Genomic DNA, 143,552 nt, shown 5'->3' with positions numbered 1-143,552 from the left:
CATCATTTGCATCACTTGGTGGTGATGTACCAATGAAGGATTATAAGAGAATATAACAAATGGGGGGGGAAACCTTAAACGTATAAGTGCTGATAAAACAGAACTGGGTTATTAGTTGACTGGTTCTTTTCCCTCCCTTTTCCACGTCTCTGACACACCTGCAAATACACTCCAAGGTGAGAAACATGTTACCACTTTTATTTATCTTGTTTTATTAATCTCTCAGCCTACCACCAGGTCTTTCTCTTTCCTGTTCAGAAGTGAGTCTGTCATGTTAACTAAATAGCGGCTTTCTTGACAAAGTGCATAGCATTAGCAGCTGCTAAGGCATGCTTCATTGATTGCTGTTGTTTTTTATAAATTAAGTTTACTTCTACTGCTCCCGGCATTTAGTTGTAACTTAGATGTTTCATTTGTGAGGCAAAATAGAGGTTCATGAAAGCAAATCTAACCATACAGTTACTGGCTACTCTCTACAAGTTTATTATTCCAGAGCTCCAATGGAGGGAAACCACTTTGTCAGATGCATTGAAAAAAATAGAAGCAAGAGGTTAATTATGTTGAATTGCTTTTTCAAGTAGAATTTAACTTCAGTGGGGAGAGCGATGTTTCAGTCAATGTTGCGAGTACTGAGCTGAGGCAGAGTCTGGGCAGCAAGGCAATTTGACCAATGAGTGCACTAAAAAAGCCGATGAGCTTGGTCTTAGCTTGGAGGTCATTAAGGGAACTGACAAATCATTAAATCTAGAAATGGGACCTAATGGAAGTCGATGAGAGAACAACTATGGATATTTAATGAGCAGCACTGCATCATGTTCTCATCTCTTCAGAAATAAATAATGAGATACTTGAATTTCTCTTTGAACAACAATAAATGTAGAATGTGAAAATAGCATGGGGAAAAATAATCCTTTGGGCCATCCTCTCAGTAAGTGATTTCTACAAGCCTTAATTAATTATCAGAGTTACTTGTGAAACAACCTTATGTGAAACTATGGCACCATAAAATGTCTGTTTAATAGTTAGCCCCAAACCACATCTAGATTACCTTGAAACTCTGGGAGTTCATTACACAGAATTATTGAAAAATTGTCAGTGTAATTTCATCCTGCTGAAGAACACAGGATGAATTCTGCATGAAAACAGCTATACGCCAGAAATCCGGGTAAGCAATCTTTGTTAGGAACAATGCCTTATACTGTTCCTGTAACATGCTCATTGACCTTCAGGTAGTTTGTACATAGGAATGTTATTGCTGTGCTTCTGACTGGTAACTTCTGATTAAATATTTGAAAGAAAAAGCAAAATCAACAGGTCCGCAACAGGGAGGGGTGTTGGAAAGGAGAGGTGGGAGGTGAACTCTGGAGCTGGAGCTACTTCAGCCAGTTTATCCCATAGGGATCCTCCCCGCACAGGCAGATCCTCAGCCCGGGCAGGAGAGCAGGGGGCAGTAGGGAAGCAGGGTGGGTTACCATGTAGCCTTCTGCATCCAGCTTAGCTGGGGAACTGGGCTCCCTTAATTCCCTCTGTTGCCAACAGGAAAAGAGAGCAGCTTCAGCAACAGGCAACTCAAGTTGCCCATGTTACGCGTATTTTGGAACATCCTGTCTGTCTTGACAGCTACGTTGGACTAGTCTTTTCTTAGGGATTTGAGATAGCTGCAGAAGCATGGAAGAGATTTGAGTTTTGAGGAGTAACATCCACAGCAGCTCTTCAAAACAGGTCTGTGTCTCATAGCAATCTCAGGTGGAAGCTTTGCATGTCGAGTAGTCTGTGGTGGGTTTTTTTTGTTTGTTTGTTTTTTAAAATCTTTTCTTACTTCCAAAAGGTCTTTCAGGCTAGATTGTTCATATTTCTTCCTTGGCTTTATGGCAGTTCATGTGATTTGATTCTTCTATGCATCTTTGCAGAAGGGCAGCTGTAGATACAACCAGGCTTTTAGAAAGGTGCAGAGGTCTAGTTCTCTCCTAGGGAAATCTGAATTTAGATGGTTACCTACAAGAGGTGGACAGAAGAGCCATGGCGTTTTCAAACACTGACAGAAGAGACTGTGATGGGTACTTTTTCTGATCAATATATTGATATTTCTGATCAATATAGATCAATATACTATAATTAAGATCCAAAAAAACCTACTTTTTAGAGAAATCTTTGTGGTTGTAATTCCTTTCCCCTTTTTCTCTGACCTTAGGTAAAGAAAAGGGAAGCTGGGAAGTGACCGGTGCTGAAAGGCCAACAGGATGCCGGGTGGTTTCTGCCTCAATCAGCCACATTTGATCCCACACTCCCATTTCTTTGGGTGAAGCAGATGGCAGAGCTCCTATTGCGTTAACAAGGTCCAGGATTTTAGTAGAATTGCTCATGTTTCACGCTGGAGTGAGGCATCTGGGACTCTCCCCTGTAACACTGCTGGGCACTGAGGCTTTCCTGAGCTCCAGAACTGGAAGAGAAATATTTTCCTAAAGCATCTCTGAAGGACTAGTGTCTGGTTAGTGCTTTATTGCTAGCTGTTCAGCTCCATTCAGTTACTTCTCATTTCTGTTAACCTTTAGCTTGTGTTTTCCGTTCTGTGTCTGACACAGGGATCAGTTTTTCTGCCAAAGTTATAATGCAGTATGGCTGGGAAGTGGGGGAGTAGCAAACTGATCAGGTTGAAAGTAATCATCTATTAGTTTCTCCAAAGCCTTTTACTTTTAAGGGAGTGTTGCACATTTGTGGTGTGATTGATTTATATACTTTCATACTCAACAGAAAAGAATAGTCTTTATAAATGTCCTTGCTAGTATGAATAAAATTCTTTTCCCATCTCAAGTAGCAACTTCTTAAGCTTTATGTTTGTGCATATTTGGGTTCTACTTTTCTCACACGTGTTGCATTCTTTGGAGTCAGATGAAGACTGCTGAAAACACGGGTGGTCTCCATCAGCTTTGCAATGATGGCTGCCTTTGCTAATAGAAGGGAAACAACTGTCTTCAAGGGGAGTGGACAAAAATAATTTGACACTCGGTCCTGGGCTGTCCTTAAGACAGACCTGAGCTTTTCTTAGCATTCCTGAAGCTATCCCACAGCCCTGCATCAGGTGGTGCTCCCAAAAATGGTCCCTCATCTGGGCTTTCCTGTATCAGCAAGTCAGAGCACAGTGCTCTGCAGGTGTGTGCTAGCCCTGATATAAACTGAAATATGTGCCTATTTACTAGGTTATTCATTGTTTATTAATATCAGGCATGTTGCCAACACTTCAATCATTGCTTGATCAAACTAGGAGTTTTTAAAAGAAAATAAAGTTTTTTAATACTATCACTATATATTTTTAGTATTCTTATATAGGAGGCTTACGTTCCATTAGCACAAGAAACTGTTTTTAAGTATTCCTAATTCCCTGTGAGGAAGTAAATTATTGCTAATTCCTGGTCAGATAACAATTATCTTGTCTGTGATGCAGGTCCCCAAAAAATATGTTTGCTTTTTTCTTGCACCAGAGCCACAGAGGGTGCACAAGAGCCTGAGGAGGGTGTTTTGATGGGGCTCCCTGAGGGAAGAAATGCTGTCAGTACGGTTCCAGGAAGCAATAAGCACCTTCATGAAAATAACTCAAGTCCCCATCCTTAATCCCTGCCTATCCTTTTTTATCTGATGGACTCAGCGAGGGCTGGAAGATCACAGTGCAGCTGAAAACGAAAGGGAGTTAACAAGATGTGACCAGTCAATGGATAAAACAATAGGCGAAACCCTCTGCGTTGTCTAGTGCCCAGGTGTCCTTCCCATGCACAGGTAGCCATGTGGATCGTGGTGAGCTTTCTCTGCTGCTTAACGCTCGGAGGGCTGCCACGGGCAGGCGGCTCGTGCCCATCGCAGTGCAGCTGCGCCTTCCACAGCCTCAGCGAAGGGACGAAAGCCAGGTATGCTGATACTCTCCCCAGGGGGGTTGCCGCTCTTTCTCTGGGTGTCGGGGATTTTATTTCTTCTCTCTGTAAGGATGCTCGGAGGAGAAAATATTGCGTCCAGACTTCGTGTCCGTTATTTTTCCAGTCACTTTGCACTCTAGCTTTATTTGCAGAGGATTAGCTTCTGAAAACACAGTAAGCTGATTTCAGATAAAGCGTTTGAGCATCTCCTCTGTCAGAACAGAAGTGACATAATTACCGCTGGTGCAATGGCAAAAAGGGAATAAAATTTAAACAACATTTTCTTTTTTTTACCTTTATGCTGAAAATGCTAGTTTTAAAAGTCTTTATTTTGCTCTGCTCGTTTATTTCTCAAGCGTAACTAGATTTGGTTTATGTTGTGCTACCAAAAACTGCAATTCCATTTATTTAAAAAATCCTTCAGTTTGAGATTTTAGGCAAAGTGACAGACTCTAGATGAGAATGAATAGATAATAATAATGATAAAAATAAAAGAAGGTAGTTCTCAGACTGGTAACTTTCAGTTAAAAAAGACAAGACCAGAAGGGCATCCATTTTTGAGCGTGGCGCCATTGTACAGTCATTTCTCTGGAGGACTGTAATAAAAAAGTCTTTCTGAAGGGTAATCACAAAGTAATGATCTGACTTAATGAAATACAAGCTACATTTTTATAAGATGTTGTTCAGAGGAGAGGAGGTTTTGTGACATGGGTACAGTATTTGCAAAATCCTTTGGAAGAAATTTTTTCTAGACAAGACGACAGTACTGAAATGAAAGGCTGTCCCCTATATTTTGAAGCCCCATGAAATAGATCTACTTTCTTATCTCTTTTATGGTGCTATAGATTTAACACCAGAAACTTTCCCAATAAGAAGCTTGGTAGAGACACAAGTAGCCTGCAATTGTTAAAAGAGAGTGCAATAGTAGGAGAGCCAATTATTGCTCCATAAATGTCACAGTTCCCAGCGGAATTTCCTCTCAGTGACTGGGAAAAGCTGTAGTGTGTTTTGGTAAGATACATAATAAAGCAAATATCTATTAGTCCCTTAAGGAGCATAATGTCACCTTTTTTTCTGCATTATGATTCATATTTCTTACTAGTGGAAGGAGATTATCCCATAGATTAAATGTTTAGTGCTCACTGACATAGTTTAGGGACGCTATGAGAAGCACACTGTTTTACTGCCATGATGTCTCTGTTATCAAACATTTTGTGTCATGCCTACACACACACAAAAAAATGTTTTCTTGAAAGAGGATTTCTGGGTTTTTCTTATTTGATAGATTTTTCTCTTCCTCAAAATCTCAACTTTTAGCTGAGGGCGGGCAGCTTTTAATGCCACCATAGAAGTGCTGGATGAGAATAATATACTTCGATTATAAATTATTAAATTTAACTGTAGGCTCGAATAACATTTGACAGAGGGAAACTTGCATGAGCAGTTCAGCGATGTTATTTGTTTTTCTTGATAGTAGAGGAATAATTGCTTTCAGCCAAAAGCAATCTGGTTTTGGCAGCTTTGTAATATTCTGTTTATCAGCCAGGCAGTGTGATAAGAAAATGTTACTTGACTGATCACATTACATTTCTTGCAGTATCTTGTTTAGCATGTGGAGTGGGACATGCCTGTCTAACCTGTTACCTTTTGCAAGGTGGCTTTGTATTTTGGTAATAACTTGCCTTTCTCTCCTTACTGATAGGTAAATTAAAGTGCAGCCTGAGAGACCTATTTTGTCTCCCTTCATTCCTCATGGCTATCTACAATCCCACATCTTGGCAAAGTCAAAGTCACAGTTTTTTGTACGAAGACTGCGAAAATGCAGCATAGGGTTTTCATGATTTGACCTTTAGAGATTAGAAATGGGATGGAACGATTAAGACACATAAATCTGCCTTGCTTTTAGTATAGCATTTTCCCAAGAGTTAATTTTCTGCACTTTCATTCTGATAACTGTACATGCCTGCGATGCAGCGACTGCTACCATCTGTACACACCTTCCAGGCTATTTCATAGTAGAGCAGAGCTTGCTGTAGTGTATTTCCAGTGAGCTGTTAGATGACTTCCTTATCCTCATTTCACGAATCAAAGATCCTGTGCCGTATTTAATCTATATTACTTCCTGCCATCCCACACATCAGTAAGGCTTCTTTTCGTATGTCTTTTATTGTTCAATTTATGGATCCTTTTGTTTTAACATGCACTAGAATCCTCTGTTGTCCATGAATGTTGTCACTGCTGTCTATCGTAAGTACTCTAAAAAAAAACTGAAAGAAAAAAAAAACAGGAACACTATATAGGCCAGACTCAGACTCACACCACTGCAATCTCTGCAGTCAAAAGGTACATATGAATTACTGCAAGTTGATGTACTTTATGGTGATGATGTGGAGATCAGCAGCGAGGAAGAAATGACAAGAAGAAAGCTTGTGAAAAAAGACAGGCAGATCAAAATCTTTCATTAAAAGAAAGTTTCAAACTGTTTTCAAAATACAAGAAAGTCACATCTGTGTTTGTGTTTCCCCACCAGGACAGTGCTGTGTAATGACCCGGAGATGACCCTCACCCCCGTCAACATCCCTGTAGATACGTCCAAGCTTCGGATAGAAAAGACAGCCATCCGCAGGGTGCCAGGAGAGGCTTTCCATTCACTCCACAACCTGGAATACCTCTGGATGCCCTATAACTCCCTGGCCAGCCTCAGTGGGATCACCTTCAAGGGCCTCCGTCGCTTGCAGGAGCTGAGGCTGGATGGGAACGACTTAATATCATTCCCCTGGGAAACCCTGGCTGACATGCCACAGCTAAGGCTTCTGGATTTACACAACAATGAACTTACCTCAATCCCTCCCGATGCTGCTCGTTATGTCAAGAATATCACATACCTGGACCTGTCTAGCAATAAGCTGATGACTCTTCCTCAGGCTCTCATTGCCACCTGGGCCAGCCTCCAAGCCGTTCCTTACTTCCCCAACGATAACTCCAAGATCATCCTAGGTAAGAGAAGTGCCTGTCATTTTGCAGGGGGCACAGACGTCAAGAGCTCTGCATCTTATTGTAGCATTTTCACCCACTGTGGTTACCACAGAAAGTATGCAGCTAATTTAATATCCCATCTAAAGTGTGCAAATTCATTTACATGTTAGCAAACTCACCTCAGGCTCCCCATAACCAGCTTATTACACCATAAACTTCATCATTTGCTTGAATCTTTGTAACACAAAACTGGTGACTCTTGCTCAAGCCCTTTTTATTTATTGACGCTGCCATTTCTGACAGAAATACAAATATGATTAGAGCTCCACATCATTCATGTGCTCTTTTCTAATAACAATTACTATGGAACTGATCCATTCTAAGCAGCATTAAATAAAAAGATGGATATTTATTATGTCCAAATTAAAGAGGAATAAAGCCATCACTGAGCATAAAATCTGGGTCAGGACTGCCAGTTTGTCTCTTTCCAGAGCCTTGTTTATCTGTTCACAGAGAATTAAACCCTAGTCTCCCCAAAGCCGCCAAGATAGCGCAGCCTTCAAGGGCAGCAATACAGTTACAAGAATCCACTTTTTTGGTGACAATTCCAGGCTCCTCAGAAGTATGGCTTTGGGGCAATTGTCCATTTTTGTGTCAGAGGGCATATTACAGATGACTTGAATCCTCTCAGTTGCAGTATCCCCAGATGAGGTTTCGAGCACATTTACTAGTTCACGGGATTACTACTCAGCCTTTTAGCCATCGTGCAGTAGTTCAAATCCATGGCAGGTTGACAGTGGTTTGGAGTTGTTGCCATCTGCTGTCTTCACTTGCTATGAGCTGACCCAGCTCCACTGGCTGAGTTTGGTCCGCGGCATGTGTGCATCTGCATGTACTGCCTCTACAGCCACGGGTGTGAGTTCAGGCACTTACTGATAATCTCATCAGAGACGTTGCAAGTTTTCTCTCACTCTGGGAAGTACCCGCTGCTCTTTGTTCTCTGGATAAATTTTGAGGGCTAAAGTTTTTAAAACCAAATTGCAGTGGAAAGAGACACAAGACTTTAAAAAGATTCAAATTGCCACCTACAAAGCTTTTAGTATACCTAGCAGATGTTTAAGGTTTCGTTAGCATCAGGAGAGGAGCAGGTGTTTTGTCCTCTCGTTTTGCCAGATGTGCTATCAAGTTCTTTAAGCCAAAGCTGGCTGTTTGGGATTGCCCATTTCATATGTGGCATGACAAGACACTGCCTAGATCATACTCTTTTCTTTATTTATTTTTTAGAGTCAAGTTAATTGTAAAAATGTTATTCCATTCAATATAGATCAAGAAAGTATTTTTGTCGAGAAGAACAGATCATGCCTTGATGCTCATAGCCAAGCTGAACGTTTACGTAGCCAGCTGCGCACAGGTTGCTTTTGCCAGGATCCTAAAAAATTCATGTAGGCAAATGAGTGTAATGCTAAGATCAATATGGTAATGTATAGACACTCCAGCTCTCAGATCCTATCCTGCTGACACCCATAGGGACCTGGTGTATGAAATCCATGTCCCTCACAGGAGCAGAATGGGAGAACACAGCTGCATGTTTCCGTTTTGCTCTGCCCATGAGTTTTGCTCATGAAGGCATAAAATAATCCATGAAAAATAAAGAGTCAGCCCAGTCCCTTCCTTTGTCTGCAGCGCATCGTTGTGACTCCTCTTCAGAGCCCTTGCTTGTAGACTACTTCAAGAAGTACTTCCAGCCAGTACTGCCGGCTGGTAGTCTGTGCCAAGGCTGCAAGATTTTGCATGTGAGGATTGCCTGCGTGAGCCCACAGGACTGTGCTGTGCAGGGCAGCAAAGGGCTCATGGGGGCTTTGGGGGTGCCGCGGCATCAACTGGGGCTGGGGCACCTGCCAGGGAATCTGGAATAAATTGTTATCTAGTGCATGAAGTCAGAAGTAAGCTGCTAGCAAAAATGCCATAAAACAACAAAGCCAACTTAAACTTTTATTTAGTCCTCTTAACTTCAATATATTAATTTATAAGAAGTGCCCTCCTGCCAAGGCCCACCACTTTCAGAGCCCCTTCCAAGTTCAGGAAAGATGGTATGCAGTGGTCTCAGCAAGAGATTTTTCAGCAAAATCTTTAAAACAGATTTATTTGAGGCCTCAGGGACTTTTGATCAACCCCGTGTTTCTGTTGACTCTAGCAAATTCAAGCAGCCCCTTGATGCTCGTGGAGCCTTGTGGTGCACCCTCTGTGCTTGTGTCACAACTTGGCTCTGGCCGGAAAGCCGCTGCTTGTGTGCCTACTGCTGCAGTGCCCCAGGGGCCAGCAAGAGTGGGCGCCACAGGGTGGGCAGCTGCTGTTTCCTCCCGCTGGGAACTGAGTATTAGTGCTCTCTACTTTCAGGCAGTTGCCAGCCCCAAGCCATGTCCTTGGGCTGCCTGTGGAAAGGAGGAGGTGAGGCCCCCTTGGAGGGAGCAGAGCTCGCTCCCGTGGCAGGCAGGAGGCCTGGGACACCATGCTCCTAGCTTAGGCTTCAAATGCGTGCCTGGGCTTTGATGGTGTAAATATCCCCAATGCCAATTCTGCTAGCTAAAGTCGTTAGAGACCATAAACTCTTTGTAGGACAGGGGAATGTGAATATTTTTAAGTAGGATGACACAGATTTAATCAGAATGCAGCAACTTCTGTTCCTGCATTGCTCTAGTTCTGATTTGGCTTTTTCAGTACCATCTTCACAGGTCTATTTTTAGTAATGTCTTGGTTTTTTAGAAATTGAGTTCAATAAGTGCACACAGAGGTAGCAGAAAAAAGATAAAGAAGAGAAACATTCTGGGACTCTGAAACATGAATGTATTCTTCAATATACCCCTTTCTATGTGCATATTCTTAATATAGTTATTGCCTATTTATGTTTTTATATACCATAACATGTATATTCTTCAATTTACTCCTTAAAACAGTTCTTTAATCTTATCAAGTGTAAATTAGCATTTCAGGAAAAACAACTGGTAACTAAAATAATGAAAAAAACTTAGAATAACAGGGCTGGAAGAGAACCCTTACAGTCAAGTAGGATCACCTAAACCTATTGCAGGCCTGACAGTTGACCTGATAATCTGGCTAATATTTTAATAATGTCGAGTGAGAAGAATTTCCTAGCCTATCTAGGGAGGAGACTCCATAGTCTCTTCATACCAAAAAAGTCCACATCCCAATACAAACAAACCCTCCCCCATGGTTACTTGTTTTTTTCCATCATGGAACCAAATGTGTTTATAATGTTGTTTTGCTTCTTTACATGCATAAATCCTGATGTTTTCATTATATGAATAATCTTGCTTTGAACGTAAAGAATATAATTTCAACTCCAGATTTTGAGATACCTTAGCAAGCCATATTTTTTCCCTTCTACTAACTGGCAACTACAGGATCAATCAACCTCAGCCAACAGCAGCAGGGGGCTGTTGGGACACCCCCCCTGCCACCCCCACCCCCCTGCATACCCCTGCATACGCACAGGCAGTCCTTACCAGGGCAGATTAGGAGCCTATCACAGTTTGTCCTGCTGAAAAATAGAAACAAAAGTGGCAGAAACAAAAGGTGCTGTTGGAGTGACTTAGTACTCTGGTTTATTTTGACAGGCTTGCAAGACAATCCTTGGGTATGTGACTGCAGTCTGTATGAAATGGTCCATTTCCTAAATTTTCAGTCTCCTAACATAGCATTCATTGAGCCCAGGCTGAAATGCTTCACCCCCCGGAGCCTTGCAGGAGTCTTCTTCAGCCAAGTTGAGCTAAGGAAGTGTCAAAGCCCCGTTGTACATACGTCTGTAGCCAAAGTAAAGACCATCCTGGGCAGCACCGTGCTACTGCGATGTGGGACAACAGGGGTGCCCATTCCTGAGCTCAGCTGGAGAAGGGCTGATGGTGCTCAACTCAACGGCACAGGTGGGTTTGGTTTAAGCTTTTCTTGTACACGTGGACTGTGAGGGAGACCTGCACCTTTATTTTCTAAGGGCTGTAAAGAAAATGGAAGCTACTATGACAGTAGATCCTTCCTACTGATAAAAGACCCAAAAAAAGAAAGTGGTGGAAAATTAAGATTCATTATAATTCACAATAGTATCATGTGCAATTCACTATAGTGTTGTGATTTTCTATAGACTATAAAATTACTTAGATGTCGACGTAAATATCATCAGATAAGTGTATACTATCATGTGTAAAAAGTTGGGTTTGCTTTGTTTCATAACAATTGTGGTGGTGGTGAGACATGTCGAGGGGTTTTCTGCAAACCTCTTGGAGCTGAAGAAATGAAATATGTCCAGCTGTAGCAAGAGGCTTTTTTGGGTTAGTTATTCAGTCACTGAAAAGGCTTCCCACTGAATTATTTTATGGGTCTTTGAGAATAATGATGAGCTACTATTAATCAGTTAGTAAACATCTCTGGCAGTTGTCTGCTGTGAATTCAACTGGGATTCAAATCTCCAGTGGCAAAGAAAGAAAAAATTGCAAAACTGCAACATAACTGATATATTAAAAGAGAGAAGAGCCACCAAACTGCTGAAGGATATAATACTTCAGTGACAATGCTTCCAAGAAATGGTTCATTTCTGATGGATTGACAAGATCTCTTGGGAAAATGCTCTATGGGGGAAATGCTGACCAGGTCCCTCTTCTGTGCTCACCCCTCTTGTGGAGGAAGCCTTCAAACAACCACTGTTTTTGTGACAGATCATGTTTTCATTTCCATTCACAAGAATGATTGGACCCCGAATCGCAATGTTGGTCCTTTAATGCATGGGGAATTTAGGGAAGAAACCTTTGCTGCACTCAAGGCAGTCATCCTGAGCTTTTTGCCCTAGAGCTTTTTAGATCAGGACCTGAACCTTCATCCCTCCAACCTCCCCTGAATGATACTGTCTCCCAGGCCTGGCCCTGACTTTCATAGAGGGTCTAAACTCAGCAGATATAGATGGCCAAGTATGGGGTCTGATCTTCAAAGGGTTGCTGGGGTCCTCAGTGCACAGAAACAGGGGAGAGCACATTTTTCTTTCACAACAGTGGAACCACTTGTAATAAATATCCTTTTTTGGGACCTGCACAAGTCATTGCTCTGTTGTGCAGGATGTAGCAGACCTGCTCCTCATAATGATAATGTCTACCCATCGTGCTGCAAACATCCCTCCTACACTTGAAGGAGAACCACAACAAAAAATAAAAACAGAGAATGCTTTCCTGAAAGCGTATGTTGAGTTTACTTTGAGATACAACTGAGAATGATGTATTTTTTGCCCCATTAAATCAGCCTTTAGCACCTTTCAATAAAAAGTTGGCTGAAAATATACCTTATTTCTCAGCAATGGCAGCTTCTGTGCCAATGCTATAATATGACTGTTTGAAACGTTAGTGTTCTGAATAGAAAGGAGTGAGAAACAGCCCACGGTCTGTATGTATGGGGAAGTGCCATAGGAAGACTGGTAGTTTTATGTTTTTTAATATACCCATTCAGTAAATAATTAAACTGAAAAAGTCACTTCTGCTGCCATTGTATTTCACCGCCACTGGAACGTGCCCTGGCTGCCAAGGCTGGATCCTGACCCCACGACAGCTTGGGAGAAGTTTGCATCCTGTCTTACCTTTGCCTTTCAGACATCTCCCTGGTTTACCTTTCAGTGAGAAAGGGCAGAGATAGTACGTGCTCATCCTGAGGAGGCTGGTTAAATAATGAAGAAAGTGCTTTACTCTTCTGCATGATCCTAGCTCTTTTTTTCTGCACAAATAGAAAAAGGCAAAAAAAGCTAATTTTAGCCTCCTGGTAAACTAAATGAGAAAATCAACACTCAGCTGTGTACGTAGCATTCAGTGGTAAGTGATCAGACTTCCCTGTGTTTGGCTCAATATAAAAACCTGCACTAATAATTCAGCAGTAAAAGGGATATTATTTTTCAGCTATTTTTCTCCATATACTCTAGACTAGTCCATATATAGTTTTTAGAAGAAAATCTCCACTGTTTGTATTTTCTGTGACTCAGAGAACTGCATCTAATGTTCAACTAGGTTGTGTTACTGCTTACTCCCTCCACTCTTTTAAGTATTGTACCTATAAGAGCTTTTAAGCTTTTTTTTTTTTTGATAGAAGAACCTTTCCTGTTTTGTTTTCAAATTGTACGTGAATTGGGAGGAAACAGCTTCACATATATTCAGTCTGAAGCAGTGTAAATCCCAGCACAACCTAATTTTAGTCCTAATGTCCTTTTCTTGGATTTACTTTGATTTTGTAATTTCTTTGTGGCAAAAAGAAATGATGATTCTACTGTATTGAGCAGACATTTGGCTGATTGAATCTTAATATTTTACAAAACATGTTATTAATTCTATTGATTATTGCCTATTTATTTTAATTTTTCCTTCCTTGCAGTTCACCAAGAGATTTCCAGTGACGGGATGAGCTGGTCTATTCTGGGCCTGCCTGTAGTCTCTTATCTCGACTCTGGAGAGTACATCTGTAAAGCAAAGAATTTTCTGGGGGCAACAGAGGCGTTCATATCTCTCATCATCACAGACTCAGAAAGCACGGATGACCCCAACTCCAACGCCAAAGGCGCATGGAGTGGGAAGGCAAGCGGGATGGAAGCAGCTGCCTACAATGACAAGCTAGTGGCAAGGTACGTTATCACCACCTCCACCGTGCCTACCTTGGGGGCTGGAGTGGGCACCGGAGAGGGCTTCCTCCTCCCAGATGTGGCACAAGATAGCAAACCCAGAAACCTGCTGGTGAGCCCACCTACCGGCCAGCAGGAGCCAGAACGAATTGTGAGGTCTGTTAGGGTGATAGGAGACACCGACCAGAGCATCACCCTGGCCTGGAAGGCGCCTCTGGCAAAGAACACGACAGTGTTCAGTGTCCTCTATGCCATCTTTGGAGAGAGAGACATGCGGCGGATCAACGTGGAGCCAGGGAAGACCAAGGTCACCATTTATGGGCTGCTGCCAAAGACCAAATACATCATGTGTGTCTGCGTGAAAGGGCTGATCCCCAGGAAGGAGCAATGCATTATATTTTCCACAGACGAAGTTGCCAGTGCAGGAGGGACCCAGAAGCTCATCAATGTGGTTGTTATCAGCGTGGCCTGTGTCATTGCTGTTCCTCTGACACTGGTGGTCTGCTGCGGAGCACTGAAAAGGCGCTGCAAAAAATGCTTTGTGCGGAAACCCAAGGAAATTCAGGAGTCCTATGTCACCTTTGAAAGCCTGTCTCCTGGGGCCAAGGCGAAAGGCATGGAAGGAGAATACTTGACCAGACATACCCCCGATGAGTCGAACAGGCTGCTGTCTGCCCGATCCAGCGTGGACTCAGAAGCAATACCAAAGATAGAGGGGCAACCTAACGAATACTTTTGCTGATGGTAACTAGACTGGTTGTCGGCTTGCTAGGTGGAAAGCACATGGCTGTATATACGACTCTCTGCTGCAGCACTGCAGGCCACCCTGTCAATGCTTCTGTCTCTGACATGTTCTGGAGGAGGATGCAAGAGGCTAGATGGTGCCCAAGCTTTACAGAAACATGTTGCTCATCCCACTTGGGGTTTGCTCTTTTGTATCCAGTCAAAAGCTTCTGTGATAATGGCCTCGTTCTCCTGGACCACTTTTATTTTCGTAAAATGAAGCATGCACACTGAGTGTGAGGACATTAAGCAACATTTCTGAGCGTGCTCTGCTTGGTGTTGTTTAGTACCTGCTCTGCAATATGCTAAGCTCTTTTGATAATCTCAGCTCTTTTGATGTTCGTTTGGTTGACAAACGGGAGTGTTTAGTAATTTTAATATAAATATCTATGAAGGTGAAGATGATTGATAGTCTCACCTTTTACATCCCCCATGTTTGCATGAAACATGCAGCTTGATGCTTAATAGATCACTAAACGTATATGTACAGCAACCCTTTCAAGTATGTCCAACACAATAACAGCTCAATGCTCTGAATTCAGAGAATGTGCAATGGAGATAGAAATCAAGAGACAAAACCCAATCCACTCTAAGAATACATAATAGAGAGCGTTTTGTGATTGCCTTTTGGCCCTAAACGCTATTCTTAAGATTTTCTTGAACAACAGTAACGGACAGGTCTTTCAGTATCAGGCCTAGCTGGCATTTTCTAGCTGTATTGTAATTAGTAGAGTATGTTTTATATCAGCTGTGCTAGTTAAAATCATACAATACCCTGCTCTGCGAATTGTGTGTGGCGTTGTAATGCTTTGTAATCATACTGAAAAACCTACCTTAGACAGTTCTGCAAAAATCTCCCAGGCCAGCCCTGTCATTGCTGCCGGCTCTCCTGACAAAACTGGTGGTGAAGACGAGAGGGCTCATCCGGGCACTTGTGGTTTGGTCATGAAAATACCTTGCTCCGTGCAGAGCAGGGGTATGTGATGCGATGACAGACCGCTGGCCATACTTCCACAATACATCAGCCATACTTCCACCATGGCATCAGTGGTGGCAGAGGCTCAGTGCAGACTTTTGGGTTTCAAATATTTTACAAGTTCAAGAACCCTGAAAAAAACTCTAATATTCATCGAAATGTACTTTGATAGCCAGGGTGAGCTGATCAGTTATTTAAGTCCTGCAGCTCCACTGGAATTTGGATCTGAGTGCTTATCACAAAGCACTTCCCAGCTGTATAATTTTCCACTCCAGTCCCTCATGTAGTAATACTGTATATAATGTTTTTCTCTTTGTAATAAATATTCTTCATGAAGAAAATTATATATGTTCTGCCAAATGTTGAATGGGAGGGATCCAGCCAAGTTGAAATGATAACTGATAAAGCTTGCTGAATTGTTTTGAAATGTGTATTTGTAAATTTTTTGGAAGGAAGGTCTCCACTCACATTCTGGATGTGTATGTACAGTGTGGGTTAACAAAATTCACTGGTTGGAATGGAAGCCTGTATGGATTTTGCAAGTCCTCCTTGTACGGAACGGTTACAGCTGTGTCAGATGACTTGGCCTGATGGAAAAAGCAAGTCATTTGATCTCAACATAAATACTAGCAACAGGGGATACATTACAATAGTTTCTGATAGGACTCCCTGTATTCCTTACATTAATGATAAAGAACTTCTCTTGTATTGGGAGAATTTGTCAATCCCTGTATAAAATAATGCGTGCTACTTCTATCACTGGACTGCATAGATTTTTAGGTTTACAAATAACATTTTGCAAAATTATGTATTTTAATACAACAAATTAATTGATGAAATATGTAGTATGTAATAGATCTATTACTTATTTATACAGTTACGTTTCCCAGGATGATTTTTAGAGTCTCTCTCCAAGATAGAACAAAAATATTTTTCCAGTAGCAGTTTTTGGGAAGAGTTGCAAGGATTGCTGTATTACTGAGCCTGATTCCTGCCTACATCTGCAGCAGTATCACTGGGCTGTGCAGAAATCAGCCTGACATGGCCCTGGATGGATAAGCTAGCCCTGAAGGATCAAGGCTGTCCTAAAGCTCTCCTGCGGTGAATGGAGTGGACCTACTGCCCAAGGACTTTCCTGTAAGTCAGTTTTGCAGGAGCGGACTGGGAACAAGAGGTATTTACCTTTCGGCTGCCTGGAGGCACGAGCTGGGTAATGTGCCACATCCAGCCCTGGTGAGGAGCAGCTCTCGCCCGCTCCATCAGTGCATGCTCCAACACACAGTCTGTGAGTCAGGAAAGAAAAAGGCAGTGGCTGGGCCAGCGCTGTCGCTCTTTGCTTGCCGGGAGGGGAGGATGGAGAGGTCATCCTGTGACATTCCCTGTGGATGTGTTGTTTCACAGACTCTGTGGGGTATTTTTTGCACTTTGAATAAATAGCGATCCTAAGTAGAACAAACATGATTTTTCTTTTCTATTTCCTATGGCTATTCTCACTCATAGGTTAGGCGACACAGTTTAGCGTCTCAACTGCTGTTGCCCCAAAACAAGCCTCTCTCTGTACTGCACTGGTGATTCACACAAGATAGGCAATAGATAGAAACTTGTATAAGCTCTGTGTCGTCTGGTGTTGGTCAGAAGAGAAACCCTGTACTTGCTAAACTGTGGGTGAAATTTCAAACCATTAAGTAAACTGATTTTCTGCTGAATGTGACTTTCGAGGCTCTGGGTCAGATTTTTAGCGGTATGAGGCATGTAAAGAGGCAGATAAATACCTCACTGGATTTTTTTGTTGTTTTAACCAAAGGGGTATTAGGCACCTAGTTTCAGCAGGGTTAGCTCAGGCAAGCTTCCCTCTCTGGTCATAAGACACGTGAATGGAGCTGGCTCAGAGTTCAGGCAAGGAGAATATTCATCCCTGGAAACAATTTCTTACTTGGTTAAAGTCAATCCTTGGCCAGACATGTGCTGTAAGAACTGAAACAAACACCTGAATATCTTTTGGAATTACTGCATTAGTAGCATTTTAAATTTTTTTTTGACACTTTGTTCTGTTCGGTTTTCTTTTTCCTTGGAAAATGTTTCCTCTGTTAATAATGTCTTTGTACGGTTTTGAACAATTTGTTGGTTTTGGGGGTCTATTTCAAGTATTTTGGCACTGTCAAGCAATATATTTTGGAATCTCTTGGAGTACAATTATGTTCTCTACTTTTACTATTAAACCATTTCAAAGTTTCTTCTCAGGTGAGTGTTGGACCACTTCAGTAATATTTAGGATAAAGGAACTGTCCATCTGCATTTGTTAGGCAGGAGGTTTGCACCGGCTGCCTCGGCTGAGCTGCTTTGGAGGGCAGTATGAGCCACTCCTCAGTGGGCACTTCATGTGATATATAATAAAGACAAGCTCCTCCAGCCACAGTATCTTTTTATACTTATTCTGGAAATCAGATTAGTGTAAAATTGAAAAATTAAGGATCAGGTTTAAAAAAGAAGGTAATTGTGTTTTAAAAATTAATCCAAATAGCTCTGAACTGTACTGAAAAATTGTTATTATTTCTTTTTCTTAAAAGGATCTGGAGAAAATCAGCTATCAAAATGAGGGAACCGAGCAGAATATAAATGAAATAATGTGCCCAAAGTGATTAAAAAGGAGTACTGCAAGTAGCTGAAGCGCAAGAAGAAATGTAAAAAAACATGTTGAGGCTTTGAAATATGTTTTCCCAAACATCTTAAAAAGTGTCCAGATTACCTGGTGAGTAGATCCAGACAAAGGCTAACATTGGCTCTGACTTATAAAGTCTCTGCAAATATTTTTAATGCCACATATGTATAAAAATTCCACAAATGTAAAATAATGGTCAGACTGACAAACACCTTATTTCCACAATGTGATTTAAACATGTTGGAAGGCTATAATTGCGTTGTGTGGTCACTTTCACATTTATTTCTGTGTGCCTAGAAAAATAGACTAAAAGATCTTTAAATGATTAAAAAAGGTAGGACACAAAAATGTGCATGTGCATATATATAAATTTGTGAAAAAAAATGAAGAACCCAAAAATGTCAAGGACAGTAAAACATTTTTCAAGATATTTTAAAAAATGAATGGACATTGAAGAATGACTTTGAAAGTATTTCAATGGTAAAATAAAATCTAAAGATTAAAAAGCTCCTGAAGAAGCTGACGTCAAAGTCCCTCAATGTCAGAGTGTTCTGGGAATGTCAGAAAAGTTTCAGGATGTTTTTAATCAACAGTCAGTGCTACAGTACTGTGGCTTAGTGGGAGCTTCACGACCTTTAAAGTCCATGAACAGAAGATGCAAATTTTTGTTGCCCAAAGCAAAGCAAAAGAATTGCCCCCCCCCCCCTTTTACTTTCCTATTAATCAAAATTAAAAAGAAAGAATTTAGCAATTGCCAGCAAAGGTTCAAACTGGTAAGAAATAAGTGTTTACAGCCCAGAGAGCAGGACCAGGAGCTTCTCAGAAGCGGCAGCGAGCCTTGGAGTAGTGCCGATGTTTGCCAAGGGCCAGGGGCTGCTGGTGGTGACGTGGGGCTGCTGCGACCGTAGCCACAGCCCACGGGAGTGTGTTGGCCCTTGGCTCCTGGTTTTGAAGTTGGAGATGGACTCTGCTCCTGCCCTGAAGTGCCCTGAGCAAGAGAAGAAGCCTTTCCTTTCCTCCGGAGGGTGAAAGGGGGCGGGTGGTGCCCCTTTGCCAGCTCTCTGCGGGACTTGCTGTGGTGGAGCTGGAGCTGCAGTGCCCCAGGGGACCCTGCCAGGGGCATTGGGTTACTCAGAAAAATTGGGGAAAGACTGGCAAGTTTGTACAGCTGCTGTTGTTGTTGAAGGCTTGTGAAGGAAAAGTCTTATTTATCTCTTTTCACGTCACCCTCCTCTTTTTCAAAGCTGTTTTTTCAAGCCTGTACCATTTGGTGTTACATGCACCGTATCCAAAATACCAACTGCAGCCTTCACCTCGTTTGTCCTCCCCAGCAGGGATTTCTAACGCTGATAGCCCTGACAGAGGGACTGGAGTTGTAAAGCATCAGCCTGGACTTGATTTCCTACAGACATGTGTGTGCCTGTCGTTTCAAGATGGAGTTTGACTCCCTTGCCATTGCTGGGAGCACACAATGGGCGCCCTTTTGGCGTTTGCTTTGGCAATCAGTGCAGTCTCTTAAACTCCACTTCCCATAGATTAGCAGACAATGTCTCTATGGAGATTTATTTTGACAGCTTGGGTTTTAGACAGCTTGTTCTGCGTTTTGGCTTTGGCCAGGATGCCACATGACGTTAAAGAGCAGCTGAACTGAGTGGACATCTGCTGTCACAAAAGTGGCCGTTAAATTTACAGGCAGGCATAAACTGGGCTGAATTAAAAAGGCAACAAAAAAATCCCCCTCCAGTAGGGAGCATAAACATAACACTGTGGCTAACACTGTTTAGGGGATTTTTTTTTCCTTTACTTTTTTCCCCCTTCTTTTCTTTCCCCACCTCTCTGTACCCTAGAGAGTGGGTAGACTGTATACCCAGTAATTAAACTGATATTGATAAGTAATTCAGCACTGGTTTCTCAGGTTAATAATGAACCTTCTGAGTACGCTTGGGGGTTGGGATATTTAGAGAAATGGCCTCTCAAGCAGCAAATGAATATCAGCCTGAAAACAGCCAGAGCATTGGCCCATGGTAGTGACTTTGAAAGGCCATTTTCCAGCCTTGTAGAAGATAGGTGGAACTGGGGGGGAGAGCTCATGTGGGAGAATAATAATAATAATAATAATAATAATAATAATAATAATAATAATAATAATAATAACAACAACAAAAATATTGTTTTATTGGGGAATCTTTCCATGGCAGACTACAGGAGAGGACTAAACGCACTGGTGAGTGTGGTGTTTGTCTCCCCAGAGGCCCATGCCAATGCAGGGTGGACATGGGGTCCCTCTGCTGCAGCGGCTGAGGGATGACTGGGAAGGACACATCCTCCCATCGCAGCTGCTGGTGTCGCTCCTGCAGCGCTCCCAGTTTAGCCAGCCAGCCCCACTGATGGGTGTCCCCTTTGCTGCTTAAGCTACACTGAAAGTGCATAAGGAGTGTCTGCCTCAGCTGACGGGGTCTGTGCTGGTGCCACTCTCACTGCAACAGCAGCATCTTCACCAAGAAATGTCCCCAGTGGCCACCAGAGTCAGGCGGGGGATTTATAGCTGCTGCATCTGCTGTGCTATACAGACCAGCAGCCTTTCTCCTTCACTCCTGGCTTACTGACATGTTAAAATGTAGGGCAGCTGTTGAAATATCAAGTACTACACTGTGGAAAAATAAGGAACATTTCAGTTTAAAAAGGAAAAAAATATCCCATATGCTCCTGGTTAGATGCTGGGCATAGCGAGCAACGGCAGCCCAACAGGCCCACTACTTGCAGCCAGCTGCTTGTGCACAGGAGGCAATCATGAAGCGCTGCAACAGTCCCCAGCGGTTTCCCCACCAGTTCATTTTGCTGTTTCGCTTTGAAAGCAAAGCGCCTGTTGAGTTAAAAGCTGCAGAATCAGTCCTACGTCTTCTGTAGGCTTACTGCGGCTACGCTATTGCACACGCCCCGACAGCCATGTATAGATCTAAGCTGTCACACTACAAATATTTTTCTATCCTGGTCCCGTAGGTTAGAGGTTAAGTAGGTTCAGGCTAATCTTGATTTGTGACCCAGCTTCACACGGACTGGCAGTGAGGCTAAGCCCTTTTCCGGCAGCATGCTGCCTTCGGCGGGCTGTAACGAAGCCGATACACACTAGATGGCCCCAGGAGAATGCAGCGCTGCTTGGAAATTATAACCAAAACCTGCTATTTTGGATTTTAAAAAGATCAATAAATTTGGTAACTCCAAATCCCTTCTCATAGAATTATTTAGATTGGGTTTTTCAAGGTGACTGAAAGGCAAGTGGCACATGTCTTTCTTACAGGGAAGCCACAGAATAGCACTGAAATTTTGTATTTATACAATAGAGATTAACTTCCAAGATACTATTTTTCTCAGAGAAGCCCACAGGCTGGCTATAGCTGTGCTACTGTTTTCATTACCAATGTATAAGAATGGAGATAGTGGGGGGAAAAAAAGTTGTTTCAGAGGAAAAATAGCGCCGTACTTCTGTTTCCATGACAGAACAACTAAGTTTGAGGAATAGGTTTTGCGCTCACCATGTGCAGTAGCACACCCTGCACAGAGCTGTGGGCAGGTTTTGGGGCCTGCTGGATCGTGCAGTACGGCACTAAGCGCTGACAAATTACAGCTGTGAAGTCTGACCCTTTTCTGCCTTGATAAATGCTATTAAAATATAGGAGATTGAGACAGACTCCTTCAAATAAAAAAAAAAAAAAAATGAAATCGGCCTGGTCAAGTACTTGTAAGGGCTTAGGAACAGAAGCGGTTTTGGCTCCATCTTCATATTACCAACCAAATAAACACATCTGTCAGAATCCCCGCAGCTAAAGAATAAATGCCAAGAGTGGTCCCAGGGGTGATTTTTAGCACTTCGACACAGGCTATGAACCATACTACGTGTCTTCTTTAGGGTCGGGTCTCCAGGAGGATTTATTTCTGCGTCAAGGAAGATTACAGCTAATAGGATTTGCTTCTTGGAGGCTGTTGGCATGTGTGGTGCAAACCCTGCACAGTGCTTTCTTAAAGGAGAATATGGACCCTATTTGTCATATTTTCCTTCTTCTTCTGGCCGTGCACAAGATAAACCCATCTATTTCATCTTGTGTCACAGGATGCTCTTGTTCTCAAGACAGCTTTGGAAGGTAAGAATGGTAGTTACCCTAGTTGCAGCACTAGCAAAGCAGCTTGGCGATTCCCAATATATAGTTGCCGATGTTGCGAGCACCAAAACCAAACAGATGGCCGCATGGTGTGCCTCCTCTAATTCTTGAACAGCACTAGCTTGAGCATAGAATGAGATTTCTCTTATTTCCCTGAGATATGTAGTTGCATATGTAGCAATTTTTATGACTTAATTGTCGTCTTTGTGGGAAAATGGGTGTAAAACCCAACGGAAGGATGGATGTATGGCTTATGCATGTCTTGCATACAATACCTTGTAATTATTCAAGTGCTTGTAGACCTGTATAGGGAACTGGTTTGTTTGTTAGCCATGAATGTGCTGTGTGACCTGGAGAATTTTTCTGGTTTCCTCCTTAGGAGTTTGCTCTGCATGTCTACATTGCTGAGGCAGATCCCTGCAAACATCCCTCAGGACATCCGGAAAATTAGAATTGAAAATTCTCACCTAACAGAATTGCCTCGTGGGTCTTTTGAAAACGTTAGTGCCTTGGAGTATCTCTGGCTCAATTTTAACAACATCACAGTGATGCACATCAAGAGCTTGGAATATCTACCGGCTCTGAAGGAGCTGCGCTTGCAAGGGAACAAATTAAGTTCGGTGCCATGGACAGCATTTCAAGACACCCCGGCTCTGAAAATCCTGGATCTGAAGCACAACCGGCTGGATGTCCTTCCAGAACACGCGCTCCGCTATCTGCCCAACCTGACCTATTTAGATCTATCCTCAAATCAGCTTACCATCATATCCAGGGATGTCTTCTACAGCTGGCCCATCTACCAGAGAAGCCAGAGGGCAGAGGGGCAGATAGAAGCTATTTCCAACGCTGTCCTGGCCCTTCATGACAATCCCTGGATTTGCGACTGTCGCCTGCGGGGATTTGTCCAGTTTATCAAGTCCATTGGCCCACCTATTATTCTGATGAATTCCTATTTAACTTGCTCAAGCCCGAAGTTCAGGGCAGGGAAGTTTTTTCATGAAGTGGAGCTCAACAGCTGCACGAAGCCCCTGACCTCAGCCCTTGACACCAACCTGACAGTCCCGGTGGGGCTGAACGTCACCCTGACCTGCTTTGTGCAAGCCAGCCCTTCCCCGGCTGTCTGGTGGACCTACGCACTCAAACTTTTAAGGGCATTTAATGGTAAGCAAAGCTTTTTCTTCTTTTTTTTCCTTAAAAATTTACATTCTGCTTACGTAGGTCTTCAGGCCATTGCAGTCACCGCACCAGCTCTCAGCCCCTTTAGATCATCACAGTTATTGTGGTGGCAATAATCCAAATAATCTTAATCATCCTATGTCTCTAAGCACATCTGACCGGCATCAGAAGAGCTGCTTCACGCAGGGTATCAGTCAAAGATGAAAGGAGCGTGGCCTCATTTTTACACAATTATTTTATATGTGGATTTTTAGTAGTAGCTTTTTCATCATGACATGTGATGTAAGAACTACATCAGTTAGTCATACATATATAATAAATATGTAGTTATCTAGACATGCATATATATTTATACTATATATTATATACTACATATATATGCACACACTCTGTATAATTATATTTGTATGTACATGTGTGTTTGTAGGAGCATGTGCACACACACATGTATGTTCCTATACTATTCCCGTGTTTTTCTCAAGAAATACCCATACAAACCACAAAACCCTGCAGCTCTCTTGCCTGTCTGTGTCCATTCATGTTCTACAACCAAAAGAGAGGCTGTCATTCTCCACAAGCCTTGCTTATTCATATTCTTTATTGAGGGCCTCATCATGAGGCCTCTTCCTGCCCATCCAGCTCAGCTCTTACACGCCCTCCCTCACATTTATTTTTACTAAAGTGCCTTCACTAGGACAAGTTGCTATTTTCATCAGGTAAGCTAATAATGCATACAGGCACCGCACAGGTTATGTGTGCTCCTAATAAGCCAGCTAGCTAAATAAGATAGACATTAGCCCTTAATCCTGGACTGATATTTGCTTTAATTGCAGCGTTGTAGCAGCACTTGTGCATCTTTCCACAAGCACATGCTGAATTAATTACATGCAGGCTTTTCCTGACCACAGCCCTTATTTGGGCAGACGACAGAGTGTTCCATACTGTTCTGACAGCTGCATCGCGCTTCCAGCCCAACACTCCCTGGCTCCACACACCTCTTTTCAGCCCAAGCATCTTGAGACCGACATTTTTCTGTCCTCTCCCTGGCTTGCCCTGGCCTGAGCACACTGATGGCAGAGGGCACACAGGTGGCTTGGCCTCTGCCCGCAGCAGCCTCCCCAGCCACTGGCGCTGGGGCGGGGGGTTGGGTGCAGTCCCTGTCTCCCATGCTCGGGTGTCCCGGTGCCTTTACTGCCTTTCGGCCCGGATAATGCTTTGCTGATGAACTCTGTGGGGTTTGGCGCGCTCCCGAGCCCCCTCTTCCTCTTTCCCTGGGCAGGGCAGGAGTGGTCTTGGGGCTGCCCCATAGTCATGGTGGCTCCCTGCAGGGGCAGGAGGGTCCCCTGCCTGCTGACACAACTCCCCTCTGCCCACAGTGTCCACCGAGCCCATCAGTGAGGAGACCGTCCGCTCAGAGCTGCTGATCCCGGCGGCACGGCCAGCGGATGCCGGCAACTACACCTGCACGGCCGCCAACTTCTTGGGCAACACGTCAGTGGCCATCACCCTCCGCGTGGGGGCCCCGTGGGCATCCACCACCCCCCCGGGCTGGGCCCCCATCGCCCCTGCTGAGCCGGGCGCCCACGTAGAAGTGCGCATCGCCAAGCAGACAGTCTACGGCATCACCCTGGAGTGGTTTGCGGCGACGGCAGCAGCAGCAGAGCCGGGGGAGACCTGGTACACCCTCCTGGTGGGCCGCTACGACGCCGCCCAGAAGGATGCCATCTACATCGGCCCCGGCGTCAACACCTACTCGGTGACTGACCTGCTGCCGGCCACCAAGTACGAGGTCTGCGTGGCCGTGCGCAACCAGGCCCCCCGCAAGGGCCAGTGTGTCGTCTTTGTCACGGGCAGCGACGTCAGCCAGCTGGAGCAGCGCGAGAAGCTCATCCACATCATTGTCATCGTCTGCGCCATGGTGCTGGCCGTGCCCGCCGGCATGTACGCCTGCACTGCCGAGGCTCGCCCCGGCTGCCTGGCCCGCTGCCCCGGCGCCTGCCCCCGCCGCCGCCGCGGGGGCCAGGCACAGGCCGCTGGCAGCAAGGAGAGCACGCTGGACAGCCTGCCCGCCGGCAGCGAGGACGGGCTCTGCCGCTCTGAGGGTGGCCGTGGTTCCCGGCGGCCCCCAGCCCGCGAGGAGCCTGGCAAGACCCGGCCGCCCCACAGGAACAGCGCCGACCTCTACTAGCCTGGTCCCTGCCCGCCCCGCGAATGCAGCCGCAGCGGCATCTTTTAAAGATGACCTCGAGCCACAGCACGTGCTGGTTTTCTTGAAGGACCATGCAAGGAAGGCTCTGTGCTGCAAGGCCTCGGGGCACGGCGGGGAGCATGACCGGGATTCGCAGCAGGCTTGGGGAGCCCTGGGAATGGGGGTGCCTGGGGGGTGCGGCCGCGGGTGTGTGGCTGTGCCCCCGCATCCCGCGGCTGCCTCCGCAGCACTGTCATGGCGCAACGCACACAAACACACTAGAAAACAAGCGTTAATCAAAAAAAAAAAAACCAACCCCAAACCCAATATCAATGCCTGCGGCAAAAGGCCAAAGGGTCCCCTTGCTCGCTCGCACACGCGTGTCTGTCTGTATTTATTTCTTTATCTATGTTACCCAGCCAGGGGGGATGGGGAGGCTTGTTTGCAGCTCTGCCCTGTGCCGGGTGCCGGCTTCTCCTGTGTGCTGCCTCGTGGGAACGGGACAGGGGAGCCAGGGCAGGGCTCTGGTCATACCCGGCAACAGAAGTGGGGGGAAGGATTGGGTCAACGTGATGCAGCTGCTTTGTTTCACCTGGAGAAAAACCTTTTTTATCAATATCAGAGGTGTTGGGGGTGGGGTTGGTTGGTTTGTTTGTTTTGCTTTGTTTTGTTGTTTTTTTTCCTTACTCCTCCTTAAGGTTTACACAGCCCTAAGAAGTTCACAGCCTCAGTTGTACCAGAAACGGGAAGAGTGCGAGCGCTTACTGAACACCAGCGTAATGCAGCCGCAGCATAGGGTTTTTGGGGGGTTTTGAGGTGTTTTGGTTTTTGGTTTGGGTTTTTTTTTTTGTACTAGGGAGAAGGGGAGGGCCTTTTACTTGTGTCCAAACATATCTTAGAGGACCATTTTTAGTTTCACGCAAACACTAACACACACACACACGTGTGCGCACACGCTCTCTAACACACTAATACACCCCCACGCACCCCCCTATTGCTGCACAAGTGTTGTGTTAATCTGTTTTTTCTAAAGTTAAGAACAAGAGCTGGTGAAAAATGAACAGTTTGGCTTTTGCAGGCAAACACACAACCGCTGTTTCCTCTTCGCCCTCCCCAGCACTTGGTCTCCTTTCTCCCATGCTGGCGCTGTGGCTGCGGGGTGACGCGGGGGGTGACGGGCACGCTCGGCCTGAACCCGCGCTGGCGGGACAACTGGCCAGGGCAGAGAGGGAGGTGGAGCCGAAGGTGCGAGCCAGGCACCTTCCCCAAATGCAGACAGGCCTCCTGCCCATCCTGCTTTGAAACCAAAGCTTGCCTCCTTTCTAGAGGCAAAGAACCCCAAATATACACGTAAAAGCAACCGTCCCCTGCTCACGGAGCAGCTCACACCGCGTTTCTCAGGCATCTGAGGATATGTGACTTATTTTTTTCTTTTTTGGCCTCCTGCTTTCCAGCACAACCAAAGCACGTGGCCAATAGACTTGCAGCCCTTGTCATATGTGTTGTTACAGACTGCCTCAAAAAGAAAAAAACTAGAGTAGCCGTAAGCAGAGATAAAGCCTGATGTGAGCTTCACTACGTGGCAGTTTGGCTTTTTAGTTGTATTTTGTTTTTTGCTGTGTGCTTTCCACGCTGTCTCTCCTCAGGCCCCACGTTTCCTCCCCCAGCGCCTCCTTCTGCTGTAACCTACTGCACAGCTTTTGAAGAGACCCGTTCAGTCAATGCTGACTCTCGGTGTTATACCTCAAGGGACCTCCCAGTCTTGTCAGTCTTTTAGGGTCAAAGTAATAAACACGACGGATTTTCAGAATACGCAGATGTCCTCCGCTTCGCTTCTATTCTTTTACAGCGACAAATTGCAAAGAAACATGAATGCCAAGGAGCTCCGGGGCACGGCTGCAGGGACATGGGAGGCCGGGCAGTTGCAGCACGTGTGACGGGGGGCCTGGAGCGGTGGGGAAGGGGCAGAAGCAGCCGGCCAAGCAGGGAGACAACCGTGTCCTGGAGAAACCCCTGGGGAGACGGTGCGTACGGCGCCAGGCATCAGCTGCTGCTGGTTGAGGGCCAGCACGGGGCTGTGTACGAGGGAGAGTGAAAAACAAACCAGTGCCTGTAGCGACTGGCCTTCTCCCACACCAGTCAACGCGGAGGAACAACGGCAAACTGTAGAGACTGTAGAGAGAGCTGCTGAATCACAGCGAGGAAACAGCCAGGGAAAGACAAAACATCCCATCGCCACACGTAGAAAGTTCATAATGAATCCCGTACCCAGCGAGCGTTGGCATCAAACTAAACCTGCTGCCTCACGAAGAGCCTCCCTGCGCCCGGGCCGTGCCGCAGTGGGCTGCAGAGCACAGCGGGTGCTCGGCCAGGGGCCCGTCTGTGACCCTGCCCGTCCCCCACACCCCACGGCACCCCGCTTCTCGCCTCCTCTCCTTCCAGGCTGGCGTTGGCCAAAAACCACACAGCCCCTCTCCTACTCGCGGCCCGCCCAAGGGGCCATTTGGTCACCCTGGAAAGCCGCCCGGCTGCCTGTGCCCGTGCGGTCACAGAACAAGCAAGGACAAGGCATCGTTGCCAGCAGAAGCACACCATGCACAGGAGCACATTTTGCAGGTTTTTTTTATTTATTAAAAAAAAACCCTGAAGTTGAAATACAGAGTAACTGGAAAAAAGTCTCACAACATAGTAATAAAACATCTTTATTCCCTCTTAAATATAATCTCTAAGACTATAAGCCTATAATTCCTGTTAAATCACACTTAATTGAATGGTCTTTATAGGCTTTCCTCATTGGAGAATGAACACTGAATACTGGCTTCAACACAACACCAGGAAAACAGTAGTGCGGGGAATAAATCACAAACTTTTGGTACCTCGGGGAACGTTGCAGAACCCCGCGGAGACACAACCAGCAGAAGGCACGTGCTCGCGCGGGGAACCGGGAGCGAGCCGCGGGCTGCGCTTCTCCGCCCTCCCACCGGCTCGCGGCCGGCGGACAAGGACGAGGACAACACCAGAGCCTGGGGCTCACACCACACAGCCCTAGGAGGCGGGATAAGCAAGAAACAGCGGAGGAAACGAGACGTGGCAGGAGAGGCTCTGGGAGCAGCGCTGCTGCCACGGCCCCCCAGCCAGGACCCCGCTGCACTCTCGGCTACGACTCCTGGCTCAGCCTGCGGGTGGCACGAGCCACGGTCGCCCTCTGGCTTCTAGGTGGATTGAACTGAAGTTAAAAAACCCAAGATTCTTCCCATAAGTGGGTAACTTCTCATTCAACCAGCTATCCCCTAGGCTGATGAAGTCCTGCTGCAAATAAAGGGAATTAGACCAGCTAATGGGGTAAGGGAGGGAGAGGCCCTGAGGGCCAGGTCTGCTGGTCCAGCTGAAATGACAGCTGGAGAAAAGTCTCATGACCCCCTTGAATTAACACAGTGTCCTGTCCTGTAGGGTTTGCTCCCCATCTTGATGTTCATGGTGCCGATCCCTGAGAGCACAGCTGCCCTGCGGGGCCAGGGCTCAGGCAGAGGGCGCAGGGTGCTGCTCCCCAGCCAGCCCGGCGCACACGCTGCCTTCTCCTCAAGGGATGGGAAATGGCCAGGCCCAGATGAAAAACATCTCCTCAGAAACGAACACGAGGCAGAAACTGTGGGGTAGATCCAGTGAAAAAAGTGCTCTGCCTTCCGTGCCTTTTTACTGTCGCCTAACAGTGAAAGTGTCAGCTGCCCCTCAATGCCTCGTCTCCCCACCCCCTGCCCCGTTAACTCTTGCATAATTCACTCAAAAATACTGACAGGACAAACCAGAATATTTTATGGAATCTCCTTTTATGGAAACCAGTACCTGGAGCAAGCCAGGAGAGGAGATGAAATACATTCCCCGACGCTGCTAGCAGTGTACAAAATGAAATGATTTGTCTAGACACTTCCCTGGCCGACATATGTGACTTCCCAGCACTTGTCTATATTTTTCATTTATCATTTTTATCTCGGTTTTACCTTGTCTTCCCTGCTGCTTTAATCATGGCCTTCTCCTGCTGTCCTCCCCCTCATTAAGGGACGCGGTGTCAGAAGGAGGCAGTATCGAGCGAGCCCTGCTATCGAACTCCTGCGCTCGCATCTTGCCCCAGCTGGCCTAGGGAAGGCTGAGGTGGCCCTCCCGTCCCCTGATGAGCAGGCAAGTCGCGGGCAGAAGCGAAGCGCAGCATCATGCCAATGTACTCTGGCAAAAGCCAGCATAAGCTGCAGGAAAATGAAGAACTTCTCCAAACTGGCTGGCTTACCCTTTGGGAATGAAGGTACCCAAGCCATGAGCACATCGCTCCGCCAGCTGTTGCAAAGCGCGTCGCGCCCTGAGGACAGCAGGTACCACCTAGGTAGGACAGCAGGTACCAGCTACGCGCTGCCCTCTCGCAGCGTGCAGTGTCACTGCTGTAGGAGACCTGCGCGTTAATTCAGTGCTGGTGCCGCAGCCAGGCCAACGTCTTCAAAAGTGGGTCTGGGATTTGAAGCGATGGCTTTTGTACACCTCAAACCCGCCTGCCAAACCAGGTCAGAAGTGGCATCCTCCAGTGCCTTGGCTGCAGAGCGCCTTGTCTGAAAACCAGGACTCTGGGTAGGGACCTCCAAAACGGGGGCAACCCGAATCCCCGATCACCTGGGGAGACTGTGGCTGGGGCAAGGGTACTCAGCACCCTGGTCAGACAGCTGCAGGGAGGGACCAGCACTGGGACACGAGCCGAAGTCGTGCGGTCACAACTGGACGCGGACCGCAGCATTTGCTATGGGTGAGGTGACTCCGTAGCACATACTTGCAGAAGGTGAGGGGTGGCTACCACAGCGAGAAGCTGCTCTCAGTTCACAGGGTGCTGACAGACACGGGGAAGACCACAGCACATAAATACATCCATGCACAGCCACAATCCGCAGTCTCTGGGGGCTGCCAAGGGTGCCTAGATGTGGGGCTCACCGATCGCTGCGTTCCTCTTCTCAAACTTCATTTTGAGCTCTGACACGAGGGCGCTGTGGGCGCTGCCATGACCTCTCTTCTTCAGCTGCTTGTTTATAAACTTGGGAGTGAGGGAGCCGGAGACGGTTGGCACCCGCCACCCCGGGGTGTCCCCTCTGGGAGCCAGGGCGGGGGGCGGCGGGGGCAAGGGGGCGGTCGGTGGCACGGGGGCAACCTGGATGTTGTTGTTGCTGTTCTCATTGTGTAGGCTCTTGGCATCATCCTCAACGACAAACTTCTCTGCAGCATTGCTGGGCCTCTTGAACTTCAGCCACTCCATCCGGACTGTCCGGGACTGCGGCGTCTGTCTCTTTTTTATGATCCTTCTTACCGGCATGATTTTGTTGGACCGCTTATTGCGCCAGAACATGGCAGTAGAGATCATGATAGTTATCAGCACCATTATGCCCATGACACCAGCTAGCACTCCTAAGGCTTTCATGGGGTTATCTTTAGTTTGCATCAAAAAGGCGGCCATAGGCCCTTTGTGAAGAGTCTGTAAAAGAGTACAAAGAAAACACGTGACTTACTCTATGGGACCGACAGTGACCCAGAAATTTCATTTGTCCAAAATATGTAACAAGCAGGGCTGACTAATGGAAGTTGTCTCTAAAAAAAATGAGAGTCAAAGACCCAGTCCCGGTCTGGAGAATTTAGATGGAGAAGGAGACTGGGCAAGCGTTACGGTATTGTGAGACGGATGACTGTCGAGCACAAAAGCTTACAGGAGTATTACTGCAAATTAGGACGGATTCCTGCGTGTCACCATAGTGTTTGTTTAACTTGCAAGAACTGTGCAAGAAAATAATTGGCTCCAGGATCTGCAGCTGTTTTGTTGTCAGAGTTAATTTCCTAGGAATAATAGTGTTGAACCCCAACAGAAGTTTATGAGTAGAAAATGATCTTTCAACAACAGTTGCAGATGATACGGTCATGCAGTTTATAGGACTGTGACTGAGCATGGCATTAAAAAGGTTATGAGAAAACTTCACTTTATAAAATTACAGTGTACAAATGAGTAGTTAGCAGGTACATGTTGCATTCTGTTTTCAAGTACTCTTTTACAGACATAACAAAACTTTTTGAGGTAGGGGACATGAGTAGAGCTAAAGAGCTTTGTTTTTAGAAAGAAAAGAAATAAGCAATAACATAAGCTACAGATGGCATATTAAGGACAAATGAATGGCCAGTTCACTTTGCAGCTTAGCACACTGTGCGTCTCGGAGGTCCCCGTATAATTTTGCGTATTTTGCCCTGTGGGTGGAGCCTGGATCTTTTCACACTTTTCCAGTACATGATGGTGGAGATCACCATTGTTACAGAAATGGTGGAAAGGACGCCACTCATGCAAATTCCAAATATTGTCCATGGCCGCTTCTTGAGACCTAAAATATAGGATTTTACCCTGGACTTGATCTGGAAATATCAAAAATAAGAGAAATGGTCAACCCTCACATAGTTATATTTGAAAGGGGCCAGTATCTATTATAAATACAACTAGGAACTAGGCTAAAATGTGTACAGGATAGAGAGCATGTAAAATAAAGGGAGCTAAGTGCCGAACTAGGCACAGGAGAGAAGACAGTTGCAATGACATGGGACTGAATCCAGAAACACTAAAATAAGTTAGGGAGCATGTACAAACACCTGGTTGACCAGGGAAGAAAGGGCAGCAGCACAGCACATAGATCACCCTTATTCATGGCATGGTAGTCCACCCTTGGACGACATTTCCAAGAGAAGTTCATAATGAATACAAGCTCTTGCAAGGGTATCTGGGCAGACAGTAGTGTTGTGCAAGGCCAGGAGATCCTTCAGAAATGGCACATTCACGAGCAGGTTCGTCTACCAAGGACTGGTCATACAGCTACGCACGGCTGTGGAGACACAGGGCTACCCACCGTGCCCCACTCCTCGGGTCTTGACTCCAGGAGGGAACCATCACCCAAACCTTGCATGTCCAGTAACAGGTTATCTGCATTTTAGTCAGGAGTCTAAGCACCCAGCTTTTAGTCAATGGGGAGAAAAGGACACCTCCAGAGTAGCAGTCACCACATGCTAAAATAGGTATCAAAGACAGTGAGTATAAGGAGAGCCTTGTGACTAGCTTGGACTTGAACCTCTGACTTTCAGACATTTAAATTGCAATCAGATGGATTTCCCTGCATGACTCTAAAGTAGGACACTCATCTCTTTACCCTCCCCATTCTGTGGAGGGAGATGACTAAGAGTATCGCCGAAGGATGCGTCAGAGTACCTCTTGTCCTGTACTACACAGGAACACTATTTTTCAATCACATCCCTAAACTTAGGGAATATAAATTCGTTAAGACATACCCCACTGTCTTCACTTCAATTCTGTATTTTTACAACCTACCTCAAACACGTTATTCCAAGACCAGGTAGACTTCCCCTACCCTGAACGTTTCCTATTGCCAAGGAGAAATGGGCAAAGAAATGCTATTGAAACTCACGGACCACATTACCTTACAGGTAGCAACCAATTTTCATCATTTTGCTGTGCAAAGAGTTTTTCCATTATTTAATTAGGAATGGACCTAAGCTAGAAACCAAAAGCAGAGCAGCCCATGACTTTGGTGGAGCTTGGATTCACATCAGCTTTGCTGTTCTGTGTTACATGGATTTTGTGTACTTAAATCCCATCAGATGACAGAAATTCTACCCTGGCTTACTTAACTTCATGTGAAAGTCTGATGAATTAAGTGTGAGATAAACTCTGCTAAGTAGTACATGACCTGAAATGAGTCCACTTATTATGAGTGTTGTCAAGACCTATTTTGTAGCGAGGCACTGATGGCTAAATAGTATAGGACCAACACAAGAAGAAAGATGACATATACTTAAGACGACCCTATAGCTCAGTAATAATTATTTGACTAGCTATTTGAAAACCTTGAATAAATGGGATTAGACAGAAGTACATGTCTATGTTGCCAGTGTACAACAGTTACGGGGGTAAGAACTGATGGAAATCGTATGGGGAGTTTCAGAATTCAGCTTCATTCGTCTCCCCCTTGTCTCACCAAGTCTGGCAGCTGTTCAGAGCTTCCAGTTATGAAGAGGTGATTAATACCAAACTAAAACCATTAATAGTTAGCTGCTTCAGCCTCTATTCTAGTTACTGGGCCTGTACTATACAAAGCTTTACCTAGAATCAGCCTTGGATAACAGCTCTTCTGTAATGTCTGCATAAAAACATAAAGCATTTTGTAAGCATACAGTGGGAGAATTTCTGTTTGTCATGGCCATGACACTCACAGGATAAATAGAAGGAATAACTTGCAAAACAAGCCTGGAACAGCGTCATCTTAGCCAGCCTGCAGAGAGGCTTATGTAAGTGCATTCGTCACCAAAAAGCTTTGCAATCTTGTCTGTGTCACCACGGTGGCCTAGTCAGTTAACACACAGACCAGGTCCAAGAGAGGTCTGAGCACCCGCTGACACTGAAAGTCTGGGAGCATTTGGACACTAAGTTTAAGAGCTTTGGCTCTGAGCGCTACCCTGCACATTCAAAACACCTTCAAGTCATTGCATTGATTACCAACAGTGCCTCAGAACCGGGTCAACAAATACGGCAACTCTGTAATTTATTTAGCTGTTGTTTTTTCCGAAGAAGCATGCTGCATTTTGAAGAGTACTGATTTTTCTTGTACGCATAAAAAATAAAAGCAGATACACAATGAAATGAAAGCTGGTATGGGAAGCACTTTAATATCTCTGTGGGCAAAAACCTGAAGGAAACACTGTCTTTCTTAATAGCCATCAAAGGAGTTAAAATACCACTGCTCACAAAAGATAATGCTCTGCTGGTTTTTTGCTTTGACTTCACAGTTATAATGAGCCCAGAGAAGGATGGAGGACAATTAGAGGGTTACAGAACCGTGGCAGAAGTTTGGAAGTAGCTAAGCTGTTCATATCAGCTTCAAAAAAGGAGAAGTCCAGTCCTGGGACAAGAATACAATTAAAAAGATTAAAGCAACTGTTTGGATTAAAAGATGTCATCACCTATTTTTTTATTCAATGGGCATGTATGGTCCCTTGCAGAACCCTTGTGACTGTCTGTCCCCTGCAGAGAAGCTCCTCAGCCCAAGTCCCGCAAGGTGATGCAATGTCCCGCAGTCACTGGGACTCGCCAGCTTTTGAGAGGCTCTAACATTGACACGTGCCTTTGAAGCCAGTTTCATAAGACCCCGCGCTGTGCAGTTCCAGTGTAGAGAGATGCTTTCAGGCTGCGTACCTGAAGGGCAGGCTGTGGAAAACACCCCTCTGCAGCACGTGGGGCTTATTCTTGCCATCTTTCCTCCACAGTGGCTTCCTCCTCAAAAACCTGAGTATTCCAAAGAGGATGCCCATGTCTCTCTTTGCTACTGAAACGGTGACTTATTTCCTTTGTTTTTCTCTCTCCTGTCACAACAGTTTGCAGTGTGCAGACATCCACACCTTCTGGCAGCTTCTCAAGAGCCTTTCATAGCGCATGGGTGGCAGCGCGCAGAACGAGTGGGAGGCGTATCCAGAAGCTGGACCCAACGGGAGCGTGTGGTTGAGCTGTTCAACCACGAGACCAGCTAAGGCTCACTAGCTATATTTAGAAGTCTAAATAAGCAGCTGAAGCTGTTAAGAACCCAAGCTATCGCAGATTATAGACAACTCAGGCTGTGTCGACTTGAGTAAGTGGATCTGTACAACGAACCAGCTGGTTCTGAGGAGCCCACTTCCACATATTCAGCATTTCTGGGGTTTTGCTTCAGATTGCTCTAGCCCGGTTGCAGGGTCGGACTGCCTGCTAGTGCCAAAGCACACTAACTATGCTCTCCTAACACATTTTCATCTGAAAGAAGCCCACTTTGTGTGCTTGGGGCTGAGACATGAGCCATCCCACAGTATGTGGGGATGATCGGGAGATTTGCTTCAGAAGTAACTAACTCCTGATCCAAGGCAGAACACAAGCTGCCCCCCTCCAGTGCTTATCGCAAAGAGCAGTGCTATCACCATATACAAAGGCTGCATTTACATCACTTTGCAATACAAACATGGGCATGGGGCAAGACTTCTCAAATCAAACCAACCTTCTCTGAACAATTTTTTTCAAGGTCTATGTAACAGTGGAAAGAAGAGGCTAACTGCTCTGCAAATGCGGCTAAGGATGTTTAGTACCATCAGCAACCACAGTTCCCATGGTTGCAGAGTTAGTATGAGAGGAGGAGATATCCACATTAATTCACAGAAGGTATTTGTTGAACCTTTCAATTAGGGGAGTCTAAAACTGAGACTCACCAGCTATATTTAGAAGTCTAAATGAGTGGCCAAAGCTATTAAGAACCACAGATTATGCTGTCTAAATGTGGACTTAAGCCTCAGTCCATAAAGAGGTGTAAATAAACGCCCCCATATACTTGCAGAACCTCAGTGGAGTCATGAAGAGGCAGAGGGACCCCCCTATCAGGCCAGCCTTCAGGATCAGGAACACGAATCAGCTTTCCATGAAAATTTCGGGTAGCAGGAATAGATTTTGAGTGAGATGTAAGGGTGAAAAAAAGAGTGGCTTTTTCAGTGCATGTTTCTTATTCTGTTGAGAAAGGACAGGAGATTAACAGACACCACTCAATACCAATTTCCATAAACCCAGACTCAGTTAAATTAAAAGGCCTCTGGAATTTTTTATCACTGTATTATTCCAAGAGCTAAAGGTCCTTTTGATGTGCAATACTGCTGAACTTAGCCACAAGGCATCTATCTCGAAGGGCACAGCCTTGCGCTAATTGCAATGGTAAATGTTAATCAGAAAATATGCCTGTTTAATTACTTGGTGTGATTAACACTGCAGGAAACCTCTAGAGGATGCATTAAAAAACATCCTCCTTATCCAAAATCAGTTATACATAAATGCCCACCAAACAGCTAACTAAAAGAGACTTTGTACAGCTGGAGCAGAGAGGGATGAAACGTACATTTGTAACAGCCTCTGAGAGTGTGTGCATGTGTGTGAGTGTGCGTACGCAATGTCCAAGAGACCGTTTTCTTCGCAAAGTGTTAGCAGTGACTGTGCTGCCTCTGGGACACAGGGAGTCACCAAGGGTTTTGTACACTGGCACTGCATCTCACTCATATGCAAGCTGAAATTTGAGAGTGGTTTTTGCAAGGGGCTGTGATGCTCTTGGATAAAAAAAAAAACAACCCAAATCATTGCAAGCAATGGAAGAAGTAATGGAGAAATGTAAAAAAGCTTATGGAGGATACAATATCAGATTAGCAGTGCAGATCCTGCTGAAGAGACCTACTCAAGTGAAGAAAGAAGATGCTGTTGCTATCTTGGGCTCTGAGAAGAGCATCGAGAAGAGCATGGGAAGAAGGGAAAAAATGTGTCTGAGAGGAATCTGTGTCTTCACAGCCCTCTCTCCATTTCCCCTTTAGACTTTATCAGGAGGGGCACTCCCTGACTTTGTGCCAAATCTGTACCCCCGAAGGGGGAGAAAAGGAAGCAGAGAGGGGACTTTGTAGGAGGCACCTTTCATCAGGTGCTGATGTTGCTTCAGGCACTAGAAGGAAATCCAGGAAACTCTTTATCCTAAAGCATCAGCGGCTCTTGTTTTCCTTCCAGATGTCCTTCATCAGCTGGTTCAGGGACACAACCTCTCCCCCAGCAGAGGAGGTGTGGGGCACCCTCCCTCCCCTTGACAGCCCTCAGCCCTGTCCCTTAGCCCCACACGCTAACAGAGAGGTTCCCAGCTCATCCGGGACGGGAGGGAAAGCTGGAGGCTCGATGCTGGGGGCCAACAGTGGGGACAGTGCCTGAGGCCACCTGGTGCCACGCACTCCTGAAATGTGTGCCCCATGAGAAGCAAGGTGGGGGGGCGGGCCCTCCCACTATTGGCTGCGGGTAGCAATTCTTATTTTTTGTACAAAACCCACCAAAACTTATGGTTTCCGTGGGAAATCAAAGTGTTAAGCAGTTTCTTTCCTTTATATCAGTAAGAATGGCTAAATCTCTAGACTTATTACAGAGACCCAACATGCACAGTCCCCCAGCTCCACATGGCAGAGCCTTGAAGAGGTGTGCCCTGCCCACACCGAGCCCCAGCGCTGCATGGCAGCTTTCATGGAGCCTGCAGCAGGGTGGCCAGCCCCAACAGGCAGCCCCATGCCAGGGACCCCCTCTGCCGGGGCAGACCTGAGTCCTCCGGCAGTCCTGATGGGGCAGGCGCTGACAACAGAGACCGGGAGTTACTCCTGTGCTGGTGGTGACTAAGTTTACCTTGCTGACGAGCACAAAAGTCTTCTCTGCAGACACCTTTTAACTTCCAGCAGGCTCTGTAGACTATATGATACAAGAAGTATCATATAAATGCACCTGATAAGGAGTATCAGTGGAATAAGAGGAGATTGAGAAATCAGAGGAAGATTGTAAGAGATAAAAGAGCAATGGGTGCATTTTGACCAAACAAAGAGAAGGCCAGCTGCTCTCTGTAGGAAGATATTTGCATCTTTGCCCAGTATGTGTGTGGTCCAGAGACTGTCAGGCTAATGATGTGTTTCTCATCTACTTTAAAGTCCATTTCCTCCCTGCTGGTACCTACTTAAAGTCACGGCAAGGCAGTTACAATAAATAAGAATCATGCAAGCATGCGCTGCTCACCATAAATCGCTGCTTGTTCTTTGGTTGATGTAAAAGTTGGACTAACAGGAAACTCTCAACCTATGTGTGCTATCTTTTAGAGTTTTCTTGTTTCATCTGCTAATAGTACTGCAATTATTAAACTCGCATCCAAAATTTTATGCACTTCAAAGCATTTCTATAAAGTTTTCTTACTTTTCCTATGTCACTTATGTTGACTTGTAAAACTGGTATGATATATTTCACTCTGGGCACAGCTACTTTCCACTCACTTTTTGTAGGGGAAAAAGATTGTTTTCTTCTCCTGAATGAAAACAAAAAATCAGAAATTTAGCAGTCAGGATTTACGTTTACTCTCAGGAGTCTATAGTCCTTAATTTGCATCTATCTCTAACAATCAGATGCAAGAAACTCATCTCCCAACCACATTATGCTCCTACCTTTGTACCTCTGCAATTTCTCTGATCAAAATATCTTTTACATTTGTGGCTGTAGAATCCAGCTTCACCACAAGGCTCTAGAAACACTCTACAGAACAGCTAGCAAGAAAGGAGAAGCAATGGCTGGCAACTTTTTGGCTATTGATGTCAACTCCTGAAGCATCTTTAAAGTAGTCTCAGGAATGGAGCAAGCAGTGACTACTCTTCGGTGCCTCTCAGGGATCACATCACATAAGGATTTTTCTAAAACATTTGCTTACCTCCTCTGTGATATCAATCTTCAGAACTGCTGTGGTACTGAAGGACGGGGAGCCTCGGTCTTTGGCCTGCACCACTACTGACCATATGCAGTCTTTGTTCTTTGTGATGTTGTAGATGATGTCCAGGGAACGGATATAGGATTTCAGCTTGATTTCCCCAGTGCTTTGGTCTATATCAAACACATTGGCTGGATCTGCTTGCATGATGGAATAATCTACAATGTTGTTGGGTTCTTCTGCATCTTGATCTATAGCCTTGTAGGGGAAGTGTAAAGAACAAAGATGTTATTGTTTGTACCTTTGCCTGAAGACAAAACTCTAAAAGTTTCTGAGCATTCACTTCCGATAATATGCATGCTGTGAGATGACTGGGCTGTTTTTGTTTCATCTTGGAAACAATTCCCCCTTTTCTGGTATCAGCTATGCTACATTTTCTAGTGAAAAACAGCAGGACTAGAGTTCTTTTTGTATAAGCGATTTCTATTTGAGATTAAATAAAATCAGAGGAAAAACTGAACCACAACCTATCTGTAGAATGCAAATGGTCCACTGCTGGGGAGTTTCTCATACAGCGTGAGGGACAAATGTGAAGTGAATAGAGAACAATGGGATTAGCTCCACACTATAAACTATAGCTGCCTTAATTTTTGCGCTGTGATATTTATTCTACTAACATTAGGTGTTGTGTAATCAGGCTTCACTATATGCATTCAAATATGCATAACATAGGATGTTCTGCTCCTTTGCCTGTGAATTGTGATTGCATTTTTTTAACCTCCTGTGTCACACTGGATCAATGAATACAATTCCACAAAGTGAAGGGAGAGAAGTTGTGCAGCTGAGCACAAAGGCGTGGCAGGAAGGTTAAGTATTCAAAACCCTGTACTTTAATTCACTCATCTTATTTGGGCTTCTTGTGATCACTGTATAATCCAGGATCCTCCACCAGCTGATGGTTCAAATACTGTAACAGAACTTTATCTTTTGCCCATAGAATTTATTTCTTCTTCTCAGCAGTCTGTAAATACTATCATTCCACGCTTTAATCCATTTGTTACATACAATAGATGTGCAAACTAAAGCCCCAGGAAAAGCCAACTTTCAGGCATTCATCATGATCCCTGAGCAATAAACAGCAGAGCTGGGGCTTTTCCAAAGCACTCTGCTTTGTGACACACTGTGTCATCTCTCACCTCTATCTTCACCGGTGTCCCGATGATCATTGTCTTTTCCTGGATGTTTTCATTGAACTCTGGAGAGTGGTCGTTGACATCTAGCACAGTGATAAACACTTCAGCCAAGCTGTATTTCCCATCTGTGTCCTCTGCCTTCACATAGAAATTATACTTTGAGTTCACTTCAGCATCTAATACAGCCCAGGGCTGGGTGTAAATTATACCTGTTGATGGGTGGATTAGGAACCTGGAAAAGAAGCATGGAAAGACTTTTGGGGTTTTTTGTCACTTAATGTGTGTTTACAGTCTGGGGCAAAGCTGGGCTCTAAACACTGAAATGCTGTGCCCAAATATTGGTACTCTTCACCTAACTCCTGTCTGGCTGATGTTTCCAAATCATTCACTCTACCTGTTTTTGGCTAGTTCCTTTAGGCTTGAAAAACAGAGAACTATTAGTGTCTGGTGTTTTTGTCTATTGTGCATTAGCCATTTTAGCTACATTTTCTTTTAAAGCCTTTGTCCTCAATAAATGCTCAGTGTGATGGCCTTCTCCCAGAGTGATTTCATTGCATTAAAACGTTAAGGAACTGCCTATTTTTTTCAGTTTATAAGTACAATGTATTAGATCATGTCCTGCATAAATTAAGGTTGATTGATATCACCTCAATAGCTAAGGGAAGCGTGCTGCATATCATATTTAAGCTCTTCGCTTCTTAGAATGGGTAAGAAAAATGGCTGCTCTCAAATCCCCCAAAGTGCAGGGCAAATTATCTCCTCCAAAAATAATCACTTTTCCATAGACTGGCACTGGGATGGAGTGGGTGTTCAGATTTATCTGTAGCAAGTTCAGATCTACACATTTGTAATTACTGAGACATTGTCAAAAGTGTCAGCCAAAAGCTTGGATTTATAGAGAAGATACCAACCCAGTGTCTTTTAAAAATGGACTGACAGTGTAGGCTCCGAGCAGTAGGGTTTTTAACAGATGAAAGGTTTTATATACACTTTAATTAATATACAGGATAACAAAATATTTTCTGTATTCCAACTGTGAGCGCAATTGAGAGTGATTATAAAAGGGGCACTTAATAATCCAGAATCTTCAATTGTTTTCATTACCCTGTTAAATACAAATCCAAGTCTTGATGAAAGCCAAGACCTGGAGGTGGAAAGAGCTGTGCAAACCCTTGGTAAGAGACACAGCCTGTGCTGAGTGCCTCCTATAGCACCCAACCCAGCCTAGCCATGCAGAGAGAACTCTTATCACTCCCATTTTAGAGGAAGAATAGAAGCACTGAGATGTGAAGAGATTACAGCAGTGTACCCCACTCCCACTGGCAGCTTCGATGTAGTTTTACCAGCATAAAGGTTTTATCTTCAATAGTTAACACTATTCCTCTTACTCCACTACAACTCATTTTTCTGCCAATGCAACTGCATATACACTGATGTAACCCCTGAGACAGAAAAAAATCATGCTTCTAATTGAAACGCTCAAATCTGCATCAAACTGTGTGTTCGGCAGATCTGGAGGTCCCAGCGCTAGGAAATCAATCCAGCCTTACAGAGCCATGCCATCCTGGCATGAGGAAAAGAAAAAAAAATCATACTTAAGAAGGAAAAAAAAAGTCTTCGCATCTTAATTTCCTCATTCAACAGTGAGTCTGAACATCCTCATAACGCCAACCAGAATAAGGTTGCACTCAGTTTTTTCTAAATCCTTTGTCAACAGCCTTCACAAGCTTCTTTGTACCAGCTGCTACATTTTAAACCTAAGAGGTCTGCCTGCATGACATGACCTTTGCCTGCTTGCCTCCATGCAGTTAGCAGCTAGCTTAAGGACTTAGTGAAGAGCTCAAAATAATCCATCCTGGAAATGTGTATCCTTCTGGCTACAGAAGAGGTTCACCCTTAACATCCTGGATTTTGGACTTTGATTGTGCCTCCTAAATGGCTTTGACCTTAACAAGAAGTATTCAGCTTTAACTCCAGGTGGATAATGTACGGAGAAAAACGGATTCTGGGGATGAGTGCCTGAAAAGCTCATTCATTTCCAGTATTCTGCCCTGCAGCCCCACCATGTCCAGCAGGAGCTGCAGGTTCCAGCAGCAATATCTGTGATGGCCAGTGATGCTAGCCATGGCTGGGAGCCCCAGCCAATGGGCCAGGGCAACTGCTGGGATGGAAACAGTGTGGGAGAAACCAGTGTTTCAGGATGTTCTTACCCCAGCACTGTCCCCAAAGACAGGGAGAGAGAGCTAGGCATCATTACCAGATCAAGTAAGCATAGGATTCCCTTCTTCCCTGATGCAGGACTATGAAGTTTAAATATATAAAATGCTTTGAACACCCAATGCAGCTGGCCTCCAAAGCTAAAGTCTATATTCTTAGAAGTCTTGTCTTTGATTTATTTCGACAAGAATTGAAACTGAACTATTTGTACAGCTATATGGAAAGGGAAGGGGAAAGAGCAAGGGATTTTTTTCCCCTTAGGAACTGACTTTTCACAACAACTAGACCAAAACCTCCTCTTTCTCTTACAAGCGTTTTTCAAATGGTGATTGAACAGATCCTGTGTATTGGTACTTCAGCTGCCTTATGTCTCTTTGGGGGCTTGTGGGTAAAATTCCATGTGTTCATGAAGCAGATGTTCAATGATCATGCTATTTTTTCTGCTCTTGTTTTCACAGAACTCACAAAGAACATGGCATAAATGTCCTTGGAAATGAGCAGGTCAAGAATGAGTCTTTTTTTTTTTTTTTTAAATTCTTTTAAAACTCTGCTTAGATGTTAATGTAGTTTTCTTTTTTTTTTTTTTTTTTTTTTACTTACAGATCTGCTCCTGTTCCATAGATAGAGTACTTGACTTCTCCCCAAAGCCCTGAATCTGGATCTGTAGCCTTAAGAAAAGAAAATAAGAAAGTCGTCCTTTACTAAACTGCGAAAAGAAACGTTTTAACAACAGGCCATTTAAAAACGCAAATGCTTTCCTCTCTTTTTGCCATCACGTTTTAAGGGGGAAATCACATACCCAAATGTGCACCTAGAAAACTGCAAAATCCAACACCGGGAAATGTCACTGGCTGTCCCAGGGAAGCTGCTAAGATGCTGCCTGTCTCCTGGCCAGGCTGGTGCCCAGAGGCTGTAGCAGGGAGAAAGCCACTAGATGGCTCCATCTATTGACATTTAACAATCCTTCCTTTAATAGAGATGAAGCTAACCTCAATGACGTGAACAAACTGCCCACTCTCAAGCCTTCCTAATTATCAGTTAAATATTAATGTAATATAGAGTACTTTTTAAGCCTCTGCTTGTTTAATTGACTCGATTTAAAGTAATGCATAACAAATGTTTCAATCTAAACACAATATTTCAGCTTTGTTTATATTTTAATCACTCTTGTGCCTGTGTGAGTTTTAGTCAGATACTATACCAGATGATATCTTTGTTCTGGACTCTTGTTGGCTTCCTTTCTTAGCTCAGGATTAGGAAAGCTATTGATTTGGCAACCGCTATTTCCATAAGCTCCTGCTTCTCTGATAGCTCTGAGGAGGTGTTATACCATTGTATCTGGCCATCAAAATTCGTGGTGGCAGTGGTTGGTTCATTCATCTTCCTGTTTAAATATTTGAAAACTGGAACACTGTCTTTGATTCCTGCATGGTTAACATAACACACCTGCAGCCCTGCTGATATTTTATTTTTTTAGTTCTTTGACATGAATCTCGTCAGATTCTCTCACCCCATAATTTTCACCGCAGTCTACTTTAGGACTGCCTAACTTTTCCTAAAACATTTGCACACCTGGAACTTCTGCCAGAATTGCCATCCTGAGTACTTGCAGTATCTCACTTTGTCAAGTATATTTGTGATTCTGGGTCAAGTACTGAGTTGACAGCACAGGACAGTAAATTTTACATGGACTCCTCAGCTACACTGTCCTCTGCACCTTGGCTCAGAATGGCTAGTTTGCTTTTGCAAACTCTTTTTAAATTTCTTTTTTTGCTGTCTACCTCCAAGAATTTTTTATTCCTCTTGCTGCAAAGACAGTGGTGTTTGGGAGTCTCTGTTTTCTACAGCTTTCATATTTGTTTCCTCTAATAACCTATTCTGCTTTGTTTGTTCCACTTCTTTCATTCTTCCATCCCTAAAAATTTGCCTTCAGCACTTTATTACTCTGATTATTTAATTTTCTTTTTTACTTGCAGCCAGCCTGAGATGGAGATCACTGGCAACCTGCCACCATCATCCTTACCCATGAGGCCTCTGCAAGGTGACTTGCATCACCCACCGAGCCCCACATGGCCAGAAGCTTTCTTGGCTTTGCAACATGAGATCTGTCTCCAGTCCTAGCAGCTGCACTAAAGAGATACAGCTCACACCAATGGCTGGAAATGCTTCTGCAGCACATAGGGCCCAAGTAATGCGCTGACTTTCTTTCTATGAAAATGTGAGATACTGGAAAATCTATAGGCATATTTTTCCCACTGTGAGAAGACACACAGAGATCTTTCCTTCCCAGCTCTAAGGATTTTAATGTTTTGTTCTTGCCTTCATTAACTGTCTAATTATGCACTTAGCAGCCAGATTCCTCCCAGGAGGAGGAGACTAATACCTACTAAGCAGCCATCTTGTTTTCTTTTTACTCGTACTTAAATAAGCAAATCCAGTAAATTCAATTCCGCTTAGTCATAACTGAATCTTCCTGCTGGACAGTGATTTGACTGGGGCTTTCTTATTACTCACAGACCATATGATTTGTCTTACAAGCAGACAGCTTTTAATTAAAAACCAAAGTAAATTTGTTGTTCTGAAAAATGTTTGCCTAAAACTTTATTTTTTCAGAAGTGGGTTTTTTTTTGTTGATTCTGGAAAGGAACTGGAGTTCAGTCTGGAAGCTGAATGGTGAGTAAGATTTGCTACTTGCCTCTGTCCACTATTTTTAAGGTACTTGAACTGTCTCCACAGACACCTAGAAAAGAGAACATTTCTTAAGAGATGAAGGAAACTTACTGTAACAGCAACTACGTTTGAGCCCCCTGGGGAGTTCTCAGGGATCCTGGCAATGTAGTAGTCGGAGGAGAACTTTGGGACATTGTCATTGGTATCCAGCAAGCGTATCACTACGTCAGCTGTTGAGCTGAATTTCTCCGGCGTGTTCACCTCTATTGCAAGAAGCTAAGAAGAGAAAATCAGGAAATTACTACAAAGCAGTTATTATTACTTCTTAAGGAGCTTCCTTCCACTACCCATGGCACATTGGTGCATTTTAGCCTGGTTGGACCAGACAGCTCAAAAACAGGGAGATGATGAGCTACGTCAGTGTACAGCCTAGGCTTGTTTGTGCATGCTTGCAATGGGCAATCAAGCTGTGGAAAGAGAACTTCAAACCTGTGTATACATATTAGACTTCACGTGACACATGTGATTGGTCATGACTAACCAACACAGCTTGAAAAACCATAACAGAAACAAGCAAACACCCATGCCTGGGCAGCTCCTAGAACTTAGGGAAACATAAGCACTGAATAATTTTGAATAATCACGTAAATTGAATCATGATCCTTTGCAGAGGAAGCATAAATTCTTCATCAGGAAAGAAGTCAGGGCAATAAACCACCAAACAGAGTAAAGAGATGAGATAACCGGTGCCCTGGGATGTTTGGAAGCAGCAGTACACCCACCCCAAATGCAGGATGGTCAGGGATCAGGCATGTACAGCAGAATCCCATTTCACAAAGTTTGTGAGAACTCCTACCACCAGGCTTCTTGGGACTCTACCCTCGCTGCCTCATGCTGGTTAGGACTTCAGCATATACCCACCGTGAGTTTTGAATTGCCTCACTGCCTCTGAGGAGGAAGAGAGCTCTGGCCTAACACATTCTCATAACTCTGCTCAGCTGAAAGGGCAGGCAACCACATACAGCAAGACCAGGGATGGGAAGAAGCCAGCAGCATGGATGTTCTGGCTGGCTGGCAGCAGAGCTTAACACTAGTACATGCCTATCTCATCCCTCAGCTCAGGGGTGGCACTGCTGGGTTAACAAGTTGGTTTCTCACATTGGCCCTTAATGCACAGCTAATTGATGCAGGGAAGAGCAGCCACCACAGAGAAGGAAGAGGATAACCCAGGCATCTGGCATGTGGCAGTTCTCAGTAGGCAGCAGGGTGCTCTCAGATCCCCACTTGGGAACAGACCTGAGCAAGAGTTTGGTGAGCTACCTCCAAAGCCTCAGACAAGCACGTTTCCGCAGGACTTCAGCTACTTGACACCGAATGTTTTCTCTCTTATTCTTAATCTAACACAAAATAGCAGCAGTGCTTCTACTGTGTCTCTGTTTGCTCCTCAGTAGATTAGGGGAATGTCAGTAGGAAGCCTGAGCTGGCAGAGCAGCAAGCCTATTGCTCAAGTGGAGTGCGACTGAGCAAGGAAGAGCAGTTTCAGCAACAGGTACCGAGAGACACTGAGCCCTTCACAGCCTCCGGCTCAGGCGTCTGGTCCCTGACAGGTGGCTGCATCACACAGAATCAGCACTAGGACATCGGTCTTGGGCTCTGTAGGGGCTGAACTCAAATAACTAACACAGCGACCAATGGTCAACCATTTGGTTTTCATGGTTGGGCAGAGACCTAGTTAACACAAAGCAGGAGAGCTCTAGAAACCTACTGAGGGCAGCACACCACTACTAGACTAGTGAGCAGACATTTAACTGAGATATGAGAGGCTCAACTGAAAAATCTAGCTGCAGGGGTTTAATTCCCAGTAGACATACGTCCCGGGAGCTCCCTCAAAGAGGGTGAATGCCTACGTGAGCTTTGAGCTTTGGAAGGTGGAGCAAGGCTACCACAGCATCTCCTGCTCCGTTGGTGCAGCACCTCACTGAGACGAGGGCTGTGGGAGCTCATCCTTCCCGTGCCGCTCGCTGAGCGCTCGGCCTCTCTCCTGCCATGCCACGGCTCCCTGTGGGGCAGGCAGCATGAGATGCACACCAGCAGTGGCACTGCTCAGTGGCTGTGGGGCACACGCTGTGTTCAAGTCCCTGCTCTGCTAGATTCGGAGAAGCTTGTATCACCCAGAGGTGACAAGGTTTGGGCAGTTTAAGTAGACAGGGAAAAGGCTATCTCAGTATCATCTCCTGGAGCTGTTCCTACTGTGTGAACATTTATAATGGTTGGAAATAAACAGTGAAAGGGTTCTTGAAGAAATTAATCTCGAAGGATTGCTTGTAATTACTATAGGACACATCTGCTCTAAAAGGGGAGTTTGGTCACTGCGTCTCTGTGCTAACTTTTGTGTTTAGGAGTCTTGGATGGTGTTACAGCAAAAGAAATTTTTGAAGGGACAGCCATGCAAACGTCAGCAAAAACCTGCTCATGAGCAATCTCAGCTCCTAAAGCAGGACAGAGATAAAATCTTATTGCTTATCGTGCACGTGGAGCTATAACTAAATTATAACATCTGCAGTGAAATAATCTTTGCTGCTGGAATCAGCCCACCTTATGAGGGCTTAGTATTTTTACTTTGTTTTCTACATTCATTTCTTATCCCCTTTCCTTTTAGCAGCCATAGTCCAGCTATGTCAACATGCTGACAACATCTTCCTTCAGGGAGTGATTTTTGTCAGCTTACTTGTCTGCAATGTCTTATGCAGAGCTGTATTGTTTGTTTTATACAGAGAGAGAGAAAAAATAGCATAAAACTATTACTTCACAGGACTATGCATCAACAATTAATACAAGTGCCAGAAGAGCAAACTGAGATATAATCTTGAAAGTGGCAAGTAAATTTTTAAAATAGAGTTTGATTTTGGCAGCTGAAGATAATTGCAGCCTCATCTGGTCCTGTTCTGCAGGAGATGTGAGTGTCTGCAGAATGCAAGAGGTAGGTCCAGGCTCCTGTCAAGGCGGGATGTACTCTGAGCTGAAGGGGGTGGAGGCAGGAGGTTTGGCCCCCAAAGCACGTCAGCCCATGACAAGGTTGGACAGCAACATCTGGCCCCTGTGGCAGAGGGACGTGAGATCTAAGAGGCCAGGCTGGAGGGGTACGAATTACCACAGCTGCCATACCGTGGGAAACCCACTCTAGTTCTTGGACGGCTGAAAATGAAGGAGGTCCTGACTACCAACTGCATTTAAGAGCCAGCCCTAAATGGAAGATAGATTTTTCTCTAGTAGCCTTTGCTTCAGGTAGTTTTTCAGTGCACCTCCCAGTCAAATTAGCTTTAATTCTTCTCTGGCATTTTACTGTTCAGTAACAAACCAGAGAAGATGGATCATTGTTTACAGAAAAAAAACCCTTGAAAATAGCTTCTCAAAGCTGCTGTGAGATACATGTTAAATAGAAATAAGAATATATTTAATCCAAAATTCTAACCAGAATGACTACATTGGCAACTAAAACTGGGTAGGAAGCGATTTGAACTTTTCAGGGAAATGGAGACAGCAATGAGGTCTTTATAAAGTATTCACTGCCATATATTACTACCATATCATCCAGCTGCATGTTCTTCATTTGGAATCTAGACAAAGGCTCTGCATTTTTAGCAAAGCCTTATGGTCTTTCTCCAGTAGAAATAATTTCATCCAAAAAAAAAAAAGTGAATAACTGCTTAAGCTAAAAAAATATATATCCTTTTTCCTGGTAATTAGTTCTTTCAGTGTTCATGGCAATCACATTAACTACTTTGATTTCTATTAGTATTCATGAGGAGGCCATGTGTAACTTCTTTACTGGTCTTTTGGTAGTTTAACCTGAATAAATGTGCGCTTATTATAATTAGTTTCGGTAGCACTTTATAGCCCTTTCAGAATCTTCCATTTTAATACAGTAATGATGCCTCTTATTTTTGTAGCATCTATAACCTATGAAGCTCAAAATGACTAAGGAACATTACAAGAGGAGACACGAAGTATACTGCAGTGAAATGACTTGCTAAGGACACAAAGCAAACCATGTAGCAGGGGTGAGAACAAAATCCAGGAAGTTGGCTTCTGGACTGTGCTAAAAATGCCACTTTCTGTACAAAATCAAAACTAGTATATGTTAATACTCAGCTAGATAGTTTTGGCAATTTTTTTTTTTACCAATTACAGGGATTGTATACGCCATTCTTTGCAGTCAGAACTGAACCATCTATACTCATGTTCAGAGGCAGCTGACAAAACCAGGCTACTTAATTATCTTGTTGATGAGCCAATGAATCCACGAGGGAAGGTGATAATGCAAGGGTCCCGCTTTTGGATGAAAGCTGATTCTTGTACGGCTGGATTGGAGCATGGGTGAGATAGCCTCAGATCAGTCTGCAAAAGGCCATATAGATAGATACAAAGGCAGTGAGCAATTTTGGGAAATTATCTTCCAGTCAGCTGGGGTCTTCAGCCTGCCAACATTCAAAAGCATGATCGTGAACCAAATTACTTAGGACTAAGCAGGTAAAGTTCTGGCTCCAGAGAAATTAGGATTTCATCCTGTGAATTTATCATTGTAAGAGCAGAAATAACACCCTTAGGGTTCAGTCTAGAATGACTCAGAGCCACCAACATGTGCAGTTTCCACAGAGAGATAATAGTCAACATTTTGCACTGACTGGACTAAATTAGTCCACAGATGCATCCATTAAACCTCTGAAAGTTGATGAACAAGGGGCAGAAATTAGTTCCCCTTATATGGTATATGTCACTGACAATGGATCAGACAGCTCCAGGTGGATTAAGAAGCTAAATCCTATCGGATACATAAGCCATCATACACATATCTTATACACAGACAGAGAGGACCCAGAAAGCAGAAGTACCTTGAAGGTTAACACCTTGAATTTTTCATAGTCAATAGCAGCAGAATTTTCCACTATTATTGTAACCTGAGCCTCATTCAGGACAGTTTGGGGAACCACTCGGAAGATGCCACCAGGTCCAACAAGACGGAGGTTGAACTTAGCATTGGCTCCCTGTGAATGAAAGCAGATACGGCATTGTTTTCAGTGAACGATGCATTTCTTACAGCCTAGATTGGCTCTGTTTCTTCACGCTGCATAAAATTAGAATGAGTCTTACTGCTTAGAGCCCTCTGCTCTCCATCCCCTGGGCAAGAGACTGCTAAGAAGCTTAGTTATATAATCCCTCCAGCCCTGGTCAGAAGACAGACAGAGCTTTTCTTAAAATAGATTGACAAGCTTGGTTATTCTTTCAGTCATAATGGAAAAAACCCTGCAGCAGGACTGGCTAAGAGAGGGACTCTTGCAGCATGCAGCCTTGGCCTTCGCGCCACACACTGTGAGACAGTACAGGTGACAGAGCTGACACCACGTGCACATTGGCAGGCAAGTCCTGCCTCCTCCTGGTTCCTGGCAAGGAAAAACAACTGCACTGCCCAAGTCAGGACAATGCACCCCTCAAAAAAACAGCCTGTGTCCTAAGAGCTCACAGCCTGGGATGATGATGCAGAGCCACAAAGATCTGCAATTTCCAAACAGAGGTGGTACTCCATGGTTTGTACTGACTGGGTTAAGCTAGCCCAGAGTTACAGCCACTAAACCTTTTGTAAGTTGATGCACTTGGGAGGAGAGAGGAGCTCCACTTGTGCAGGATGAAATATGACACATATTTGACAACTCCAGGTGAAGCGAGAAGCCAAATCCCATAATATAGATAAAACTTCTAGCCAGAGAGGACATGGGAAGCAGCAATATCTAGAAGGTTACCACCACTTGTGTGTGAGTTGGGAAGGGTGAGCCAGAGCCAGATGGACAGACCAATTCTTTTAAATGAAACTGGAGCATGGAAAAGAAAAGATGAAATGGGGATTCTTATATTTCTGCCTTACCGGGGAGGCATGGAAATGAGCTGAGCCCATTTAACCAACTCCCCCGGTTCATCGATTTCTCGACCAATGTCACACACTGTGACAACCAGCCAGATTCACTGCCTGGCTGGTGCCATGTTCTCCCCCTAGCATGAATCTCGAGATGAAGAATTTCTAATATTAACTTTCATACAGGATAACTCTACTTTCAGCTGTATCCCTGGAGGACTTGTTATGAGCAGTTCTTGCTGCAACCTTAGCTCATGTCAAGAGGAAAAGTATTCAGCAGTAGTCCCCCAAGGGAACCAGAACAATCTTGGATCCAAACTCAGTGGTCTGTGTTGTTTGGTCATACAAACCCCCACAGATACAGAGATGACAACAGGCTCTCTTTTGCTGGGAAGTAAAGCCAAACACACAAAGCCAGAGCTGCTGGACTATGGAAAATAGTGCTGATGGGGACTGTCTGACCATACAAAGTCCTCTGCGTGTGGGACTGTACATGACTGGAGGGACGGTGGCATTGGCAGGGAGAGAACTGCCTCCCTCCAATGGCTGAGTGATTTCTGACAGTGACATCCACTCAACCCAGATCTGCTCGGAGCAAGCCATGCTGCTACATGTCTCCAAGCAGACAGCCGTGGGGCACAGGAATGGCTGAAGGAACAACAGCACTGAGCCCTAAGCTTTGTCTGTTGGATGAAGAGGGCTGGGGAAGAAATTTCTGCATAACGTTCTTGCAAGTAAAGATGGCATTTCCATCAAACTGTAGGCCTGAAATAGACCTTGCCCACAGCTTCCTCCTCCTCACCTGTACCATCCACTCCCCAAAAGAAAGAGTCACTAATGACGTGACAGAAACAGACATATGTTTAATTTTCTTCTCTATATAGTCCTCTTGTACAGAAGGGAAAACATTGCATTCTATGCCTTAAAAGAAAAGCACTCCAACTGTACTAGGAAACTTCTTGAGAAATCTATACAGTGTATTTAGAAATGTTTTCTGCTTATTTTATAGCCTACCTTGCAGCCTGAATATTTTGTCCGCCTACACATGATATGTATATATTTTGTCTCTAAATAGAAGAGATGGGTTTTGTTTCTTTCCTTCTGCAGCAACATCCCCTGTGACAATAGCAGGATAGACGTAGCACTGCTTTGAAAGCAGTCATTTATCTGCTTGCTGCAGAGCAGCAGGAGGGAGGGGGAAGAAGCTAGTGGGTTTGATAGACTACAATACAGTCAAAACAGCACAATACTGAGCACGGTTATATAAGAGCACTCTTTCCAATAGTAATACAGTTCTCAGATGCATTAAGCTTTTCTCTTGTCACCACCTAACCTCAGGCTAACTCAGATGGATGCCATTCATACAGTATTTAGCTTAGGGATCCCTATAGCAACCATCACCATAGTATCTATGGGCATCACAGGTCAGTTAGGTAGCAGGCTGAGATGGATGGAGTCTTCTTTCCTTTTCCTTTATCAGGTTAGAGTTAGTTTGGCTCTGGCATAATTTTTAAGATTACCTAAAAATATCACTCCAGGGGGAATGATTTATCAAAGCATGCACTGCAGCCTCTGGCTGCAACATAAGGGCCAGAAGGACAATATATTGTAATAAAATCAATGTAAGGGTACGGACTGTATTGTTTCCAGCAGGGCCTGAGAAGATACAGACAGCAACTGCACTTGAAGTTATTAAAGTGATTGGAAGGTCTAAGTAAATCTCCAAAGGGAGTACTTTCTAGGACATTACACTGACAACAACTGAATGTAACCAGTGGTTAGGGGAAGTTCACAAGGACTGTTCAACTTTAGTCACCACAAGAACTGTGCTGCAGCTTTAGGACCACCCTTCTCATCGACATAACAGTATATGACAGACTAAGTCCAAACTCTCGGTGGTAATGGACCCTGTGACTACTTTGTCTGCCCTAGGCTTTTGGGGAATGCAGGTGAAAGAGTTGAGTTCCTAAAATGACATTTCCCCATCTGACAGCTTTTTCTAGTCTTTGGGAAAATGGGGCAGGAAAACTGAAAGTCCACATAGTTTCCACTTACCTGATCTGAATCATTGACTGTAATCTTCAATCCCCTCAAGATTTCACCCTCTGGGGGATGCTCGTACATGGTCAGTTCAAATCTGTTCTGGGGACCATTTTCTCCATAGAACGTTGGTGGATGGTTGTTGAGGTCAACCACCCGTATAGTCACCATGGCAAAAGCGTACACTGAGACATCACCTTCCTGACTGACTTCTGATGCCTGCAGCAGGCAGGAGAGAGAGAAGAATGATGAGGGTATACTCTCTTTCCTCAGTTCCATGTTCAGGTATTGTTCTGCATGTACAAATCACCCTAACACACTAACTTGTACAAAGATTCACAGCCTTATATTTCTCTAGAAATCTCAGTCACTGAGATTCTTCACACTGAAGTTTATGATGATTAGAAGATTACGGTAATAAACCAGTCCCAATAAAACTCCAGCAAAAAAACCTCTCCTCCTCATTTTGTGAGCTTAGCACCTTACCCTAGGTGAAAACAGTTCTCTAAAGACAGATAATCTAATAGAGGCAGGGTAATTGCTTGCCTAAAGTGTTGACAGACTAGAAAAGGAAGACAATCTTTAAATTTGCTGTTGTACCACAGGTAGTTGATTTTCACATTGCAGGCAAGGACTGCAGCCTTGAAAACTCTGCGAGAAAAACTGTACTTGTGGTTATTTAGGCAAGTATTTGAAAAAGAAAAATGACACGCTTTTTTTTTTTTTTTTTGAGATTTAGTCTCTGATTTACAATTCGGCTTTGCTGTCCAGATGAGCTTAATTTAAGCTGGATATAGTTTAGACAGACAAGCAAACCTAGTTGGCATTTTTCTGAACTGAAAGATCAAATCTGTCTGAGTTTCAACAATTCCAACATGCAGCCTGATTCACTGGACTGAACTTAAGACATTTCTTCTGTCAGGACAGAAACTCAGGCTGGTGTTTTTGTAACAAAACAGCTCTCTCTAACAGTTTTTTTTGCTCAAAGGGCTCAAAACCAAAGGCACTAGACTGCTAAATTTCCTTGAAGATGCTAGTCTGGTAACTGAGGCGCCTGTCACTACCTACACTGGGTAATACAACACCCTTTTGGTTCCTCAGGCTGATTTTGTAGCCTGCACAAGCTCTGGGTCACCACAGATATAAGTAGGAGGTCAGAAAAGCTTGCAAGGGCTTAACTAATCCTGCATCTGGAAAGCACTAGCAGATTGCAGTAAACCAGAGAGATTAGGGGAAGAAATGGTGACTGGTTCTGACAGCGTGCAAGGCCTCAAAGCTGCCTTTAGACAATATTGTTCTTACCATGACAAACTCTCATGGTTGTAATATGCATTTGCTTGAAGGAAACTGATACAGTCTTCACAATTTAACTGTACATTTTTATACTCCTGGTCTTTAGAAACTGCTTAAAATAATGCAGCCTGTCACACTGATACTAGCTTATCAAGGTGTTAGCATGTATTTATATGTGGCTGATCAATGCTTCAAGAGTAGATACTGATATGACGTTGCATGATCTACCCCAGTCCTGTTACTAATCCTAGATTTGACAGTTACCTATCTCATCACATAGAGGTTACAAGACATTAATTCCCAGTTTAGCAATAAAATCTGAAAACACAGAGAACAGTTATCTACATATTGTAAAGGATGTTGATTCTCGAGACTCAGAGATGAAATTAGGACAAGATGACTTCATTTGAAAGAAGTAATTTGAGACACTAAATATCCCAAGGAACAAAAGCAGCTTATTCTCTTTTATACTATCTGGCACGCTCCTCAAATATAGGAGGTAGTTTCTAAAACAGGTAAAGTTGGCTATAAATTGAGCTATTTTAGACAATCATACCTACTCATGGCATTTAAGACCAACAGTCTTCAAGTGGCCACAGAACATACCTGAACTTTTAGTTCATACACTTCTTTCTTGAGTTGATTTGGGCTTTTTATGACAGAAATGGCTCCAGTTGTGTTGCTGATTTCGAATGAACCTTCACTTCCTGCAATAAAACCAAAATGCTGTAGTTACATGCCACACTTCCTTTTTCTGAACGAGCATGAGCAATCAACCATATACTTCATTAAGCATATCTTTGTCCATATGTGTATCTATATCTATGAGTAGATCTGAAGCTGCTTTTTAAAAATGAAGAATTTCTATGCCTGGTCACAGTGAGATGAAAACACAGATGGGGGCCAAAAAGGGTTTCCTCCCCTAGGAACAGCTCAGTGGAGCTCTGCCCCTGTGGGCAGCTGCCCTCACTTTCCTCTTCCCACACTGGTCAGGTTCCCTTCAAGCCTCAGCAACCACGCATGCAAATCTGGTATTCATTTCTGTTATGCTGTCTTCTTTATATGCTGGTTTAGACAAAAATAGACATTCCTTATTTTAATTAGCAAATGCATAATTAAGTCTCTGAGAAACAAGAACATTTCTCTCACTAATATCAGCTGAGGTGAGAAGTCTGACAATCTGTCTGAAAGAAACATAGTCACTCTTTCTGCAGACAGCATCTCTGGAGAAGCATCTTTGTGCCTTAGACATGTAGTTGTTAAAAAACTCTCACCCTTTGCAAGGCTGTCCTGAACAAAAAGTGATTTTGGAGGATCTGGGATAAACCCCAGTTTTTTTTTTCATTGAGGCAGAGTCTGACACAGGCAGGACAGAACTGCAGGCTGACTTTGCTGCTGACCTAAATTCCATTGATCTGAGCAGATCAGTTACAGGGCCGTGGTCCCTTGAGACCTGGTGAATTTGTGTTGAAGCAAATGCCAGCTTGCAGAGAGGCAGCAGCGTCTCATCACATCTCGCCGTCACAGCCAAAAGCAGGGTGATGCCTGGGGAGGGGACCAGCTGGCAGCTCAGGGGGCCCTGCCCTGCTCTGCCAAGGGGCTATGGGCACCCCTCCATGCTACCTCACCTATGGTATTGGCCACAATCTATGCTTTGTGGCAGAGCCTACCATTGAAAGGAAAAGAGAGGAAAACCCTTACAATGGAGGAGATCAAGCCTTCAGAAATAAGGGGTGATTACCTGAAAGCCCAGTCATTTTACTTTTTCTCTAACTCAATTCCAGTGCTGCTTTTTAAACCATCTGATAATGGTCCCGTTTTGCTAATACCTGCAATAACTGCAACTTCATTAAAGTACACTAGACACAACATTGAACAGATATCGACTCATACAATGGTCAATTATTAAGACACATTGGCCTGGAAAGTACATCCTGACTGAGAAGAAGCTTAAGTCAATAGTGGTTTCAAGCCACCATACTTCATGTTATTGTCTAGTTATCGCAGGGAAACTGGTAACTCAGAGTATGTAGCATTATGTGTGTTCCTTCATACAGCATGTTCAGAGGATTGGAGTATTTTCTAAAATTATCCCACACTCCCTGGATAAAAAATTCTTATGAAGACTAAATAATTTCCTATTTGCTGTTAGTATTTTCTTGCTCCTTGACAACTCAGCCTGCAGGTATTGGAATAATGGCTTGTCGCGAGTAATGCCAGGGTCTGAGGTGCAGGGCCAGAAACCTGTTGTAATCTTCTGTTCTCTATTTCTTAAACTTTCTATGCACTAAAAGCATATTCCCTTCCCCTCTTTTCCATTTTGTGCTAACAAAATCCTGTGTTAATGTGCACGAGGAAAGCCTGCTCTCCATTAAGTCATACTTTATGCTACTTATCCGTCAACCACTTCCATATTCATTTTCCACTCTTTCCTAATTACTTACCTTTTTTGTCCTCCTTTATTTTCTTTGGAAATCTAATATCTTTTCTCATTAATCCTATTTCCCTTTGACATTTTCCCTGGTTCATCTACCTTCGCTTATTCTCCTTACTCAATTTCTCCCTTGTCTGGCATATTTTCCTCCCACTTATTTGTTTCTACTACTCATTCTCCACCTTTCTTTTTACCTTTTCTCATTTTCCATCTATTCTCTTCTGCAACTTTTTTTTCTCAATGTTTCTACCATCCTTTTACCCTCTTCTATCTATTCTGTTGCATTGAGGGGAAGGAACCTCAGCATGGGTCTCATCCCACATCAAGGCAAAACCTCAGTTGCAACCCTCTCTTGTCCTCTCTAGACCTTGCTGTTTAGATCACGTAACACAATGAAGAACTTACTGCATAGCTCTGCAACTACACCTCAGATTTCTCTTATGAAATTTTGGGATCTCTCACACCTGGGAGTTGGGGTGCCCTGTTGCCATGGAAGTCTTTTTTTGTAGGAAGAGAGAACCAAACAAAACTGAAGTTGTAGCTTGGAGTTTAGTTGAGCTAAGTCGTTGACTTCACCAGCTAATGAATCATCCGTTCAGCTAAATCTCACATTTATGCTATTAAAAGACATGCGACAGACACCCTCAGAATAGCTGATGAAAAGCATTAATCTTCTGATAACTTCTGCTTTCTATCACTGCAGTATACAGCCAGTGTCTCTTCACTGGTAAATATAATTTCTTCCAAGAAACCAGAGGTTTGACCGCTTAGCCACTTTAATCAACATATTAATAAAAATATCCCTCTAAATACCATGTCTGGGTCTCCCAATGCATTCTCTCGCCTCCCAGCTTAAATGATAGAGATGCTCAGTGGCAGTGAATGCATCTCCCTTTACACTTTCTGAAATGACAAGCAGGCTACTGATGCCTAACAAATCAGCAGCATTAACAACTCCAAGCATAGTTCTGTGAAGCAGATACTAAAACTCAGTGAATCATATCTTGGCTGTTCTCTGGTAGACAGGGCTCTGGAATTGTTCAAGGTACCTGACATTATTTCATGAGAGTTTGTCTCAGCTTTGTTAAACTCTAGCACATCCCATTCTAATTTAATGTCAGATCTAGTTTCGACTGCCCTTCAGATTTCACACAAGACAAGTCTACTCACCGTTCACGATGCAGTAATGAATACTGTTAGGCTTTCCTCTGTCTCCATCGAGAGCAACAACAGTAAGGACCTCAGAGCCCTGGGGAGGAATGGGAAATCACAGTCTATGGGCTGAGATCAAAGAAGAGGGAAATTGCAACTGCGTATTAATAAACTGAACTTCTGTAAGTCTTTCTGCAGTGAGGTGTGGGGGGAAGAGTGGGTACTTTTGCTTGTGCTGTATGGGGAACACAGCAAGGGCCACTGACTCCCAGCCAGAAAAAATCAGTGCTTGGCTTTGCAGAGTAGGAGCTGGATGCTACTCCTTTGACCAACTCTGTGTTGTTCCTACATCAAAAGTTATAGTTGTTCCCAGGTGTGTCGCAGCCCATGCACTGTACCTCCATACAAAGCGGGGACAGCCCCACTGCTGCTCACTCCCTATGGAGCCTCTGTGTGACCTGCCCTTGCCAGCCTGCTGCCAGCGCCATGCCACTGCCTGCACCGATGGCAGAGCAACCTACCTTGGTGTGTGGGCCTCAGCTGCCCCAGGAGGGCCAGGGCTTGCTGCAGCCTCGGGGCATGCCATGCGCCTGCCAAGAGACCGGTGCCAGTTTGCCCAGCACCCCATCCTCTTGTCTTTTTTTCCAGCTCAGCTTTGGGTGAGCACCAGAGGACCAGCAGGAGTGCTGCACTGCTTCCCACGGGCTGCTCTGTGCCCACTGCTGCAGCAGTGCCGAGAGCACGGGTGGGAAACAGCTGCAGAACCCCTGTGGCCACGGGTGCCTCAGCCTAGGGACTGGCTGGCCGCAGGAGCAATCGGAAGCTGTGCCCAGGGACACCTACCCTGAGCCACAGTCTTGGACAGAGGATTTGGAGCAGTCAATCTGAGATCCAAGGTTTAGTTTGGGTCACTACCAAGATGCCTTCTGGCAGCTGCTGTGTAGGCTCCCGGCCTTGCTGCATGCCCCATGGCCCACACAGTGTGCTGAGACACAGGCAACTGCTGAGGAGTCATCAGGTCATTTTGGTCCTACCTAAGTTCAGACAGGCAGCAAAAAGGGGATCACAAAGTAACTTGGCCCACAGAACATTTAGGGCGTAAAATTGTGATGGAAATAATAGTGATTTAACTGTCCTTAAACCTTCAGTGTTTTGCTTTCTGCGCAAGTAACATGGCCGTGGGCCATACATACAGAACTTGTGTACTGGAGACCATTTGCTCGTGTGACTACTCCTATCAACTCAGAGGGACGACGACTGTCAGTATTAAAATGCTCACCCAAGTGGCAATGAGCTGTGCAATTTAGGCCTCTGAACTGAAGTGTTACTGTTTGGGGCTGCAAAACCAGGGAATGTTGACGTAACTGTCAGTTAATCACAAATGGCAACAAGGAACATTTTCATGACAACCCTTCAGTGAATTTTTCAAACAAGAGCAAGATTCTGTTAGAGCAACTGGAAATACAGAACTGTATTTATTATCATTTGTGCTGGAAGCTGCAATAAAATCTGCCTACTGGGCAAAATGCAGTGCAGTCCCTATGAAGGTGACAGGGTACTTGTAAATCCTGACAACTCCACCAAGGAGAAAAGAAGCAAGTTTACAAAATTAACACTAAACATGTAAACAACACTAAAATCGGCTAGTGCATCTCTCTCTGTGGAGTTCATTCTAATAGCAAAACCCACACTGGGAAGGACCGATTCATGCTTCCATCATTATAATATCATAACGGTGTAAGTTATGAGCTCAGGCTGGATGTAATTAACATTTATTGACTCTCATTTCCATGGTAAACACTCACTTATGTATGCACCTGATAGTTATTTCAAGATCTATACGTAACTATGCAGGATAAATCAATGTACATAATATCATTCATTCCAAACACCTGCAAAGTACACAAACATTACTTCTCTGCCCTGCTGAAATGTAACAGTCTATGAACCGAACTGCAGTATACAGTCACGCAAGGGCTGCGGTGCACATTGGAGTTTTGGACAGAAAGTAAAGACACGATCTTTCCTGAAAACTCAAGGGAAGATCAGCTGAACAGTGCGCAATCACAGTGCTAAAGAGATCAATAGTCTAATGTTGGGTAATTTCATGAGCAGATACCATTTCTTGTCCTACGTATGAAGAAAATTTTAATTAAATCTTATGTATCAGAGTGAAAGCTGATCCATACACAATATCACGCCACTGCTTAGATATAGAGAAAATTCATTAGTTTGCAGCTTCAAGAATAATATGTGGCTGAAACCATCGTGGTGGATATAATAAACTAAATTTGCTAAGCTGTATACTCCCTTTTAAGCAAATCTGCCAATAGGCATTTCTGAGGCGATGGCACAGACAGGAGCTCTTCTAAGCATGTCCCTCCTTGCTTGATAATCTGGTGGGTTTTAGGCCTGGAAGGACTTCCTGGCCCGTTCTGCCTATCTAGCCATCACTGAGCAGAAAGTATTCTGTATTTTGGGGATGTTGGGATTGCTTCTCCCCAAGTGATGTCCATGGGACAGCACAAAGAGTCTAGAGCATTCGGGCATAAATTCTCCCCATACCTGGCACAACCAGCTGCTGGTACCAGACCCATCAGCTAGAAAACAAAAGCACTGTGAGACCACACAGCACAAAAACACACAAAAGCTTCTAGCATGATGTGTTCAGGTGAGGTAACTGGCAATCTGCTTAAGTCTTCAGCCAAGTGCCTCTGCAGGTCTCAGCTACGGAAGAGCTCTTAGTCACTGTCTGGGCTTAGACCAACATAAATGGGCAGAATCCTTTTTGACTTTAATGACAGCAACAGGAAGCCTTGCATGGCAAATTTGCAATGGATGTAAGTAAGAACAAGTCTGAGATTTGGTCAGCTCATTTCACCTAGGAGTTAAATCAGAGTTTAGGTCCTAGTTTCCAATAAAGCCTGTGCTAGAAACCATAGGGCCATCTTGACTGAGATGTGAAAGATTGTGCTTGTTCTCCTACAGGCAAAATACAACACTTACTGCGAGTGTATCCTCATAGACATATCCATAGTAGGGAGTCCCGATGAACATGGGAGGAGTGTCCTGAACATCCTCCACATTGACAGTAACTGTTGTTGTGGCTGAAAACACTTTGTTGTCTCCCCTGAGCTTCCCACCACCATCCTAGAAGAGAAGTCATCATTAGATCCCTCTGCTGAAACATGTCTGCAAATCAGCTTATGGCATTGCATGTACCTCATGAGCCTTCAGAAGCACAGTCCCAGGAATCCCTTCTCTCTCCCAACACACAGATTAAACTCTGCTGCCCTATTTCTTTCTCTTTTCCATTTGCCCTGCTTCCTCTCTGATTAGGAAGACAGCTTGCAGTGTCTCAGAAGTAATTTCTTATATTAAAAGTGGTTATGCCAATATATGCAGTCATACATGATCTTTTATCAACAACACAGGGAACAGGGAATTCAGGTATTTTGCAGGAAAAAAAAATGCTAGAAACTGATGCAAAAAGTCAGTGACTAAGGTCTACAGCTTTTCATCCCACATATAGTCTTGTCATAAACATAAGACAATGCACAGTAGCAAAGTAGTGCATTTCTGGGGGGAAATTAAACAGTGCACATGATCAAAGTCTCCTAGGGACTCTTACACGATAAAGGGAAAGCATGGAGTAGCTCTGCAGCCAAGAACTGTTAGATAGCCACAGTGTATAAACAGTCTCTGGGGACTTGAGTACAATCAACTCTGTGCTACTGATACAGCAGAGCCAATTAGAAAGATGACTCGCAATTTCAGAAGCTTTTAACACCCTCAGTCTCAGAGCACTGGCTGAAGGTCAGTAGTCATGCTGGTGTATGAGTGTGAATTGTTCAGCATGTCGGCTGCACCAATTCTAAAAATTTCATTTTTTGGAAAAGATATGCTCATTTTTTTCCTCCTTACTGCCCCAAAGGCAGCATTTAAGCCAAATTTTGTTACTTCTCCTCAAATGAACCCTGGCTAAATAAATACATAAAAAGATCTGTATGTTTTTCATAAAACATGAGAAACTCAAAGTCACCATCAGTAACAGCAAAATCATCCTCTTTCCACCCATGCAAGTCTGTCTGTGTCACAGGTCCCCACAGAATCCTGAGAGACTTTGCTTTGGAATCCATAAACTTTTAATGCCTGTTATGAATCCTCAGCTGTGCCACAGGCACAGCACTGCTAAGAATGACAGTGGCAAGAAGGGATGTGCAGCAACGTTTGCAGGATTTGAATAAGCTCCTGCCACAAGGCAGCAGAGAAGTGAAAGAAAGAAACATCCACAGATGTTTCCAGAAAAGAAGTCCATCACTTGTGCTGCACTGGCTCCAGCTGTGCCCTATCTCTTATTGTGGCTAATGACTGCGACCCGCACTGCCTGCTTGCCAAGGGTTTGCCCTTGTTGTGGTAGAGCCATGCCCTGGGCAGCACAAGGGAGCCCTGGGCACCTGCATTTGCCCAAAGGCTGATGCTTCTTGAAACCGGGGCTGCATACACCAACCCTTCACTTCTAGGTGACTCTCAAAACTCACAGGTGACTTTCTTCAGCGGGGCTCACTATCCTGGCACTGAGACCTGAATGAAATGTGGGAAACCCACTCCTAAATGCCTCCAGATGTTGTTCAGCAGCAGACACTGGTCACCTTTCCTCCCTCACTTTTCCCTGTTACCCGCCACACCTCCAGATGTTACAGAGGGAGCGGCTCTGCTGCCTCAATGTTATGCTTCATGTTTCAGCAACCCTTTAAGTCACGCTTGTATTTGAACTAATCAGTCCTACTCAAATACAACCCCCCACCTCCTCTAGTTTCAGATAAAAGCTTTATACCTTGGCTACGACAACAACAAAATGTGTTCTTGATTTCTCATAGTCCAGGGTGACCCCTGTTTTGATGCGCAGGACACCACTGTGACGGTCTATTGTAAACTTATTAGCATGGATGTTCTAGAAGAAAAGAAAAGAAGAAACAGTGAGAGATTAGAGGCACGGAAATAAGATTGCCGTAGGGATTCATCTTCTATTTCATCTGCTAAGGGAAAAGACTAGGATAATGATACGGTTTGGGTGAATAATGTATTTGATGAATTTCACCTCAGTGTGTTTATGAACAATTCATGAACCAACGAGTCTCTCATTATTCAGAATAAATCAGTTACCTGCAATGTGGATTTTTTAAAATCTTTTAGTATTTCATTGTGAAATCTTAAGCTTTGGTTAAGACAGTTCATTGCATGGAAAGAGCCTGGGAGGCTGAACAGAAAAAAAGATGAGGGGAAAAGGAAGAAGAAAAAAGGAGTTATCCCTTCGTGTTTCAAAGTTCTACTGGCTTAAAAAAAGCAGGAAGTTTGCATGCATAGATTATTGTCAATAGAGTGGTGTTTTGGCGATTTTTGCAATATACAAATGAAACCTAAAAGACATCCAATTTCCAAAAAGGCCTAAAAAATATCTCCCTCTATTCTTCTGGACTGGAGATATCTATAAAGACACTTCCATTTGGGTATCCATACACAATGGTCACTGTTGGATAATCTTGGCCTTTTCAGTAGACATCACCACCTGCCCACATCAGACTTTGGGAGAGTTTTTTTTCTGTGCAACCTGAGAATTCCCAGAGACTGTGCCAGAAGACATGGCAACATTTTTTCAACAAATACATGTATTTAGTAACCTTTTTGCCACACAAATATATCAACTACACATAGAAGTTTGAAATTGCTGTTCCTTGGCTTAATGGTCTATCAGCTTACTGGAAAAAGCCCCGTGCAAAATTGAATCCTGCACATATTGTACTTTAAATGGATCATAATTGGTGAAATTAAAACTAAATTTCAACAAAGCACTCAAGGTGTTCTTTCACAGTATGCCCAAGCTCTTAACAGGATTAGCTTTAGTGCTACGTAAATATCTTCCAACATGTTTCCGTATTTGTATCCAAAGTAAATATTGCAAGAAATTGGTTTTGGGTTTTTTTGTGTTGCCTCTTGAATAAGGGGAACTGCAGCTAATCTGGATGAAGCTGCCTGTAGGAAGAAGGAATTTGAAGGATATAATGCAAAAAGTTGCCCTTTTGGCATGCAGAAGGTCTGTAATACAGAAGTTCAGCTTTAAATATGGATCCCTTTCTGTTCTTCACCAGTGGGCAATACCTGAAGAGCTGGTTTCAAGCAGGCACGGCTTTGTCAGTGAGAAGACAGTATCTCATATTTCGCACTGTGATCCAGGTCTCAATTATGCATCAGCCTGCTACACTAAAGTCCACATTTGGGCTTCCAGTGCATTTTGCTTTCTAAAGAAAGCTATTTCACGCTTTAGAAATCCCATATGCATACAAGATTACAAGTTATGACTTGCTCTCCCCGTCACTCCAAAGGGGCAATAAGAGCCCTGCTGCGAGGAGTCCTGCTGGCAAGCATAGGAGTGACAGTGGCAACTCCAGCTCCTCCTTCTGCCTGCTGGACTGGACTTGGCTGCTCGCAATCAGACAATATCTGTTTTGTCAATGCTTGTTTTCTTGTGCATGGTACAAAGTTGGTCCTGTAGACACTAGTAGCATGCTCAACCCTCAAAATCTTTTTTTTAACCTGATTTCTGAGATCTCAGTAAATGAGAGATAATTTTTGAAGGTACAGGTAATACCTTACCTGCAAGAAGTAGGTGATACTTCCTCCAGAACCCGTGTCTTTGTCCATTGCCTCAATCTTAAAGATGCTGCTGCCAGAGGGAGTGTTCTGTGACCAGAAAGAGTTACCAGAGTCACACAGAAGTGGAAAACCAAGTGAGTTAGAAGAAATGAAAAATGAGCATGCAAGGAGCCAGAAAAAAAGAGTGATGGTAGAAAAAATATAAATGCATTGAGGAAACCAAAGAACAGAAAGAAAAGAGGGAAGAGATTAAAAATGGAGGAAACCAGAGAAGAACAAGGAAGAAAAACTTTTTGGAATAAAAATGACAGAAAATCTGAGCTAAAACAGACCGTATCCTATTCCCACTGAAGGTAATTCTAAAAACTCCCAATGACTCACATCTTGGAGCTTACCCACAAAACAGCACACCTTAAGTACCTACAGACTTATTCCCTAAGTTTGCAGTGAATATTAAATATCTACCCAAACCCTAGAGCAAAAGAATGCAAGTTAGTCCCGCACATCTTGTTATTTTACTGAAAACATACTAGCTCCTCTTTACATCCTATTGAAATATACTTCCAGCAAAGGAACTTCACCAACCTCTGGGACTTGGACTATGTAAGGTGTATTGATGAACTCTGGGCTCTCATCATTAGCATCCATTACAAGGATCCTGACTTTTTCAGAAACCTGGAGTAGAATATGAAGAATATATTATGACTCAAGCTGATTTTCAACATGTACTTGTTCATTTGCCTACTAAGGTGTAGTCAAAGGCAATGAAAAATTATGTTGTAATAGAATATCTTTGCACTACCAAAACTGAGCACATAAAAGAAAATACAGAAAATCCCATAATCCAGAAGAATTTGCTTTGTGGAGAACACCCAGGTATCTCCAAACCAAATAAGGAGTCTCAGAGTACTTTATAAATTACAGACTGGGGCTGATTTTCAGAAGTCTTTCTTCTTCTTTATGGCATTCAAGATATGATGTATTTTATGAGGATACATAAAAGACTGTAAAAGTTGGTACCTGACAGCCAAGAGCATTCATTAATGCCTCATTTGATATCATGATACTAGGTTAATAGCATGTATAATTTGGATGTACAAATACACGCTACTAAGATGTAAAAATCCATCTTGAACAAAACATGTTCTCTTTCTAAAAACACAGAAGCAAACATATTTGACCAATGAAACTTCCCAGTTGTTTGCAAGTGGACATGTGGATGTGATCCCATTATTTCCTATTTACAGAGGTTTCCAGGGCAGCTGTGCCTGTAGGATGCTGGCACCTCCCAAACATTCGTTGTAGTAATTTCAATTAATTTGCTTGAGGTGAGGAAGAGCTCTAGAGTTATCCAGTCTTGTGGACAGCATGAGGGTCCCACTTTTGTGGCACCTCTAGTGATGAAGCCCAAGTCCTCTTATTGGCAGACTAACATCCTGGCTGTGACAGCACCCATCCATAAACCGAAAATGCCAAGGAAATTTGTAAAACTAGGATTGGATGCTTGTGCACTGCCTCAGGTAAGTCCTTAATAATTAGATGTGATCAAAGCTTTATTCAGCAGCAGACAAGAAAACCCCCACCATCTTAGCCTAAGCAAATCTTCTTAATGTCATGCTAGAGAAACATCGTGGGGATGGAGGAACAGTCAGTTCTTGGGTATCCAACAATGTCATGCATTTCTCTGAAAACCTTCCAGATCTTTCTTAGGTATGAATCCTACTGAGCTGACATTGAAACTTCATAGGAAGCTGCTGTAATTCTACAGGCCACTAAGTCAGTCTTTCAGCTTACACTACATTGTAATTATCCTCAAATAGCTGAGCAACAAGCTGGAGTGAGACTTGAGTTACTGGGAGTTCAGCGGCTCTTGAAACAGGAGGTAAGATTCTAATGAGATTATGTTTTCTGTTAAAATGAGATAGTCCCTGTAAGGTAATTTAATAGGAGGAGGTATGTGGGGACAGACAGTTTGACAAGCTACAGCATAATTAAATACTTACTGTACTCAGGCCATCTGAAATACTGACAATAACTTCAATCTCATCTTCCTTCTGTAAACCAAGAAAATTCCTTTGTTAGAGAAATGGTGTTTGCCCTGATTGGAAAAGGGACTGCAAATTTAAATGTGTGTCAGCAGGTAGATAAAAGTAACAACTAACACCACAAAGCAATTACAGCAGAGGCTAGGAAGATCCTTCAGAGGCTCCAGCTGCGGGGCTCCTTGGACTTTCTGTGGCTACTGTCAAGGGATGGCTGGTCTGGGAATCCCTGTTGTCCTGTAAAGTGCTAGTGAAAATCAGTCATCTTTTTCAAGAAACACGCCCTAAAAAGGCACGATTGGTTCAAAATTCTTCTGTCTCAGTACACAGTGTTTTGAAGGGTTTACTAAGTACTATGTACCCTTCCCAGCAAAGGAGACAAGAAGGATTCGATGCCTGTGTTCCTAGAATAAGGCTGCGTTTAGGCCACTATTGCTGGGAACATCTTTAACCTATATGGTTACATATCGGCTGAAGGGCTATGATGTAACTAGAGAAGTGTCCTGGAACATTGCTTACACAAATCTCTACTTCCTTCTAATGACAGGAGAGTCCTCTGTCTGAGGATAAGAGGACTGTAACTGCCCCTAAGCTCTTGATGGGGTGTGGGTGGGGAAAGATAGGAATAAAGAGTAAACTTCTCTTTTGGCAAAAGTTGGACAGACAGCTGCTGAAAAATTTGATAGCAGTGCCAGTGGTGCAAGTCAACTGGAAAACAACATGATGGGTGAAGTATAATGTCTCAGAATAGCAAAGTATATTACAGGTTTCAGGGGTAAATAAGTTGGCATTGTCCCTCAAAACCACGGATCAAATTAAACTGAAGGAAATTCCATGAACACATGGAGTGGTGCCATTTCACTGTACCTCTCTGTCAAGCTCCTCGATCAGCGTAACATTTCCAAGGTTCTTGTCAACAGAAAAGTAGTGTCTTGATCCAGCTTCATAGGCCAGGCCGTATGTCACGGGATCTCCTTCTGGATCAGTTCCATTCAGAGTGTACACATGGGTACCTGAAAAATTGGCATTCGACCGCATTTCCCTGTGGTTACTTCAATCAGTGAATATTTCAGTGGTCTGCTCCTTAGAAACTTAGCTCCCCTGTGGCAGGCAAAGCTTTCGTGAATCAAACCCACTCACTGGGAAATATGGATAAGTAGATAGTTCAATAGCCCTGATTGCCCCTTTTTAGCCTCCTGGTTAAACCGAGTTTATCAGTGCTGGTTTCTCTCACTGCAGGCCCTTTCCTGTGGAACCACAGCTAGATCAATACTGCGCACATCATAGTGTTTACATAGATGACAAGCTCTTGACTAACTCTCAGCCCAGGTGAGTCAGAAGTGATGCTGTTGTATGACTGGGTGACAATCTCAGCAGTACCAAAAGGCCCTCACACACCTCTGCTCTATGGGAACAACGAAACTGCAAACTAGCAGGCAGAGGATTCGGCAGCTGAAGGCAGTGCTCCCACAGGACTGGACCCAGGCTCTGAAGCTCAGGAGATGCAAGGACATTTGCAGACTTTTCCACTTTCAGAACTAATAGATGCAGAAGTCTTCTTTCCTACTTCGTTCCCCCTCATTAACTCCCTCTCATTAAATTCTCTACTTAACACACCCACTCATGCTCATACCAATGAATAAATTCTCTAAACTCATCAATGTATTTCTTTCACAAGCTGGGGAAAGAGAGATTGTTATTTCTATTTTTAAACATTTGAGAAGTTTGGTGCCAGTTTTTCCAGTAAACTGATTTTGTTTATCAGAAGTGATACTTCCTGGGGGAGTTACAACACCCACGTTTTCAAAACATGGTGAAGGTTTATTAGTATTACTTTTTTTAAAACTTACATGTCTGTCATTCTACTGTGCATCAATATTTCATCCAAATAACTTCAAGCACTTTACAAATATCAGTTAACTGAGCCTGAAATATAAACCACTGTTGTTGTTTCTTTCCAATCCACTGTGCCCTGAGTAAGTTACCTGAGATATCCAAGTTGCAGAGGTTTGGAACAGAAACTCTGCTTTACATCTAACAAAGTTCTCTGCACTGGAAATACTGTAGCCAAGCAACTCATGGATTAGCAGTGAGTTTTGCTTGTGCATGGGACACAAAGATATGATGGAAGGATCCCTGCTAAGAAAGTTAGCATAAAGTTAAGGAAGAACACTGTTAAAGGGAACACAGAAGACTCCAGTTTTAAACTACTCTGGCCCTGAGTTTGAGATATTTTTAATTCTGTACTCAAAAGTCATAATCTTTTTCTCCTATCCTCTCTGCAGTGGAGTTTTTCACTGACCAGATCCATAAGCTTCTGTTTAACTCCAGAGCTTTGGTTGAGGTCCTGCCCACAGCACTGACAGGTCAGCTTCTCAAATGTTTCCTCAGTTTTGCAATGCAACCTTTCGCTCCTCATTTGCTATTGCTTGGCATACAAAACGTGAAGCAAACAGATCAGTGGGCTTAATGGACATGCAGTGTCCAGGCATCAGCGGTGATACTTAGAAAACACGGCTGTCTTCTCTGCATAGCAAGACATTATGCCAACCCATGTGGGATCTGTGCTCACTTATGAGTAAACTCTCTTATGATAATTACCAGGGCGATATTTGGGCAACTTTATACAGAAAAATGTTCACATTGCAAAAACCAATGGGCCCACAGGAGCACAAACAACAGACCCTGTTATGAGCTAGCTCAGGCAGCCAACAAATAGTCAAGATTTGCAAAACAGATTCACAAAACTACAAAATACTTTCCACATTTTTCTTGGACTTTTCCCATAAAACAGAGTTGAAAATAACAAGACATCTGTAACTGAGGTCCCCAAAAATTATTAGGGAAAGAAAATAAGCAGTATGATGAGACACTTCTCTGATTGTAACAGCTGAACTGTGTAAATGCAAAGCAATGCAAGGAGAGGAATAAACTGGGGCTGATATAAAATAGTGTCCTGAAAGGACACCTGCCTCATGATATAGCTGTCTACGTAAGAGACAGAGATTTCAAGAGTGTTGAAGGATCTGCAGCACCAGCACTGACTGCATTTATTCTTGTTTTTCAAAAGCTTTATCTTAGAATCACAGCTGGGGCCAAATGGACAATTCAGGCATCAATTGCCAGCACTTCACTGACATCATTATAAATACAGTGCTTCTCTTCAGCCTTTTTCGGTCATTACAAGTTTTTACTTCTTAGTTGCTTTTCTGCCCTCCCTTCTTCACTTTTCCTTCCCCTTCCACTTTATATACCACTGGCTGTCCTGCCTGTTTCTAGCAGGTGTGGATGTCTGCAGCAGCTGCTGAGCAGCACTGTCTGTGCAGTGGAGAAACAGGATGGAGACCACAACAGGCATCTGGGGTCTCTCGGAGCCTGCGGGCAACAACCAGGCAGACAGTCTAGTGCTGTGACTGGGACTGCCCTGAACTACCAACGTGGGTAGTACGCAAACTGCAAACCACTCCTCAGGGATCGCAGGGCATGTGCTAGAGAAGAATAGACTGTGAAAGTTCAGGTGAATACATTTGAACCTGGGCTTGTTCTTCCAATCTCACAATTTTCTCTCCTACATTTTCTAGGAATTTTCTTATAAGGAAAACAGGAATTTTCTTGCTGCTGAATGTGAGAAGAAACATTGATATTGGTACAGACTGAGATTACTGAGGTTTCTGAGCAAGTAATGAAGGACATCATTGATCTTTACACTGGACTGTTTGCTTCCTAGCTAAAGCTGATACTACTTCATTTTTCACAATACAGGACACTTGTGTGCCTTTTAAATTGGATTGTGGATCAAAATTTCTTTTCTAGCTCATTATAATTCCTAATTTTGTCTGAATTGTAATTTCACTGCACAATACTCTCCATATCATTAACACCCTGAGAACACTTCTCAGCACAGTGTTAATGCCAATTAAAAATCTCCTCTCAGTATGCTGCCTCCACTTGCTGAAAAGGAAATAAATGAAAAAAACCAGCTAAAATCTTATCAGCAAGTACCAAGTAAACAGCCTCCCTCTGTCAGAAAGATAAGGGAATGGGAAAGTCTACCCAGGGATATGGCAAATGCCGTGTACAGGCCCTGGTGGGAAGAGCCAGATGCTCCCAGTAGCTGGGGGATGGCGCAACAGGCTGGGACAGGGAAGTCCCGGGGAGCTGCACGCTGCTCCCTGGTACGGCTGCTTCCCAGGAGCCACTCCATTTTCCTATTCCATCTTAAAAGTCATTTGCTCTTTACTCCTGACACTCAGGCTGAATGGCTGTCCCATGATGCCATTGCTCCTTTTTACTTCATTTCTGACTTAAATTTATTCACGGCCAGCCTCTGTCCACGTGCTCTGGGACTGGTTTTGCCCTCTCACTGAAGACACGCTCTCCCTCTCTGCTGTGCGACACTCAACAATCAAATCGCCTCCCTGCCAAGTTAAACAAGCCAAGCACATTTTGGACTCATGCTCAGTCCCCCCCCCCCTCCCCGCCCCGTTGTCTTTTGCCACCACAGCTGACATCTGCTAACAAGATGCTGAGAGGGACATCCATGGCCATGCTCCCAGGACAGGACACCTCTGTTCCCAATGTCACAGCAAATACCAGCTCGCCTGGGGTTACGCGCCTGCTCTCCACCTCTCTCAGCCAAAGGCCTCTTTCCCCACCAGGAAAGGTGATGGACAGTTAACATACAGCCTACAGATGGCTGTTTTACACTGCAAGCACAGGGGAGCTCAGGCTCCTGGAGGACATGGACCCTACACATCGACTACCTCAAAAATGGCTCCTTTCCCATTCACTACCAGCTACCGCTCCTTCCTGAGCATGCCCAGGTGACTCCTGCTCCCTTGCTGCACACCAGCACACCGTGCTGGCTGGCAAAATGGAGACACAGCCGGCATTGGCAGCCCAAAAGCCATGGCTGCTACAGCAGCAGCTGAAATAGGCCCTGCAGCTGCAAGCCCCTGTGGCGGGGAGAGGGGGGTTCGTTGGCAAGCGCTCAGCCCAGGTCCCGAAACACCACCCCACCAACAGCAGCAATGTGTCCCCACGGCACCCACAGCAACCAGCTCCAAGGAGAAGCCATCTGAGGGTGATTTTCTGATGTATCTGCAGTTTCTGTCAGAAGCATAAAAACAAAAGTGAAGGCTGTAAAACCTGTGAGTCCTCAGTGCATCTCTGGGCAGTGCTCTGCTTTGCAGGGGGGCTCCATTTTGCATAGCGTTAGCTCTGCTGCAGTGATGCAGAAGGCAGGCTGTGTTTAACAGTTCTGTTCTAGTAGCTCCTAGCTTTCCTAGGGGGTAGATTTTACTTTCTGCAAAAAGTTGAATATTTTTGCACCTTCAAACAATTTATTCTTTCTGAAGTCATCTGAATGTGAGGTCTTGGTGCGTCTCTAGATTCCAAGACACAGCTTGGGCTAAATTGTCCATGTCTGTGTCCTTTCTAGTCAGAAAGGAATTATAATTTAAAAGAGAAGCACATTAATTCTTTCACTCATATTTTTTGTGACACGGAGGGCTAGAAATAAATTGTGGGCAGAAAAAATTCCTTGCAGGTTCAGCTACTATGTCTGTGCTGGATGAAATACAGGAACACATACAGAGAGATGGCAGAATGCCAGGGTGGGATCGCTGAGCACTGAAGGACAGACCAGGAAACACATTAGCAGGGAGTCTCACCAGTTTGGGGAGCAGCAGGGTGACAGAAACAGAGAAGGGACAATGGATACCAGAGAGGACAAGAGGGCTTTCCACTGCCAGCAGTGAATGATGGGAAGAGACGAGACCAGGAGCATGCAGAACAACAGGGGAAGCTTGAAGGATGGAGGGACCTGAAGTGGTCAGTTAGCCAGGGGTAGGTAGCTGGCAGCTGTAGCTTTGATCAAAAAAGAACTGCCACGGCAAACTGGCTTTGAACAGGGGGGAGTGCATACCAGGGCATGGGGAAGAACAGAAAGGAAAAATGCAAGGATGAGAGGCATGCAAAGATCTCCAGATGCTTGGGCTTTGAGAGAATAATGAATTTAGGCCTTCTGAGTATGCTTCAATCCCTTTCTCTGCAGCTGTTCTCAGTCCCACTCTGTCCCCACTATGAGGGCTTACAGGGATTAATGAGGTAAGATGAAACAAACAACCTGAAATAGCATCCCACACATGCCTTAAGACCTTGATTAGGAGCACACGTACATTTTTTATGTACAAAGGCAGCTCTTTGCAAAGAGCTAATCACCCACCTGCCTTGCCAAACAGCCACACAAACTGCAACTGCTATTTCAGTTTGTAACTTTTCCCATTCTTCTTAAATCTGGCACTGGAATGGGCTGCTGTTCTGGCCCTTCTTACCTTGAGGGGTCTCATGCTCTGTAGCAATAAATGAGATCTGGGAATCTGCAGACACTTTCAAGCTTTCACACAGAAATAGCATTTGCTGTTTTTATGATAACTTATGCCACAATATATGTAACTTGGTAGATCACAACTATCTGTAAGCAAGCACAATTGCACAAAGGAAAAGAAGGTCAAGTTAAGGATGATATGAGCATGATAATGTGGTATTCTTGAATTTGATGCGTTCGTGCAGCTGCAGCACTGCAATTTCTCTTTCTACAGTCACATAGAGAATCCATTGTCTCCTTTTGGTGCTCAAAAAGGTTGCGTGTCCCTTGCCTACAGATGCCTGGGAATATAACTAACACACACCACTTTGCCAACTGCTTGTAATCTCAGCGGGGCCAAAGGCTGTAAAATTCCTGGAGGTTTATTAAAGCTGTTGTTCATGGCATTGCTCAGATCAGACACTAGCTGCTGCCAAGAAAACCATCCTGCCTACGACGCCAAATTTTATGTAAGCACAGGGGAGACCTAATGGCAACTTGCCCATTTTTGCAGCACCTAAGCCTGAGTGAAGTCATCCAGAATCAAACATACGGAAGTTTTAATTCTGTTTTGTCACTGATCATCCTGCTCAAACTGAAAGATGACTGCTGGAGTGTGGATGCTCAGGACTGCACATGTACATGAGAGACGAGATTCCTTCTCCTTTTTCTGGAGGAGATGGGGACAGAGGGATGAAGAGTACCCTGTGGTGCGAGACCCCTCACTGGGGCCACAGGAAAGGGCCAGCCTGGCAGCCATTTAGCATGGGCAGTGTGTGAGCCCTCACTGAGCTCTGGCATGAAGCTCTGACTGTGGCCTGATGCGAACACTGGTCCTCTCGCCCTGTGCAAAGCTGAATGCACACCTGGCACTGAAGCATCAAAGTGCCAGTGTCGTTTGTGCCCTCCTCTGGGAGCCTCCCTGCCAAATCATCCCAAGGAGTGTCTGAGCTGACGTGGGCGGTGGGTGGCAGCAGCAGCAGCATTGAGCAAACCCCAAGCAGCCACATCCCAAGGGAACCTCCCAAAGTGCTTTCAGAAGACCCTGCAGTACTCACAGCTTTTAGTCAAGGTGTTCTGGGAATTAGCCCAAAGAAGCACTGGCAGCTGTGTGGCCAGGCTACCACATTTGGACTTCTCAAAAGTAAGCTCTTATCTCCCTTTCCCAAGGGTTTCTCTAGGCCCTTTGCAAAAGCCTAAACTCAACACCTCGTAACCTTTCACCTCAGAGGAATGCTTTCGGTGGCACCTTTGGAGCTTTAAGCCAGAAGCTGCTTCTTTCTTGTCTTTTAAAGCACATTTATACAGCAAATTGTAAGTACAAGCCAGCCAATGTAAACACATGTAAATACATTCTGGATGAAGCCAGCAGGCATGAGGCACAGCAGCACTGCAGACTGAGCAGCCTGAGCTTTGTCACTGCTGCAACCAAAGCATATACTCCCCAGGGACCTCTATGTACCTAGCCTGGTTGCTACTGTTACAAAAGCACATGCAAAAGCCCATCACATATTTGCCACTATTCTTACTCAGGCTAGTTCCAAGAACGCTAACAGGCTCTGAACCCTCACACTGCTGTTTTGCTGTTCAGGCAAAGCCACTCTCCTTTTTTGCCTGCCTGCAGCCCCAGATCAGATGCACTGGGTCCCAGGGCTGGAAAATTACTGCTGTACTTTGCTGCTGCAGGGAGTGCTGTCATCTGAGAGACTGTGTGGCACTGCGGTCCTGATAGGAAGGACATTTTTGACTGTTGTGGCTCTGTGCCATCTTTAGCTCCCCATCCCCAGGCAGGTGGCTGGAGGCTCCCAGCAGTGGCAGGGAGAGGCTGATGCTCTGTAAATGCCTGTGAGCTGGCACCACACCAGGGGATGAGAGCCTGATGGCAAGCGAGTGAGTTGTACTCCCTGCAGTTTGAGGGGTGGAGTTGGCAAACATCACCCCAAACAAACTGAGTCGGGCTCCCATTTTGTGGCTATCTGGCATTACAAGCCTTATCTACACTATTAGACAAGTGATTAGCCTGTGGCTAATCTTACTCCATCAACCAGCAGAGCTGTCCAGATCGCCAAGGCTGAGCAAGTGTGGCTTCCATGTGAATCCGGGCAGAAATAAAGCAAAAATCGCAGCTCCTTGGTCTGCCTCTGGCTTTTGCAAGTGCATTACTGTTGGCCTTTAGCTGAGGTTTCCACTTAAGCTCGACCAAGCTTATAGCAAATCCCTGCTGCATCATAAGCAAGCCCTTTTTAAGTTCATCGGCTAGATGCGTCACATCTACGCTATGTGCCACCTTCTCCCCCTCCTCCTCTCTGGTTGAGCAGGCAAAGAAGAAGTCACTGCTTCCCAATCACCCTCTCCCCACCCCCTAGCACGCCCGGTGTGGGTCTTGGCTGGCATTAACACCACTGGGCCAGAAATGGAGCAAACCCCAGGCAGCTGCTTCCCAAAGCAGTGAGTGCCCCTGCTCACGTTTAGGAAGGCAAAGGTGGCAGCATTGGTCTTCTCGAGGAGGCTGTGCCCTCCGGATCCTTCTCTCACCCTCGCCTCCCCCAGCTCCCTAAGCCCTGGGAGGGGAGGGTTTGGGTGCACCCCTCCGCACAGCCATCTCTCCCCTCTATGCATGAGGCAGCTAATAAATGGGTGCTCTGGTACTTAATATGCAACAGCTAAATGCTTTTCTGATTTAGCCTGTAAAAGCTACAGACAAACAGGAGCAAATCCTAAACAAAACCTCACTGCAATGTTTGAAGAAAAGGTGGTGTTCATCACTGTAATATATTTGACATAAAATTTTTTAAATGTTAGGAAATTGTTCTTCCCCTGTGGAAAATATTGATTATAAATCACCTTTTTGTTCTTACTTATTTTTTCTTAATGCAACTACAGTTAAAAGAAGCATAAATAGATGTGCCTCAAAATGCTGAAAGCTGAAAAATGTATCAATTTTTGAATTTTCAATAAAACAAAGCTAAACCTTTCTTAAAAAACATCAGTTATTTAGACAAAGCAATTTTCACTCCAAGTAGAAACATTTTCTACCATTTGTACCCTAAACATGAAAAATGTGATAACTGTTTAAAGAAAATCATGCCTCTGTTACTTTTCAATGTACAGCGTGCTTTTACCAAGGCTGATAAAATTACCAGCAACTAGGCTTTCTTCTCATAAGCATTTACAGAATTGGCAAGAAGTCCCTCACCACCATGAATTTCTTCCTGACCCCAAAGGTCTGTGCTCTGATGCTGCGAATAGAGTGGTAGACCAAGAAAAGGGGAACTAAAATTCATGTTTTAAATTATAGCTACAGTTCAAACATGTAATTTTAATTTGAGGCCAATTAAAAGCCTGAGAGAAAAACATGTAAGACCACAGTATGTAACAACAACCTACAACAAAATATACGTTGCTAATCAAAAGAGCAAGCAGCTCCAGTTTCACAATTTAAACATACTAATTTTAATACTGACCAACAGGTGTGTCCTCCGAAAGGCTGAGAAGTGCCATGTTCCCGTTTGTGCTTCTGGCTCCATTATCAAAGAAATAGGGAGCATAATTTGCCTGAACTGCAATTAAAACAAAACAGAAGCCAAAGAAAAGCATTTTTGTAGGTGGCAGCTATTTGGCTTTGTTACCTGACTCTCAGTAAACATGAGCTGTTTGGGGAATACTATGAATGCATAACATACCCAGTTGCTGCAATGGACTTTCAGAACTGTATCTGTATGGATATTTTTAATAAAATTCCTTCTACATGCCACGGTGCCAGTATTCACACAGCAGCAAATAGAGAGAGTATATGGGGAAAAAAAAAACCCTCACAACAGAAACAAATCAAGTAGCAGGATCTCTTTAAAAAATCTCAATCAGTTCCAGACAGCTTCATTGCAAAATTAACCTTTCCAGCTTGCAATGACTGTACACCTCTCCCCTACTCTACACATGCAAGTCTGAAACTTTCCCAGTGCTTCGGTACCTTACCCAGTATTCTAAGCACATTCTGTCTTAAAATTATGCCTACTGCATAAGCAATTAAGCCATAATTAAATAGTTACTTACTTGCTGCCAGACAACAGCAAAGTTAAAAAAAAAAAAAAAAAAACAAGAAACAACAAATTAGTTGTCATTCTACTAACTGACTGTTAGAGATTCAAAATAGCCCATTTGAAACAAAACTCCAAATATATAAACACAGAGCGTAACATTTGCACAGGGATCAGTTGCCAAGGAAAATATTTCAGGACAACATTACCACATCAGTAAGGATTACTACAGGATTTAAGGTTATGCTTGTATCCTCCTATATTTTTACTTAACAAACTGATTATTGTACTCACCCAGGCAAACGTGCACCAAACTGAGAATGAAGGAGGGGGTGAAATGCCTTACATGCTTCATCCCACTGAAGAAAGGGCCAATTTCTTCTCTGTTTCAAGGGTTTGTTTTGGTTTTTTTTATGAAAGTTCCAGGAAAGTATCCTTCAGACTGCTGTAGTGGAGAAATGTGCAAGAGGCAGTAACAGATGCTAAGATGTTAAGCAGATGACACGTCTTAATTTCTGAGGAATTTAAAGAAGCTCCTTCCTACCACCTAATTAGACCAATTACTTTGCAGGGAGCTGTGGGATTCATTTCTGAGACAAGATTTGGAGGAATCAGTGTACCTCGCATAGATTCTGCTGTTAGTACTGCATTTGTGCTGTCCAAACACACAAGTCAAAGAGAAGGTAAAGTGGAAAGTTGTTTTCTTTCTGAACTCTATCTTTAATTCTCTAAGCCAGTCCTCTATTTTTGAGAGCTAAAAGAAATTTCTCTTTATTTTAGCCTTGGTAATCTCGAAAAACTACAAAGGAAGAAAATCTAACATTAGCAACAAACAGTGAACATGATTGTTACTATTTTAAAGGAAACAATCACATTTATGATAGCAAAAAATACACAAAATTGCATACTAAAAGGAAGAAGTCAAAATGTTCTTTTCATGAGCTGGCCTGATCATTTAATTCTTAAACTGCACGAATTTCTTAAAGCATCTTTTACATTCAACAGGGAAATTTTAACCAACATACTAAAAAGTGTGTTTAACCACCAACATACGGAAAAAGTTAACAAAGTAGCTTTTTTTCATTGCTTGTTTTGGTTTTCTGCACATAAAAGGTGCTAGCACAAATTTAAAATATGTATCATCCAATAAATTATAGGGTTAAAAACCCAGCCACTCTGGGAAGTTGTTCACAGACAAAACTTTTGGCTGCTTAAAAGGAAGCTCATCAGTGGTAATACTTAGCTTCCAATCAAGGAGTTGTTTACACAGTGGCTTAGCTCTTTGAACTTGACCTGAGGCAAAGGCTTTCCCTTTAAGGATGTGTTAATGGAGTTTTCTGGATTTTAATTAACAGCCTCCGTTAAAGAAATGTCTAAGAAATTAATCAGTCAGAGTTCTCCACTGCAATGCTTTAAAACGTGTCAGAAGCTACACTTTCTTCCCGGCAGACGCCCCTGAGGCCGGTGCCGGTGAGATGGGTGCCGCCGCCAGTGCCCCGGCGCCTGTCCCCGCAGGCCGGGCCCCGCTGCTGTGGCCGAGCTCGCTGCCGGAGGACCCGCTGCCGCTGCCAGCCCCTCGGGGCCTTCTCACGGGGGCGCGGGGCCTCCTCACGGCCGGAGGCGCTGCCTGCTACAGCAGCGCCCCGGGGCCAGGCCGAGCGCGTGGCTCCCGCGTAAGGCTGCGGGCCGCTGCGTGTCCCGCGGGCCCCGGCCGGGCCGCGGGCAGGCAACCGCCGCGCCCGCCAGAACAGGCCCGGAAAGCAACCGCAGAGCCAGGAAGCTGCTTCAGACTGGGCAACAGGGGAGATTTTTGGCTCCCTAATTCATCCATGTGTTTTATCATTATTGGCTAAGGTTTTGGAAGAGAGGAGATAAGTGTTCCCTAGACATAACCCTACAGTCAGAGTCTCCCTTCCCAGCACCTGCCTGCGGGGTGCAGAGCTAAAGGTGGGCCGCGCTCCCAGGCCAGCTTTCATCCCCCACACAGGGGAGGGACAGGCTGGGCAGTTTCTACGTATTTTTCCTACAGAGGGAGCTGGCAGTTAGATCCTGACGCGTATTTGTAGCATACCTTGCCCACCAGCTGCTGAAACTACAGGGTGAACGAATGACGGAGGAGGCCATGGGAGAGAAGTCTTTGCTGCAGACGCAATGCTGTGATGCTCCCGTGCTGTGGACAGGGCATTTCTGCACCTTCAGATTCCCCTGGACCTACGGTGCTGCTGGGAGGACACCTGTGCCTGCAGAACAAATCAACTGTAAGGCTCCCAGAAGGGTAGAAGTAAAACTCTTGTGCACAATATTAACAAAACTCACCATCGATTGTGGAACTTGCCAGAGAATGGTACAGAGAGCAAAAGCCTAAAAAGGCTCCAAAACACATTAGACAAATTAATGAAGATTAGGTTCATCGGTGACTAGCAAATGTGATGATACAGATGCAAACCCTGGCTCAGTAAGGCACTAAATTCCCACCTGCCAGAAGCTTAAAAGTTAAACTAGGGGAAGGTTCTTTGTCACCTTGATCTTTTTCTAACCGTCTCCTACAAGACCAGACCTTTGGTGTGACGGCGTATGACTATTGTTGTAGAGCCGTGTTTGCAAAGGCTCCATGTCGAACCAAGGTGTGACTTCAGCAGTAGCCTGTAAAGCTCAGGGGAACCTGCAGCAGGCAACTAAGAAAAACAAATGTATTTTTAGTGCATTTAAATTCACAATATGAGGATCCGAAGCTGAAAATTGTGTGGGAGGGGATGCACACATAGAAGATGGATATAGATGTAATCCCTGTTACAGATTTAACCATGCCACCACTGTCAACAGTAATACTAAACCACTGATAAAATCACAGAAATGCACCTGCGTGGTGCCCAAAAGGAAACATAAATAGCACCTAAATGTCCTCACCTGCCTCCTCAATCCGGAGCTAACAACACACTTTTTTCTGCAGAGTATTTTCCTAGAAAAAGTGATGGAGAGCTCTTGTCAAAGTTAATAGCTGTCTGTTCCCCTGGTTGCATCCCCTGGGGATCTAAATCTCTAGGGCCTGCATCTCCAAGGAAGCAAAACGTCTCACTCCTCCTGAATTTCAATGAGTTTGAGCTGTTAATCCCCTTAGCATTTGAAAAACCTAGCCAATATGCGTCTATGCACACTCAGATACATACCTAACACAGCAACACTCTGACAGAGTACTTTTTTCTGTCAGAAAATATGCTTTGATCAAAGCTAATACAGCTCATGGAGCCAGGCTGATTTTGATGAATTTTCTCCTTGGGAAGAAAAGGGGCAGGAGCGGGTTTCAGGAGAGCAATATATTCTATCCCAACAGTTTTATGGAATGGAAGGATCCCTCTGTCTATGTAGAAGAAACTTTCTATTTCATATATTTTTAGCATATCAAGTAGCAAGAAACACAAAAGAAGAATGAAATATACCCATCTGATCTGAACCAGTTCATTTCCCAGGGTGTTCTGTTTGTTTACTATTCAGTATGAAAACAAATCTAGAAAGATCCAATATTTTCCAAACAAAAGTTCTGGGTTTGGGTCACTGATTAGCAATATCTATTAGAGTTTGTTAGACAACCTGAATTTTTATGAAATAAAAGTTCAAATGTTGAAGGACGCTACAGTAATGCAATGAATATTTTTGCAGACATCACCCCTTCTGACCACAGCTTGGGTGTAGCGGTACCAGTGCAGCATGGTTGTAACTGCTGGTTTGTGCATTGTGAAGCCCCCTGGGATGCCCTGAGCCATGGAGGCTTCTGTTTCCCCAGCACAAACCCATACCCCAAACCAAAACCAGAACCTTCCAGGGCATAGGGGCCAGACGCAAAACTAACCTCACACAAGTCCCTGCCAGCTCCTGCCCTCTTACCTCCCTGAGCCTTCAAGAATCTTGGAAAAACCTGGGCCCCAACATGCTTACTTTTCTTAGCCCTAAACCCCAATTTAAGCCTAAGACTAGCAGTCTTCCTTAACCAAGTATGGCTGACAAGAAATGGGCTTCCAGCAGTACTGAGAGCTGCCCTTTTTCTGTTTCCAGTCCCTGAATACGGGAATCGTGGGCCCCACCAAGACAGCTGTTCTTGAGCCCAATCCCAAAGCCCAACCTACAATGTAGGCCAGACTAGAAATGGCAACAGATGCTAACACTAAAATGGCACATCAAATGCCACAAGACCACAGCCCCTCACACTACGCAGCAATACCAATATGAGTTCAGGGTTTCCTCTGTTGGGGGGTGGGAGGAGGCCTGTTTCCAGCCAGCAATGAGCAAGTGCCCCTCTTCGGTCACTAGCATCCCAGCTGGTACTCACTGCCACCCGCGCTGGCAGTGTGAGCAGAGAGGGCAAAGGCTGAGCTGGCACAGAGATAAATGGCTCTTTCCACATTGTGGGTGGCCCTTCCACCTCAGGGCAATCACATTAGAGCTGCCTACCTGGGGAAATGCCTGCTTGGCATATAAATGTGAGATTTGCATGAGCTGCATTTCAATCAGTTTTCGGATGCTTACATGCATTCGCAATTTAAAAATAGTGAGAAAAATAAAATTAAAGAAATAACAGATTGTATTCCATTGTCCTGCTTTGCTTTATATTAACTATGTATAGTCTTCAGATTTTATGCCTGCTTCCATCTGAGTTAAAAACCCTTCTGTTCTAGACTCCGGACAGTATTGATAAGTAATGAAGTTCACATTCCTATAATAACAGCTCAAGCTACTCTTTTTCCTATGCTCGTCCTCCAATTCTGGGTGCATATGACATTAAGCATTACCTTGGAGAGGAATATTCAGCATTTTTTGTGTGTGCATTTGTGTATGTAAATAAATTCAAATTTTATAAAATAAATTTTATAAAAAGCACTACATGCTTTATATAAACCTCAGCATGTGCAGAAAGAGTCCAAATTACACTCTGGCCTTCCCTCTCTAAATCACATGCTTCACATGGGGCTGTAGGGGTTACTATCGAAACCTGGAGCTATTCTGCATAGAGCGATTCTCTCAGAATTGCTCGATGCAATAGCCATGAAGGAGAAGTGGAGCTGCAGCCATTTTCAAGACCTTTCTCAAAACTCTCCTTATTCTCCCATCTTCAAATGTGATAGGGAAGTCATTATTTAGCTTTGAAAGCAAAGGAAGGGGAGCAGGGTGGCCCTGTGACATACACCACAGGTAAGACAGAGCCCTGAGTTTGACACAGCTGTAACCACAGCTGGGCTGTTCCTTGCACACTGAAGGGTCAGTTCACTAACAAGTCCCACAGCATGGCACGAGCAAGAATTGTCCAAGCTGTTCTCCAAACATCTTAACAGCAGCAGGACATGCTAAGGTAAAGTAAATGTAACAAATACACTAGTTGCTTGGATGTTTGCTCTCTGGCTGGGACCTGGAAGGGGTCATAGTGCTCTTTGTTTCAGCAGGGCTGAGTCAGTATAAGCAGGGAGTTCAGACAAAGTTAAATGCGCAGTTCCCACCACAAACAAACCAAAACACTCTCACCTGTCCAAACCACATCATTCTTCCCCCTCAAAATCTCCCCCCAAAAGGACTGAGAGATAATTTATACTGGCGCATGTCATCACTCTCCACCAACTTCCATTACTACAGAATACAAATGATGGCAAAAATCCAGGAACAACTGTTGATGACCAGTTCAGGTGACTGGTTTTGGTGGTGAAGAATTTTACACGAGCTATCCTTTGCATTTTCCTAGCACAGCACCATAGCTTCTGTCTGGCTGCTGAGAGAAACTATGGGAAGTGCTGGGGGATCCGCAGGAACCTGAGCCACTCTGATGGCAGGTGAGAAGACCCTAAAGTCCCTCAGATGTCTTCACCATGCATCACTATTTGAATTACCAACTATAAGATGAAAGAAGACTCACAATACCATTGCACACTAGGAACAGCAAGAGAGAAACATACCCATGTTTTTGGTGTTTAGATCTAATTAGAGATGCATGCTTGAGCCCTTGGCCATGGTCACCAAACTCTGATCCTCCCTGTTGCCGGAACAAATATGCTGCCTCCTGTATAAGAGTTCATGCGTCTCTCCATAGCCCACTCCCATCACTTGGGATATGCAAATTTGTTAAAATGACTTGGAATTTTTTATAGTCCTGCAAGATTCAAATGCAAGCCAATAAACACCTCTTTCTCCCTCTCACTGTGTTATTCTCTTGTTATTAACTGAATGAGTTTCACACTTCTACATTTGAAAGGAAAATTATCTCATTGTTACAGTTCTGACTCACGGGGGTCTAAGTTCAGTTTTCATCTCTACCACAGTCAGTCTATAAATAATCAGCCCAAGATCATTAAATTCACGTTAAAGTCATCAAAAGATAATGATGTGATCATTAATGATCTTGGTCAAATTTATAAACCTCCCTCAGCTCAGTAATAGAAAGCTGAAAGCAATACTGTACTGTTTGGTTTGAGGAGTTTAAAGAACATGAGTTGTAACTCAGCTGTCTACACACCCTTTTTTATATTGCAGCTCCACTGAGCAGCTATGCTAAACTTCAGCAGTATACAGGAGAATGGTAAAACCCTGGATAGAATAATAGAATCATAGAATAGTTTGGGTTGGAAGGGACCTTTAAAGGTCGTCTAGTCCAACCTCCCCTTCAACGAGCAGGGACATCTTCAACTTGATCAGGTTGCTCAGAGCCCTGTCCAACCTGACCTTGAATGTTTCCAGGGATGGGGCATCTACCACCTCTCTGGGCAACCTGTGCCAGTGCTTCACCATCCTCATAGTAAAAAATTTCTTCCTTATATCTAGTCTGATAAAACACATACCATGAAGAAAACTGGTAACTCAACTGATTCAGGAAGATACTCCCCTGAAAACAGAAGAAAAACATTCCTCGTTCATGGAAAGGAAAGCCAAGATTTAGAGAGGTGACGACAAGCATCTGACTACAAGCATTATGTCAACTTGAAACTCCTTGGAGTGTCCTAAATTGGATAACAAGAACGGAAGCACCCAACATGGCTAGCTGCTTTTGAAATTCTGGGACAAGGTTTCGGCAAATAAATAATTAAAGCTCACACACAAACTCCAGTTTCTTCAGGCAAGATGTAGCACATTATCTTCCTCCTTGACGCAGAAAATCTTGGCAAAAGCCATGTAACCAGAAGGCTTAATTTCCTTTTAAGAGTTAGGTTTTCTGGTACTTGGTTACTTCTCAGTGTCGGAAGGCAATGTTTTTGGTTTGGCTTATTCATCATTTTTAAGAATTGCATACATTTTTAGACTGTATATGATCTACTTTTGCTCCCTTGTGTGTCGCGAATGAGCAGTTAGGTCGCTTAAATAATCACTGTCAAACATATTTGCAAATAGTGATTTTTACAGAAGTTTATAAAAGGGTGATTTAACAAAGTTCAATGGCAAGGTTCACTCTATTACTTATTAAATGAATGGAATATATGTAGAGAGAGAGAGAAAGAGAGGGAGAGAACGGGAGATTGAGATAGAAGAAAATACAAGGGGGGATAAAGGAGGCCTTCCCATTGAGTCACAAGGTTCAGAATGGACTCCCTTGCTTTCTAAACGCCTTCTCAGAGAGGAGCCTAGTTGCAGCTGGTCTCAGACTTCGTCAATGGTTTATGGCTAAGGATTATATGTATTTAGCAGCAACTTAAGGTTTGTTCACAGTAAGGAGAGAATCACAAGAATTTAGCAGTAACTAATCATTGGTTACTCTAGCATCTACGAAGCTACTAAATAAAGGTTACTACAATATTTGTATCGATACACACACACACACAATCACACAATAGGCCTAATAAAGGTACCTCTTAAAATTCCTCGTGAGTTTAATATGCACAGATAAAGGCACCCATCAAAAATTCTCCTCGAGTTCAGTGAATACTCACTTCAAATGATTGTCTCAACAGGCGAAGATTGAGCCTCAAGGAGTGAAGGGCGCTGGAGGTCAGCCCAGATCCTGTTGCCAGGCCTTCGTGTGCAAACTTAAGAGTTCTCAGCTCTGAGAGGCGTCCCACTCAGAGGGAGATACTGGTGCAGCCTGCTGTGGTCCAGAAGAGCTCCAAGGGTCTCCCGTGGTACCGCTGTTTATAGGGTTGTGAGATGATTGACTTTAGGCATCAGTAAATTTCCATTCTGGCCACAGCTCCGGTCAGTAATTGCTGAGTTCTCATCAATCTCAGCAATACAGGTACGATCCTCCCATACCGATCCGCCCAAGTTACGATCCACAATGATACGATCCCAAGCTGTCAAGGGGTGACTGGTTATGCCAGGTGAGATCAAGGCATTCTTGTTCCCCAGCTCAGCCATGCAAGACTGCCTGGTACGACCAAGGGGCGCCTACAGACTCATTGCTCAAAGGCCAAGCATTGACAGGAGTCCCTGTGATCATAAAGTGGTACAGAGGAAGGGGGACACATGCACCACCACACTTGTGTCTATAAATAAATTGGAGACCTTATAAATTAAGACTCACACGTTAAAATTAGCAGCTTTTTTCTTGGGCTTTGGCAAAGTATCTTAATTATTAGGATCAGTAAAAAATTTCCATTCATAATCAGTTTTTCTAATACAGAAATCAGTTTTTGACCTTAAATATTTTAATCTTCTTTCTTTGGAAAATGTTCATATTGCAGTAAAACCATATTCTGATTTGAAGTATTTTCATTTTTTACATAAATATTGTGCTTAATATTATTCCACAGAGAAACTGAAAATTTCAGGGGGAACGCAAAGATAGATTCCCTCCAGCCCTTCCCAGGGAGAAAAACCCTGTTTTCCACCCTGCTGGATGAACTCTTACTGGCAGAACCCCCTGCTCCAGCCATTTGTGAGGAGTGGGTATGCTCTGTTGCAATGGAAGCAGAGGAGGAAAGAGAGAAGGGGGTAACTTCGTTGGGAATAAGCAGGAAAGCCAGAGAAATCAAGATCGCAAACCCTCTCCCAGCTCTGCAGTCTCCTGTTTGTATCGCACGTTGCACGCTGCACACACCCTCCCTCCCACCTCACAGCCTGATCTCATATTTGATCCAGAGCAAAGCTAGTCTCTGTCATCCTTCGGGATGCACCTTTTTTCTCTTGGCAAGCACCTCCCCCGTTGCCCCTCTGATGAAGTACTGTCACAGCCTGGACGCACCTGGTCAAGCACGATTATGCAGAAGCCTCTGGCAGTGAGGGTGGCGGCGCAGGAAGAGCTGCAGAGGTGTCACACCAACTTCCCTTCCACGGGCACACCGTTCCCAGCCCAGGCACTCGTGGCTCTCTTATCAGCACTGTACCCAGCTCTCCATAAGCCAAGAAAGCTTCATACCGTCAGACACTGATGAAGGATTACTGAATAACAGAAAGAAAATACAACCCTGAACAATCATAATTCTTCTGCTCCCAACCATTTTGGAGTAGTCCCGTTGCTGAACATGGGATATGTACTCACATCTCTAGGTACATGTAACATCCTCATGCTAGGTTTTAAATTTCTTTCAGGTTATTTTCTTGTATCCCATACACACTTGACATACAAAGCAATAAATACAGCAAGAAGCTTCTCATATTTTCCAAATGGATAGCAAGGCTTTCTAAGAGAGCAGGTACACAACCATATTCACACACAATCTCATACCTGTGAAAATGCACTTTATAATCATGACCAAATCTGAGGGTGAGAGCTTTTTTAAAAAATGAACCAAAACTGGAAGTCTACCTGCAGTAAAAATACTTACCTGTGTTCGCTCCTACTGCCATGAAAAGATAGAAGAAAGTCAGAAGTCTTGTTCCAGTAACTGCTAGCGAAGTGTTGTTGTGAGGTTACAAGACAAACGTTGAAGGAAGAAATACTCACTTAATTGTTTAAGCATGCACAGACTGAGACCAAATTATGGAGGTATGTAAGGTCAGTATTTCATAAGGCACAAAAGAATGTCAGATTTTCCTCTCAACTCCTTAAATGGCCTGATATAGTTGAGTCAGACCAGAATCTTCTCTTGCTGGGGGAGTATTTTAAATCCCAAACTCCACACATATATCTAAATGAAACCAATTTTCATTCTCTGTGGGCCCCAGTTCACTGGTCTTCTGATAGCATTTCTGCTAGGCACAAACTGTGAGACATGACTCAGTGTACTGCATCAGGAACCAATAAAAGTTACCCAGGTAGCAGAGCAAACACGCCAAGGTAACCGTCTAGGAAGAGGAAGTATCCAGGGCTTCGCAGGACAAAGTGGTCTTAAAAACTGAATAACACCATTCTGTGTCGTCAGACAGCTCTGTTATTTCGTATACCGCAATACGTTTAATGCCATGCTACAGTTCTATACAGCGCTGTCATGAGGGGACCACAGCCATGATGTCCTTGTGACCAAAGGAATTAAGAAATGACAATGGAAGGAAAATAGAGGGAAAGTAGACACCAAACATCTAGCAATTTTAGCATTTCCAGAGTGACTTTCAAACAGATGTCAAAGTGCTTCCCAGCAAACTGTGGTGGTTTTTTTTTTTTCCAGATAGGTAAAGAGACAGTGCTTTCATCCCCTCAGAAAAAATGCTAGTCTGCAAAACAAAAATCTCAGAGTGCTTGCCTGCATGATTTATCATGAGTTATTGTCATTCACTGTGGGTGGCAGTAGAGATGGTTTGGGGAATTCCTGGGAAAAAGAAGTAACTCCCCCAGTGCTTTGCCTCAGATATGGCTCCTCCTCATTGTGGCCTGCCAAAGAGTGTTTTATAGTGTTTGCAAAAGAGGCGCTGCAGGTAACTGGGGAAAGGAGAACATTTGCCACAGCTGCTAAGTAATTAAAGTTCCTGCTAAGCCATTTTACTACCTTAGAGGCTTTTAAAGACCACTGCAAAATCCATTTACAATTCAGTGTTTGCTTCTTTGGAAGCTACATATCACTCTCCTCATTTTGTTTTGACAGGGATAGAAAAAGAACAAATAGTCCCTAGAATATCCGGGTATATTTAGATAGCCTACATTCACTTCGGCAGCATGATCTCTGATGGATGTGGTGCCGTGGAGCATGACACAGATCTGTGTGAAGGATGCCATTTAGCAGCAGACAGATAGTCCAAGTTATTTATGGAAGAACTAGTGTTGTTCGTTGTTTTGCCTGTAAAAATTGTACATATAACTCAGAGTTGGGGTGCGAATAACGAATGAATCAAGATTTTATAGTTTACTCGGTGCGGCTGAGAAAAATAACAAGACTTGTCAAGGCAGAGCAAGGAAATGCTTGTGTTCTCCCCACAAATCTTCTGGCTGGCGTGCATGCCATGGACATCACTGTATAGATGCCCTGCTTACGAGGCAGTAATATGACTTGCTGAACCAGGGGATGTATGAAAATTAAACATGCTCCTTTCACTGCCATGTATAACCAAATTCAGCTCTTCAGTACAAGAATGGCACGAATGCAAAGACTACAGGTGAGCTAAAGCCCTTGCTAGAGATCAGCTCTAGACCACACCAGCACTTCAGCCACAGGGGCTGGCGGAGCCCCTGGATTTTACTCAGGTAAATGCATAGCACTGTGGTTGCAGATGGGTCTTCCTATGACCTCTCTTGTTGGGAATGCAGGTGTGTGCCTTAATCATTCTTGGAAGGGAATCCCACAACTCAGCAACGCTCAAACTGGACTAAATGATGAGGTATTTACCTTGTTGGGATCTGGGAGATCCAACTGGCCAGGGCATACCTCGGCCTTTGCCTTTTGATTGCTGTAACAAGAGGAAATCTGCGTATCCAGGCAGCCTTACACCAAAGCAGTGGTGTCCTTAACCTAGAAAGCAAGGCATATTTCAACAAATTTTCTATCTATAAAAAGAGGCCTAAATACTCAGCTTTGAGGTAATTTACCTTACCTTAGAAACACGTGGGACTATCATTCTGTTCCCACATACACATTCCAGCAACTATCTAGCCTTTGCCTGGAGAGATTTCTACAGTCAATAGTCCTGTATGTATGTAAACAAGTAGTTTAACCTGGCTAGAGCCCAGAGGTTGGCTCTTCATGCCTACTAGCTCTACCTATGAACACTGTGCTCTTACCGTCTCCTCCCAAACCTACAAATACTTTATTTCAAAGTACTGTGCTTATTTGAAATTTTTTTACAACAATCTGTCAATAAAATAAATCAATAGAACTATATAGCAAGAATCTCAACAATAGATGTTAATTTGAGGAATGAATAAAATAATCTATGAACAGACTTCCACATCTGGTAACTGAGATTACATGATCCGAAGTTATTGCAGAGAAGGCTGAAATACAAGCTATATGACAGAAAAATCCCTACTTATGCTGTGACTTTAAGATGATTATATGGTGCCTTGAAACAGAGATGCTCAAATCCTGTAACTAAAACTGTTCTTGGTACAAAAATAATGTCTGGAAACAACAAATGCAATGCAGCACCATTTTATACCACGTCTTTTTGACAATGTGCACTCCAGTCAGTCTCAGGGACAGAAATTCATGGAGTCAAATTAAAGTAGTTCAGCACAAGGAGAAAAACTTGAGGGAATTCAGACAGCAGAAGAATTTCTCTGAGATAAGATCCCACACATACAAAGAATGGGTGGGGAACCATCATGCCAAGAGACAAAAGATGACTTTTCTAGTCAGTGAGAACAGCCAAGGAGGAAGACTTGGCATCAAAAACTGTAAAATCATGTCTAGGAAGAGAAGAAAGCATGGAAAGAAAGTTGGGGAAGGAAGTAGAAAGTTTTCTTCAATAGACAGGAAAAGGTACAAAGCAAATTTTATAATAAAATTACAAAGAGCAGGTTGACTTCACTTCTCAGACTTAAAGATCTGTTTTCAAAACTGCTGAGTCTTGACTTAAATTGTTGGAAATCTAGAGGAGTTCCCTTCAGAGATCATGAAAGGTGGAACTTACGAGGTTAAGGTCAACCATGCACACAGTGTTTTGCTAGACATAACTTCAGCTCAGATTTTTTTTTAATTTCTCTTTTCATCAACCACTCACCTGAAGATTTTTGCAGAAGAAAGCAGCAGTATTGGTATATATTTAACCAAGTCAAAGGATAACGCTCAATTGTTTAAGCTTGGTACATTCAAACAACTTCAAGATAAGAGCCTAGTGACAATTGCCATCATTTATTGTTTCCGAAGTAATGAAAAGGTAACAACTGGAAAGCCAGTGAGTTAAACGAACGCTTTAAAGAGGGACTTGCAGACACTGCTGCATTATCTCATCTCATTCAGAATCTTGTTTTCAACCATCTTACTGTTTATCTGATAGCATTTGTAAACAGATGGACTTCTTCACACTTTTTCTGTATGAAAACATCTTTCTTCCCAGGCATATTGATGTCTTGGGGAAAATTCTGGGATGCAAACAGGTTTTAGCATTGCTCAGTGAACACACCACACAGCTGGCACTGACTGTGACGCAGGGCTCTGCAACAATGCAAACAGGAAGTTTTGTCTTGAGAACCCACCTAGCAAAGACAGCATCTTCCATTGCACTTCAGTTTTGGGAGCCAATTTTAAGAGCGTGCTACAGAGATTTGATTTTCAGAGACCAGGCAAGCTGTATTGGCTACAGACAAACCAAATGGTGCCTCAGGAATATGTCTTTTTTCCCCCTAAGGTTGGGATCAGTGCTGATGACCAAATATCATAGAAACCAGCAGAAACCCACTCTTCTTCAGTGACCTAAGTTCTAAGTGCCATCTTGCCTGTCAGGTGAGGGAAACCCTGCTGCTGTTTAGCTTTTGGACTTGGAAATCCTATTAGCCAGGATTCATTAGTTGCTTTGACTGCACTACACTTACCACAAATGTACATGCACATTAATATATTTAAGAGATTGTACAAGTGCCTAGTGGGCAGTTAATCACAACCATCTATTGAACAGGCATTTTTGGGTGCACTGAACTTTTGAACGCTTGGGCTCCAATGCCTCCTATATAAGGTTTAAATCATCACCTGTGAACACCTGTGCTGTACTGCCAGCTGGGACTAAACAGCTCTTGAACTAACATCCTGGATGCAGTTTGAGCCTCTGACAGAAACTGGGCTTGATATGACAGCTTCTCGTGACTACAGAGATTTTTGTGATTGTGTCAGGCTGCAGAAGACAGACAAGTCATGTTCAGTCTAGGATCTCTCATAGGCACATAGTGACCTGATTTCTCTGATAATGCTTTCAGAGGCTGACCAGATGGCATTGTGAACATAAGGTGCTTATCCTACAGCAAATCTCTGGCCTTAGCCACTCCCTTGTGGAGCGTCAGACTGAAAATGTGGAATTAAATCCCCTCTACCTGAAGATATTCAGTCAGTGCATCTGAAACATGCAAACAAATGTTGGCACAATGGTTGAATGATGACTTGGACAAATCCATATCCAGACACTGAACTTTTCTAGCAGAGACTCCCACCATTGAGACATTGAAAACAGAAGTTATTTTGGGGAATTCCTTCTGTGCTGATAGCCCTGCTCTAAGATCAAAAGACAAAGCATGATGAGACAGTTGTGTGTTCAGAAACAATGCAGGTCATCCAATGGCTGCGTAAGTCTTATAATACTGAAGGGCTACTGGGAACCACAGACATATGTGGGCTGGAGTCAACGCCCTTGCTCATGTCATTTAATGTAGGACTAGGGAGGTCTCTTTGCTCCCCACCAGCAATTAAAAAATACTTGATGAGTCCTGCAGAGAAATTAGCTGTGATGAAGACAACTGCTCACATCTAGTAAGAACTGGTTGATCTGAGGAAAAAAAAAAAAAGACTGATGTGTAAGGAGGTCTTCCCCTCACCTTCAACCTACAAGAGAGGAAAGTCTTTGCTAAGCTTTGGACAAATTCTTCTCAGAACAAACTTCAGTAAAAAGTGTATATGAACCCAATCTGCATTCATCATCTGACAATACTTTGCTAAAGCTATTCATGAGGGTTTAGTTAGCAACAATGTTGGACAAAGTAGAATCAGGCAACAGATCTCCAGACTTGATCCAATGAACACTAAAGTCACCAGGAGTCTTCCACTCAGTTTTGGCAAGAGTTATAAGAATATATAAGCCTACAGCAGGAAGTATTTATCCCTCTGCTTTTATGTTTCACCTGAGTTTATTATTTGAGATGATATTGTCCATACAGGATTTTTGTTTTCCTTGGCAAATGCGATCACAAGAAGCTGCCATTGTAGTCCATACTTTGGATGAATAGAACTTCTCCAGAGCTAAAATCCTGAATTCTTCAACCATACCCAGGCCCTTGCATCAGTTGTGGGCCACACATTCTAGAGGGCTGAAAAGCCAACAGCAAAATCTCCCATTACACCTTTTGGGATCATGTTTTGTGTAAAGAATACATAATTTTATTTCTTCTACTACCCACTTTGAAAGAAGAGATCCCAAAACCTGCCTCTGCCCCTACACTCCCTGTCAGCTGGGATCATTTCTCCTGTGCTCCTGACAATTCACAGTCATAGTGCCAAATAAGACAGACTGATTTGGTGTTAGCTGGTGGTATTAAGTTCTAAACAAAGTGAGGGGCCACCTGGCTCACTTAGTTGACAAGGTCAGACCAGGATCCAACATCTGTTCTGGCAGGCATAGAGATACTTCAGAAACATCTTTATTGGAACTTGAAGGCTGTGCAATTTTCCTGCTTGACAGCCGAATGCACAGAAAAACACAAGATACAAATGCATTTGTCAGCTTGGACAAGCTAAATTTACTACTTTATATAAGCATACAGCTTGCGTACTTTGAAAAGCCACTGAGCAAATATGTTTCTCCTCAGGTAATGCCAAACAAATATACATAGAAATTAAAGGAAAACAAAAGGAAGAAGAGATGCCTGTAAGTGAAGCGATAATCAGATGGTAGCTCTGTTCTGCCACATGGGGAAAATGACCTGGTACATAAGAGTCGAAGTCTGTTGAGGAATCACCTTCAGAAGCTGACACATGACAGCCCAATACCTCTACACGAGGCAAAAAAAGCATGTTTGGGCAGCAGTCACAATCCATGCTGAAATAATTTGAGGATTCCTGCTTTAGTTTGTTCAGTGACGACCAGGACCTCGCACAAGTAATGTTTTTAACTTAAATAGCCCTCAACCTTAGGTTGAGGCCAGACTGGGAAAATAAGTGAGTAAAAATACTCAAGTGCATTGGATGATGTCCCGGCATCCCTCCAGAGACCCAGAGTATTTCTCTAATTGTGAGAACGGTCTTTGGGGCTTATGTTTTTACTATCAGAGAGAACATTTTGCCCGAAGGAGGATCAGAGAGTGCGGAGCACACTGGTTGGAGGGTGTGGGGTGAAGAGAAAAATCATACAGGATTTTTCAGATATAAAAGAAATGGGTTTAAGCTCACATTAGAAAACAGAATCTTCATACACGTTAGCAGTGCTTTATACAGAGCTGTAAACACACATGGCCATATTTCACAGGGTAAAACCCTGCTGCAAACACATTTAATACCAAAAATGTTTTTTATCGTTGTCATTTGTATTCTACAGATTCCTTCTGTGAGCTACAAAAGACAAAATAGAAAGAAAATATGTTTGCCCAGTGATCAGCAGCAGAACAATCAAACACAGCTCCTTCACCAACCTCCTGACTTGGATCTTGCGAGAACGACTGGCAGCTCCTTTATCCTTGATATAAAAATGCTATGCATGGTCAGCTCTTCAAAAATATGAAGCGGAGAGTCAGATCTATCTAATCTCAAAACCAATAAGAAAATAAAGTAACAACAAGCACATACAAGACCCAGAAATGGGTTTGATTACTCGGTACAATAGAAACATTGCCAATAAGAGAGCATGGCCATATGCAAGTGCCCATAAACTTAACCCTTGGGAACTGCATTTGCCTGTGTGGGTTACAACAGGCCTCTGACTTCCCATTCAACTCCCCCAAATTCTGAAAGGCACCGAGACCATTTCTATTGTATGGAAAATTATGTTAAAGAGAAACACCAGTACTATCAGTACTGAGGGAAAAATTACTATTTGCAATCTGCAATTTGCCCAACAGCAGGAAAGCTTTCTACTCCTCATATTCACTAGAAGGAAAACCGAATTTATGAACATCCACATAATTCTGGTTTAAGGACTCACCCCAGGCAGAGAAATAGCATATGCAGGGGACAGTTAGGAACAGACAGAAGATACATGAGTGAAGACCCCAGTCACTGCTAATGATGTCAGCAGAGGGTGCTTCAGTTTCTCTGTTATTCAGCCCTTTGGTATTATTCTTAGAATTTATTTCAAGCTCCAGTAAGTTTTATTTATTAAGGTGGTCGCACAACTCAGGTGTCTTAAAAGAACAGCTGCCTTCTGGAGGAAGAGATTTTATCTGATTAGCCTTAACACCTTTTCAGTATGCTGTTTAATAACAACTTCTTCTAGGAAGTTAAAGAACAGGCCCCTTCACTTTTAAAGCCAGATTTAAACCCCTAGAGGAGATATTGAAAAGCTTACCACTGCATTTGAATCTGGTCCTTTACCACTATTTTAATAAATTGTGTATCTAGTTTCTCAGCCCTTTCTAAATGATAAGATATTTCTCACTTGCTAGAAATTCACTTCCAAGTGGATTTCAAGCACTGACAGCAAAGGCTGCAGGACAAATCATCATGTGCCTAGCTACAAAGAAAATCCTTTTGCCAATATAAAATAAATCATTCATAGAAAAGGTTAAATATGCATATATACTGATAACTAGAAACAATAACATCAGCCCTTCCCCACCTTTTAGGCAATCCAAAAATGCAAACCAAAGTGATTCAGCCAGCTCTTCAGCCAGCTCTCCTCTTTTTCTTATTTGAAAAGCTAAATCCCTATTTGGTGCAGAGGAATATGCAAGTGACACAAAGTCCGGCGGCAGCCATACAGCACTGGTGGACTCTTTAGCTGCCAGGTTAATGTTAACAAGACAAAGGAGCCTGAGTGAATGAATAAAGAGTACTGACTGAAGTCTTTCCCAAACAAAAGATAAAGTAATATACACTCATGTCCCATCTGTGAAAGGACGGCCCTCAACCAAGCGCAGCACTGGCAGGCAGATGCGTTTCACCCTGCTCTCAATCCGCTCATTTTAGCTGTGGAAGGGGTCCAGGAACCACCAGAGGGGCTGGCTGATGACAAGGCTTGCAGTATTTCCTTTTATCCATCGGAGTGATTTTGAAATTTATACCTGTAAAACAGAGATGGAAAGGAGAGAAAATGGAGAAAGATGTTTAACTATGAGTGTGAAGAATAGCACAAAACTTTAATATCTGAAGCTGAGCCATGTTTGTATGGGCAGGCATAGATTATCAGTGATCTGAAAATAAAAAGGAATGTGGTAGCAATTTTTTTCCCCTCTTCATTAGATTGCTGGAGATCACCCATTGCCAGCAGCTTTATTTCCCCTGTACCAAGGGTGCACAGTCACTGAAAGTATGATTGCTGCTGCTGGAAGTTTCCACAGTCAGATGAAGGTCTTCACGGACACAGGGGCAGTACTCCCTCTCTCCAGAGCTTTAATCCCACAATCAACACATTACACAATGTCTTCCCCTTACTATCATCACATTCACCATCTTTCCTGGAAAGAAGCCACAGGCTGACATTGGCTTGAAACATTTGCTTTCTGGGACAGTAATTGTTTCTGATGGAAGAACAAAGTTCTAGGAAATCAGTGGTTTTGCTTAAAAAGAAGTAGCCAGTATGGTTAAATTATCCCACTCTTTAAGCCACACTGAGTTGGCATCTGAGTGGCTTTGCAGCTTCCCCTAGGCACATGCCCAGCACGAAGAACAGCGTGGACTAACACTGAAAAAGTCAGTCAGCGTGCTTTGCTTGCAGACTGTATAAAGCAAGTAACATTCCCCTAGAAAAGACAGCAACATGGAAGAACAAATCACACACAAATCTCGTAGCAACAATAAAAAAACAAGCCAACATGGTACAATTCCAGTCCAGAACTGCATCTGAAACAAAACACTGTGTTTAGCTTTGGGCAGTTGCCGTGTTAGGCCTAAGCTTCTACATCTGCAGTAAGAGTCGAAACGGATTCAGATCGAGCATTTTCATATAAGCAGATTGCAACAGAGAGAAGCAGTCATGTGCAGCAGACAGGTGCGCCCTGTACGAAAGCAAATAAACAGCAATGCCTGACCTAAAAAAGGTTTAGCTGCGGCTGGGGACAGGAGATGGTTACAGTAAGCAGGCTGGAGTGCTCAGAGAACCAGGGAAGAGTCTAACAGGGGACAAGCAACGATCATCAACTATTATTGGGTCTGCAACAGAGGAAGGCATTTCAGATTCCCTTTGTAGCAGATCTCTGTGGTGAATTTACAGGTTTTAATGGACTGTTTCCTTTGTTCTTCTTTCTCCCTCTCAGCATAGTACTTTCCACTGCTGTGCGAGACTAGTGTCACTGTATTATACCCATGGGAAACAGCAGCGTACTTTCAAAGGAACATTCTCTTTTGGAAGCACTTTTTTATCAGAGAGATTTCATGCATGTTGCATGAAAAAAGCCTGAAACGCCTGCTATCTTGTTAGGTAGCGGAAGGTACCTCAGATTGAAAAGTAATAGCTATGCTCATTGCATGAGATCTCAGTACTTTGGAAAGATTATCGGTTCAGCCAGGTAGGACACATGATCTGTCTCAGGCCAAGAGAGACAAGAGCCACCTCCATGCATTCAGCATTGCATTCTCCAAGCCTTCCGGATGGGCTGGGAACCCACTATTGTTGCTGTGGATCATGTACAGCTGAAGTCCTCAGTAACTACTACACCTGCTAATTAAATAAGAAAGGAGCCCCAAACAACTATAAACCCCTGACCCACAGGCATAAATCTGCAATGTGTTCACTGCCCCTGATACCAGTGGGACTCTGCCTATAAAACAAAGCCTGTGATTCTGCACTGGGAGGCTGGAAAGGAAAGAAAGGCACCAGCTAAAGGAAAACTGCAGAGAAACGCAAGGATTTTCACCTAGGTTACCTAAATACAAACAGGAATAAAGCACTCAAGGTACTTTATCAGCTAGAATGAATTTGCTGGGAACTTCAAATTAGTAATTTTATGATGAAGAGATTAGAAGAGGGTAAATAAGTAAATAGGAAATAGACTATTTTAGATCAAATTCTATACCTTTAAAGTTTAATGAAAGTTATCAGCTAACCATTTCAACAAATTCAGAAACTTTAAGATTTAAAATGTTGTTATTCTAATCTTTTTATCCTAGACTTGTTCATGGTTAGCTTTTTTTACTGGGGTCTCACTGAAACCTGGCATACTATGGACATACACAAAGAAGCAAACTGAGTCTTTTCGGACTAGCGATGGTGTTGAATCACCATAGTAAGGATATACGACAGCGGACAAGATTGCTAAAACTATCATACAGTGAAAGCACAGATATGATGGTAGAAATTCCAATAACTGCTTTGAAAAACAGTGATTCTTTCTGCAGGAAATCTTCCTTTTGCTATCTAAAGTAGCTCTAACTAGAACTGGAAAATTAGATTTAATTCTTCCATTGCGCATCTGAACAAGAAGCTAAGTTAATTCCTAGCTGACTTACTTCCTCCTTGCATTATCTTGTTCCAGAGCCAAGCAAATGAAGCTGGTTGCAGCAGGTACACAGGGTGTTTTAAGTAAAAGGTACACAGGCAGGGAATACTGAGCTTGGAGCTGTAAGTGTTTGCATCTGACTGCCAGTTCACAGTGAGGCACCAGCCAGGCAGAAAACAAGAAAAGAAAAAAAAAAAAAAAAGTGGAGATTGTCTTTTCAGAAATCAATTGTACCATTTGAAACTCCCATCCAGAACGTGGCTACTTTAAAAGGCAACAGACTGCTTTGCCCTCACTTTGAAGGCTATGGCGTTTCTGTATTTCTCCTTAGAATAAATGGTCTCAAAAGACTATAGGGTGGCCCTGCCCTTCCACCTGCTCTAGGCAGGGAATGCATTTGGCTAGAAAAGGCTTCCAGGTACTTCAAGGCAAGTACACTTTTATTTCTGCAGTCTTTAGACACCCATATTTAGGACAAATTCCGTCTCTGGTAATTCTTGTTCCTGGTAGGGCTGTGGGTTCAAAAATTGAATTTGTAGGAATTTACAGAATCACACTTTGGCTGATCTTTCAAAACATGGGGACGGATGCAGCCACAGATAGATGGTGACAGAATACAGCAAGGCAAAGCCACTACAAAATTTCACTTTTGCAGCCTCTGTTCTTATCAAGGAGGAACTATGCTATGAAACTATTCTTCCTGCCCTCAAAACAAGAGTAAGACCTTCTATGAAGCAGAAACTGATACAAACGCTTTATGCTTTGATCAGACTAGATTGTATTTCTCTTGATTGTTTTACACTGTGAGCATTAAATGGATTCTCTTCAACTCTTATTTCTTCCCAGTCCAAACACTCAATAATTGAATTGAGAAAAGAGAACAATTTCTTAGTAGTACAATGAAGATAATACTCACCTGCATAGAAAATTCTGCGAAGTTTGCAAATGGAAAAACCTCTAAGTACTGTGATTTATCTATAATGATTACCTAATTAATGTACTGAAACTGTAAATCTTATTACCTTTATGCACTTTTTTGTTGAGTTTGGGTGGGGTTGAGCAGCAAAGTTTTTTAACCTTCCGACCTGAGGGTGAAAAATAATACATTACCAGTGGAAACGGATAATGCAAATAGCTGTACATATACACTAAATGGGTTAGAGTCCACAGACATTTTCATTACCGTATTTACCATTGAAATCCTTGAACAGAGAGATCTGTGAAACAAAGGGTCATCATGGCTGATTTTTACATCTGTACATAGCTTTGTCCCTAGCATGGAACAGGAATTAATTCATTCTCTTCCATCATTACAAGCAGATATGCCAGATATATTGTGAAGATTTTTTTACCCTTTGAAACCTCACATGTTGGCCGGCAATACAAGCAGCAAATTCCAGCTGTTTTAACCCAAGAAAAAGACTGTCCACTCTTTTTAGAGTTGCATCACTTCATGAAAATATAAAAGATTACCAAGAGGAGGAAAAAAAAAAAAAAAAAAAAAAAAAGAGTATTTCTGTGTCCATATGCACAGGAGTAGAATAAATTGCTCTGGACGGGCAAAGCCGTTTAATTATTCCCTCCCTACTAGACCTAAATAAGTGAGCTGTTGATTGCACTTGACACATTATGTGCTGGACACATTAAAGAGAGAAGAAAGGTTGACTCTGGAGGAGAGGTGGAGCAGAAAGGACAGAGGTAAGTGATTTCTCATCAACAAAATCTCACATATGCTCAATGTTTCTGGAAATCCCTGTGGCACAGTTCTACAGCCAAGGCTGTAGTGATCTTGGCTGCTCTAGCATCCAAGAGGTTTGAGGTGTCTTGTCACCATAATCTCATTCTGATGTAACAGGTTTTATGTAAAAAGTACATCCATCTTGCACACGCAGGCACTTCTACTTTCCCATCGGTGTGTTTATGGATAAGGAACAGCGTCCTTTGCACACTTCCTCCCCACCTTCTGACCTAGTGAAGCACCAAACCAGTAGGATGCACATTAACAAAAAGGGAACATTATTACAGGATCCTGTGTGTATTCACTGGGGTTTTATTAGGTACTGCTGTCTCCTGTCCTTCCTGGACAGGCTTCTACTATGCTCCTGAAGACACATCTAGAAATTCTCCAGTTCCCTTTGCACTGTTCCTTAAGTTTCCCCCAAGGGGTCTAGGAAGCCTGAATAAAGAGAATTAGAAAATGCAAAGGAAGCAGAAGGACTTCAGGTACCACAGTTTTACCAAACAGCTCTACCACTCAGAACAGATGCTGCTAAATGAGAAAACTGGGCAGCTGACTTGACTAGTTTGAAAGACAGCTTCCACATGTTTCTCCACACTCATATTGACACATAAAGTGGTTCTTATGAGGTTTCTTAGAAAATATGAAGCATGGTAAATCTGCTGCTCCTGACCTTTGGACATTTAGCTTATTTGTTTTTCCTTATCTCCTATTCATTCATGTGTAAAATAAACACCATGGAACAATCATGGTGGGTCTCCGAGATTTACAATATCAAACATCAAATCTGAACAGGTAACTCTAAAAGTTACACCTCTCAATTTAAAAATCCTACTAAATTATCTCCCTGCAAACCCAGAATGACATCTCCAGAGATGTGGCTATAGACAGATGGAAAACCCTCTGTTTTTAAGACTTAAACTGCTCTGTAAATTTGTGCGCTTTGGAACACTGCAAAACGGTAACTGGGTGCCACAAGGTAATACAGCAATTAAAGTGTGGAATATCAGTGGTAAAAAAAAAAAAAGTCAAGACTGCTTGAAGGTCAGAAGAGATACTCTCACCTGTTTCACTATTCTATAAAGAACTTCTCATTCACTTCAGTTCTGGTGACCTGACTGTTTCATATTCCCTTGTTCCATAAGGGTGGAAACTTTTTTCATTACTGCGTTTCTCACTATTCAGAAAATATATTATTTTTATATTGGCAGATTGTTATCTACTGGAAAAATGTAACAGGATTTTTTTTTAAGAGGAGCAGGCTTCAGAACACAGATTAAGGTAAAAATTAATCATGCTGTACTACATGCAGCAGGCAGTAACAGAGAGGAAATGCTACTGTACAAACCAAAGCATTGATATGCAACCACATTCTGCAGCCTAAGTCCTTTCCTAAATTAATTCTCTCCTTTCCAGTTGTCAAGCTGTGCTTGTTTTCTTCAATTAAAAATCAACCGAGAATAAGCATTTTATATCACAAAAGGAAAGAACAGGAAAAGAAAGGAGACGTGTTAGAAAAATATACTGTACCTTCTGCAGTAAAGACATTGAGGCACAAAAGAAAAGCAAACAAAAAGCCACAAAGTGCTAAGAGCTTCATCCTTCCAAGTAGTCCCGAGATGTCTTCAAGGAGGCTGAAGGAGCATTCTGGTCTGCCTCTAGTGCAACCTTACCTTTTTATAAGGTAGATCAAAAGGAATGCGGTGTTCAGAATGGGTGGGGATTTGGCCTTTGTATTGCACTTCAAGGGATGAAAAGAAACAGCCCCTCCTATTACTAGAAGCAGTTTACTCAAAATCAGGCAGCAGCTAGCTGCATTAGTGTCCTACCAGTTAAAAAGGAGCACCTGGCTTTGAGTATTAGAGTATACAGACAGGGATACTCTGATGCAGAGTGTTTGTCCTGTGGTTCACAGCAGCCTCCTTAGGTGACCTCGTGTGTTCCATTGCGTGCCTGGAAAGGCAGAGCACAGCTGAAATGAAGCTGTGTGCACAGTGAACTGGAACTGAAAAGCCAAACCAAGCCCTGAGCATTTAAATCAAAGCAATTGCCAATATGTTAACATAATCAACAAAACAGCTGGTTAAGCAGCAGATTTCTGAGTTTATTATTAACTTCTCAGTATCTATTATATCTGGATAATTAAGTCTGTACAGAGATTCCAGTTAACAATCAAGATTAAGAAGTCCATCAAATTCAACACAGTATCAAGGTTCAAAGAGCGTGCATTAAAAAAAAAAAAAGGTACTTCAAGCAGGGATGAACTGCACAGCTGAGTCTCTTAAATAAGGCAAAAGTTTAGGTTTGGCAGCATCTGCTTCTCACAGCTTATTCTGATAAGATTTAGGCCTCTCATACCAGAATATGCTATGAGCTACATAGCCTTAAAAGCTGGGAGCGGTACCTGCAAGCCACTCAGACTTGGAATTGCAGCAGGACAGAAGGCTTCACTTTGCTGCACATATGTTGCCCTCTCCCCCCCACCCCCAAATGTCAAAGGTTTCATATTCCAGGCTTTGGATTTGGCTTGTTTCTTGCACTGGATCAGTAGCCTTCCAAATCGGGTCACCCCTTTATCTACCAATTTTAGCCCAAAAAGCTTATTTCTACATTCCTACCTAGCAATATCCAAATATTGTGAAGATTGCTAATGCCTGACAGTCTTTTTTTGCCAAGGCTGACATTAGCAAGGCTCTAGGATCAAATCACTAATAACACTTGCTACAGATTATTATTATCTTCATTAGTATTATCTTCAAAGTGCTTTATGACCAGCCCTACCTCACCATTGGCACACCTCAATCGTTCAGGCTGTAGTAAGGTTTTTAGTTCACATCACTGCTAAAACTTCTCAGAAAGTACTTTTACAGTTCAGTCAATGATGCAGAGAAAAATGAATGGGACAACAGAACGTCGATGTTGTTTTTGTATCAGGCTTTTGAATCGTTGAAACATATGGATGTGAGCCCTGATCTTGTACTTTTAAAATCAACATTTTTGCTGCTTATCACAGAATCAATCCTTTAATTTGCAGAGAAGTTCTATACTCCCCTCTAAAAGGGGAACAATTATTACTATTATCAAAGTAGATTTTGTCAGTTAAGTGTTTTATAAAAAGAACTATTTACATAAAATATATAAACTAGAACTAGTTATGTAAACTAGAAGCATTATAGGAAGGACTTTTTGACACGGAAACATCTCTGCAGTACATTTTAGTACTTGTTTTCTTCAATTAAAATCAACTGAGAATAAGCATTTTATATCACAAAAGGAAAGAACAGGAAAAGAAAGGAATCAAATTTACAGCTTCGGTGTACAAACAGAAATATTACATTGCTTTGGATGAACTCTAAATGGAGAAGAAAATGTGGCCCATATAGCTTTGAGCACAGAATGAAATCTAAGCTGGTAACAGCAGAATCTCTTCAGCCTGGCTTCCCTGAAATAATCTTTTCCATTTCATCAGCAGCTTTCCATTTTAGCAGACCAAGGTCAATTTATTACCAAAGAATTTCAAACTTGCATTTGTGCCAGCTACATGGCACAGCCCATGCCACTCCAATTCAGGAAAACCTTTGGCTGCATTTCTGTCCAGTCTTGCCCAGGAAAGCACTCACTTGATTTTAACAACATGGCAAATGACTTTTCTGTATAGGGTGTTAACCTACACCAAGAGCTCAAGGTGGAAAGTCTCAGTTTTCTAGGCTAAGTGATCCTCTTGTAAAGATGCGGTAGTCACTCCCTAACTCCTGTACTACCTGACAGCAAAGCTAAGGATGAGAGGGGGCATGGGGAAGAAAATGAGATTTTTAGATAGGGCATGTGACTTTACAAATATTTTCCACCTATTAAGTCAAATTTTATTAATTAAATAGAAGAAAAGCAGGTTAGATGGTAATTCACTGGCAGCAACAACAAAAACACAAGAAGGAAAGGTACAGGCAGGCAAGTCATGCTGAAGGTCTAGCACAGCATGCAGCCCTTGCAATTATCTCCTTACTGGTGACTAAAAAGGACAGAAACAAGGCAGTTTTCTGCTGGTTTTGTTACATCTTTTCTTTCAAAATACGCAGTAAGAGATTTTGAGCAGTGACAATCTCACTGCATATACCAAATATCTGCACAGACAGTGGAGAACAAGTAGACATGATCTTTTCCAAGGCAAAAAAATCAGCCAAACAAAAAAACAACCTAAACTGATCATGTAAAACAGCTGGGAAATTTCATGGGCTAGTCAGCCTACTTGCTAAGGCTTGCAGAAGATCTGAAATGTCGATAAGGCACAGAAAGGATAGGTAGGAGAGTCATTTTTATGCAACATTCAATTAGGCTGTCTGAATAGTGGTAGCAGATAAGCAAATACATATCTCACTTAGTGACTATGGTATTTTATCACCATTACACTTTGAGAAAGTTCTAGGCAAGCTCACGTATACATGATGACATTGCGCATATAGGATAATAATTATCATCGCAGAGGGAGTCTAGATATAAGCAGTTAGAGATTCTCAGCATGGCTCCGATAATTAAGAAAGTAAAAAACGATATATGCCTAATTCCACTTTTAAAATCTTGAATCAAATATTACTTAAATCTTGAAGGCTTTAATTGTTCTATGTATTTAAGCCTGTGAAAACCTAGGGAATTACAATATCCTAAATTTTGGTCTTGTTAAAGTCAGTGAGGCTTTTTCTACCAAGTTGACTCCAAGCCAATTTCTCTATTTGTTTTTGGTGGTTTTTTCTGTTGCTGCTGTTTTGCATTTGTTTGTTTCTTTTTTTTAGAATCCCAGGTCCTACTGAAATGTCTGGGAAAGATGGGGCAAAAAGGGATGCATGTGTGGAGTCTGAAAGCAAAAAAGGAAATAACATTATTTTCCCTATAATGTGTTTTAAGATGTATCACTATGTATGCTTCTAGTTGAATTAGTTCGGCTTTTTTTTACAGACGGAAATTATACACTGAACACGATTGAACTATTTTTTCCAAAAGTTGTATTGCTTTGGTTTTGCTGGAGGAAAAAGAAATGAAAGGCCTTGCTTTACTGACAAGTCAATTTTCTGACTTAGCATAACCATATATAGGTAGCAACCATGTGAACAGAATGTTTTAATGGTAACCCAGAAAAAAACCCCACTGGTTTGTAATCAAAAGACATAGTCTCTCTAATGATAAATGGTTAAAGCTCTCATCCAAAAAAATCTTGTTACTTGTTCTAACCATTTTAAAGCTTTTTACTCCCTGAAACAATTTTAATTTCACTGATTTTAAGACGGTTATTTCTCAAATTTACACTCAAGGTCTTCTCATGCTTCTCTTAACAAAGGACTACCATCTCCCCCCACCTCTCCCCAAGAATGACTCTGTTGATGCTAGGATATCTTTGTTGAAAACTGAAAAATAACAAAGGAAAATCACATCACTGAGTGCATCTCAGCTATGCCTCTTAAAATGGCAGCTGCCTCACCCAACTGGCTTTCTTCCTTAACCATAAAGGTGAACTAGAAATGAAAAAAAAAAAAAAAAAAATCTCATAAAAGGCACATATTAACTCAAACCTACTAAGACTTTATACCCAAAGAATTTTTCATGTATTTTTAGCATTGAATAGAACCATCACCTTCTCTTCCTGTGTGCACGATAAGAAATAAAAAATGAATACAGAAGAGGAAGGTAACCAGGTAAGATGGGAAATGATTTGCATAAGAGAACCTCATCACATGATGGCTACGGTCATTTCCAGCTATGTTCATTTAATTAAACCGGGAAAGTGCCAGAATGTTAAATGCACTACAGCTGCTGCCAACACCTACCTCAAAAAGAGAAATGTTTTTCCTCTGAAATATTTACAACAGAATATTGGCAACAGGAATGTTTACAAGGATTTATTTTTCTAAATATAGATAATGGCAGTGTAACTTTACCATCCACCCTAAGCAAGAAAGCATGTGCAACTTGGATGCCCCATTTGTTTTCTGCTTGGAAGAGGCAGGCTGCTACTTGGTCTCCTCTCTTACAACAATCCAAGCCTTCCAGCTACTGTGACGGAAAATGAAGCAAACCTGTATACTTATCACTGCACACTGAAATACCCCCCAGAGGGGAAACGGAGCAGGTGGTGGGAAGTTCTGCTGTCTGCCCAGGGGAACAGTTTTAAATGGTTTACACTTCTGCCTTTCAGCCTGCTCTTGTATTTCTCATTCTGAGTTTGGAGAAGCTAAACCAACCACATGCTGAAAAGCTATCGCGCCAAAAATGAGCGCAAAGGACTTCGCCAGATGAGTCTGAGGTATTGCCCACAAACCTCCAAGTCTGCTTGCTACCAAGGGAGGCTGCCACTATCTCCACAGCGTTGGTTGAGCACATAGGAAGATGTTACCTGCAAAGTGTTTTTGGCCCTCAGACCAAAGACGATCAGTGATCGCTACTCCAGAGCATGGCAGAACAGTCAATTTCTGTATTTTCTCTTCCCTAATGTGTATAGCATCTGCAGCCTAGATACTCTCATCCATTCTGCTGAAGACACATCACCTTCTATAAGAGAAACTATCCTTAGTCTTACGTTCTTGGATTCTTAAGCTTTATTTCACATAATCTGCCTATAACCTTTGCCATTGTTGGCTGCCTATGTCCCCTACTCAGCACATCTGTGCCAGTAATTATGCTCATTTAGGTTAGCTTTTTAAATATCTCCTCACCTGGTATCTATAGTCACCTTCAGTTTCTGCCCTTGAGTCTGTTCTCTTTTCATACAGCTTTCTTCCCTTCTGCCACTCCCATGCCTTTTTGTCTCTTCTGTCATCCAGTTCTGCCCCAGTGTCCTTTTTCCTTTATTATGACCTGGTAATAGGTGAACAACATTTTTTGTTGCAACTGTTTAACTGATTTTTTTTTTCCACTTAAGCTATTTTTTCCCAAGGCATGAGTCTGCTTTGTGGCAGAAATATTTTGACTTTTCAATAAAATACAAGTGCATGAAAACCTAAGTGTTCTTTTTTTTGAACCACTATCAGATCGTATACATGCTGAGACTCTACCATTATTCCTCATGGGAGAGAAAGTTCAAGCATAAAGTTTCCCACTCATGACATGGGCTAAATTATCCATGCAGGATAATCTTGCATAATATGTTGTGGCTAGAAACCTGCTGATGCATACACGAAGCTGAAACGAGTTAGCTTTTGAAATCTTGTAAGAAGTCTGAGCTCTCCATTGAGAGACAGAAAAGTTTGTCTCACCATCACCAGTCTCCCCACTGGGCCAAAGCCGCTCTTGCCCACTGCCAGGAAGCCCACGCCCTCCCTGGCTGCAGCGGGAGCCCAGCTTCAGTTTCACAGCACACCCTTGCTACCTGGCCTATTCATCACAAACATTCACCTTGCTGTAGCCATGCCAACTCCCATCAACTGCCTTCCCGAAACCCATATATTGCAAGACTACTTCCCCATCCCTCCTCATGACTGCAGTTTTCCATTCCCTTCCTTTCTTGTATACGCAAGCCTTGTGTTCTGCATACACCAACAAATACATCCACATACTTCAGAGTGACATGCCTAATTATGGCTGGAAGGCTAAAAGTGGCTCAAGTTAATGTGGGTTTTGGGTTATTTGTTGCTATCTACTCAAGTGTTTGTTAAAATCCCCCGCTTTACAAGGGGACTTCTAGTATGGCAAATATACTAAGGAACACTACAGCTATGGCAAAAGTTGAGCCTGTAATTAAATTAGCATCTCATAGACTAGGACTACAATGAATTGTAGTATGCCCCCATGCACCACGGAAGACATCGCTTTAAAGTGCTTCAAATAATCAATTTTAAATTATGATTTAAAAAAAGCAGATTTCAATATCTACTCTTAATCTTGTTTCACATTTGTACACATTCATTATTTCCCCAAGGAAAGGTTCATGAAAGTTGGCTGATATAACCATAACTGTCACATCAATTTTTAAAAAATACGGCCTTTGCCTACAAGGCACTACTACTTTTTGCATACCTGAAGGAAGTACAAACACTTCTTTTCACATTCACAGAGCTCAACACATGCTTATTCTGCTTTCAATATTCATATTCATAATTTTAATACACCAGATTCACCTACTAGAGAATGAGGTGAGTACGTTTTTAATTTGTGATTTTTGCAAGGCTCTGCTCATTTAACTCCTGCCTATGCAGCTCACAGTCTCCCCATTTCCCTGGCATTCATGAACTCCTTGCTGTTGTGGTAGGCTGAGTTATTCTTTGATGTCACCAGCTCTACCCTTCCTTCCTCCCTCCACTGCTATGAGCCTGTGCAGGGGTTGGTTATCCGTTACGTAGGCTAGGATAAACACCTGCCTTTACCACAAGGGCTGATTTTTCTTCCTTCCCATACTTATCCCTACCGCTCCTTCGTAAGTCACAGGACAGCGGTAGCAGTGGGCTTCTTGACTCTTCTTTCTCAGAGCTCTTCCTCTGCCTTATGCCTTTGGCTATGTTGCCTTCTTTCCCAAAGGGCACACCTAGTCCACCTAGTCCTGTAACTGCTGCTCTTGAAAGCATGTTCAGCTCATTTTTCCCACCTGCTAATTTTCCATTTCCTTCCTTTTCAGCACTACAGGTGGTGCTTCTGTGTTGTTTTATATGTATATAAAAAGGACAACTGGCACACGTAATTATGACCAGTAAACTCTGTGGGACTTTTTGCAGGTCCAGACATGACTCAATGATATGTAAACAGAAAATGGCTAAGAATTCCCCACCTTTTACAGGAATTCCTTATTTTGTTACGCGTGCCAAAGAACATTAAAGACAAGGCATATATTTATCCTGCAATTAAATTAAAATCTGATCCTAAATATTGACTACAGCTGATGTTTCTAAGGATTTCTATGATGTTTCAAGTAATTCTACTTTAAATCATGATCTAAATAAGCAGCTGCATAATTTTTAATAATTTACTTCAAATCTTTTAACAAGCATATAAATTGGTTATTTTCCTAAGAAAGCGTTCTTCACAGTCAGCTGGTATAAGCAAGAAGGCCAAACCTGCCTCATGTAGAGAACAAGTCTCATGAGGAGTGGCTGAGGGAGCTGGGGTTGTTTAGTTTGGAGAAGAGGAGGCTGAGGGGAGACTTTATTGCACTCTACAACTACCTGAAAGGAGGTTGTAGTGAGGTGGAGGTCGGTCTCTTCTGCCAGGTAACAAGCGATGGGAAGAGAGGAAACTGCCTCAAGCTGTGCCAGGGGAAGTTTAGGTTGGATATTAGGAAAAACTTCTTCACCGAAAGGGTGGTCAAGCATTGGAACAGGCTGCCCAGGGAAGTGGTTGAGTCTCCAACCCTGGAGGTATTTAAAAGACGGGCAGACGTGGTGCTCGAGGACATGGTTTAGTGGTGGGCTTGGCAGTGATAGGTTAATGGTTGGACTTGATGATCTTAAGGGCCTTTTCCAGCCTTAACGATTCTATGATTCTATGTATATATTTTGTTTGCACAGCAGAATACAAGAGGAAATTTAGATCTCACCTTATGAAAATATTTAATGTAATTAGCTTTGCAATTTTCATCCAACTTGCCCCACCTCCAACACTGCTAGAAGCTAAGGTAATACGCACTGGCCTTCATGAAACCTATATAATAGTACACCTATAAAACAATAACACTTGACATGCCTGGTGCCTTTGTACAACTTGATTTGCTCTCCAAAAGGCAAAAGATGACTCCTCCCTATTTCTGCTGGCATTAAAGAGCAGGACAATTTTTTTTAACTCTTCAATATTTGAAAAGAATTTGGTAAGGCAGCTTATTTTTTCTTTGATAAATGATCTTCAGTTTATAGCAAACACAATTTAGAACCAGTTGCCATAAGCTCACTTCAAATTTTGAAATGGAGTCATTTTGGAAAAAAAAAAAGAAAGGCATTTAAATAACTCTTCCATGTAGTATTTAAGTAAGAACTGGATTTTTATTTCAACATTCAACCATCTTAGTGACCTTTAGTCATCATAATAAAGTGGAGGTGGGCTCTTACGACACAGGAAACAGTACATCAATCTGTGGTAGCCCTCCATGAGGATGCCTGTTCAGACCTGTAATCTGGCACTGGAAGGCCAGCTGCTACAAAGGCAAATAACCTGCTGGCACAAGGCTCTGAGATCAGTCATTAACCCAGCATTCACCAACTGCCATTTTACCGAGCAAGAACAGCCTCTGAACACAAGTATAAACACAAAACTGACGCACTCTAGAAACACAAATGTCTCACTCACACATACCCAACGTGTCTCAGAGTGATGACTTTAGATCTAGCAACCTCTCCTTTGCCAATGATGAATGGGAAGAGGTTCAGAAAGACATGCTATCTTTAACTCCTTCACTCAGTTTTGACGCTGCTTGGTCTGCTCTTGCAGACACCGTTGTTAAGCTTCTGAACAAGTCTTTTGTAAGGCATTTCTTTTTACTAACTTGTACGCAGGAGCTAAGCTTTAACTGAAAGATAGTGTTTTTCTTTTTTTTTTTTTTAATGAATGAGCAATCTTGTAATATATTATGTATTCCCACTTCTTGCTAGTGGTCCTAACACCAAAAAGAATTACTCGAAATTTGTTTTTTAATTACCACAGTTTCATTTAGAGAAATAGCATGACAACATCATCTTATTGGAAACTGAGTTGGCCAAGAAGGAATTTGTGTGGGGCAGGGGGGAAACTTCTGACCACTATCAGTGGAAAAAAAAAATAGAATTAAGTATTTAACTGGAAAATCCACGATTAAATGTAACTTCCATGAAAAATACTAGTTAGACACTCTTATAAATTGTACAGTGGTCTAGGTATCTACGGAAGTACTGGACTTCTTAGACACTAACTTACCAGCACTTCAACAGTGAGATAGCAGATGCATGATAATTTACTTGTACCAAGGTAATGGCTTTTGAGTTATAAGTCTTCATTTACTGAGTGCCAGACTAAAATTACTGCACCATCCCACCTAGACTGGACACAGGATGGTACGCATCTACCATCACTACCAATTCACCTTATTCCTCACTGCAGTGATGGTCCGTCCAGAGACGAAGGTCACTTTTTCCTCTTAACAGTACAATACATCCTCATCCATCACCATCTTTTCTAAGAAAAATGATGCCACAAAAAAAAGTAAAAAAACAATCCCCAAACTGCAAAACCAAAAAACGAATAACTGCATTTCTTAAAGCAATACATCCCTTCAGGATTTCTGAAGAACTTTTAAGAGCAAGAGTGACTTATCAGATTCCTCCCCCCGCCCAAGACAATGCAAGGAAACAAAATTCCAGATGCTTGCGATTTATATTTGAGCCCCAAGGGAATGAGAAGAAATAAAAGCTGAGCTGAAATGCAAAAAGCTCACTCTCCTATCATTTACATCTATTTTGGAGATGGATTCAGACAAAACTTGGGCTCTCAATAGAAGCTTCAGAATTCTCCTATCTCATCAAAATTTTCTAGCTAAAAGTAAAACCATTGTTGATGAAGTACGTGTTTTTTTCTTCCACTTGTTCCTAATCACATAAATACAACTGCGGTGACCACAAATGCTTTGCGGGACAGACTGTGTTCGTTGCATTGAAATGGTGCCCAGTGAACTGGGTCGTAGGATTTTAGCTCATGCTAGATGACACTAAAATCAAACAATGGAAATTTCGCCTCAGACAAATACCTCTCTGGAGGAGCTGGCAGGAAGAAGAGAAGTTGAAACTCATACTGTTATAGAAATGCAGGCAGCCTTAGCTTCCAAATGCCTTAGTTCAGGTTCTGGACTTCATATTACCAAATTATTTTGGTTGTGTTAAATGATCAGCATAACCACAATGTACAGAAGAGCCAGGAAGAGGCCACAGTGGCCAAGTAACAGCATTTATACCCACTCAGGACAAACTCCCTCTGCTATCCCTGAAACCACCTCCTGTCAGATCAGTACAGACAGGGTTTATCTGTTTTTAAGAAAGAGATCAATATGAAGATCAATCACAAAGTCTTTCCAGAAGCCCTAGAGGCTGACAGCTGCAGAGTATTTTCTGCTTTGGAGGCTTGCCAGCTAAATTAAACGCCTTATCTATTCAGGAAAAAGAAGAGCGAGATGCCTGCCCAGACATTTGTCATTGTACCACTTCATTTCCTCATACTAAGTTTTCTGGAACTAAGCGTTGGGCAACCAGACTAGTTATTTTGTATGAAAGACCCAATAGTGTCTTGTATTCTTCTATCATCTTTCTGAAAGAAAGAAAAGGCAAAGAAAAAGTGCTTTCTCAACCAGCAGCTGAAAGAAGAACGAATCTTTTAGAGCCATGGTATGTGGCAAGAGAGATAACCCTCTCTGTTTAGGCGCCTGCGTTTTTCCCCACTCTGTGGGAAGAAGTGACATGCAGCAGAAACAGTTCTGCTTCCATAACAAGAAGGTTACACAGCTCCTCTCATCACCCCGTCATGGAGGTGTGAGCTCTGGCAGATTAGCTGTCAAAAACAGTTTCCTAAATCACATTTTGCTTGAACTAGAGGACTGGACTACCACAAGAAGAAAACTTTTCCTTTACACATAGCACACTTCGCACTGCATCCAATGTAAATGTTTTTGGATTGAAGCCTTGCCTTGTTTCGCTACACTCTCTGTTTAGAAGCCTACAGCTACCAGGTAAACTGGCCCTCATCACATCTAAGGCCTTGAAAGACTGGAGAGAGAAGAGAAATCACGTAAGAAACCAGGGAAAAGGGGACACATCTGTTATTCCATCTTCACCACGCTGCCTGCAGGAGGAAAGTTAAAAACAAGCAAAATAAATACAGCTACAAGCCCCACCTTAATAGAGCAAGGCTATCCAGAAGAGTGACCTGTGAAGAGACAAAAGAGTGAACACACAGAGCTTAGAGATCACAAACACCACACGCAAGACTCACAGGCATGTCAGCTGCCAGCTCTGCAAGGGCTTTACTTGCAGGGCACAAACTGAGGAGTGGCAGGACACTTGCTGAAAAAGCTCTGTGAAAGATGTTTTAAACCCTGCTCCAGGGCAGTCTCCTAAGTGATTATCAACTCACCATAAACTGCTAGGTGAAATGATAATCTGTCTGCCTTTTCATTCTGGTCTTTGCTAGTTACTATATCCCAGACACTGTCACTACTTCCTCTAATACAGTGAATACAACTACAGCCTGCAGTTTCTACACAGTGTACCCTTCCCCCTTGAAAACGGAGGCCAGCACATACTCCAGAGAACTACGTTGGAGAACTACGTTGGTTCACCATAGACTAGTTATGGTGAATTAAATTAACTTTGTATCCTGAAAGTTCTTAATGCTCCCTGCCTTCTCACAGCTCAAAAATTAGTTTCATTTATCTCTAAATTTAACAAGACCATTTGTTCCAACTGTTCTATTGTCCTTATGCCACAAGCAGCTGCTTCAACCTGGTTAGAAAAAATTCTCATATACAAAATGCAGATTCTTCTTAGAACGGCATGAGCTTTTAACAAAGTATTAATGGATATTTTAATACATTAGCATACCACGTCCAGAAATAATGACTCTATGAAGACTGCAATTTTAAGAGTTTATCTAGTTTCTTTTTGGCAAGTGCAAAAAAACACTCTGGAGCATGCCTTAATTTAACGATAAGAACACAAACTACTTTTTTCAAGATTTTGAGAGATATCCTTTGTGGCTTTTGAACATCAAGTATTAGTAATGTGAATCTAAGGATGCTTCCCTTATTCCCCCGGACGATTCAGAAATACTTACCTCTGCACTCAATTTCCTTCCCAGCCCCCAACTCACCTTGGCAAACAGCAACAGCGTTTTTTCAACTGCAAAGACGTAATACAACATTTGCTGCTCCTTTCATAAAATTAATGCCTTAAAGAGGACTATTGTACAAATGCCTTAGACTTCCAGCTGACAGACTAGATCTAAAGTCACAGGTTAGCAGGCTATATAGTAACCTGTGTTTTCATTCTATCTCCTCTCTCCAACCATTCCCCTGACACACTTCTGTCTTACAATTTTGTACTCTTCGACCTTATTTGTTAAAGACTTTTCCTTCTTTTGGGCGAGTCTGAAGATGACCCTAGTTCATTGCTTCTAGCCTTTCATTTTCAGTTTGCTTAAAAACATTTTCTGCCTTCCCACTTCTCCCACTCTATCTTAGGTGGCATTTACAATTAGCTAATTCCCTGAACCACTGGTGGAACCTGAGGAGGAGGGAGCTCTTAGCTTTTTAATCCCCATGTCTCCTGGAAATACTACACTTTCAGCCGACTTTTTTTGGTGCAGCTCTTTGTCTCCGTTGTACTTACACATGCTCTGCCAAGGGAAGTACTACTCCCACACAGCACCCACGTCTGCCCCACTGCCCCAGTTAGATGCCACTAACGCACACTCCAGTGTGAAAGGGCACAGGGGCAAAAGATCAACCCTGTTGCTCTTGAAGTAATTCTTGCTGCCTGGGACTACCTGACTCACCAACCTGGAAACATGGCACACATCTTTGTCCACCTTTATCAGTATGAGCTACCAATGTGACTGAATCCACTGCAACCACCAAACTGTAGATTCTCAACTTTACTGTCTGTAAAACAAACAAAACCAAACCCAGAAAACCTTTTCTACCTCACCCCCACTTTCCTCCTTTGTAATTCATGGATGCAACTATAGTCCAAGTGAATAAAGTGTTTTTGACAGGCTTACTTCAGTTAACTGATGAAATAGACTCTCAAGTGCCACTACTCTGTGATTACTAAACAGATTTTGTACGGCCTAAAAAGGCCATAACTTGACCATCCAGCCCAACCTCCTGCATAATTTCTACCAAAACGCTGCTCCCAGTAACCACCACACTATAGCACGAGATCCAAAATTGACTTGAAAACTTCAAGAGAACTAACCACAATCCCCATTAACCCGTGGCAAGTTTTGAAATTTCCCCCCTTCAACTCTGTTTCTGGGTTCTACCCTATTTTATCATGACTATAATACAGTTCTCTTTCTGGTTAATGAAACTTATGATTCCTTTTTTTTTTCCTGCTATGCTTACACACAAATATGTCTTTCTCCTGTATTTGTTGTCAGTTAAGCAGCTGCTTAAGCTTCTTCTCACTAAACAATACTAAAATTCTTAAATCTCATGCAAAAACATGGAAATTGTGTTTTCCTTAAATATGAGTTTTACTTGAAAGAAGAAACCATGGAAATATCTGCTCTTACTTGCTTTCATGACTGATTTCTCTCACTCCCCTTAAAAATAGCTATTTAAAAACACCCAGCAAAATTCTGTAGTAAGTGTCTTTACTAGAAGTCAATAAGGGAATACAATTACATATAACCCTCTTCAACCTGACCCAACAATGAATCAAAAGAGGAAAAAAAAGAACCTCTTATGACTTTATAACCAACTGTCAAAAACGTGGTGAATGAGAGGTCCCTAAGGAGAGGGCAAAACAAAGTCCGCAAAATAAAGTAAGTAACATTCCTTATTCAAGAAAACAAATTAAGCTTTACTCCTCAGCTAGTTTTGGATTTCTAGGAGTTTATACCCTCCTAGTAACAACCACTTTCCCTTCCTAGTTTACAGAAGCATATGAAATAGGGCATTAAGAATTAAAGGGTCTAACCACGGTGTTGATCAGCTTTTACAGATCTGAAATTTAGGATATAAAGTATCTAATTTCCTTCTGAAAGGATTCGGTGTTTAGGAGGAAACAAAAAAAAAAAAATTCTTTCTCACCTGTATTTGCTCTCAAAGCTGCTAAGCAAGACATACTTAATGGACCCTAATACTTTGCTTAAAAGAATCTCTCAAGTTTTACAATAAGACCGCTCAACTGAGGGGAAAAAACCAAAAATAAATTGCTTACAGTAACATCATCCTAGTGAGTTCCATTGATAAATCTAAACAATTTTTTAGTTCTAGAAACTTTTCAAGTTGTCTGTTTGCACTCCAAGAGTAGCCTGACAGTAAGCCAGCACAAGCTCTGACAGATGCTCTCCTTGAAAAAATGGGCACCTGTTCTTGTGCCTATCAGACTACTACATTTTAGATTTTCACCACTCCCCAAATTAGAGCTGTCTTAATTAAGATAAATCTTAATTCTTCACTTAGGACTTCAAATGTAAAGGAACACCTCTTACATCTTGTTTTTCCCTTTTTGGAGACCCACACTAGATAGCACTAACACAGTATTTTCCTACTGATACAATCTCATCCACATGAGTCTAGCCACATCTTTTCAGAAGACTGGGTACAAATGAATCCTCATGCTTCCTCAGGCACTGTTTGGCCTGTTTTTTCTTAAAAGGTTATTAGACCTTCCTGTTGGTCTCACTTTCCATGCAAACACCTCCCTTAAGTAGGGCATTGTGTTCCACACCTCACTGTTTCAAACAATCCAGGATCCCTCTCTTGGATCATAGTCAACCTCTAGAATGCTCTCCTCAGACTTGAGACAAAAGGAGCTTTGCCCGAGTATTCTTTTATTACAGGCACAAATATTAGAGTTTTGTTGTCAGACAGCTCCCTACAGATTTCAGAATCTGAGGACAAGCACACTGCTGTGTTCAGCTACAGCAACAGTATGTAAAAATTAAGCATATGAAATTGCTGAAAAAGATAAAATCCTCTAAACAGGCTACTTACACTTGACATGATCCAGAGATTTCTTCCATCTAAGTACTACATTTTCCTTCAGCTGTAACAGTGCCAGGAACTACTGTGCTGCATAATCTTTGGGCATAAAGGAGCTGCAACAAGGTTCTTCACAATCCACTGTTTCTTCCCTATGATTGAAGAGACTAAAAATACTGCAGTATATGGCTGTAGTCAGTAGTCAACAGGTTACACTAACAGAATCACTTGAAGCAAGTGTAGATCAGCATCTTCCACCTGGGAAACATCCCCAAAAAGATGCTAGCCAGCGAACTGAGAATCTTCTTTGTGGACTTTTTTTTACAGAGGAATATGCACTCTTTTACAAAGGAAATCGTAGCCAAAAAAAAAAAAATATTTATAGTACTCTTCACCAAGTTATTAGTGCAAGGGTACTAAAATATTTCTGTTAACCCAGGAAAAGTGAGAGTAGTCAACTTGTGAGGCTAGGATTTTATTGTTCCATAAGTCAATACATAAACATAGCATATTTACCACAAACTGAAAGTCTGAGTTGTTGACATTAGCTCAAAACTTTCTTGTGCCCAAGAACTCACCTTTTATTCCAACATCTAGCAATAGAGTTTGGTAAATATAAATTTCTTAATGTTAAATCAATTTCACTGATAGGGAACATTTCTTTTAGACCAAGCTAAACATACCAATTTGGAGAGGAGTTAGAAACAGACTAAAGCATACAACAATATGGTAAATTTATGATACTTGGGTTTACAGCAGGCCATCCTCAATTCCCTCTTTCTGTGGCAATTGTACAAGCTTGTAGGAGATGAGCACTAGGAGCTCTTCTGAAGGACGGGGCTTCATCCACAATACTGAAATTTAGTCACTGGAAGAAAGACACACCTCTATTGCGATTCAACACTTTGATAAATCTAGTATCAAAAGAACCTACCTATTATATCCAGTCAACATTAAAGCAAGGAGTTCTTATGTACTCCAGGAAGAGACTGAAGTTCATACGGGGCAAATGCCATATAGTTTCCCCATCTTGTCTCCTTTATACTTTTTGGTCACCTCACCTGTCAAATCCAATGCATTTCTGACAATTGCTTAAACCTTTCTGAAATTTCTGCCCAGGTGAAAGTCGTTACTGCATTTAGTGCCATATCCAATTTATTCAGTTCTTCTTAATGTGTCACTAAAATATCATTTATGCAATCTTAACTGAACACTGATGCGTCTCAACAGCATTTCATGAAGTAGCTTGTATCCCTATCTGCATATAGGATACCAATTTAGCAATTACTTCCTTTACTATGCAGTAACAGTAAAAAAAGAAAGTAAGAGTTGAACTGCTGTTAAACGCCATTAAAAAGCAGATAGACTATTTTACTCATATATTAAAAATAATTTACTTTCCCAAAATAATGTACAATTAGAAGCAGTTCAAACTATTTTAAACACAGAGCTGGAAAGTGTTTGAAGAAAAACTATTAAGTCTGAATCACATTGCACTGAAACAATATGCTGAAATGCTTTAAACTTCTGACTTGCAGCAAAACTGCTTGTAACCATGAATTTTTATTTAGTATGTGCACTAGGTGGGCTGTCAGACAGCTGCAAAGAGGAGTCTCAGTTTACTTTCTCCTGCCACCTCCACCACCGGCAAGCATGGTGGCCACCCGAATGAAGATGTTCAGTGTATCTGTGTAGATACCCATGCACCTAGGAAACAGGAAATCAAAGTTAATATTGTTAAACAGAAACAGTATTATTTAGTGTTTCACACCATTATACTTCATTTTTAAAAGCCTTCATGAAGCATCTATAACAAAATCCAACTATGATTGTCCTCAGCGCTTGCTATGTCAAAAAAAACCCCTGTAGTTTTGTTCTACCATCTCTCCTGGGAGGAACTATTTACAGAAGTCTTAACAGACAGTATACTGTTCTCACACAGGAGCCCTCTGCTTTTATACTGTACTTTTATGTGTTTATCTCCAAGAATTTTGAAGAAGGTCAGTATTATTCTACTTCAAGTATAAGAAACCAGAATCAAGGAGGTAAACAATTCACCTAAGATCAGACAGACAACATTTATAAGCAAGTTAGTTGTTAGTCAGACTTGGTCTTTTCTAAGAGTCAATTAATCCTTCTTTCCCTACCTATGACACTGTTGAAGCTTTTTTATTTAGTAACAAAGACTCGTGAATATTAAGTGACTATAAAATAGTTAACATTTTTTGTCTCAGCTCATATTGACAGATATTTTCAGAAAGCAGCTATAAATTCTCCCAGCAATGCTTTAGGAAACAAAACCACGTTTTAGAAAGTACTGCTGGAAGCATGCGACACCACACATTCAATCCCATTTCTCTCATTTCAGGCAGATGGTTTCAGTTTTAGCTCCACTAGCTATTTTCGCATTGTATTTTCAAACCCCGTGATTCTTCACATTTAACAGCAATACAATTTTGAACAGTAAACAAAAGGTCCGGCTGTTTTTAAAGCATACTTTGATATAGCTTGAAGCAAATTCTTACACAGACAGTGAGATCAGCTGTGTTAAATCAGAATACTTACGCATTGATTGGATCATATTTTGTTGCACCATAATATGGAATAGTTTCTGCACGCTTGATAACATGCTGCGTATCATAGAGCAGGAACATGCCAAAGAGTACCAGTCCACCATAAACAGCTACTGAATACAAGCCAGCACCAAAAGCAGAAGTAGGAGGCAAGAACATGGATCCTGGAGAGGAATGTACAATAGCATTAAAGAAAGCTACTATGTGTATTTGCTACTGTGAGTTGGGTCAAAGTTCAGTTACTGCAGCACATGTTTTTCAATGGGTATTCAAGTCTCAATTTGTGGTGCGTTTTTGATACCAAGAGCTTTAATAAACGAGCTGAAGATGTCACATATACAATGTGATTCAGTAATTTTCAACACCCTAGCCAATCATACATACTTTTCTTCATGTGAAAGTACTTCTGTCCCTAGGACTACAACAATGCCTAGAAATGTATAAGGGAGAAAAACAAGCGGATCAAGAACTAAGATCACGTTCACCGTCTTCCCTAGTCACTAGCAGTAACTAAAAGTACAAGCCACCACTACTGGCCATTTATCAGATTAACACTTGCCAGAACTGTAACTTCATGTTTGTTTGCAAGAACAAATTTATCAGAGTGTTTTCTGCTGTGCTAGAGTTGCAAGGGCTATTTAAGGCAAATCTTAACTGGACAGACCAGTCTGCAATTAAACGTGAGCTGCATCTTAGCAGCTTAAATTTACAACCTACTTTATCTGATAGCATTAAAACAGTATTTTACCAATTGAAGAGGCAAGAACAAAGCCTAAGCCTATTCCAAGTGGTCCTCCCATGTTCAGAAATTTTTCACTCGGAGCACACATGGCCACAGTTGAGAGCCCTCCGACGATTCCAGCAGTATACCAGGCAGCTCTGATCAGCAAAGGACCACCCAAGAAGGCTAGAGGAGCCACCACTGCACCCATGACACCTAGCCAAAGGAAAACAAAACAACACCCATAAGGTTTGGAACAGTTCTGGTAAAAACACCACCTGCCAAAACAATTTCATTTTTTTTCTGGTCAGATAACGTGGCTCAAACTAAGCTACTTACACGACAAAATACCAATGCACTCGATTGTGCACCTATCTAGAAGGAAGCACGATAAATTGGCAACCTTAGATTCCATGACCCGCTTTTATCTATCTCTGGAAAGAACTTCAAGGAGCTAGTCTTTGGAAGGAAAACTAACAGAATTCAACATATCGATCTGTTCAAAACAGAGATGGTAAGAGATACTTAGTATAGGCTAATCAACTATATAATAGCCATAGGAGCACTCAACACTGAAAAGCAGGATAGATTTCTGCTACAATAATTAGTTAGACAAGTAAGTCAGACTTTTTGCTGGAGTCTCGTATGAAACCTCTATCTAGTCCATTAATATCACATTAGGTTTTTTAACTTAATAACAATCACTAAAATAAATACAATTTCTTCTTGGTAAAAATGTTAGCTCTTGAGAGACAAATATGACTCCAGTGCCTAACATCCCCATGTATTTCCTGAACCATAAATTATTCCTGGCAAAACAGTTTTGAAAAATGATAGCCATTGTTATTTGAAGTAGGTATCATTAGTGAGAAACTGATCTGTACTCACAGCTTACACACCTGATGGAAACATGTATCTAAGAAGCCGCAGTTCTAGTCAAGTTTTCAAATACTTTCCTATCCTGTACAGCTAAAAAACGGTAAGTGTAGGCAATAGTGCTTACAGAAGCTATAGTGCCAGAAAGCAGTCACAAAACCAAAGCAGTTATGAAATCAATTAGGCCTATCCAATGTGGCATATACGTAACTCAAGTTTAACTTGAGCATGACTTCTAGAAGATTAGAGTTGTGTTAATGACGCTTAAGAAATCTTTCTGACATTCAGGAGTTCTCATTGGTCTCTAAAAAAATCTTAACTCCTACAGCAGTATATAAAAATTTACCTTAAAGTCACAGTTTTGTTAAAGTAAGAATCTGGTAACACTGAAGCACAAACATCTCTACTAGGATCGCTAAAATCACATACCTGAATGCATCATCCAAGCCAGATGTTTAGCTGCTGGACTATTTTCATAGGATATGGACCTGACCAACATTCCAGCACCAATCATCGCTGCAAAAGTTGCACCTATTGCCTGTAAAAACAGCATTACAGAGCTCAGGCTAGCATTAGGAAATACAGCCTCTGTTTTAACCTCCCAGTCTAAAAAATCAATAGCGTAATTCTCAAAGAGCAACCTAATTCATAACTGGAGCGTTTGTCAATTTTACTCCTGTAAGGTTACAGTCAAATCTTTGCAGATCCTAGCTTGCAGTAATTTGCATTTTACTTTTACTCAGTCTTCTAAGGATCCACGTTTAGTGGTAAGATGGCAACAATCTCTTTAGATATGTAAGGTAAGAGAATGAAAACATATGGTTCCGCCCCTTACTCTGATCCTCATTAAGGTACCTGAAATGTTAGCCTTACTTCTTTCTTGTATCTTTCTCCACCCAAAGCCAATACTCAGTTCAAAGGCTTTTGCTGCCAATGATTTTTAAACCTCATTGCTTCCTCTTATTGATGATTCTGAGCAGAATCATCCAGCAGCTAGCAAACTGGTCAGAAACATACAACTTTGGTTTATCACTACGGATGCGTTATTAAATTAACCTCCATAAAATTATGTAGGTGCTAGCACTTAACTATTATCATTCCACTTAACACACTGAATATAAACTAAGCAGACACATTTTGTTAGCCGTTTGCCTAGATGATTTGCCTAGTAGTATCATTTCAGCCTTGGCAAACAGGAGACAGCTTTCAATGAGCTACACAGCAGAGCACAGGGAGGAGTAAGAATGCGTAGGGACCTCAGTTTCCTTATTTAGAAAGGGATAGAAATAGGGTCATTAGCTTCAGATGGCTATTTCTAACAGGTTCTTACTTGCATATAGCTAGTAAGGATAACAGCATTTTTTTTGCTCATATAGTTTATCTTTGACAAACTATCAAAGAAGTATAGAAGGTGCATGTCAGCATGTAATTAGAATCACCAAATCTTAAGTATCCTAATGATGTTTTGTGATTTAAGTAGTCTTTATGGATAAGGACACTAGTGTAAGTGAAGTTTTGCCTTACTTTTCACCAAGTAGCTTACATTTCACATTTTTTATATCAACCATCACATTTGGGGTCTTTTCTCAGTAAATGTTTTTATTTTTATAACATAAGCTTACCAGCCAGGAGCCTCTTGTCATAAGGCTCATGAGTGCCGGAGATCTGCTTACTGCTACAGCAGACAGTGCTGTCAAGCCAATGCTTCCCGCAAAGTACATGTAAGTAGAGTGAATTCTGTCTTTCACGTACTGTGGCCAAATACTGAAAAATAAGCAGTCATACATAGCTGTGCAATTACCAGTATCAGAATGAAGACCAACTAAAAACAAAATCAAGCTGTTAAATATATTCATAGCTATGGATATAAAGGAGGTTTCATAATAATGGTGTGGTCTAGCAACTTCTGCCATGAGTTTACCTTACAACAGGGGTATGAACTTTTAAGTCTTGCTGGTCTAATGTAACGTAACTCTCTAGAAACACTGCAAATTACAAATAATGCTAATTATATTTCAATTCTAAGGAGAAAGCATACATGGGAACAGAATAACGGATGCTTTTTAACTATAGAAAAATAGAGAATGGTGTATATATAACAAACCGGTTTAAGGAAAAATGTCTACAGAACGTGTACTGGGCACTAAGTAGCCTGCTGAGCAGCTCACAAATTGCTGAGTCACACTGCACATGATTATCTGACATCACAAGACACAAACGTCACTTTGAGAGCTCTAACAATAGCAACAGACCTAGACGTGAATGAGAGTCTCTGCAGTATGATTTGGTCATACTATGGACCGAAAGCTTTCCCTGCTAACACCAAACTTAAACACAGTGCACACATTTTCTCCTGTTTTACTCTTTTGACCCATTACTTCAAGGCTTGTGGAGAAAAAAAAAATTACACATACCTGTATCAACAAAAAAGCTTCTCATAGCTACAACTGGAAAGCATTCAATATAAACACTGATGGTTACTTCCAAATAGAAGTTGTGCAGAGTGAAGTAAAATAAAACGTCTCCAGCACTCATTTCTCCCAAGCCCATACTTATCATTAACTACCTTCGAAGTCTAAGTAACTATATGGTTTTGACATCACAGTCAGGTTTTTGTTAGCCAAAAAGCAATACACCAAAGTTTTAAGCAAAACACATTTATTGGAGCAGGGCTTGTACCAAGATAAGTAGCATATTCGAAGAAGATACTCTTTCCAACATGCCGTGTTAAAGTTTAATGAACAGTCTCACAGGAACACCAGGCAAACTGGTCTTAATATGTTTTACAAAAGACTACCCTTCATAAATTATCTGTGGCACACCTTGCAAGACATATTTATACACTCTTCACAAATAGATTTCAAATTTAGCAAAACAAAGGAACTCACTTAAGTCAATATCCATTTAAGCTTGGGTAATTTAAATTTTGCATTCAGTCACACACTTTAAAATCCTGCACAGACAGAGGTAAAGGCTTTCTGTTCAGAGCTTAAAAAAAAACAAAACAAAACCAAAACCAACTGTGTGTACACTGGGTGATACCAGCTAAAGAGACAGATATAAAGAGGAGGGAGATTCACTTAACGTGCTCTTTACTTAAAACAGTAAGTCATCTTACTTACACAGCTCTTTCAATAGCTCCAATCTCACTGGACATGCCCATTCCATAATAACAGAGGGCCCCCAGGCCAACAGCAGCCCCTCCAGCAACAATAAATTTCCCCAGGCGATCAGCTGTATAAAGAAAAAAAAAGCGCACGCTCTCATGAATGCTTTTTCTTAGATAGTTAATAACATCCTCACATGAGTTGTTGTATCTGCAATAGCTGATCCATGCTAGGCTTCTTTCTTAAAGCTAGGCTTCTTTCTTAAAGCTCCACTTAACTTCACGTCCCTGTGTTACCAGTTCTCGATAAGCTACATGTGAAAAACTCTAGATTCAGCCTAGCAATACAATATAACTTCATAAAATAGAATAAGAAATAAGAGACCAGCTAATAATGTGCCAGGTTTACTGACCTTCATTACTGTGACAGGAATTCCAACACAAAACCAGTTAACAGGTTCTCCAACAGAAGAGATCACCTTTCAGCTGATTTAGGATACCAGTTCCTATCCAACTTGCTATAAACAGGAGAAAAACTAGACACTGCATCCTCTCCTCTCATTCATCTGCCCTTAATGGTTGCTCCTTGAAGAGCTCTTTGGTAGCAATTAGATCCAAATCAGTTTAAAAAGGGATTTCCAAAGCTCATCGGCAACAACACATGATTTACTATCGGTTTCTACTGTCTGATTTTTACATGTGCCACATATCAGATTACCGCTACAAATATTAATATCAATCATGAAATATTGTTATAACTGAAACAAGAGCAGCTGAGAGCAAATACCTTCAGTTGCATAACTCTAAGACTACACTTTTTCTTAATGTGTTATAGTCCAGATACTATTTAGCCAACCTACGCATATTCCATTTGTCAGTTCAATGCTATGATAGGACATTCACAAGCCTGTTCTACTGAACACTGCTATCTAAAGAAATCCCTTTGTAATCCGCTGAAATTACGATCCACACTAGATGTACTAGCAAGTATAGTAAGCCAAGGCCTTACATAACTGTAGCACCAGAAACTTTTTTTTTTTTTGCAAACTGTACATGCTGTAGAAAAGTCCTTCCTTTAAGCAGTACACAAAGTAGATGTAGCAAAGTGTTAGCTTGTTTTTTTAATATCTGCAACCAAGTCTCCATTAAGAGACAACCATTTTTGACTGAATAGTTCTCAAAAGCAGCTTAAAGTAGAGACATCAAGAAATTTCTCTATTCTGTGACATATTTGCAGCTTTAAACTTTACAAGAAAAGACAAGCAGAGAAACTGTCTCCAGTTGTTTCTGGGAGATCACCAAGCAAACTTACACATGAAACAATATTCTCAGTCATTTTAATGGTTTGAAGAAAACTGATTCCTTCAAGGAAGTTCTAAGTTAAGCTTCAAAGATTCTCAGTATTTAAAGCAGAACTACTCTACCTTTAAGCGCCGTTTCTGCAGATGGCTCAAATGCTGCTTCTTTAATTTCCTGGCCAATTTTTCCACGTCTCACCCCCGTTCTTACTCTGGTGGCATAACACTGTTAGATTCAGAAATAACATAAGAAAGATTCAATGAAATAAAATAAAAAACATTTCTTATCGATTTATTTGCTACACTTAAAATTGGTATACAGTCTCTTATTTATCTGTGCTTATCTCCCCAAGACACGAAGCAACTGTGCTCAAGGAAAACAACTGAATATTAAACTTTAGGAAGCTTTGTGAATAACATTCACGCATTCTAGAAGTACAGAACCAATACAGTGAATTTCAGAAGTTGAAGTTTTCAGTTTGCATTTCTTCTGCTCTAGTCCCACTGTACTAAACAAGGCCATTGTTTTTACATTTCAAAAAAAACCTTCTCTTTACTTCTTTATTTTGTAAAAAAATATTTTGCTTTCTATACAAAAGCACTCTTTATATAAACACTTATATGTAAAAAAAATATACTTGCACAATACTTACACTTTACAGACACTAACTTTGGAAAAGCAGCACGAATTCTTTGCTTTAAACTCTAGCCTTGATTTAAGAGAACAAACCTTGAATGAAGACCTATGAACTTAAGATTTTTAAGGCTGACAAGCTCCAAATAAATATAGCACACTACTCAAAGTTTTAGTAAGCTGCAAGAGCAACACAGAATAAATTCATATTTAAGTTCAGAAACAACTTCTGAAGTTTCCGTACTATTTTTCCCAGGAATTTCTAAATTATTATACACGTACCTGAGCAACCAAGGGGTCACTCAAAGCTGTGAGTTTGTTTTAACACTAAAACCTGAACTCTACAAGCATCGCTATCATCAGCCATTAGAGCAATAAATTTCAGGAAGTTTACCATAGCACTTCAGTTTTGTTGTGTTTTGCATATAACAAGATCTAGCCCAACACTCTAATTATGTAGCACTCACCACAGAAATAAAACAAGCACAAAAAAATAACAAACCCCAAACAAGAAAACACACACACACACAACCCCCAACACACCTACAAACTTAGGACAATTTAAACAGTTTTCTATGCTTAAGAGGAAAACACAAAGGAGGTGAAGAATTTGCCATCAGCACTATCACCAAGATGATGACAGAAGAGCAGTTGTGAGTTACCTGGGCAGAAAGCAAAAATAAACCAACTTCTCTCAATGAAGAATACACAGACAGCGTCTTAGGAAGACGACAGTTCAGTTTTTAAAATTGCTGGTAAGACCCATGATAATCCTGCCACAGTTCAGAAATTGCTCCAACCTGGGCTACGCCTCTAAACACATATTGGGACTAAAGTCTTTGAAAAGAAAGTTTTTATTTTAATATTATATTTAAAACTCTTACTTGGAAACAGGGAGCTAGGAGGAGGTCAGACAAAAAGTTCTGCTCGCCCCACCTTAAACAGCAAGGCTTGTCCAACACTACCTACCTCCTTTAAGTTCTTTTTTCCAGTAATTTCAATAGGGAAATAGTCATTAGAACAAAAGATATTATTTCAATTGCTCTTAAAAACCGTGTTTTTTTGATTGAGTAACCCTCTTCCTTCAGTAAATTAGTGCAGGTACCTCAAACAAGCAGAAGGCTCATGATCATTCCAAACAGGTACTCCATGAAAAGCAATTCTTTTGGCAAAACAATCAACTCTAAAATAGCAGTCAGAACTGTTAGAAAGATAATTATCTTACCTGGTTAGGCTGCCACAGCCTGTATGCTTTTATATTGGAGTTCCTCAAGGCTGGGGAAGCCTGCGTAATGGTGGGGCGGATAGTCTGGCATGATAACGCCCTCAGGCATACTAGCCTTGCAGCCAGCATGGTTGCTTATATAATTTAATACACTGTGTTCCTACAAGTACACAAGAAAATATACTTTACCGTTTTGTTACGTAGTTTTCAGACAACAAGATACACTTATGACTTATTTTCAACTACACTACAGCCTGTAGCAGAAATAGTATTACCACTAGAGTATTGTAATAAGAGCCAAAACCTTCTTAAATATACAGTTTAACTCTCTTCCATCTGTATTTGTCGCCTGTTTCCGTTAGAGTCTTATCTCTCACAACTTACCTCAAAACAAGAGAACATACCACTTTTCATACATATAAATTACATCAAGACCCTTTATGTACTTGATGTTTGAGTTACGTTGGCGACTAACTTTCATTTTGAGACATAACACTGCAGGAGTACTCCGCTCTCCAAACAGATGTTCAAAAAGATGCTCCAAATTTACACAAACTTCAGCTAAGTATAAACCTAAATGAGTAAACAGCACAACATATACAGTGGATAAAGTTTTAGAGAGGCTTTAAACTACCCTCTGAAGAGTAGATTAGCTTTATAGACATGGTATTCAGTCAAGGTCACAGTTCAGGTCATCTTGTGCAGTTTTGACCAGAGAACAATGACTCCACTCACAGGCAAATCGACAGCATAAGCAGACACGAGCCTGTGTATTCTACAGATAGTATTAAAACCCCTAGCTTACTTCCATAAATAGTTGCACGTCTTACACATAAAAAAAAACCTAAATCCTTGTAGTTATGCATAGTTTAATTATAACTATAAAAAACCTCTGATATCACAAGACGCTCCAGCTACCAATACATTTTTTCAAACAACTGTTCATAGCTTATGTGCACAGTGTCCAATGTAATTTAAAAGCATTCTAAATAAAGGCAACTTTAAACATGCAGGAGAAACGAGCACCCACAGCACTGGTCAGCTAGCATTAACCATAAAGAAGTGAAAGTGAGAAAATAATCCTGCTGCTAGAAGTCACTTTGTTTTGAAGCTCGGTTATGAAATCCTGCGTTTATATGTGGCAGCACTTTCGAAGAGACATCCTGTTTCCGCCACTAAAACCCGCTCTGCCACTGGGATGACAGTTTGCAGGAAGTTACAGTGACAACTCTATGACTTTGATTTTTATTTTTTTGAAACTGGTATTTGAAGGAAGACAACTTCAAGCGTTAGATTAAGAACAAGAACGAACGACAGCTGACTACTAAAAAGAAAACATAAACGTCATCGACATTCCAGTATATTAACCAGCAAATACAGCGGTAACGAAACACTGCGAAGCCGCTGCTGCACCAGAGCGTGAGGAAACCCACTCCAGCCGGGGCAGGGCGGCGAGAACCCCTGCGGGGGCGGGGAGGCGGCCAGCGCCCACCTCAGGCCTGGGCCGGGCCGCGGGCCCTCACTCGCTTTCGGGTCGGGCCGGGCCCGGGCCCGGATCCTGCTCCCGCTCCCGCTCCCGCTCCCCGCCGGGCCGGGCCGCCCCCCCACCCCCCGCACCTGCCTGGCCGCCTCTCGCCCGCTCCGCCCGACCGGTCGCCCCGGCTCCGGCCACTGCACGCGCAAGCCCGGAACGCCGCCTCAGGAGCAGAAGTGACGTCAGGCTGCTCTGCGCGCGCCCAGTAACTGGCTCGCTCACCCCACGTGACTCCAGAGCACGCAAGCGCCATTGGCTCGAAGAGGCCTGGTGAAGTGACGCTCTGGAGCCTGCGGGAGGGGCGCGGAAGCCATCTTTGACAAGGGCAGGGAAGCTTCTCGAAGCTACCGCAAGCTGGGCTCTGCCTTACGCAACTCTGCACGTCGCAGACCGTAAATCAGGCGCTGCCCGCCGTGCCGCCGTCGCGCCCAGCGGCAGGCAGAGGGGAGCCGCCGCCCCCGCCACTGGGCCAGCAGCGCCGGCCAGCAGCCGTGTCACCCGCCGCCGCGCCGCCCCCGCCGCGCCGTTTCGAGGGAGGGCGGGGAGGCGAGGCCGCCCCCCGCGGGGCGAGCTGCAGCCGGCAGCGGCCGGCCTGGCCTCTGCAGATACCGGTCTCGAAGTCCCGGCTGCCCTGGAGAGTGTAACCGCAGCGCCCTCGGTGCGCGCACGGAGGGAGAGAGATGCCCGGCTGCTGGGTGGCCCCGCGGGCGGGGAGGGCCGCCTGGCCTGCCCGGCGGCGGCGTGGCCGGCCCGGGCCGCGGGGCCTGCGTGCCTCCCGGCCGGCGAGGCGCTGCTCCGGCTTGCCAGCAGGTGGCACGAGCTGTGTGAAAATACCCGAGCGAGGCCTCCGAAGTTAACTTCACCTCCAAGGAGCGTAACAATCCGTCTTCTCTGCGCTTTCCCCCTCCATTTTGTCAGCCGCTCCGTTTGCTGACGCAGGGTTTAAAATGGCAGGGAGGAGAGGTTTGGCAGCGAGTGCACCCGGGCGGGCTTTGGTGGCCGCCGTGACAGCGACTCGACGGCAGTGGTCCACCAGCAGCGGCCAAAGGCGTGCCAGACTGCCACCGGCGCGTGGCCTGTGTCTCCGCGCCTTGGCCCTGCTAGCGGCCTTTTTGTCACCTTCACCACTCACTGCGTGTGAATTTAAGTCTTGCCCTTCTCAGGGTGTCAGAAAGTTCAATACCTTTCCATTTCCTTCCCTTTATGGCAGAACAGTCTAGTCTGAACCGGGAGGTAAATCCCCCCCTTTGATAACTTTTCCTTGGATACCTCTCTTCCACGTGGATATAGTCCCTGCTTTAAGGCAGGCACCCGCATGCCAGATAGGCACAAAATACAGTATTGTGTACATAACTTACAGAAACAGATGCTTCCAGCCCTAATACTAGCCTTGCCCTGGGCAGAGCCTTGCAAGGGTACTCCAGGCCTTCCAGGGTCTGAACATTCCCCTTTATGGCTGAACTAATCCTCTGCTGGCAGCTGCTTTAAGGCCTCACTCCAGCTGGAGCTCTGAGCTTTTTTCCAAGCTTAATCCTAACCATAAACTGAGCCCTAAGAAAGACACAGCAGCACTTCCCGGGACTATTGATTCCTCAGGGCAATACTCTTTGCAACCCTTTATTTTCTTTGGCAGCTCAACTCCAACTGGAGATCTGTCTTTTCCTTTCCACCAGCTCTAACCCTAACCTAGGCTGAGCCAAAGGCTCGTGACATGGCTCAGTCCAGACCCTTACTATTACCAGGAGAAGAATTCTTTTGGCAGCCCTATTTCTCGCTTTACCAGCCCTTTTCCAGCCCCATCCCAGCTGCATTTCAGGCTTTCTTGTTCTTTCACTGCTAGTGCTAATCTTAACCCTAGTTCGAGCTATGAGCTAGGCACTATTGAGAAACACAGTATTCTTCAGACAAGAACTCTTTTGGCAGCCCCTTTCCAGCCCCACTCTAATACAGCTCTGTAATTTCTTTTAGCCTTAACGCTACATATGGGCATGGTTCTTCACAGCCAAGTAAAACAGACTGTGAGAGCCTTGAGCAGGATCAAAGACAAATGTAACAAAAAAAAAAAAAAAAAAAAAAAAAAAAGAGGTGTTGAATATAGAATTAAGTACAGGAATAGAATGAGAGTTACAGATACGCTTTTGAAGATGGTGAAATTAGCCTTTCTATATCTTGGAGCCTCCTTGTTGAAACTGTAAAAAAGGAAATACAGTGAACTGCTAGTTCATAAAATGAAACTCAGATAAGAGAGATCAGATACTGGAGAGGTCTAAAAGTGCACCAGCACATAGGACCTTGAAGAAGAATTTGAATGAGAAGAATGAAGCAGAAGAACACACGACAGAAGGGTGGAAATTCCATCAGAGGGGACCAAATCTAATGGGATTCAAGGTCTGATTCTTACTTACTCTGATGCTTGTTTGCTTTCCTTTGGAGTAAATGAAAATCCAGAGCTTTGAAGTCTGTTGCCCTGAGGTCTCCTGCAACGGAAGAAAAAATGCCAGTTTCAGGCCACAAAGATGATGTTTACTTAGAGACTGCTAGTGTTTATTTCAGAGTTTGTAACACTCTATAATTGTTAAGTACTAAAGGATTCATTATAATAATAAATATTTAAATTTATAATTCAGTTATTAATAGTCATAATTTATGCAAGGAATCAAACATCTCTCTTACTACAGCATGTAATCATGTAAAAAAATCTCCTGGGACTTTCAAGTAAGATCCTCAATCCAGCTCTGTCCTAAATCGTTCTTAAATAGATAGTTTTGCCAGAAGCAATCCAAATCCACACAGGGCCCACACTGCAGCAAATTCAGCTGTTGAGGCTTTTTCACAGAAACTTGCCTGCTAGCAGATACTCCTTTTCTGCTCGATGGTCAACACATGTAAATGCTCTAGCTAGTGAAATCGGTGCATGAAACAGTGGCCTCATATGTAAACAAGTCCCAAACCATCTAAGAGTTTTAGAGTTAAAACCAGCAGGTTGGATCCTATCTGCTGGTGCCACTGCAACATGACTGTTTCTCTCAGACAGGAAGGCAGTCGCTTCAGTCACTGTGCCACCTGGTATTACTGCAGAGCTTCAAAGCAGCTGGCTGTGCTTCTGCAGTTCAAGCTCATGCTGACAAAAGCATGGATAACAGCATGACAGTGAGGCTCATTGGTGAGATGGCAGCCAAATGCATACATAAAAACTTGCTTTTTAACTCTGATGCGCTGTTTCTTCAGATAGTTGTGCTGCTATCCAGGGGAACATTGACTGGCTGGAGAATTGGGCAAACAGGAATGTCATGCAATTCAACAAAAGGGAGTGCAAAGCCCTGCACCTGGGGAGGAACAACCCCCTCCACCAGCACAGGCTGGGGTGCCCAGCTGGAAGGTCGATTGGCAGAAAAGGCCCTGGGGGTCCTGGTGGACACCAAGTTGAACGTGAACCTCCAGTGTGCCCTTGTGGCAAAGGCGGCCAGCAGTATCATGGGCTGTGTCAGGCAAAGCACTGCCAGTACGTCAAGGGAGGTGATCCTTTCCCTCTGCTCGGCAGTGGTGAGGCCACATCTGGAGCGCTGTGGCCGGTGTTGGGCTTCCCAGTACAAGAAAGATACGGGCATACTGGAGAAAGTCCAGCAAAGGGCCACAGAGGTGATTAAGTGACTGGAGCATCTTTCACATGAGGACAGGCTGAGAAAGGTGGGACTGTTCAATCTAGAGAAGAGAGGGCTTAGGGAATCTTATCAATGCGTATAAATACCTGATGGCAGGGAGTAAAGGAGAAGGAGCCAGACTCCACTCAGTGATTTCCAGTAGCAGGACAAGAGGCAACAAACTGAAATAGAAGACATTTTGTTTAAATATAAGAATTATGAAAATTAATTTTTTTTTTTTTTTTTTTTTTTTATTATGGGGCAATTGCACAGTGGAACAGGTTGCTGAGAGCATTGTGGAGTCTCCATCTGTGGAGATTTTCAGAAGCTGACTGAACACAGCCCTGAGCAATCTGCTTGTGCAGGCGGATTGGCCTAGATGATCTCCAGAGGTCCCTGCCAACCTCAGCTATTCTACAAGTCTATAAAGTATTAACATACCAGTGATTCCTGAAGGATCTGAAGCACTTCTGGTTTTTCAGGACTGATACGCACCAATGAGAGGTGTTTGGAAACAGTAAAAATTTTCTCCAGGCGGTATGTAAAAAAAGATTATATTTCCAAAGAAACAAAAATACCAAAAAAGAAAAAAACCCCAAAGATACTGTTTTTTGAAAATAGGTGAACAATTCCTCAGAAATCAAAAGTATAAACAGGAAACTTGTACTGACATAAAAATTTCCTACAATTTTAATTTCAATAGGCCATGTTTTCACCTACAACATGTTTTGCATTTACTGGAAATCTTATCGTTCTCTAGGCAGGACCAAGGACAGTTTGATGTTAAAGGGTTAATGTCTAATTAGAAATTTTGCAAGATCCGAAAACGCCATTGTGAAGGGACTTGAGTATCCTGAAGGGATATGTGAAGTTGGCATGCCAGGCAGCGGGGCAGGCTCCAAGCCCTGTCTCTCTGCCAGGCAGGAGCCAGGTGAAGGAGCAGCCCTTTGCCTGCTTCCCAGCCTTGCCAGTTCCCAGCAGTGAAATCTCCCCTGAACTGCCAGGGCATAAAGGATGGTGGTTTCCAGCTGCTGTGCCTAAGGGGGAAAGCTGATCTGACTGCCTAACTACCAAAGAGACTACTCCAAGCTCCCCTCCTCAGACCTTGTATGAAAAACAGCATATATTTTCAAACAATAAAGTCAGTCTGTTCTTACAGATAAATGGTTTCTTAAGGGATTTTGTTGTCTTGCTGTGAAAGTGAGGATCGCAAGCAATGCAGTCATCTTCCAAGAGACACCATGTGACGTGTTTTCAGCCGTGCACTCTGCCTTGCCAGCCACCTGAAATGGGACAGTAAAAAACTCTTACGTTCAGCCCAGTGCAATCCTGGAAAGCCGCATGAGCCACAACAAGGCCATTATTGTGTTAATAAATAGGGTCAGTGTCAGTTTTGAAGCTTAAGCTTTTAACTCTGCAGCTCTGGCATCCTCCTGCAGAAAAAGACATCTCTGTCAGTTGTTCACATGGCCATGTTCATCAGCAGAAAATAAATAAATCTGTAGTTAGCACAATTTCTCCTTAGGGTAAACTTTGCCATTGAAGTTTTTCAAATTGGAGCTGAAGAAAAATATTTTGACGGTTTTTCTGGCTGTGCTGACTCTAGCACTTCAGATATCTCTCCGAGCAGATTACAGGGGACTTTTGGACTTAATCTGTTCCTGCTATTCATGTGACAAACACATATTTATTAAGCATCATGTTCTTATTTTAGATTAGATATCATAAAATGGCGCAGTGTGGAGGGAATTTGGGGAGTCAATACCAATGTCTTTCTCAAAGCCTGGCAAGAAAAAAGTGCCATTAAACAGAATATTATTTTACCATGGAAGAATAAAGTATTGTATGTAGCTCCTTCCATGCAGGAATCTGAGCAGCAGGAACAGGCTGGGATGTGCCAGAAGTGAAGCAGTGTCAATATTTTCTACAGGCGTGAGAATTTGTGGGGTCTTGGTTTATTCAGCCGGATCTCAAAAATTTTCAAACAGTTGCTTCAGTGTGGTGGTACTGAACCGTGCTGACACCGAGGTTAGTGTCTTCACTCATTTCTATTACAAAGTTTGCACCTCGTTCGTTTTAAAAAGCATTGTGCTGAAATTTGGACTGCAGCTTGTATATTTTGAGGACTTGCATGTATACTTACATTAAGCAAAAGTAACTTCAATGCAGTAATATTGTATCTGGAATTGGAGAAAAAGTTTGTGTGTGTTTGTGAGGAAATTGCTTACGCAGTGTTATAACAAGCATCAGCTATAAGGAATTTCATATCTTATCTATCTTGCTACCATAAAATGAATGTATTGTGGCAGGCACTTCTAGTGTAATGTCTTCTGGGTTGTTTAAGAGATAGCTGGATTTTTGTGTGTGTAAAAAGTGGTGTTTTGAGCACAGCAAAAATAGTCAGCCGCCTATAGTTACTGTAGACATTTTAAAAATGAATTTATATACACATTTGTGTAAAAAAAAAAATCATTTAAGACTAGAAAACAAACCATATATCTGTTTGCAACCTCTGAAACAGTCTGGAAAACAAAACAATACATCTCAAACAACAAAAATAGCAGCCTTGTTTTAAACGTGTATTTTCATGCTGCCGGAGGTGTTCTGCCTGTCGTCAGTACTTTTTGTGAAAAACAATGCCATGAGTACACACACAAGTTTGCTCTGCGAGTACTCTGCAAACTTCAAACTTACTAAGGAAAAAGTCTTTCCGGTAGAATTTATGGAAACGTGCATGTCAGAGCAGCTTTGGGAGGAACAGGTTCTGTTGGCTTTTTTTTCAGTCAGTACTACGTTTGCCTTCTTGGGCATACTAAAGAAAGGAGCCTCATGTCAAGCTGTGGTGATAAAGAAGCTTTTGCTCTTCAAAGCCCTAAGGGGGAAAAAAATCTAAATGGGCAGGCCACCTACTGAGAAATTCCTGCATCTATTTTTTTTTTCCCCCCCCCATCATTCCTATTTAGGCCCTGTTTTGTAGAAATGACTTCGTTTTCATATTATCTGAGAGGAAATGTCATCCGGGTTGTAGTCAACATTTTTTGTAGGTTGGCTTCCCTACGGCCATACCAATAATCCTGATGAGCTCCTGTCTCTAATCTGCCTGTTTCCCCGGGGAAGAGGCACAGCTACCTCTGCTACGGCCGCCTTAGCAGTACTGCCTTGTTTGACCTGCCCAGCCATTTCCTCTGACTTACTCTGGGTCTTTTCCTGGCCACTGCAAGAGCCCAGGCCTTTTCTCGCTACTTCTGACATTCCCCCAGGCTTCACCTTGGTCTCAATTCTAACACTTCGGTCTGCTTCCAAGCCTGCTGTGTTTTATCCTCGCTTTCTCCCTGACCTTCATCGGTCCCTTCCTCCTTCTGTTCCCTCTCCCATACCAGCTGCGAAATATAATCAACTCTTGGTTAAAGGGAGTTGCAGTCCCTCTCTTTATTTTCTTAACAAGAAGTCCACTTACTTTTTTCAGACGTTAAACAGGGATTTTGATACTAAAGAGCATTTTCTTTCCACACATACTGTGAGATTCATTCTGGCCTAGACAGTCTGTAGCCATTTAAACAAATCTTTTTGCCCTGCCAAATGTTAATGCTAAACTTCATCGACTACTAAAATAAACTTCAAAAATCAGATGTTTGATATCAAGACTTACATTTTGCATTAATTATGTATTTTACATCTCATTTGGAAAATGAGGGCTAGAGCATTCATTTCTGTTCCGGAATTTAACCAAGGTTAAAATACATGAAGGTATATAAACTTGGATGTCAAATCCCCAGCTCAGTAAATTGCTTAAGCTTGTGAGTAACTATGATACTACTTGGAACAGCACTCTAATGTATTTAACTTAAAGCACATGCTCAGAACTGTTGCTTTAGTTACTCAGGAGTAGTGCTTTGGTTACTCAAGTGCTCAAAGATAAATGAAGATGAGTGCTTTGGTGAGCAAGGACCTGACATTGTACGGTTATAAATGAATACATAAGATAGAACATTTTGTTCACTGAAGATTCTATTTGAATAAATTGTACATAAAAGGACATTTCTTTTTCTTGATCCATGTTTTAGAGTCTACAGCATGAATTATTTATTTACATCAGACGATAAAAAAAGCTAAAATGGTTTTAAAATATTTTTCAATGAAAGGGTGAAATCTACGTTTACAGCATGAGACCTCTCAACCTCCAAGAAACTGCTATTCATTTTGTTTAAATACAACAAATACTCATTTTCCTAAATGCCTGTGAACTCTATACTGCAGCAAAAAATGACCCGGGGCTTTTTCTAAAATTGCTGTTTGTGCTTTCTAATTACTTTTAACATGCAGGGCACTGTTCTTCTGCAACTTATTGAAAAAAAACCTCTTTGAAATGCAGTAAGCTTTGATTTAAAGTGATTGGTTTCCACCTGGATGTAGTGAAATTTTCTTCTTAGGAAGTTTATTAGTACATTAAAAGATGCAAATTAATTCATAATTCTTTCAGCTCATTCTCTTGGGAACAATTACACAGGGAAATTATTAATGTACAAGAAAACAACAGTTAAAAATCTCAAAGGGCAACAGGGGTGTGGAATATATGAAAACATTTAGACCTAGCTAATAGCAGAATTCGGTTATAATAATAACAGTTCATAAACCAGTTTTAATTTTTCTTTATTTGTAAACTGATAGCAGCCACATCGTGCACACAAGGAATCAAAGACCCCGGCAAAATGAGTTTATAGTCAAAGTCCCTGCTCTCAATGAAGTGCTGCAGAAACAGTGGGAAGAGTTGAACACATACTACCAGGGCTTCTAGGATCACAGCCAAAAGTAGGGCTTCAATCAGTTCACCCGCTTCAATGTCTCTGATGTATACCGTTCCATGATGATTGCATACAAAACTATCATTTCACTGTAAGCCTCTGCAGGCTGATAAATAAGCCCAATATTTTCATCTGTATAATGAAAACTCCTCAGGATCGAGTTAATATTTGATGAAAAACCAGCAAACATTTGCTTTTTAGGCTGCTTGGATGCACTTATTTTTTCTCCTTCTAGTTAAGGTGTTAAACAACTCAGCCACTTTCCGTTTTTCTTTTCATCATTTGTCCAGCATGCTTTTAATGTTACATATCTGATGAAAATTTCAAATATTTTTACAATCAGAGTCATAACACAGGCTATCACCAGGATACCTGTAATTACTCTTGGCTATCTGCTTCCAGCACTCCCTGACATCTGGCTATCAATGAAAAGACTGAGAGAGAAACACATGTTCTCAAAATATTGTAAAATAAGCATCACTACTGAGGGAGGTTTGCCCATAACATGTTTTAAAGAACTTGCCCTTTTTTAACTTTAAGCACAGCCACATAAACATAATATACATAGATCAAGCCTCTGCTGACCAATACCCATTTCCCTGAGGTCTCCATACTGAAAGTCTGATCATAGCTTAATATACTGGGGCAAAACAATAAACAGGGACGTCACCTGAACTGAGAAAAAGATTTGGTTATGGATATGCAGGAATAAACTAACTTGTATTAGAGTTGTTCACATAGGACTTTCTCTACAGACTCTAAGGACTACTGTTTCCAAATGAAAAACGTTTAAATCTGAAAAAAAATAAGATGCATTAAAAATATTTCTCTCTGTTTTCAGAATAGTGTAAGAACTGAAATAATAAAAATCTAAATAACATAGGTTGACAAAAATAAATCTTCAAGAAGAAGAGTGGACACAGTAGAACTCTTGTACATACAAATCACCTAGACAGAAGTCCAGGTTCTAAATACAACAATATTTATTGTATTTTCTAGTGACAGTGGGCCACATCCAAAACTCCCTCCCTCCCTCAAAAAAATTCCCAAATTCCCAATTAGAGACATTGTTTTGATGATGTGTATAAAGGAAAAGAGAAGTTTCTACATGTTAAAAAATAGTACCGTCAAAAATATTGGTTAAATTCCTGTTCTGTTCTGTTCCTGCAGTTGCCCGACTGGATGAATATATTTCCTTTTGCCAAGCTAAAATAGGCAGTTTGCTTCCAGAGGAGCAATTCTATCTCACAGTTCAGTTAAGGCTACTGCGAAAAATCAAGGATTATTACCTATCTAATGCCATCATTCTGTATATTTAAAAGAACATATGGACTTATTGGAAAAAAAGGAATAGATACTTTATGCATAATTAATTTAACATCCCTATGCAACTCAAATTCCACTAGCCTCTTTTAGCTAGTTTGTTCTCTGCTGGTTTCTGCTAGAGACCAACATCCCCACGAACTGGGAGAGAAAGATACCAAGGAATCAGAAGAACATTTCTGAGTGAGAATACTGGCAAGGGGCCATTATGGTTAAGCAGTTTCAAATGCAAATTTAACTATATGAAAATGCAAGCAGAAGTTCTTTTTTCTGAGGGCAGGAGAATAACAGTTATTTTTCATGGCATGTTTATTTTTGCCCTTAAAAAATGCCCCCAAAGCCAACAATATAGAAAACTTCAGAGGAATGATAGGCTATATGAAGAGGTCTGTGATACACTGTGGGCAATAAGAGCGTGAGGTGAGACCAGGGTTTTTATAATCAAAATTTTCATTCTGTAAGACTTTGCTTCAGGCTGTTAAATGTGAAGCAAGCTGATGACATCAATTTGATTCTGAAGGGTCATGTGCCTGTATGAGAAAGCTCTGATTTAACTTAACTTGGGATAGCATTTCTCTAACTTTAAGGACAAAATGGACAGAGATATTCCATGTCACCATGAAGTGATTTCTTAGAAGGCTAGCACCAAGGTTCAATGGCTGAGATCCCTCAGCTGTTGCCTCTGTGATATGCCTCTTTGGCAGCAAACCAATAATGTCAGCCTAGCATAAATGTAAGTGCCAGATCCATTTTTTTTTTTCCTTTGAAGTGCACAATCTTAAATGATCAGGGTAAAGCCCTGGAGAAAACAATATTCAAGTTAAATATCATCATTGTTCTCGGGAAATTACTTTAGTAGCTATTCTAATTAATCATGGTCATTCCCTATCTACATAGAGAGCAGACAGAGAAAAGAAATGTCACGTAAGGACAGTCTTTCAGGAGAAGTTTCTCCCCTTTGGACACAGGCATAGAGGCCTGGGTTAACATAAGAACTCAGCAGGCTACAAATAAAAAAGGTGAGAGCTTCTCTAAATATCAGGCTCTGGGCTTGGTTACTGTATTTCTGGGATTTGGCCCTTAGCAGTGTAGTCATTCAGAAACCAGCTGCTGATTACTACCAAAGCAAAATTTGTGATATAAATGCGTGAAACAGAGACACTGAAGGAAATCACTTTGAAAATGCAGCAATGCCTCACTGATCCAGCAGATTCACTTAGGCTGCTGAAGTGTTCTCATCGCCCTCATCGAAGCATTGCTATCTACCGGAGAGTGGCCAGGTGAGACATACCTCAGGTGGTGCTGTGTCCTTCCCAGTAACCAAATGAACTGGAATTTTGAATCTCAGCATAAAAAATAATATTCTTTTCTTTGAAATGGATATTGTTTCACCTGTGATCATAAATGAGGACGAGTGGTGAGCAAGTGCCATAAAACACCTTGGGTTAGTTTTAAAGATATTTATGGGAAGTCTCACTTATTGCTAAATGATGGAGAACAGTTATAATCTGTTATAGTTAATTTACTACTACATAAGTAAAAATGTGCTAAGAGCAGCACACTTGTTAAATTAAAGCTCACTTAATGATTACATGGCACTTGGGAATAACATCCAGTTAAAGAGTAAGCAGTAAATGGATGTTTTCTTTAGAATCATTAATTTTGGGAAAATAAGACGACAGAAGCCCTTCATGTTTTTGCTGGTTATAAAAAGAAACAAAATATCAGAAAGTGGACTAGGAGGGATTTCTTGTGGTCAGTACTGGAGTACTTACTACAACTGATACAACTTCCATGAGAAGGCTGCTGGCTCTAATTCTCCACCCCATTACAGCGGGTTGAGCTGAAGTCAGTACTGTTATCTCGCTGTATCGCTCTTATAAGAGACTGAAAAAAATCAGATAAAATACTGGTCTGGATACTACCTAGTATCTAGCCTCTTTGTTGTTTTTTTTTTTCTTGTCACCACAGTATCTGAAAATGTGATGTATTAAATCAATAGTAATAGCAAAATCCCAAGCCTCAGATAAAACCTAATGTTTTCCTCTTTGTGGGAGTGAGGATTTTAGCTGAATCTGGGTTATTTTTTGGGTAGAGAGTAACCTTGGTAATCCTGGGGTGGTGATGAGAATAGTGAGGATAAGTAAATAGTAAAGAGATGGTACTGTAACACCCTTTCTGGTAGAAAGGTGTTCTCCAAGGGTTAGACTTAGGCATGTTGCATCAAGAAGCTGGGAGGTGATCTGTCTGATCTCTTCTGAAAGATCGTCAATAGAAAACACTTCTTGCCTCCATTCTCGTGCTTCAACCTGGGGTTTTCACTTTTGCTCAAAACTATTTCAGACCCAAACATACTAAGAAAAAAGGACATTAAGACTAGATAATCTCTAATTTAAAAGTTAAAAACTTCAAAATATTTCTGTAGCATAGATATATTGGAAAAATATTTTAAAGATGAATCACAAAATTAATTGCTAGTTACATTTAAAAGCAATCCAATCTTTCATAAGCATGAAAATGGCTGTACCCTCATTTCTCTTCTTTTCCATGATGTACCTTTTCAATAAAATGTGGAATTTTTGCATTGACTACTTTTGTGAAAGACCTTGATTTTAAAAAAAAAAAAAAAAATCTTAAATGTGAAAAGTCCTCTACAGCAATCCCAATACATCAATTTTAGATCATTTTTTGTCACCATCTTTTCATATAGGAGCTTTATCAAAGTACTGGTTCAGTAGTTTAGGGGCCATGTTGTGGCCACCCCGCATACCAGCACGAGTGGATGGCGATGGTTCAAAGCTCATTGCCCTCTGGATGTCTTTGATACAACCTGCTGTATGACAGCTTTGCGCTAAAACGAGGAGAAGGATCATTTGGGACTAGCAACCCTTCATGTGGTAATACAGGATGAAAAAGGCTAATAGCTGTGGAGCTTACCACATCCTCTTCAGGCATGGCAGAATAGCTTCATAGTAGAGGCACTGTGGAGGGCTGGGATGGGTCCTCACTTTGGATGACAAGCTAGCTAAGTTATCCTGACTCAGAGCTATGAACCAATGCTTCCTTTTTTTCTTTGGCTGTCAGAAAACCCCTCCCCTGCACATCCAAGCTCCAAATGGAGCAATGACAACGTGCAAAATGGATCTTGACTCACTTTGCACATACATGTCTCCAGTACTGATGGTGATGCTACAGCATCAGATCATTATTTTTCTTTTTATACACATGCTGTAACTGCATGATAATGGCCAAGGCGAGTTACAAATGTGGATGTATTCACTCATTGTTTAATGATGCTTGCATAATTGGTGGGATATGGGATCTTAATGAAGACTACATGCAGTAAGCTGTTCGTCTAAAAAGAAATTTAAAGTTCATCTTTTTCCGGTTTGTAGTATGATCACTAAGAAGGCTAGAATTAGTGAAATTACTATATGATTAAGAGAAAGGCATAGTACTCAGCACTGATCAAAATGAGAGCTACTAAGAGTAAAGAAATCATTGTCTTGCAGAGAGAAAAACCTCTCATCCATGATAAATCATAAATATTGAAAACTTGCACTGGTTGTTCAAAGAGGAGTTCTTAATGGTGTCTGCTTATGCAGGACCCATGCAAATCTATGTGTGCAAAGAAACGCTTTTAATTGCGGAATTTTCTCCTCACATAATGTAGGTATGTGCTAGCTGTATTTGTTACATTCTGAAGTTCTTTCAACTCACTGTAGACTTCTGCATATAAGATAAGGCCCAAGGAAGAAAGAGACCCTTATTCTCCTGTCCTGAATGCTACGACTTTTTACCCTTCTTCAAGTCTACTGGGGGTAAACATTTTGCCTTGGTGGTGAGAAGCGATGAAGAAGAGACAGTGTTTAATAGCATAGCCTGTCAGATGCACACCCTCAGAAACAGGAGTCTGGAAAATGTCTTCTATGTGTTTTTCAGTTGTAGTCATTATTTACATCTTTCTTAGCATTCCTCAAAGGACAGGCAGGAATGCCAGCCCTCCTTTGCCAACAACAGCGCAGAGTTCTCAGTCATTTGGTGGCCTCATCTTCTTTCAGAGCTGTTCCAAATTAAACCTCTTTAAGTCAGCCCCATGCAAGTTTTTAGAACTCCATTTTAGATTACGATACGAGGAAAAAACATTGGAAGAGCATTTAAAAACAGAAACAATTTTTGAGTCCTATCTCTTGAAAAGCACTTTGCCAGAAATCATTAAAATTTGGCAAAAAAGTTTTAACTATTCAGAGACCACTTCCACATAACTTGAAGAGGAAAGAGCCTTTTTAATAATATAAAGGCGGCTATGTTTATTGGGTTTATGATGGAAAGTAAGTCTCAGCTGTAACTGTGGAGCAAATACAACCTCTACATAATAATGCTGCTATATAATTTATTAATTTAAAATGTTCCAACCTACCAAAGATACCTGTAACATCATATTGGTGAATGCACACACTCTGAAAGGGATATTATATAGAAAAGCAGTAAAAGCTGCTGCCCATGAAGACTTAACATAACTAGATAATTTTACAAGTGCTTAATAGGATTTATTCGTAAAAGGCAAGCTCTGCTCTGCAATTTAGATCTTACAAATCATTTAGCACTCACCCAGGAAAGTTGAGATATCCTAGTAAAAAATAAACATGCGAAAAATTGAGATACGTAATGCCCATATTTTTGAACAGGAAGTAAATACCAACATGCAACTTTTACGTAAGTTATCTATACCTTCTGCATCTGTTTTATAAAACAAATCTGTTTTCCTAAAACTCTTCATCTACCCTTTCAGCAAAACACCACAATAGACTAGCAAAGGTCAAAAGCATATTTGGGTAACCATCTTATACAGGTTTACTGAATTTTAGCCTGGAAAGAACTTGCACACAACACGTCACCTGGCCCTAAGGTCCCAAATGATTTCCACATCAACTATGGAACTTCTGATCAAGGTGAAATCTCAGGATTTTCCTTTAGGAAGACACCCATTCTGTAAAGGGTGAAAGACTACATCCAGGTTGAATCTGGTTCTGTGGCTAAAATCATAGCTGTGAAAAACGTGTGGGTCATTTCCAGTCTGTGTGTCTCTAGTTTGCACAGGAGATGCAAAAACCATGCTCCCACCAGAGCACCTCTGCCTTCAACTCACTTTCTCGCTTTCCCTATTCCCATATGCCCAAGGAACCTTGTAAGTACTTGATGCGGTATCTTCAGGACCTCATGGTGTAACATGGAGTAATTCTGCTGAAAGCCACTAAATTTTATTTGGGCAGCAACAAGGATCCTGATTTCTATTACAGTCTTCTAGAGCAATACTGAGAAACTCACTCGAGAGTAGGAGTTACCAAAGGAACCCAAAGGAATTAGAAGCCGCTAAAAATCAAGGACAACTGGTTATACCTGCTTCCTTTGGCTGCCTCTGTCTCGCTGTCTACCACAGTAAAAACGGGGATTTAGTGATACTTCCTTTTAGCATAAACAAAAATAGTTGACTGTAAAAACAAACCCAATGAAATATTCAGTAATAAAATGGTCAAGTCACTGAATAATGCATTCAGCTGGCTCCAGTGGGTGACCTTTGCAAAATTCCTTGGAGGGAAGTGCAAACTATTTTTTTTTTTTTTTTTTTGAGGGTGTATTGCTGGGGAAACACTGCTATAAGAACTCTATATTTTACAATGAAAGCAGCTAATTTTTTAGCTTTAATTATGCATATTCTTCAGTAGGTGGCCTTCTTCCTTCTTAGTAGGTACTGAATCAATACCCTGGCATAGTACTAATGGGCACTGTGCTACCTGAGGTACCATCTTTCAGAAGAGAGGCTGAAAGCAAGGTCTTGTCTCTTTGTGATTTTGATGGCTCTTGTAGCATCTTCCCCCCCCCCCTTTTTTTTTTTTAATAATAAAGGTGTTAGTATCAGTCCAAGTTGGGTAATTACATTCTGTCTCCCTAAATTTTGCTTTGTGCAGCTTTAATTTAATATGGTGCTGCTCTTCTCTTCCTGCCCTAAGTTGTTTTGTGTCATTGCTGGGCACTATTAAATAACTTCCATATTTCCCT

The 143,552-nt window shown here is 42.5% G+C and overlaps 4 protein-coding genes across 7 annotated transcripts in view; 2 read left to right on the top strand and 2 right to left on the bottom strand.

The window, feature by feature from the left end:
• The window catches only part of LRIT1 (leucine rich repeat, Ig-like and transmembrane domains 1), a gene marked incomplete at its 3' end in the record, with an annotated part of 65,801 nt that extends 51,520 nt beyond the window's left edge, over nt 1-14,281 (top strand). Inside the window, 4 exon segments of the mRNA XM_082308046.1 lie at nt 3,772-3,899; nt 6,436-6,902; nt 10,517-10,822; nt 13,296-14,281. Of these exon segments, the coding sequence (XP_082164172.1) occupies nt 3,772-3,899; nt 6,436-6,902; nt 10,517-10,822; nt 13,296-14,281 (1,887 nt within the window).
• A 7,705-nt stretch (nt 14,282-21,986) lies between these two features.
• On the top strand, nt 21,987-25,478 carry LRIT2 (leucine rich repeat, Ig-like and transmembrane domains 2; the record flags this gene model as incomplete). Its single annotated transcript, XM_082311292.1, has 3 exons — nt 21,987-22,096; nt 22,494-23,275; nt 24,667-25,478. 3 exons carry the CDS (start codon nt 21,987-21,989, stop codon nt 25,476-25,478), a joined length of 1,704 nt encoding a protein of 567 aa, XP_082167418.1.
• Nucleotides 25,479-30,429: 4,951 nt separating this feature from the next.
• On the bottom strand, nt 30,430-77,177 carry CDHR1 (cadherin related family member 1; the record flags this gene model as incomplete). Its single annotated transcript, XM_082311091.1, has 17 exons — nt 30,430-30,981; nt 38,819-39,073; nt 40,012-40,240; nt 42,826-42,893; nt 45,007-45,171; nt 49,788-49,940; nt 52,859-53,062; nt 54,743-54,843; nt 57,741-57,819; nt 60,729-60,872; nt 62,560-62,676; nt 64,377-64,463; nt 64,962-65,051; nt 66,380-66,430; nt 67,286-67,431; nt 76,250-76,345; nt 77,117-77,177. The coding sequence occupies 17 exons, from the start codon at nt 77,175-77,177 to the stop codon at nt 30,430-30,432; spliced, it is 2,598 nt and encodes an 865-aa protein (XP_082167217.1).
• A 39,957-nt stretch (nt 77,178-117,134) lies between these two features.
• GHITM (growth hormone inducible transmembrane protein) lies at nt 117,135-128,229 on the bottom strand. 4 transcript variants are annotated; one of them, XM_082310464.1, is made up of 9 exons: nt 127,949-128,229; nt 126,193-126,352; nt 124,460-124,559; nt 123,052-123,163; nt 121,552-121,693; nt 120,359-120,467; nt 119,081-119,269; nt 118,325-118,496; nt 117,135-117,466 (listed from the first exon to the last, which is right to left on the bottom strand). In XM_082310464.1, exons 2-9 carry the CDS (start codon nt 126,319-126,321, stop codon nt 117,379-117,381), a joined length of 1,041 nt encoding a protein of 346 aa, XP_082166590.1. In that variant the 5' UTR covers nt 126,322-126,352; nt 127,949-128,229; the 3' UTR covers nt 117,135-117,378. The 4 variants fall into 4 exon arrangements, with proteins under 4 accessions (XP_082166590.1, XP_082166588.1, XP_082166589.1 ...); XM_082310462.1 differs by lacking the exon at nt 127,949-128,229 and adding an exon at nt 127,810-127,925; XM_082310463.1 differs by lacking the exon at nt 127,949-128,229 and adding an exon at nt 127,814-127,919.
• Nucleotides 128,230-143,552: the final 15,323 nt, after the last annotated feature.

The sequence above is a fragment of the Platalea leucorodia genome, assembly GCF_965183815.1.
Source record: "Platalea leucorodia genome assembly, chromosome: 4".
Taxonomy (NCBI): Eukaryota; Metazoa; Chordata; class Aves; order Pelecaniformes; family Threskiornithidae; genus Platalea; species Platalea leucorodia.
Note: the sequence above shows the minus strand (reverse complement) of the source record. Positions and strands in the feature narration are given on the sequence as shown.

What these genes read in the sequence shown, in the direction of transcription:
- GHITM (XM_082310464.1), bottom strand. Translation starts at nt 126,321, where the DNA reads ATGCTGGCTGCAAGGCTAGTATGCCTGAGGGCGTTATCATGCCAGACT. An exon ending in GGCTGTGGCAGCCTAACCAG is followed by an intron (nt 124,560 to 126,192) that starts GTAAGATAATTA and finishes TGAATCTAACAG; the next exon opens with TGTTATGCCACCAGAGTAAG. An exon ending in TGCAGAAACGGCGCTTAAAG is followed by an intron (nt 123,164 to 124,459) that starts GTAGAGTAGTTC and finishes TTCTTTATACAG; the next exon opens with CTGATCGCCTGGGGAAATTT.